This window comes from Pinus tabuliformis, chromosome J (assembly GCF_031772625.1).
Source record: "Pinus tabuliformis cultivar Carrire ecotype Pingquan chromosome J, CPIR1, whole genome shotgun sequence".
Taxonomy (NCBI): Eukaryota; Viridiplantae; Streptophyta; class Pinopsida; order Pinales; family Pinaceae; genus Pinus; species Pinus tabuliformis.
In genome coordinates, this window is record NC_142295.1 from 720,781,705 (window position 1) to 720,925,883 (window position 144,179).

The 144,179-nt window shown below is 39.0% G+C and overlaps 2 protein-coding genes across 2 annotated transcripts; both read left to right on the top strand.

Moving 5' to 3' along the window:
* Nucleotides 1-2,386: 2,386 nt before the first annotated feature.
* Nucleotides 2,387-4,714, top strand: LOC149228776 (polyadenylate-binding protein-interacting protein 10-like). Its single transcript, XM_089375728.1, has 3 exons — nucleotides 2,387-2,668; nucleotides 3,726-3,836; nucleotides 4,580-4,714. The coding sequence occupies exons 1-3, from the start codon at nucleotides 2,441-2,443 to the stop codon at nucleotides 4,697-4,699; spliced, it is 459 nt and encodes a 152-aa protein (XP_089231854.1). The 5' UTR covers nucleotides 2,387-2,440; the 3' UTR covers nucleotides 4,700-4,714.
* Nucleotides 4,715-20,137: 15,423 nt separating this feature from the next.
* LOC149228777 (zinc finger CCCH domain-containing protein ZFN-like) lies at nucleotides 20,138-112,217 on the top strand. The gene is made up of 7 exons (XM_089378362.1): nucleotides 20,138-20,775; nucleotides 21,252-21,427; nucleotides 21,846-21,899; nucleotides 22,726-22,842; nucleotides 23,033-23,344; nucleotides 111,020-111,370; nucleotides 111,596-112,217. The coding sequence occupies exons 1-7, from the start codon at nucleotides 20,625-20,627 to the stop codon at nucleotides 111,938-111,940; spliced, it is 1,506 nt and encodes a 501-aa protein (XP_089234488.1). The 5' UTR covers nucleotides 20,138-20,624; the 3' UTR covers nucleotides 111,941-112,217.
* The last annotated feature ends 31,962 nt before the right edge of the window (nucleotides 112,218-144,179 follow it).

A 144,179-nucleotide genomic window follows, 5' to 3' on the forward strand; every position in this document is an offset into this window, starting at 1 on the left:
AACTTGTTTTTTTTTTTTTTACATACTATGACATTACAATTATTCATAAATGTCACTAGTCCGAGTGGCAACATGTCTCCAAACATGAACCCACTCAAATGGAGAAATAAATTGTTCACAAAACCACTAAAAGTAAGTTCTTTTTTTTTTCCTACATACTATGACATTTTAATCTTTATATATATATATAGGGGTTGTCTACTGTTTGTTTTTTTGTCAGTAATTTTTTCTTCAAACATAATGTTTAAATCATTCTTTTGATGGTGGAAATAGATTAGCACCATCAAGAACCTATAGAGCACCCAAAATCTTGAAGTTTGACAGCGATAACCCAAATTTTCAAAAAATTCCCAAATTTATCATAATTTTATTGATATTGCTATTATTTTCCAAACTAATTTATAAACTCTTTAAATTAAACTTTTATTTATATATAAATATAAATTTTAGTTATAATTTTTTTAAATAAAATATTTATTTTTATATATTAGAAAATCAAATTTAATTTTAATCAATATCAGTTTCATCTTTATTATCTAACATATTAAAATAACAAATAATTATATTTCATTCAATCGATAAAATTCAAAAGTTTATTTAATTTAATTAATACAACATGAAAGTAATTTGACCCTATGCTATACATTTCCATCCGTGACGATACTTCGCTTCAAACACAAAGAAAAAGGACAACCAGATAGCTTTTATGATCCGAGAAAGTTACAACATTTTAAAGCAAGGAAGTTGATATATACGGATTTTCACATGCTAAACATGTACTTAAACATTTAGATAAATAATTCTCAAATAGAAATAAGTGAAAACTTAAATTCTTAACATATGAATCAGCATATAACAACAAATTATAATTTCTAGTAAATGATATTAGAAAATGTATATAAAAAATATTTTAATAAGCCCAAACTTACTAAACGCCAAGTTTTAAGATTTCGAAGGGGTTCCCACCTAATAAAAAGAAAACATGTATATTGTCACGAAACAATATATATAACCAAACCCAAAAAGGCATCTTATTAAACAAACAATTGCATAAATCTACATCTTAACTTCGTTGTAGAGGGAATACATAAATTTTGAAGCATTATCATACCACGTCTATTTTAATTTGATGCACAAATTTAGAATAATCAGTGATATTGTGGTTTTGTTTTTTGTTTTTTTTGTTTAATTATGTGATGGTTGTTGATTTTAAATTCAGTGGAGTTAAAAAATTTAACCATGTTAAGTAATATGATTAGTGTGGTGCAGGTAACGTGTAATTGTTTGATTAATTTAAACCATATTTATTTAATCAAAAATTAATTTAAATTATAAATAAATTAATATAAAAATATGTATATATTTTAATTTGTAAATAGAATAATTTTATATATATTATAAAGTAAAATTTTAATATATTTTTTTTGAGTTTAAAAGATTTTGTGGTCAAAATTTATCATCATTACACGATATGTTTGTCCACGTACACTTTTTTTAAGTTTTAGAGAAAAACTTAGAAAAATAGAAAAATGCATTATAATAAAAACAAAATTATAGCAACTTATTAGTCCCTGCCGGGGACTATAAGCGATCGATAGATCGCTGACTTTGGGTTGACCGACGCGATTTTTGCAAATATTTGTGATTTTTCCTAAGTCGAACTAAGGTTTACGGGGCGGAAGGGATTGGGGTCTTATTACGCGCTTCGCATGGATCGAGGCGAATGGCACGTGGCGCGCGTGAGGGGCACGTGGTTGCATGCGCTCTGGTGGTCTGATCGGCGGCCAGGTGTCCCTCCTCAAGATGCTGGAATGTTCGGCTTGGGTTTTACTGTCTTCGCGGCATTTGGATTGGTATTGTTACTTGCTTGTTTAGCTCTGCAGTCTGTGCGATTTTTCGTCTGCGGTGGAGTTCCTGCCTGCTCGAGTATTGTTACTTGCTTGTTTAGCTCTGCAGTCTGTGCGATTTTTCGTCTGTGGTGGAGTTCCTGCCTGCTCGGTGTGGCTTTGGTAAGTTCGGCTATTGTATGGCGTTCTGGTTAAATACTGAGGGTTTCTGTTACCTGCATGCAAGAGTCCATGGTTATTTGAGCATTATAAGTTAATGGCATTCTGGTTGAATACTGAGGGTTTGTCTTAGCTGCATGGGTTTTATGGAAATTTCGGTAAATGTCTGCTCCAGGTCCGGCTTGTATGTCTGCAGCCTGGGAAGCAGAAGAATCAATAATAAAACTCTGTTGAATTCAAACCCTCGGCAAAGAAAAAACCCACAAACGCCCTGCTGCCTGCCCTTCCCAATAAGGGACATTCCCCTCTGTGGATGGACCCAATCGCCCTTTATACAGGGGCTTCTGTGTATCTGACCCTTTAATTTTAGGACACGCCCGGCATATCTTCAAAGGTTGCAGACCAGAGAATTTCGTGGCATCTGAGACACCGCGATGGCTTTGGTGGAGAACAATGTGAGCGTCGAAGGGGCGAGTTACGGAAATCGAACCCCTGATCTCTCCCGGGCTGAAAAGAACGGCGGATTCAATGGCGACATGCGGGGGCTTGTAGATTTGCTCTCCAAACTGAATCCTTTAGCCGAGGAGTTCATTCCTCAGCCTCACAGGTCGCCTTCTTTTATTTTTAATGGCAATGGCAGCTTCGCTAATAACGGCAGGAGGGTAAGATTTGTATATCATTTTCCTCTTTGATCTGCATGGAATTTTGCATTTTTCTGGGGGATATCGCATTGCAATTTCTGAGTGATGTTTAATGTTAAAAAAAAACAAGTGCAAGGGTAGTTAATACTAGATACTGAAAAATTAAAAAAGGGTGTTTTAATTTCACATTCACAGCGCTTCTCATTGTATTTCCTGGGTGATTTTGATGGTATTTATATGCCTTACAAGTCAGGGGTAGCTGTAATTTTCTAGAAGTAAAATTTCCTGGGTGATTTTGATGGTATTTATATGCCTTACAAGTCAGGGGTAGCTGTAATTTTCTAGAAGTAAAATTTTCAGAAAAGAAATTCACATTCACAATAATTGTGAAACATTAATGGCTTATAAAGTGCTACATGTATCAAAAGCTTCAACTTTCTCCAAGTTGGCTATGGGGAGGTATAGTCCTCATTTTGGGACTAATATTACTTAAACATGCTTGCATGTTTCGTGTGTTCCCTTGTTGTCTATATGATGTCTGCTTGATCTGTAATTTTACTGAAAATCAAAATGGCATATCTTATAAATTTGCAAGCTTACATTGCAACATTGCTGAAAATCAAAATGACATATTCCTGGTTGAGGATTTGATTCACTACTCGCCAACATAACGAACTCCTGCATTTTCAAACTTGTAAAGATCAAAATGGCACAACCCTTGTTAAGGATTTCATATGTGGCTAATATGATTATCTCCTAAATTCACAAGCATTTTGTAAAAATCAAAGTATTTCATTCCAAGCTAATATGATTATCTCCTAAATTCTCAAGCTTTCAGTAAAATCAAAGTGGCATATCCTTACACTTGTTAAGGATTTCATTACAAATTAATACGATTATCTCCTAAATTTGCAAGCTGAGTAGAAATCAAAGTGGCGTATCCTTTCGAGGATTTCGTACTGTGGCATTATGATTATCCTCTATCTGTTACTTTATTTTTATTCTTCTCCTATCTGTCACTTCAGTTTGAATCTTCTGCTGCATTGTTGACGTTCTGTTTTACTTGGTGGTGCATCAGAAGAAAAACAGCTTCAATCAGGGTAAAAGGAGGCTCAACGGTAGGAACATCAGAGCTCAACAGGAGGACAGCGTTAGAAGAACAGTTTATGTTTGTGATATTGATCAGCAGGTAAGTGAATTCATGGCAGAAATTAGGGAAACAATAATTTTCAATAGCATTGCATCTGTTGTATCAAGACAACTTCCAGTAACAGCACCTTTATCGTATTGACGTTTTCTTAACCGGAATTTTAAAACTGGTATGAGTATTATGTCAGGATGAATTTGAGTAGCAGAATGCCGAGCACTAAATATCCTCTGGGATGTTTGGTGATCCATCTTTCTCCCATGCATGTGCTGGCCCGTCTAGGTGCCAAAGGGCATTGTTTAACTTGTTTTCTTGGTTATGCAAGGCCCATGTTTAACTTATCTTCTTGGATATGTATGCCACTCACTTGGAAGGCTATTTTTGTTTTTCAAGCCACGTATACACCTCAATGTCACCTCCCAAATCATACGCAGTGTCTTCATTTGAAAGTTATAAGAGAATTTGGGATTTCAATGGCACCATAGGCGCTTTGTTGTATTGAATTTAATTTATGGTGCAGTGGGGGATTAATTCCTGGTTTTGAGAGTTATCTGAACATGACAATGGATAGAAACACACTCAAAATTTAGTGTAGGACTATTGGTGCCAGTGGTTCCCTTTCATTGCCCTATAATTAGACTTGTCAATGTTTACTGAAAATAATACTGGTATATATATAGGCAACCGACATATGCGGGATTGCAAAATCATAGATAATTTCGAGTGAAGTTTTGTCAATTGTTATCAAGTCACACTAATGACTCTTCTGGATACTGCCAAATTAGGTGACAGAAGAGCGGCTTGCAGCACTGTTTATCAATTGCAGACAGGTAATTCTCCATTTATATGCTTTACATCACTATCCTTGTTTATTTAATCATTTTCTCCTTCAAGCACCAGACTGAAAATTTTCTAGGGAGTTAAAATTTAATGGGTTCTTTTTTCTTGATAGTTTTGTGCTCTTAAGGTGGTAGGGATTGTATCATATTCTGTAATATATTGTGTTGCAGAATTAGAATAATTTTGGTTGGCTTTTCACTTAAGAAAATTGGATGTCAATATTCTGTCTTGTTTGGAGGGCCTTGTTGGGGGTGTGTGGTTTCGATCTGCATTTGTGCTTATAATTTTGGCCCTGTATCAAACAAGAATAAGCTTCAGATGTATGAAGCACATTCATCAAGATGTGCTCAACATTGGTGAATTGACCAAAGATTCAAGTTCTGTAGTCCTTATGGCTTTTAATCTTGTTACAGGGATGCATACATCATAATGTGTTCTGTGGAAGAATCTTATATGTTCTGCATGTCGGAAGGTTAGATCATGGCTATAATGGACTCCCTAGTGTTTCATAATAAAAGTGTTTGCATTTCCAACCATGAGTGGGTTGTTGTGGTATAGTTAGAAATCAAATTCCAACCACATGTTGATGAAGGTAATGTCATAATTGATTTGTTCTCTCACATTTCCCCTATATGACTATAAGGAATCTTGAACCAAATATTCTTGTGCACTCTTTATTAACAATGAACCCAAGATTGAATTTTATGAATCTATACAATAATATTTGCAATAACAATATCCCCCTTTTTGGAAAAGCCTTCAATAGTGGGGGCATAGAAATTTCCTTCTTTATGTCAATGCTTTAATTATTTGAGATTTGTTACTTTGCGATGATCCATATCGATCGCAATGTAGAAAGAAACAATCATTGGAGCACCTCAATACTTTGGTCATCCACTTATACAAGTGAACTTTAGATTTCAACGATGATGTCCATATTACTAAGAATCTCGTTCTTGCTTGGTTAGAGGCCAAGAATTTGCATTATTTACTTCCATCACTACATGTAGAAGTCACTGGTGGAACTTTGAAGTAATCACTAACAGGTGAGTGTGATGGTTCATAAGCATGCAATGAGCTAGCTACAAGCTTGATTAACCACAGTTTGATTCCAAATTATGATTGTACAGACAGAAGTGAGGTGCATTCTACATTACTGAGACATGTAATGTGTGTAACATGCATACAACTAAAATGAAATTCCTGATGACATCCGAAATCTAGTTTAAAAAAAAAGGGCCAGTATAAAAAGTGAAAGAAAAGAACCAACATAGATCCTTCTTAACCCTAAATATTTTAAGTGCTGAGAGATTTGCATGGGGGTTTGTTTATATCGCTCTTTGTGCTTAATAGATCTAGGGTTAAGATGAATCTATGCTGGTTTAAAATAAAATGGTACAAATAACTGGAATAGATTAAGGCTAAGATGATGCAAAAGTAGGCTAAGAGACAATTCTCAAATGGATGCCCCACAGAGGGTGTTGGCTAAAAATTAAAATTGCTCCATGTCAGCAAGCCCATGGGTGCTCTTTTTAGATAGTTACATATTTGCAGGAGGGTGCCTAGGACAGGGAAGTAGCATGTATAATATCCATATTTTTATCACACAACATCTTTTATTTTTTGGCTTGAATCAGGGATACATTCCCCCCCAAACCCCCAGCCCACTTCCGAATCTATCTGTATATACTGGGATTGGGTCACGATGGATTATCACTTCTGGGGCGCATGTTACTCCAAGGATTCCTATGTAAAATACAAGTGCTCCATTTACTGGGAATTGAACCTGGGCCAGCAGTGGAAAACTCCCACTCGTCAACTTTGGACCACAGCTCAGCCAACACTTTAGATAATATATGTTGCATTGTTACTCAATTTCTGTTTTGTCATTTATTTTGATCTTTCGCATGTACATTTACAGTGTCTTTTGGCATTAATCACGAGGGTGCCCTCTTTCATAGTTACTGCATATATCATGCATATTTAGGCAGTAACATGCATTTATATGGCATTATTTTGCAATGAGCCCTGCATTGAAGTGGAGAGATATACGACCCCAAACTTGTGTTGTATATTACAGGAATGTAGAATTACATTCATGATGGTGGCATGCATTAAATAGCCTCTGGCCTCACATGGTTTCCAATCTACAAAGCACAAAGTACACAATGACTGATATACATTTCTGGTAGCTTCCACTCATTCCATTGGTATTCTTGCTCGGACTCAATGCTGAATTTCAAACCAGTAAGTTTATCTGAACCCATTTCATTTTTTATATCATTTGAAGTCCAAACCTTATTTCAGAAGTTTATGACTTTGTAGGTTCATGGTTTTGATCTCTCCTTGTGCATTGCCATGTTTAACTAGTTAGCGTGAATATGAAGTTTGATGACACATACAGTTTTTTAACCAGTAATAGGATTGCATGTGATAACGTACCTTTGAACAACTTGATCTTATTTTGAAATTTTGTTGTCTAATTAGCAGCACTGCTGCAATGACTTCTGAAATGAAGCACAGAACAGCTGCCAATATTAGAATATTACCAAGAGAACGCCTTGCTCAGTGTGCTTTCGAAATCAGTTGGTTCAGGTATATACAATACTGAGTTTCTAATAAATTGTTTTTGCAAATTAAAACAGATCTCGTCAAGATTGGAAAACTGGAACAAGCCATGTTAGAGATCTGTTTTACTCTTATATAGCTATAAGTATTGCAGAAGAAGCCTTAGTTCACATAACTCCTTAACATGCTTTCTCTCAAATATGTCCTCTCTTCAATTTACAATGTTATCATTTTATTCTAACTAACTGTTTGTTCTACAGATTACAAAATGCAGGAACATGCTGGCCTTCACGTCCAGAACAAATGCAAAAGTAATATGAATATGGTTCTGCATTTTCATGTTTAGCTAGTTAGCATGAATTTGAAGTTTGATGGCAGATACAGTTCTCTAACCAGTAATAGCATTACATATGATAAAATACCTTTCAGCAGCTTGATCTTATTTTGAAATTGTGTTGTCTAATTGGCAGGGGTGCTGCACTGACTTCTGATATGAGGCACACAACAGCTACCAATATTAGGGTATTACAAAGAGGAGAGCTTCCTCGGTGTGCTTTTGAAACTGATCACTTGGTTCAGGTATATACAATACTCACTTTCTAATAAATTGTTTTTGCAAATAAAAAAAGATCTTGTCAACATTGCAAAGCTGCAACAAGCCATGTTAGGCATGTGTTTTAGTCTTATACAACTTTAGTCAATCAAATACTCCTTTTAATCTTAAATAAAGTACGTTCGAATAGCTTGATCTTATTTTGAAATTTTGTTCTCTAATTAGCAGCACTGCTGCAGTGACTTCTGAAATGATGCATACAACAGCTGCCAATATTAGAATATTGCCAAGAGAACAGCTTCCTCGGTGTGCTTTCGAAACTGATCAGTTGGTTCAGGTATATACAATACTGAGTTTCTAATAAATTGTTTTTGCAAATTAAAAGAGATGTTGTCAAGATTGGAAACCTGGAACAAGCCATGTTAGAGATCTGTTTTACTCTTATACAGCTTTAGTCAATCAAATACTCTTTTTAATGTTAAACAAGCTTTTGACACATTGTACATGATATAAGGATTGCACAAGAAACCTTAGTTCACATAACTCCTTAACGTGTTTTCTCTCAAATATGTCCTCTCTTCAATTTACAATGCTATCATTTTATTCTAACTAACTATTTGTTCTACACATTACAAAATGCAGGAACATGCTGCCCTTCACATCCAGAACAAATGCAAAAGTAATATGAATATGGTTCTGCATTGTCATGTTTAGCTAGTTAGCGTGAATCTGAAGTTTGATCGCAGATACAGTTCTGTAACGAGTAATAGCATTGCATATGATAAAATACCTTTCAGCGGCTTGATCTTATTTTGAAATTGTGTTGTTCCCTGCTCACATAAGGCAAGTACAATCTGCAAGTATTTGATGCTTCTTTCTGTTTGCAAGTATTTCAGGTTTTTTTGCAAATACCATATCCAGACATCTTTGTTTTATTTATGGATCAAGATATTATTAGATGCAAAATTGATTTGAGATGTTTTAGGTTACACTTCCATGTTATTTCAGTCTTGCATAATTTGAGTACTGTTTTGACTCAACTAGTTTATTTGCATGAGCAACTGCAGTTGATGATATAAAGTGCAGCTCGTGAGAGAGCATCATGATGATGTCACGTGTTTTTATTCTTTCCCAAATATTTCTGTTAACTTACCTAAGTTGTCAAATTTTTCCATCACATGGAGCACCGCATCAAATTCTGTTGGATTCGGATATAGATACAAATGACTTTTTTGCAATTCTTTATCTTCTAAAACAGAATCGGTCAGAGTTCAACGTGAAAGTACGTTTATTTTGTGCTTCAGTTGGTTTTTCATATATGTCTCTAAAACTTTCCTATGTGTTAGTCTGGATTCTGTGTGCATTCTGTTTTAGTTTAATTGCATTCATTTGACTCGAGAATAAAAAAAGAAAGATCATGACACATAGTTATTTAGAAATAATAAATAAAATGATGCAAGCTTTTAAAATAAGCATGATAAAGAATGTCCAAGCAGTAAGTTTACCTCAACCCATTTCATTTTTTATATGATTTGAAGTGCACTTCACACACAGTGTCGTGTATGCAGAAGCTACCTTTGGAGTACTTCGGCAAGGGGACTTAAACCTTTTTATGAAACCCGTGCCTAAAATTTCTAGTCGGATGTTTGCATTTTGTTGCACCATTTTGCCCCTTTGTTCTATACTAAAACAATGCCAATCTCATAATTGCCTACATCCTCAGCATTGTGCAATATTTTCAGCCAATGTTTCTATTAGATCTCATTGAAAAGCAAGTGCTGCAAGCCTTGTTCCAGAAGTTTATGGCTTTGTAGCCTCACACTTTTGATCTCTCCTTCTGCATTCTCATGTTTAGCTAGTTAGTGTGAATCTGAAGTTTGATCGCAGATACAGTTCTGTAACCAGTAATAGGATTGCATATGATAAAGTACGTTTCAGCAACTTGATCTTATTTTGAAATTGTGTTGTCTAATTGGCAGGGGTGCTGCACTGACTTCTAATATGAGGCACACAACAGCTGCCAATATTAGAATATTACAAAGAGAACAGCTTCCTCGGTGTGCTTTCGAAACTGATCAGTTGGTTCAGGTATGTACAATACTCACTTTCTAATAAATTGTTTTTGCAAATCAAAAGAGATCTCGTCAACATTGCAAAGCTGCAACAAGCCATCTTAGGCATGTGTTTTAGTCTTATACAACTTTAGTCAACAAAGCAACCTTCCGTTCTAGGAGTAAACAAGTGCACCCATTTTGTATGCAGTTCTTGATCTCCCTCCGACATTTTCCAACATTTGCCAACAATTCGTCTACTGTCCCTCTGTTGCTACTTTTTGATTTTGATTTCTTAGAACAAAAGCAGATTCCTTGCTGCAATTAAATTTCTATTTAAGATAATTAAACCATAAATATGTCTGCAAACACCAACCCTTGTAGTACTAACTATATGCTTTGTTTCAAAATTCAGTCAAATCGCAATATAAATAGTATTGGCAATTTCTCTGAGTTTGAGGACCCAATTCTACGTCAACGGACTTCTGCCACATTTGAAAGGTACACAACATTTGCAAAATTTTGTCAATTGCTGCTATCATGGTGGTTTTGCTGATCACTATTTCTGTACTAATGTCCCTGGCATTGTATATCACCTTTGGCAGTGTGACAGTAGCTGGTGAGCTTATCACAAAAACTACAGTTGAAGTTGTAACATCTGAACGCACAGTTGCAGCCATTCTAGGAAAGTCTGGAAATGATCTTGTTAAAATTCAGCAGCTAAGCTGGTACAAAGAAGCATAAATTTCTGCAAATTCCATGGGATCCCCTTCAACTGAAATTTTTGAAACATGGAGACTTGGAATGAAGTGTTGTCATTGCTGACAAAATGACATTGTATTGACAGAATGACAAAATGTTACAGCACAAATCCTATGTTCTTAAATGATCATCTTGTATTTGAACATTCATCTAGTGGAATGTTGCATTAATTATTAGTTGATAAAAATTGGCATTGGCAGTTTTTATTTTGTCTCTATGGCTCTTGATTCATTATGCTAATGTTTAATAAATTAGGCTCTTTATGTGTTATATATTTGATTTTATGTAGAAAATCAATGTTATAATTCAATTTGAACAAGTTTCATAAATATAAATTACTATCTACTATATTTAGTTACTTGAAATCATTTATCTAATATTTGGGTTTGTTTGTTTCTAATATTTGATAGCCATGTTGGTCATGCTTTACCATCATTCACCATTTTCTATCTACTATATTTAGTTACTTGAACTCATTTATTTAATAGTTGGGTTTGTTTATTTTTAATATTTGTTAACTACATTGGGCACGCTTTACCATCATTCACCATTTTAATGATGATTGACCATTTTGACCATGGATTAGCGAGATGACCATGCATTAGCATCACAACCATGTTAATTGTGATTAAACACTTTTACTATTATTAATCATGATAGACATGCCAATTATAATTAAATTTAAATATCTCTGATCCAATATAAAAATATTATTATTATTTGTTTTTATTTAATTATAATATCACACTCTATCTTTGATGTTTAAATAAATAATGCATTTTATGATTTAAATTACCCATATAATATTAAATACTGGTTATCTATTCATATTTAATTATAAGTATTAAATTATTTATAGTTTTAACTAAGTATAAATTTCCTATAATATTTTTATTATTCAGTATTCATAATGGAAAGATTACACTTCCAATCACAAAGAAATAAAATTCCTTGAATAAAAAGATTCCCACATTGAAATGAACTTTTATGTATTTTTTAAAACAGTATTAATTGAACTTTTAAAACATGTAATATCATTTCTCCCAGTTGTATTAACCTGCAATAATTAGCTTATGCCAAGGTAAGCCTTTCTTGTCACCAGGTATAAAGTTTAATAACATAATAAGTTTTAAAAAATCAAGCTGTCAAAACATTATTTCTAACTAATAAATAGAGTAATTTGAAGTGGTATAGTCAATCTCCATTCTTTTATTATTTTCAATTATAGCATTTTTCGTCATTCTATATGTCATCATACCTGTTATGCTTATGTTATGCCAAATAAATGAATTATATTAAACTATACTCCCTAATTAAGATAATCACAAAATAGAAAAACAACTATGTTTAATGGCATCTGTTTATCTGTGACGTAAGTCCTTTCATCATACTTCGAAAAAATTTCAATAAAAAACTAACTTACTTAAATGGAACACAGATATTGCAGAAAGCAAGAGTATACAACACCAAAAGATAACGAATTTTTTCTTGCAGATCATGATCAATTTACATTTCAACTCGTAAAGTTTAAATGTTTTTTTTTTTTTTTTTAATCTGTTTATTTTAGTTTTTAATTTATAAAATAAACTTATCAAAATTACTTTGCTATTGTACTTAGATGCTATATTTACTAACCCAAAACTATAAAAAACACCAAAAGTCATGTCCTTTTGCATCACAACAAATTATTAATTAAATGCAACAAATTACTAATTAGAAATTAGATGCAGGGTTTATTTTCTTTGCTAATTAGTAATTGGACAAATTTAAAGTTCACACTAAAGTTATGATAAACAATTTTAAAATTACATCTAAAACTAATCTTACATTTATCACAATTCTTACTTAACAAACGCAAAGTTCATTATATTTCACTCTTTGCATAAAGTCAAAAAGTCCATACAACAATTCGCTATCCAATTCACTAAATCTTAATACAAGTAAGCATGCCTACAACACACTAGTAATGCTGATGATAATGCAAATTAAACACAAATTAAATCTCATAATAATAACTCACCAAATTGTTCTCTTAACCGGTAGGGACTAGCGCCACAATAGTGGCTCCTTGTTTTTAGAATAATATCTATTCTTATCACCATGTATTTGATTTAAATATGTCCAAGACTAATACTTCTCTTAAAGTACAAAAAAAATTATAAATTTTGTTCATTCATAAAATAATAATTATAAAATATTTAGCAATATTTTTATAAAATTATTTAAAATTTAAATAGTTATATAATTATTTAGAAATTTAATTAGTTTTAAGGTAACATAATTTTCCATTATAAATTTTATCTCAATAACCTAGGAAACAAAAAGAAAAGGAATTTGTGTTGACAAATTGGATGAGATTAATAGTATAGATAAGAGGTCCAATCTCATCCACATATTGAACTAAAATACATCTACGATTCCAATGGAAAGGAGACTCATAACACATGGAAGAGTTGTTATTTCATCTACATCATAAACTAAAACACATTAAATTGCAAAAGAAAATGATAAAAAAACTCCAAATTTTCATTATAAAAACAACTAAATCTATCCAAGTAAACTAAGTAGAACATGTAAGACATTCAAAATAATGATAACATTGTATTCAAAAGCTAACAATTTAAGAGAATTGAATTTATTAAAACAACAAAGATAAAATTTGAAGAGACTAAAAATAATAATAATACTAACTTAGATCCATGTAACTCTGGATCTATCATGCCCTAGAGGGATCAAATCCTTCGAGGTGCAAACCTTCTTTTTGGAGTGTGGAACTTTAGAAAAAGTTTACACCCAGAAAGATTTGATACCTCGTAATAAATGTGGAGTTAGATAGATCTAGTCACGCCCCTAATTCTTTTTTCGTTAATTGGCAAGGGTGCGGCACCGCCTAAGTAGCTAACATGTTCCATTGTTAAGTTACTTTGCGAACTACACCTAACATTCATCATCTTTCATTAACAATATTAATGTGTGGAATCCATTAACATTATAAACATTCAACAACAGAGAGGACACCATCATATGCAATAATAATATTTTATTATGAATTTGTAGAAATACAAATGACCGGGAGCAAATGCTCCACCGGCGTTTTTACCCGTGTCGGGCACCCACCTTGTGCACGCCTTGCACGGTGGTCGCTCCCCACACTTCACCGTTCAACCCACAAACTCTTGCCCGAGTCGGGCGGGCGTGCCCTTGTGCGGCCCTCCACCCGAACTCCTCACCCGAGCTCGTGTCACCGTCGAGCAGGCGCCTTCGTGCAACCCTCCACCCGAGTTCACCATCGGGCGGGCGCCTTCGTGCAGCCCTCCACCCGAGTTCACCGTCGAGCGGGCGCCTTCGTTCACCCTCCACCCGAGTCACCAACTAGCGGGCAGGCACCTTCGTGCAACCCTCCACCCGAGTCACCAACTAGCGGGCGGGCACCTTCGTGCAGCCCTCCACTTGCACTTCTAACCAACGGGCGGGCGCCTTTGTGCAGCCCTTCACCTGCACTACCCGTTCACCAAGATTTCGTGCCAACTCTCGTGTCTGCCCGCCCGACCAGCGGGCGCATCAACCTGCAGTTCTGCGACTACCCGCTGCGGCTACATCGCACTTCTCTTCGCACTTGTTGATGAGCGTTGGTCGAATGAATGATTTCCGCCAAGTCTCACCTGCCTATATGTATGGTGAGTGGCGGGGGTTGTGCCACCCAGCCGACCCTTCGTTCTATCACACATCCTACTTGCTTCCTTATGAAATGTAACCGAGAGGCGGGTCGGCTCGCCCAGCTCGCGGGACCGCCCCCTCATGTTAGCCCAACACATGTTTCCTTGCCTAGTCGGCCCACGGTACAATTCTACGACTCGCCCACGTATAAAAATGTGACCGCACCTTGCCAACATAACATGTCTTGCCCGTTTCAGTCACTCGCCTTCGGTGCTGTTCAACTCACCGAGTTGGTGGGCGCGCCCATGCAACCACAGAGCTACAGGGCGTTACATTCTCCCCCACCTGAAAGCATTGTCATCCCTGGCAATCCGACTCGCCTTCGTAACTTCCTATCATACTTCGCAATCTTCCGCTTCCATCTCCAAAGTGAGTCCTCTGTTTCCCAACTTTCCTCCTCCGGTGCATTCTTCCATCTGACAAGAAATTCCTGTCTCATGTGGCAACCAATCCCTGTAGATCGAACACTCAGAATCTTGTCCATCTCTAGATTCGGCTTGTCCACAATCATGGCTGGTCCCCTCGGTGGTTCAGCTCTCTCTGGATGATCAACATCAAGTCTGCATCTCTTCAACTGACTCATGTGAAAAACTGGATGCTTCATGTGCATATGGCGTGGAAGCTCCAACTCGTAAGCAACTTCCCCCACTCTCTTCTTCACTCGGAATGGTCCCTCATATTTCCTTGTCAGTTTACTCGCAGTCCCCTTAGGTGGCTGAAACTGCTCTCCGGTAATCCTGAGAAACACCATATCTCCCACACTGAAGTGTGCATCCCGTCTTCCCTTATCTGCCCATTTCTTCATTCTCCTTACAACTTTGTGCAAGCGCAACCGTTCCAGCTCTAAGGTCTCATCCCAAGCTTTCATGAACTTCTTCGCATGAGGACTTCTCAACAAACCTCCTGTCACTACGGTATGCGGTGTGACTGGCATCTATCCATTCACCAACTCAAATGGATTGTACCCCGTCACATAACTCTTTTGTATGTTGTAGCTAAACTGAGCCACATCCAAGAGTTCAGGCCAATTCTTCTGATCAGCCATCACATAATGTCTCAAGTAATCCTCCAACAATGCGTTGATTCTCTCGATCTATCCATCTGTCTGTGGATGGTAACCCGAACTCATCAACAGCTCTATCCTGACTAACTTGAACAATGTGGTCCAAAATCTGTCTGTAAATCACGGATCTCGATCTGACACGATGCTTAATGGCATCCCCCAATACTTCACTATGTTCTTGAAGAAAAACTCTGCAGTCCGCTCGACTCCACATGGTATCTTTGTTGGAACAAAAACAACATACTTGGAAAAACGATCAACCACGACCATTATCCCATTATACCCCTGCACCTGTGGCATCTAAGTGATGAAATCCATCGAGACACTCATCCATGGTCTCTCAGGAATCGGTAAAGGCTGCAACAGACCTCCTTGCCTTTGAGTATCCGATTTGTCCTGCTGATAAATGATGCACGTATGTACATATTCCTCTACATCCTCCCACATCTTCTCCCAAAATAATCCCCTCTCCAACAATGCCAAAGAACGACGCTGCCCTAGGTGGCTAGCCCACGGTGAGTCGTGGCACTCCTTCAAAAGGTGCCTCCTGAGCCCAGATGACTTTGGAACATAGAGTCGGTTTCCAAAGAACAAGAATCCATATTGTAGAAAGAACTTTCACGTTTTCCCCTCCTTTATCTGCTTCACTATATTCTGCGCCTGAGTATCGGTCTCAACACTTTCCTTGAGCTTATTCTGCATCTCTTTTGACATCTGAACTCGACTCCTACTCCTAGCTACCCGGTCTTCTTCTTCCATTGTTGCAAGTTGTCCCTTCCTACTAAGGGCATCTACTACCGCATTGTGTCTCCCCGGTCTATACTCAATAGTCATGTCGAATTCTGCCAAGAAGTCTTGCCAATGAGCTTGCTTTGTAGAAAGCTTCGGTTGTGATGCAAAATAACTTGCTGTAAAGTTGTTCGTCTTGACAACAAATGGCTTCCCAATTAGGTAATGCCTCCACACATGAAGACAGTGAATGATCGCAGTCATCTCCTTCTCATGGACTGGATACTTTCGTTCTCTATCCTGCAATTTCCGACTCTCATACGCCACTGGATGCCCATCCTGCATAAGAACCCCTCCTATGGCAAAATTTGAAGCATCTGTGTGTACCTCAAACGGTTGTTCGAAGTCCGGCAACTTCAGTATCGGTGCTGTAACCATACTCTTCTTCAAGTCATCAAATGCCACCTGACATTTATCCGTCCAACTCCATCTCTTGTCTTTCCTCAATAGGTCTATTAGTGATGATGTTACTTTGGAGTACCCCTCTACAAACTTCCGTTGGTAGTTGGTCATGCCCAAAAACACCCTCATATCATGGACATTCTTCGGTTCAACCCATTCCTCGATCGCCTTCACTCTACTCGGCTCCATCCATATTACTCTTGACCCACTATATGTCCAAGGAACAGAATCTCGATCTGAGCGAACACACACTTAGACTTCTTCAAGTACAACTGATTTGCCTTCAGCACCTAGAACACCATCGCCAAGTGCTTCTTATGATCCTCCATGTTGTCGTTGTACACCACTATACCTTCCAAGTACACGATTATGAACTAATCCAAATATGGACGTAGAACATCATTAATCAAAGTGCAAAATGTAGCAGGAGCATTGCACAACCCGAATGGCATAACAAGGAATTCAAAACTACCATACCTTGTTACTATCACGGTCTTCTTCTCGTCTCCTTCAGCTATCCACACCTGATAATACCCATGCCTCAAGTCCAGCTTGGAAAACACTTGGGCTTTCGCAAGCTTGTCAAAGTAATCAACAACCAATGGCAAAGGATACCTGTTCCTTATCGTCTGCTTGTTCAGTGCACGGTAATCACAGCACATCCGTAGCTCATTCGAATCCTTCTTCCGCTGGAACAATACTGGAGCTCCATAGGGGGACCTTGAAGGTCTGATGAAACCTGCATTAGTTAACTCCTTTAACTGTCGTTTCAATTCTTCCAACTCAGGTCTTGACAACCGATAAGGTGCTTTAGCCGGAGGTTGCTTCCCTAGCTCAAACTCTATGTTATGGTCCACTGCATGCCTTGGAGGAAGCTTCTTTGGTAGCTCATCAGGCATCAAATCTACATATTTGGCCAGTACCTCAGAAATCTCAGCTGGAACAGGCATCCCCACTCCATCACCTTTGACTCGCTTGAACATCACCTCATATGTCTCCATATCTGACTCCTTCATACCTTCTCCAAACTCAGTGCAGAAACATGCTGCACCTTGACTTCCTGCCTTTGCCTATGAGTGGGCAAAGTCCAAGTCTGTGACTGTCCAATCAGCAACACCTCATCACAGAAGGGGACAACAATTACCTTGTTGCCCTTCAAGAAATCTTGCCCCAATATCATATCAAAGTCGTTCATCTCCATCACAGTGAAGTCCAACTAACCTTTCCAGTCTTTTATCTGCACAGGCACCTCGTGTGCCAAACCCACCACCTTAGCTCTAGAGTTCACCGCCTTGACTTCCACATTCGATGGGAATATCATCGGTCCAACCTCTTTTGCCAACTGTGTCGTCATGAAGTTATGAGTGGCACCCGTGTCCACCAGAGCTTGAATGGTCTTGCCATGAACCATCAAGTCCACGAAACCCAGATTGTTAATCCACGATTTCTCCATAACTTTTCCCTGCACACATGTCTATTCTCTACAAGTAGCTCCGATACCATCTGTCACGCCCCCAATTCTTTTTCGTTAATTGGCAAGGGTGCGACACCACCTAAGTAGCGAACATGTTCCATTGTTAAGTTACTTTGCAAACTACGCCTAACATTCATCAGCTTTCATTAACAATATTAATGTGTGGAATCCGTTAACATTATAAACATTCAACAACAGAGAGGACACCATCATATGCAATAATAATATTTTATTATGAGTTTGTAGAAATACAAATGACCGGGAGCAAATTCTCCACCAGCGTTTTTACTTGTGTTGGGCACCCACCTCGTGCACGCCTTGCACGGTGATCGCTCCCCACACTTCACCGTTCAACCCACAAACTCTCGCCCAAGTCGGGCGGGCGCGCCCTCGTGCGGCCCTCCACCCGAACTCCTCACCCGAGCTCGCGTCACCGTCAGGCGGGCGCCTTCGTGCAGCCCTCCACCTGAGTTCACCGTCGGGCGAGCGCCTTCGTGCACCCTCCACTCGAGTCACTAACCGGCAGGCGGGTGCCTTCGTGTAGCCCTCCACCCGCACTTCCAACCAACGGGCGGGCGCCTTCGTGCAACCCTCCACCCGCACTTCCAACCGACGAGCGGGCGCCTTCGTGCAACCCTCCACCCGCACTTCCAACTGACGGGCGGGCGCCTTCGTGCAGCCCTCCACCTACACTACCCGTTCACCAAGACTTCGTGCCAACTCTCGTGTCTGCCCTCCCGACCAGCGGGTGCATTAACCTGCGGTTCTGCACCTACCCGCTGCAGCTACCTCGCACTTCTCTTCGCACTTGTTGATGAGCGTTGGTCGAATGAATGATTTCTGCTAAGTCTCACCCGCCTATATGTATGGTGAGTGGTGGGGGTCGTGCCACCCGGTCGACCCTCCGTTCTATCGCACAACCGACTTGCTTCCTTGTGAAATTTAACCGAGAGGCGGGTTGGCTCACCCAGCTCGCGGGACCGCCCCCTCATGTTAGCCCAACACATGTTTCCTCGCCTGGTCGGCCCACAGTACAAGTCTATGACTCGCCTGCGTATAAACATGTGACCGCACCTCGCCAACATAACATGTCTCGCCCGTTTCGGTCGCTCACCTTCGATGCTGTTCAACTCGCCGAGTTAGTGGGCGCGGCCGTGCAACTGCGAAACAAGGCATTACATTAGTTAAACATGACATTGACACATTTTTAGATTATAATTCCCAAATAACATTTTTTTTTCAAACCAACTTATATAAATATATAAAATAATATTAATATATATATGTTTTCAATTACATTCTAAATTTATTTTTAAAAATATAAATCTCTCTTCTTTTTATATTTTTTATAACTTATAAAATATTATTTCCATTTTCACTCCATTACCATATGTTATTTCCCCATTCTTACTAACAAATTTATAAAATATTATTTCCATTTTCACTCCATTACCATGTGTTATTTTCCATTCTCACTGACAAATTTATAAAATATTATTTCCATTTTCACTCATTTACCATACGTTATTTCCTAATTCTCACCGACAATAATCCCAAAGAGTTACAACATAGCATTTTGCCTTTAGACCATACTAACAAATCCCATGTTTTATATTTTTTTTGAAAATTCAAGGCTGCACGAACGAGAAAACATAGGCAAAAAATAACGGAACGGGAGGCGAGTTAGTGGGTAAAATTTGTACGACTCTTAATTTCTACGTTACTTTGTTTCCCTGTGGTTAAGGAAGTGAGAGAGAGGGACCCATGCTGTTATTTCCACGATTGCCATGCTTTTGCAGAATGCCTTGCGTGCGGAGCAAGCGAAAGCATATATATATATATATATTAAAAATAATAATAATCCATTTATTTTCTTTAGCGATTAAAATCCATGAAATGGATAAATGGAGGACGGAATGAATGTATGTATGTAGATATTTAATGCCCATAGTGGTAAGCTCCTCCTTGCTCGGATATTTGAAGTGCAGGTCATCACATCACGGGCTCCGCCGGCGCTGGCATTAAATGCCAACACCAGTCTGCCACCCAGGCATAGGTTCGCAAATAAAGGAAATTATATAATCTATATTAATTAATTTTATAATCATGTGAGTACGTAGTTATTACGAGGGGGAATTAAATGGCTGTGAAGACACACTGTCCTCTCCGTATCTATCCAGACTCCTGAAACAGCCGCTTTGGTCCCGATCCCGTCAAATGGACGGACGGAGAGTTTGACTTTCCTTTACCCCTCCACTGCCCTCTGTGCTTATCAAATTGTCCGTCGGATGGCGGATGCGAATTCCAGTTTATTGCGGGGAGAATTTGACCGGAGAGCAGTCGTCTAGCCTTGATGTTGTGAACAGGGGAGGTGGCGTTACGCTGCGAAGCCGGGGAATTGGATGCAGAGACGAGAATTTTGTGTGTAAAATCGTCGAATTTTATGCATTTTGACGGTGCATTAGTGGGATTTCATTCGGCGACGCACGATCGGACGGTGGATTCCTGGATTCTGGTTCTGAGACGGACAGTTTGAAGGGGTATTTTAATTGGAATTCGACTGCGCTATATAATCTGCATTGCTTCCTGCGGTCTGCCGGAGCTTTGGAACATGATTGATGGAATATATCGTGCCAGTGTACCACAGCAGAGGCTTGCTTTTGGTACTCGAGGCCGTCGGGTCACGGATGTTAGAGCCGATAATTGGTTGCCGTCTCTTGCCGGGCTTAATTCGGGCAAATCTGCCGCAGAAAGCATGAAAGGTAAGTTATCATAGCTGCTACTGAAGCAAATTTTAGGAACTTGTCCAATTTCGCGTTAGGCATTTGTCGCTACTTGAACTTCAAGTGGCAATTTCCGTTCTCTTACCTTATTTTACGGTGCCGTTAAGTCTGATCATCGCTTACGAAGTGCTGTATAGGATTTGAACACCGGTCAAAACAGGTAGGGTTTGTGTCATTCGGCGCGATTTGAGCGCTTGTCAACTAAAAGTCTCTAGTGATTTTACGGGAATCGAATTCATACAAGTCCTACCTATTCCACTTCATAGTCGAGCATGGGCATGCGAGTGTTCGAACTCGACCATTTCGTTTGCTGCTTCGATGTGAATTCCGTGAATGTAGAAATCATGCCATCTTACACTGCCTACTCGAATTACTGACATCCAGTTGAAATTTGTAGGGCCTGTGTGTTCCCTAGCTAGATGAAATGTCTTAAATCTATATATGTTCGGTTGCAGAGTCATTGTGGCGAATGGCATTGCAGCCCCAGGATTTGCGTAGCAGAATGAATGGGTATTCCGAGTCTTACCCACAGAGGCCTGGTCAGGCTGACTGTTCTCATTACATGCGCACTGGCTTTTGCGGGTATGGAATGAATTGCCGTTTCAATCATCCCACCAACATTAAGCAGCAGGTACGAACTCTTCATTATATTTCGTAATTTTGTCTCTCTGAAACTTCTCTGGATAGTGGATATTAAATATCTGTGCGTTTTCTGTTTGAAGATCTCGATGATTGGGCACTGCAGTTTATGTTTTTGACCAATCCTCAATAATGATGGCCTTATCCCGAAGTAACTGAAGAGGGCATGCGATTTCCCCCCTTTTAAAGGCAATTTTTAAATAGGCACGAGATTTCCGTTTTTAAAACCCAAATTTTAAATAGGAAAGTAAGGTTAAATTATTTATCCAAATTATCCATTAGCCATTTGAGCTTTGGGAATTGTTATTTCTGAGATTCTTGTTATCTTAGCCTCGTGCCATTAGTTTTGCCTTTCCAATATGTAAGATTCACCAAAACTAAGTTGGAAGCTGATTTGTGTACTTATCCAGGCTGCTCGAAACAGAGGTGAACTTCCTGAAAGAGTGGGACACAATGCATGCCAGGTATGAATAACGACCCTCACTAAAAGCATCCTTTGCAGTGTAACAACAAATATTATGTATATCCTTTGCAGTGTAACAACAAATATTATGTATAGTTTATTGAGCTTGGCTACGGTATTGTGGTTTTATTTTTGCATGCGTGATTGAATTGCATACTAGGAACTCTTGTTTATACAAGAAACTTGAAAATGACTCAACGTCGATGGTCGATTGATTTGTAAAGGGATTTCAAGTGGTCTCACCTTGATATGATTCTAGGTGTTTTTGAGGTTAACAAATCCTTTCTTTGGTTGGTTTACACTTTCGCATTTCTTGCATTGTATAAATTTTACTTTTTACTAAGGAAAACTTATTATGCCTATTGTGAGGTCAACAATTTCATTTTTTGGTTGGTTCACCCCTCTTAGCACTGGCGTTAAATAAATTCTTCCTTTTTAATAAGAGAAACTTCTCATGCTTATGTTCTTGTTTTTTTCACGTAAGGAAATTTTACAACATTAATAATGTTTATGGTTCCATTATTAACATTTAGTTATGTTTATGGCGTCTTGAAACTTGACCTAAAACTAGAAGTCTGGCCAGCCTGCAATAAGGGCAAGAGTTATTGTTTTCTTTCCTTAGATTCACATCTTGCAACGTTTATAGCTTTTGCAGAATCTCTGCAATTATGCAGCCGCTTCTATTCATATTTAATGTTTTTATGTATGATTGTCAGTTTATGGTTTTGGTTATTTGTTAAGTTCCTACATCTGACTGCACCTATACTTGATACTGCCTATGATTTTGACAGTTAGTTGTAGTGTGATTTGGTGGATGTGCTTTTCAGTTTTATATGAAGACTGGAACCTGTAAATTTGGTGCCACATGCAAATATCATCACCCACGTGACAGGTTGCGGGCTGGACAGGTTCAACTGAACATGCTAGGGCTTCCTATGCGCATGGTTGGTTGTTCATTACTCTTATTTGTTTTATGAGATGGAATTTATATTCTTAGATTACAATTTATAACCGAAAGGGTAACATATGTAGTGTCAGGGTTCAAGTTGAGGGAACTGCTATCTGTAGGTTGAATTGGGCGCAAGTATGAGAAATATAAAATCACATCTGAATGTCAGAAATTTTATTGTGTAGGGTGAAAAAGAATGCACATATTACATTCGCACTGGGTTTTGCAAATATGGAGCTACTTGTAAATATGATCATCCACAGCCTCCTGCCTTGGGAGCATTGGTTCCTGTGTCAGGCTCTTCACTGTATGCAACAGTTCGACCTCCTATTTCTCCAGCATCTGCAACTCAGTATTCCCCCGCTCTTCCAACATGGCCTTCACCAAGGACCCCATATAGGCAGAGTCCTCACATGCCAGGGGCATTGCCTTATATGCCTGTTATGTATTCACCACACCAAGGCATGCTCACAGCATCAGGTTGGGGCACATACCAAGTAAGTTTTGTTTTCCTGAATCATTTTCTAGTATTGGTTGTCCATGGCTGATTCTAGGGATATAGTATCATAAAGTTTGGTTTCAGGCAGCTCAATATGTTCACGCAATATTACGAAAGCATGACAACTAACAGGTAGCAAATCAAGAAGGTGCTGATAATAGAGATTATTTTTGTAACTTATTGGATGTGTTCAAATACGTATCGAGGATAAAAGGAAATTCCATTGTTGGAAAGGTTCAATTGATTTGTTTTTTGAGATGGTTTAGATGAATTCCAGAAGCACTAATCTTCACGCTCCAGCTTTATGCTGCAACTTAGTCTTGCAGTTGCAGTTTCCAATGTCCCTCATTTAAGATCTATAACTGAAAGGTGTTAGGATTTTCAATGCATATTTTCTAACAAAATGGTTTAGATGAAATTTCAGGAGCACTAATCTTTGTGCTCCAGCATGATGCTGCTACTTAGTTTTGCAGTTGCAGTTTCCCACTTCTCTAATTAGGACCTGTAGGTTGCTGGTTGAGATTTCAAAGGGTTTGGAGGTCCATGGTCTCTTGCTCAAAGGAGGTTGATGGTCATTGATCTCACCATCTTGAAAGGCTATGGTGATAGATGGGAAGTACCTAGGATACTCATTTGTGAGGGGAATAGTAGTAATTCAAGCAAGGCAAGTTGAAAATCAAGAAAATGGTGAGATAAAGCAATTGAAATCTCAAGACTCTAGATTACCTCCCTTGAAGTTGCAGTCATATATGGTATATCTAGGATCTTTCTCTAATATGTTGGTTTTGATGTTTTGGCTTTCAAAACATGCATTGGGATGGCTGGTCAATTCAAAATGGAATAACAAGGCCACCGGATTCTTCATTGCTACTTTCTCTAACATTCAAGGTTGAAAGAGTATATTTGAAGGACAACCCTATTTTTTCAACTTGTCATTTTTTCATGAGATATTGGTAGGAATGCTTTGACCCAACCAAGGAGGACTTATTCTCAGGCTCAATTTGGATTAAGTTCTATTCCTTTTGGATTAATGGAATAATAACACTTAGGGATTTATGTTAAAAACTTAAATCTTCATAGGTAACTAGATCTTTTTTATGAGAGATTTTTCGACGTAAATCACATCATATTTCATTTGTCGACGCGTTTCGAACCAACCAGTGTGGTTCATTGTCAGGACAAGTTGAAGAATCAGATCCAACTTTGCATGTTAAAGAGTCAGAGCAAAACCTCCAACGGCGATAAAACTTGATCAGGCAACGACTATATTGAGTAACGACTAAATTTGACTGGGAAACGGTAAGTTGGATTGGACCAAGGGCATAAAAATAAGTTAATTTAATTGATTATTAAATTGATAGTTAGTTATATTATTATTATTATTTTTTAATATAATCGAGTGCTGTATTATATTTCAGAAAAAAGTTAAGGAGGCTGAACTCCTGTGTTACAAAACTTTATGCCAGGAAAGCAAAGAGAGGAAATGCTACGGGATGGACAAAATTCCTCTTTGTTCCTGCCTTTTCTGACTTTTGAAAAAACTAGACAAGAGTAGATTCTAATAAACTGGAACAACAGAAAGCAATATTTACAAGGCATGCTCAGTCTATGTTGATATGGCTGATTTGTCGAGCTGTAGATTCTTCAGGTTTGTTATCAATGTCAGCTTGCTTGATACTTGACGAGCTGGTATGGACTGCATTTCTATTTTCCATCATAAACTTCAGAATTTCAATGGATTCCTATGCGTGACTGCACCTGTTGGAGAGCTCATTGAACTGCTCTTGGAGCGAAGAAATTCTGTGGAGGAACAAGTTGAGGTCAGCTTCATACTTTTCACTGGTGAGCCGGTTGTGATTGTCTATCTTGGCATCCAGAATCTTTTGGTGGGCACGAATTTGCTCCAACTCGGCCTGAAGGTCGGCACAGTGGAGACAATCTTCACTTCTTGCCATTGTTGAAGACAGAAGATGATGTTTGGAGAGCTGAGTATACCGAGAAGCTGAAAAATGCAGAAGATGCTTAACTTGGAAGCACGCAACGGTAACAGAAGGAACCACGAAGCAGGGAAGGGTAAACAGAGACGAGGGGGGCAACTCAAAACCGAATTTAGAGCATGAAGGAAGAATGGGCAAAAGTAGGGAGGAAGACTTAGATCGTGGAAGCGGGGCGACAGAATGAGAATAAATCAGGATGCGGGAATGAATGGAAGAAGGGGCGTATAAGAAGGGGTGGGAATGCAGAGGGCCAGGCAGGGGAATGGAGGGAGAATCAGAGAAGAAGCGGGGAAATCACGGGGGAGGGAAGATCGAGACAGGAAGGGATGGGCGACAAGATGGAAGACGGCTGAACGAATCATTGCAAGCGAATTAATGGGATATTCAAGGTGATGCCGGATCTCAAGGCAGATTTTGGCAGAGATGAGGATATGATAAATCTTTGACAAGGCGCAGATGTCAGAGTTCTCAGAGTTACTACAGATCGGATTGAGATAATAAAAAAAGATTTTAGTCATGGTAAATAATGCCGAGTTTCCACTGTGTTGCAAAGAAGATTACACAGGTCTGGCACAAGCTCTGTTGGCATGGAAGTCGGTCTCTTTGTTGAGAGTGCGGAGGACGTGGAGAAATCGCAACTCTGTCATTAATTGGCCAATAGTTGGGAGATTTTCTGTTATGAGCCATAAGCTGGAGGATGAGTATTTTATACAGAAGCATCTGAAACTACTCTAGCGTTGAGGACAACACTTTTTGAAGGAGAGGGGCATGCTAGGTCCCTATAATACTAGTATAGCCCCCATATTGTTATTGTTGTGTACCATAGAAGCCCACTATTGTTATTGCTGTGTTCTTACATTATTATTATTATGTAGGCCCTGATTATATTGTGACCCTTTAGACTCCTATATGTACCAAGGAGGACTTGTCATTTGTATCATCCAAGAATTGTTCATTTATCTTATGTAAAAGAAGGTTTCCCTCTCAAAAAGGCTTATTTTCAAGTTGTTGATCTATCTTTTATTCTATTTTGTGATCTAGTTACATAACAAGGATGGTAACAATTTAAATGTCACCCAAATCCATTGGGGTTTACTCCTAGTTCTTGATATGATTAATCCCCTCTTTTAATAATTTTTGAACATATCACTTTCGCCACATTGCATAATAGGGAACAAGATTGCTAACATCCTCGCAAATGTATGTCTCGAGCGAAGATCAAAGCATGGTTAACTTTGCCACAATTTAGTTGAAATTTCTACCCCTCCACTCTAATTGAACATTGGAAGAGCTATTTTGTGCAGAGGGATATGATCCTAGAAACCTTGTACTAATCTAAGAAATGTGGACAACAACATTAAGCTGGTGGAACAGGTGGTGTGTGGATTAGGTGGGGCAATAATGAATAAATGAGATATGACTCTAGAAGTCAAAAGTTCTAAGGAATATTCTATGGTTTCACATTCAAAGTAATGACGAATAATAAGGATCACATCACATTGAAGAAAATCTCTGTGGAAGCAAAGAATCTTCTTTGATACTTGATCAAGGTTATACCTTTCAAAAGTTTCTTGTAGGCCCATACCAATTATGTGGACATTAGTGCAATTGAGGAGAGAAATGTTATCCAATGTTTCATATCAAGATTGAATGATCATTTTGTCTCTCTCCCTTTTGATATAACCATATTGTATTGTACATGGGTAATCTTCCCACTTGTACTAGTTTTAGGCTTCTTTACCATCAAGATGTTTCTATCCTTATTTGGGGCATTCTCCCTCACTGTCATCTAGACATTATTGTTATTGGCTTCAACTTCTACTCTTTTGCTTTATTCTTAGTTTGATTTGCAATTTATTTGTTGTCTGGGATCTTTGAATCGCTTATACCCCTTTCCTCTCCCTATATGGCCCTCCCATGTCATTCTAATGGCTACTACCATTTGAACTTGAGTTATAATCCTCATCCAGAAGAAAAAAAGCTTGATCAATTTTTGAGCTTTTAATGGAAATGAGAAGTAGAGCAAGAATTCTCTATTGCGAAATGAGAAGTATAGCAAGAATTCTCTATTGCGAATGAGACCCCTTTGTTGGAGGTTGTATGAGAAGAGGGAGGAGGCCATGATTTGGATTTGAGCAGAGAAAGAGATGAACACAACTTGTAATGATAATAGAGCATTACAACCGATTTACTCATGTTTACATTATTACATATCATGTGTGCGATGATAATTCTATTTTTGGTTTTATTTACCCCTTCATGAATGGTAATTTGAATTTTTTTTCTCAACTTCTTTTGCGGATGTGTGTGTGTGTATGCAAGCTAAGTTGCATAGGTACAATTATGGCTAGTAATAATAAATATTGGTACAATATCTGTCATAGATATTCCAAAAGTTTAAACATATTTATGTTAGATACTGATATCTAACACATATATGTTAGAATGTTTAGAGTATTCGAGATAGGTATGGGTAGCAATATTGGTTCATGGTCCCTAGAGATCGGTGACCACTACATCCACGAAATATTTGTAATAGGTAGATCCACTTGAGGGGACCACTTCCTCTTGACTCAATTGTAGAGCCTAACCTCGAAAGTGTTGAGAGAATTGAACTCGTGACCTCTTAATAGCAAAGGTGTTGAGAAACCAAGTGATGGATAGTTAAATCTTGATTTCTCTCCCTTGATAAATACTTGTGAATGTTAGCTTGTCTTCTTTTAATTTATACTCTTTTTCATCAAGTAATTATATACAACTTCAAAGCATAAAGATCACAAAGAGATAAAGAACACCAGAAATTAGGCTCCAAGCCAGGGGAAACCCAAACAATCCTTCCCTTATGAAATCAGATCAAAATAAGATATTCAAGATTCAAGACCAAGACCAAGACCATCCCAAAACTCTGAGTCAACCCTCCTCTAACCATTTCAAAAAGTCAACAAAAGTTAACGCTAGTCAAACTTTTGAATTTTGGGAAAATCACATAAATTATTTAGCCTTGCAGTGGAGGTCAAATTTCATCCCTATAGTACCTTTGAAATTCCATAGAAATCTTGCACGTGTGAGAAGAAGCTAGGCAAAAAATGTGAATCTTCTCTCTCCTTAGACTTTGTACTCTTTCCTTTGACTTCCACTGAATTTTCTTCTATCTTTGGCACAAAAATCGATGTGATGATGTTGAGTGATGAGTTGCTCTGCAAGTGGTCGAGTTGACTTGTAGTTATAGCTGTCTAGGAGGGTCGAATGGTTGCCCTTAAGGCCGACTTGGTCTTTGGGTTGACATTTTGACTAAAAAATAAGAAATTTTTTCTCTTCTTTTACAAAATTTCAAATGGGACTTGACTCAAATACATTTATTTTGACTCTTCACAATTGTTTTGGACTCAATTGACTCTGTAAGCATAAAATAATAATGATGAATATAATCAATGACAAAAATTACATTTTATTACATTATGAAGACCAACAGTAGTTATATTTTTCAACACTCCCTCTTAACTAGGGAGGTATTCATAATGACACAATAGGATACTCAAGTTGAAATATTCATATAAGAAAGGATCCAGATTGGTAAGCATCAATGATGATTTACATCATCATAGCCAACATTGTAAAAAATACCAAGGCCTTGACTAACAAGCTCTACCTCTCTAATATATCAGAGCAAATTTCTGGGAGGCAAAAATTTGGACACCACTGTCTCTCAGGTCATACCCCACCTGGGTGTTCCCAAGGTATGACCTCACTAGACCCTTTCCTAATTCAAGGAAAAATACATCATTTGGACCATTATTTACCAAGTCCATGTATCCAACTTAGAATGTTAATCCTAATCAATCACAATACATGACTCAAGAATGTACACCCCTGATGCTTACCCAATCCACCATTCTCCAAGCGAGTGTCTTTACTAGGCTTACGATTGTTAGTCCTGGCCATGGTACATGACATATGGAGAATACGATGTCCACCCTCACTCCCTATCAACTAAGGAGGAGATATCCACAAGCCCAAGCTTGTCTCGCAAATACCCAAGCTTCCTATTAGGAATAAATTTTGTCAATATATCTGCTATTTGTTTGTAGGTGGAGATGTACTATAGCTTCACGACCCCATCTTGCACCAAGCTTTGAATGTAATGATATTTGGTATTAATGTGCTTCATCCTTGCATGGAAAACCATGTCCTCTGTCAACCTTATGCAGCTGTGGTTGTCACAACATATGATGGTAGAGTCCAAAGGCCCTTCAAATAAATCTGCAAGTAACTTACGGAGCCAAATTGCTTCTCGATGAACTTCACTGGATGCTATGTATTTAGCTTCAATAATACTTAATGCAGCCGAGTCTTGTTTCCTGTTCATCCATGAAACCATAGTGGATCCCAAACAAAAACAACCACCTGTAGTATTTTTCCCATCTTCATCTTGCTTGCCCAATTTGGATCTATGTAACATAATAACCGAATCTCATTACGTGCAACATATTTTAAGCAATGATATATGGTCCCACGGACATATCTTAAGATGTGTTTCGCTGTTATCCAATGGTCATGCCTAGGCTCCATCTGAAACTGGCTAAGATTGTTCACTGCAAAACATATATATGGCCGGGTGTTCACGAGGTATAGCAAAGAGCTAATCAACTGTCGGTAGTATATTGTTGGATCAACAAAACTTGAACCTGAATTCAGTTTGTTCAAATTGGTGATCATAGGTGTTGTCATAGGTTTACTAACCATCATTCCAAATTCTTGCAAGATCTTGATCACATATTTACTCACTAGGTTTCTAGCAAACTTAGAGTCCTAGAAAATAGTGCATTAGTCCAAGATCTTTCATATCAAATTCAATTGCTAGTTCCTTCTTGCATTGATGAATACGATGCTCCACACTTGATATCATTAAGTCATCCACATAAAGTAATATGATCATAGGTTCATTCTTTACCACCTTGATGTAGAGATTTGGATCTACAGTACACTTGACGAAACCAAGCCTTAATAGATAAGCGTCCATTCTGGCATACCATGCTTTAGAGGCTTGTTTTAAGCCATATATAACCTTCTTTAACTTGCAAACATGAGTTTCTTTTCCATGCAATTCAAATCCTAGAGGTTGCTCAATGTAGACTTCTTCGTCAATTGTGCCATTCAGAAAAGCTCTCTTTACGTCCATTTGATGTATGTTCCACCCCATAGTGGCTGCAATAGAGATGAGAGATCTAATTTTAGTGTACCTGGCTGTTGGAGCAAAAGTTTCTTTGTAATCAATTCCTTCTTGTTGAGAGAATCCTCTAGCCACAAATATTGCCTTGTATTTATTGATACTCCCATCAACTGTATGCTTGATTTTGTATGCCCATTTGGAAGTTACAACTGATTTGTGCTTTGGTTTAGGAACAATTTCCCAAACATCATTCTTCATTATTGATTGGTATTCTTCTAGAAATGCATTCTTCCATACTTCATGTTCAACTGCCTTTTTGTATGATGTAGGTTCTGCTTCAATGAGTTTTGTCATGTATGCCACATATCTTGAATATCTCTTGGGTTTCTTGCTTTCTCTGAATGTTCTTTTTGTTGCTGCATGTCCTTCAGCTTCATGTAGAGTCGATCTTAACCAAGTTGGTCTTTTTTGAGTTACTGGAATGATGATAGGTTGTATAGGTTCACTTGGTACTTTTGGTTCTTCATGATGCTTGGTGGTAGGTTATGGAGGATTGTCTTGCTCTGGATTCCCTTCATTGGGAAAGATAAATCCTTCTTCTTCATCAAAATTAATAGGGATGTCCTTGGACTTCTTGTATGCAATACTTACATTGAAAGTAACATCTCTGCTTACTTCAATACTATGATCTTCCTTGATGTAGATTCTATATGCTTTGGATGAGGTACTATAACCAACAAAGATTCCTTTCAAACCTGTAGGGTCCAATTTCTTCCTTTTGTCCTTGGGAAAATGAATGTATACAAGACATCCAATAATTCCAAGGTGATCAACATTTGACTTGTTTTCTTGTTAATGCTTGTTCTGGGGTCATGTTGTCAAGAATTCGGTGAGGACTTCTATTTTGAATGTAAACTGTTGTCATGGAGGCTTCTCCCCATAAGAATTTGGGAAGGTCTTGGTCATGTAGCATGGTTCATACACATTCTTTAATAGATCGATTCTTCCTTTTGGCTACACCATTCCGTTGAGGATTGTAATGAACTATTAGCTCCCTCTTAATTCCAGCTTCTTTGCAAAAGGAAACACGTTCTTTGGATGTATATTTCCCTCCATTATCTGATCTCAGTGTCTTGATCTTTTTTTTTTTTTTCCTGTCATATTCTCCACTTTGCCTGGAATTCTTTGAACTTTTCGAATACTTCATCTTTAGACTTCCAAGAAATATATTCAAGTCTTTTTGGAGTGATCATCAATAAATGTTCCATTGTATTGATGATAACCAATTGATTTCTTTGACATGGGTTCACAAACATTAGAGTGGATTAGGTCCAAGATTTCCTTGGATCTTGTGTCACTTCTAGGGAAAGATTTATTCACATTTTTACCGAGGGCACACCCTTTACAAACTCCTTCATGCTCTTCCTTTAATTTAGGTATACCAATAACCATCTAATTTAGGGATGGCAATATTTTGTAATGGAGATGACCACACCTTCTATGCCACAACTCACAAGGATTGACGTCCAAATTTACTAAAGCTTGAGGAGGAGGAGTTAGAAACCTATACAACCTCCCCCCCGTGAATCCCAATTGTCCTTGCATTTTCTCTACTAGATACCTTTGCCCATACAATTACTTTGCCATCAACAAAAGCTATATTGTCTCTTTTATCTTCTAAACAAGAAATAGAAAGCAAAGTCTTTTTCAAACCTGGAACCTAGAGGATGTTGTTGCGATTAATGTTCCCTGTGGACTCAAGTGCTATGGATTTAGATCCAATCCCATTGACCCGGGTAGCTATTCTTGTCTCCAAGTTTGACTTTGTGAGAAGATCTTCCTTTAGATAGGGTTTTGAGATGTTCACATTCACTTGTCATATGGGTTGAGGCTCCGATATCGATTACCCATGTGCTTTCATCTTCAAATGAACCTGTAAATGCTGAATATAGACTTCCATCCTGGAAGTCCTGAGATAGATTAGAGATGAATCTTGTGATGTATCCTTTGATGGATTCGAAAAGACTCCTAAGAGACTTGAAGCCTTCCTTCATGTATCTTGCCATTGAAAAGAAAGAGAGATGATTGAGCCGAAAGGCTCATTCTACACCCCAGTATGATGTGTAAGGGTGTTTTTCCATCATCAAAGTTGAAATTTTGCTCATGTCGGCCAAAATAAAAATTTAAAAAAAATCTAAAAATAAAAAATTAAATAACTATATAAAACATTTAAATAATGTCAGCTCATAAAAAAATTTGCACTTGAAGAAATTGGATCCCTCTCGGCTCATGTTAGATTTGTATTTAATATGGCTCTATGCTGGTAACTGCTACAAAGATGTCTTCAAACACGAGTGCTAATAAACTATGATCTTCAAGCTTCCTTCCTTCACTTTAGCTCTGATAACATGTTGAGAAACCAAGTGGTGGATAGTTAAAGATTGATTTCCCTTACTTGGTAATTACTTGTGAATGTTAGCTTGTCTTCTTTTAATTTATGTTCATCAAGTAATTATACCAAACTTCAAAGCGTAAAGATCACAAAGAGACATAGAACACCAAAAATTAGGTTCCAAGCCAAGGCAAAACCTCAAAAGTTGGAAAGCCCAAACAATCCTTCTCATAAAGATCAAAATGAGATATCCAAGACTCAAGACCAAAACCAAGATTGTCCCAAAGCTCCAAGTCTCCTTCAACCAAGTCAAAAAGTCAACAAAAGGTGACGTCGGTCAAACCTTTGAATTTTAGTCAAATTACAAAAAGTTTTTGGCCTTGTAGTACCTCTGAAATTTCACATAAATCTTGCACGTGTGAGTAGAAACTAGGCAGAAAATGCGAATTATCTCTCTCCTTAGACTTCGTCCTCTTTCCTTTGACTTTATATTGATTTTTTTCTATCTTTGGCACATAAATTGATGTGATGATGTTGAGTGACGAGTTGCTCTCCAAGTGGTCGAGCTAACTTGTATTTATAGCTGTCCAAGTGGGTCGAATTGCTGTCCTTAAGGCCGACTTGCCTAAGAAGGGCTGACTTGCCCAAGGAGGGCAGACTCGCCCAAGGAGGGCAGACTCGCCCAAGGAGGGCCGACATGGTCGTGGGTTGACATCTTGACTCCTTTGACTTAAAAAACAAAGTCTTTTTCTTTTCTTTTACAAAAGTTCAAATGGGACTTTACTCAAATACATTTATTTTGACTCTTTTTAAATTCTTTTTGACTCAACTGACTCTATAAGCATAAAATAATAATGATGAATATAATCAATGATAAAAATTACATTTTATTACATTATGAAGACCGACACCAATTATATTTTTCAACAAAAGGTGCTTCAACAATGGGGACTTGATCAATTGATTTAACCCTCGAGGCTACACACACACACACACACACACACTTACCTTGTGTCTTATAGCTGGTTAGATCTCCATATTTTTCCTATTGCATCCATGGTAAGTTTGTAGTGAAAAGACACTTGTATATTTGGCAAGGTTTTATTGCATTTAGTTATTGAGGGGAGGGTAAGGGTTATGTGGCAATTTTCATGGTTGTTATGTTATCATTGTGTTTGATTTTGCATAGGTTAGATCTCTCAATATTATGGATTTTTTTGGTTTGCATCAATACCTAATTTATATGGGATGATGTAGTTTGAAAAGTTATACAAAGTAAGGTTCCCTTAGTTTGCTTTTCTTATTGTGATGCTTTGCTATTCTTTCTCCATTGGATACTTAAACAAAAGGATAACTATTTGTTTAGATCATTAATTAATATGAGGGCATTGTGATTTGGGCATGTTGGTTCAATATTGAGGTTGACAGTGTTGAGTTGTGCACTATTTTGTGTCTAGTGTGTTGCACCTTCATAGCACGAGTTTTGAAGGTATAAGGTTGGATGGAAGTGCTATGTGTTTTTAGTGAAATAGATACTTTACTTGGCATGGAAGTTTGCACTTTTCAATGCACCTAGTTAGTAAATGTTCCTTTCTTAAAAGCTCTTTTGTAAAAAAAATAATGTAAAAGTTTCAACAAGGATGCCCAATTGTAGGGTTCCCCTCTTTAGCAATCAACCCTATAATCTTTCTATCCGTGGATTAGTTGTTTTACATCTAGTTGTATATGGTGGTGACCATTCACAATCTTCAACATTGTGTCCTTTCTATATTCCTAGCATGCATTTATGATTTGTAACACTGTCCTTCCTATTATTTTGCATGCATATTGAGTTCAGAGATCCTATGTATTTGATGACTAGAAGGATATAAATTAAACAGAGGTTACATTGATGGAAAAAAGGACTAATATCACACCTAATGTGGTGGTGACCATTCACAATCTTCAACATTGCGTCCTTTATATATTCCTAACATACATTTATGATTTGTAACACTGTTCTTTCTATTATTTTGCGTGCATATTGAGTTCATAGATTGTATGTATTTGATGACTAGAAGCATATAAATTAAACATAGGTTACATTGATGGAAAAAAGGACTAATATCACATCTAATGTAACATGTTAATATTAGATCTTTGTTGCAATCATGGTTAGCCTTTACTGTTATATGTATAAAGTACACTTGTATGTTTGGCAAAGTTTTGATTGTGTTTAGTTGGTTGGGGATTAGGAGGGGGTACGAGGCAATTTTTCTTATCATTATCTTATCATAGTGTTTGCATTTGCAAAGGTTAATTTCTCAAGTATAACGAATTGTTTTTGTTTACGTTCATATCTGTTAATGAGTTAACATGTTCTTTGCTTAGGTTAGTTACTTCATTAATCCATTAGCAATCACATTAACCATTATCATATGATACTAAATGATGAAGGAACATCAAATATAAATGCGGAAGACTAAGCCAAGACAAGAGGATACCAAATTTGGCGGATGCCAGGGAAAAACCCCAAGATGGGGAAAGCCCTTTGATCAATTCTTCTTATTATTATATCAAATGTTCGACAGAGAGAGAGAGAGAGAGAGAGAGTACAAAAGTCAATATTGACTTACCAAATCAGAGTCAAAACAACGTTGTCAAATTTGTAGTCAACACCAGTCAAATTCTTCCCTAACTAGAAAGTCAAGTCAATGATGGTCAACGTAGCAACAAACAATCCTCTATGGAGCTCGGTCAAAGGCAACCAAATTCGGCCTTCTAAAGTGGTCAAAGTTAGCCCAAAACAATCACGAAAACAATTATCAAACTTGGTCAAACTTTGCGGTCAGGTTTGTGGTCATTGTCAACAAAATGTCTCTGTCCCTGAGCTAGTAGATGCGGCTTGCCAAAAACAAAATTTTGGTACAAAAGCCACAGTTAAAGGAGGTCAAACCACCCTCTATCAACGCTGGTCAATCCTGCAACAGTCTTTGAAATTTCGGCCCTGTAATTCGTCTTGAAATTCGTCCTTTTGTTGTCACATGCGTGAGGAAAAGAGATGCCCAATAAGCTGTATAAACCAATCAGATGAGGAGAGAGAAGGATGTGTGAGTGAGTGAGGTGCCAAATGAGGTTGGAGGTCTCCCTTATTTATACAAATCGACGAGGGTGAAGTGACATGTCTCTTGGGCTTCATGAGCTACGTGAAGATGTGGCCAACCTTGACAATTTGCACATGTGTGGGCATAAATTCAAAAACACATTTCTGCTTATTCAAATTTGATGATTTTTAGGTCAATTTTGGTCCTCTCGAAAAGAGGAATTCAATGCAATCATCATCTCCATCAAATGAGCTGTCCAAAGTGAATTTTGGCCCTAGTTTCCAATTTTAACACTCCCTCTCAACTGGGGAGAATTCCACCTGCCAATCCATTCATCATCGTGCCATCCTATCATCCTGAACCATCTCTGCATATCATCTCAACTCTGCTGAACACTGATGTAATAATGAAGAAGAATCAATCGAGAGTGAGTCACAAGACCTTGCCACTCTCCACTGATCAAAGTCCGTCCAGGGGTAGAACCCCAATCAAACTTGATCCCAGATCAAGTTGTTGAAGACCATGCATCCTAGACATAGGGAGTACGACAGTACATGATGCGTCCATCTGTAGTGCTATGGTCCCTATTCACTTTTCCCAACTCATTAGCCAGATGAGAGTTACTTACCATGAGTCCCAAATTACATGGGTAGGATCTATGCTGGGGCAACAACAGGGAAAGAATAAATCATATCCTGCTCACAACCACACGTAGGGAAAGATAAACCACATCCTACAGTCACATGTCACAACCATTGTAGGGAAAGGATAAACCACATCCTATGTGCATGCAAACCATTGAGATTATGGAAAGGATGAACCACGTCCTACATGCATGCCAACCAACAATCGTAGGAAGGATCCTACACTTGGGGAAAGGAAGAACCACGTCCCACCGACATGTCAACTATCGAAAGGATGAACCACGTCCCATCGACATGTCCACATGTGACAACCGATAGATGCCTATATGCATCTCTCATTGGGGTATTCGCAAGAGGTGGTGAACCACACATCCTGCTCATATGCCATGGGAGAAGGTGAACCATTCATCCTATGCATATATTATCAGTTATAGGGGAAGGCAAACCACTCACCCTATCATCATGGAGTATCACAAGGGAAGGTGAACCACTCACCTTATGGTCGCATATAGCTCCAAGAAGTACCCCAGGGCCCCAGAAGCTCCCAAAGCTCAATGTTCAACCAGGACCTTCCTAGTAGCATCTATCCACGAATCCCAACCTCTCTTTGAAGAAAGATAATCTTGACCTTAACAAGAGGCTATGTAAGGATGACAATAATATGCTCATCCAACCAACAATGATGGAGCTTGGTAGTAAGGATGACAATAATCTGCTCATCCAACCAACAATGATGGAGCTCGGTAGCTCTCTAATGTACCATATCAAGATAAAGTAGTACCCAATACTTAGAGCTGTAGTGGAACATGGATTCTCTGAAAAATGAATTGCACTCAAGAATATCACATTATACAATGGTGGTTACCAGCACGTGTTCAAATGGCTCACTGAAGAGCTTTCTCAATCAATTGGGTTCATAATAAGCCATACTTGTTGCTATATACATTCAGAATTTCAGCCTCAATAGTGCTTCTAGAGTAATTGAATCAAGAGATATAGCACTAGATGTGCTCTTTCCATCCATCACACTGCCAACTGAGCCAACATTAGAATATTCATGGAATCTTAGATTCCAGTAGTGTACCTCAGATTATAGATAATAGAATCACAGAGATATCTCAATAAGATGCTATCCAATATATGAGGCTCATCCATAGATCGACTCAGAGTCTTCATAGCGAGGCATATGACTGATAGGGTGTTTATCAAGAACACCAGGGATCCCACAAGATATACATATGCAAACCAACAACTTCTCCATCTCATCAGACCTTTAAGTGCAAGGAATAGTGCATCAAGGCTAGGTCTTCTATCTTGACTTTAAAAGTCAACTCCCTCTTACATTGATAAACGAGAGGGTCATCAATCAAACATCATCAATAGCTGCATCTTTACAATCCAATCAACATGGCTTGTCCATAACTCCCTTTGAATATAGGGAAAGTGACCTTGCCAAAACATAATCATCGAGCCACTTATAACATGTCCCTTTTCCTTAGGTCCATATGCCAAAGTCATCAATCATAATCATGCAACCTCTCAAGTAACAAGGATATATAAAGGCATCATCAGAGTCATCATAATCATAATCAACTGCCATGACTTGGCTTCATCAATCGACACCGGTCATCTAGCTTTCAATCATGAGCTTCTTATGCAAGGGATGAGACTTTACGCGAGGCAACTGCAACAACAAACTTCTAGGAAGCTTGTTTCAGATCAGAGAGTAAACTCTGAAGAATCATCATGGTCCTTCTTCAACCAGAGTGAAGAAATCCTCCTATGAGATTGTCCCAAAATAGCTGCATTGTCCTTCATTGCTAGATGACTGCAACCAACGCATTCCAATCCTTGAAGAGGAGGGGTCCTTCGCATCCAGGCATCCATATTCATAAGACCATCCTTCATAAGATCTTGGCACAATGCATCAAAGTGCTTGATAACCCAATCAACATGCCAAAATCAGGGTCAATGTAGAAATTTCTCATTTCCCACCCCGGTTTTCAGTTTCTCCTTATTTCTCCCATATAGTTAAATGCCCTTTCCCATAACCATACATTCAACAAGCTGGAAAAAAATAAATATTGCTGAAAACACAAATTCTGGAAATTTTACAGAATGCTGGAAATTGCAGAAATAAAAAAATCAGCAGTAATAAACAGCCATTAAAACACATTTAAACACTGAGATTTTTGGTCAACTTGACCCTGGAAAAACCCCCTACAACTCTTGGGGAAAACCAGTTTGAGAGCTCTTCTTTATTTCTGGAAAATGCCTTTTTACAGTGAGAGAAATGTTCAGCAAAAAACAGCAAACAGACTTTTACAACTTATCTCAGCCTTGCTGAAACACCACTGCTGATACTCCGCAGCTGTTGATGTTACACCGCGGCTGTTGCTGTTACACCGCTGCTGTTGCTGTTACACCGCGGCTGTTGCTGTTACACCGCCGCTGTTGCTGTTACACCGCTCTCAGCTGCTGAAACTCCACTCTGCTGAAACTCCGCTTTGCTGAAACTCTGCTTTCAGCTGCTCAGAAATATCCCTTGCTCTCTTGCTCTCCTTCTCTCAATCTGCTCATGAAAGAATTAATGATCTTTTCCTCCTTTTCCTCCCTTAACCCAACCCTAAGTGACTTTTGGGTGATCCCTAAATCCAATGGCTGAAATAGATTTAGATCAATGGCTGAGATTAAATGCTCATTTAAATCTCACTTTCTATTTTTTATTTCACCCCACTTTAATAAAGACCCACTTAGTCATTTATTTCCAAAGTCACTTTTCCTTTCTAATTTTTCATTGACTTTATAAAAGTCACTTTAAAATTAGACTTAGTAACTTTATCACTTAAAGTCACTTTTAAATTAGATTTAACTTTATAAAAATTATAAAGTTACTTTAGGAGAAAAATTAAATTCTTTTGGACACTTTTCCCTAGGCCAAAGATCAAAGCCTAAGGGAACCACCTGTCCTCCGGTACCAAATTTCAACACTCCCTCTTACCGAGGAAGGTGTTCCTCACCACACCCATCTTGTCTCTGAAATAGACATGCTTGCCCCGTGGTAAGGCTTTGGTAAGAATATCTGCAACCTGCTCATCAATGGAAATATACTCAAGCTTCACAGCTCCCTTCTGAAGATAGTCTCTGATGAAATGATATCTGATTCCGATATGCTTTGACCTGTCATGAAATACTGGATTCTCCGTGAGTTTAATGCAACTCTGATTATCACAGTAAATCACTGAAGGTCTCAACAACTGACCAAATAAGCCAAACAACATCTTGCGAAGCCAGATGGCCTCACAACTAGCTAGACTGGCTGCCATATACTCTGCTTCCGCTGAACTCAGTGCTACTGACTGCTGCTTCCGGCTGAACCATGACACTACTGCTGAACCCAACCCAAAACAACACCCTGAAGTGCTCTTCTTATCAGAAGCACAACCTGCCCAATCAGAATCAGTGTATCCTTCCAATCTCACTCCATCTCCCTGCCTGTAGTCCAGACCATAATCCATTGTCCCCTGCAAGTACCGCAGAATGTGTTTTGCAGCCACCCAGTGAACCTTCCTAGGCTCACACATAAACTGACTCATCGTGTTGACTGCAAAACAGATATTTGGTCTAGTGTTGACCAAATACATCAAGGAACCAATCAGCTGCCTGTACAATGTGGGATCCACCAACTCGGAATCCGAAGCATGAAGCTTCTTCCAGTTGGTGATCATCGGTGTCGACATGGGTCTACAATCCTCCATGTGGAATCTGCTAAGGATGTCCACAATATACTTCCCCTGCCCCAGGAAGAAATGCCCCTCCTCCTGCCACACCTCCAAACCCAAAAGGTAATGCATCAAGCCGATGTCCTTCATCTCAAACTCCGCCGCAAGATCTCTCTTGCAGTGCTTTATGAGTCTCTCTGCACCTGTAATGACCAAGTCATCCACATACAGCACCAGAATGAGAGGCTCCTCACCAATCACAATAAAGTAAAGGTTCGGATCTGCCTCACTCTTTGTGAAACCCATCCCCTGCAAATATGTATCTATCCTGGAGTACCAAGCTCTGGGAGCTTGCTTCAGGCCATAAAGGGCCTTCTTCAGTCTGCACACATGGGACTCCTTCCCATGCACCTCAAAGCCCTGTGGCTGCTCAATGTACACCTCCTCCTGTATGAAGCCATTGAGAAATGCGGTCTTCACATCCATCTGGTGGATCTTCCAACCCATCTCTGCTGCTATCGATATAATGGAGCGTATCGAAGTATATCGAGCCACGGGAGCGAAGGTCTCCTCATAATCAACTCCCTCTACCTGGGAGAACCCTCTAGCCACAAACCTTGCTTTGAATTTCTCAATGCTGCCATCTGCAGCATGCTTTACCTTGTAAAGCCATCTGGAAGTAACCACGGATTTGCCCTCAGGCCTCGGCACCACCTCCCAAACATCATTCTTCATGATAGAAGAATACTCCTCCTGCATGGCCTCTCTCCAGACCTGCTGGCTAGCTGCCTCCTCATAGCTAGAAGGCTCAGAGTCAAGGATGCTGGTAACCATCGCCATATAACTACAAAAACTCTCAGGTGGTCTACTCTCTCTGACCTGCCTCTTCAGCTCAACAACAGATGTGGCATCTCTCAAGGTGTCCTGAAGCCACTTGGGCTTCCTCTTCCCTGAGCATGCTTCTCCCATAGGAGAATGAAACTCCTCCTCCTCATCACCATCAGTAGCCTGAACTCCTGACTGTCTGTCTGCTGTCCTCCTGCCTGCACCTGAACCTGTAGAAGTTGAGGTACCGTGTGAACTGTCCATCAATGGACTCCCTAGTGAACTGCTCTGTGAACTGCTCTGCATGCTGCTCGGAGCACCACCCCTCTGGCTCGGCGAGCCACTGCTCACTGATGGACCTGACATCCTCATAGATGTACCTTCGGATCCTCTTGATCCCTGCCCACTGGATCCCTGCGACTGACTCAACTGCTGCTGAGGGTCTGGCTGATCCAGATACTCTAACTCCCGTGACCTCCTAAAGGCCCTGTCCTCCTCGAACTTCACATCCCGTCTGACAACAACTCTCCTCTGTGCAGGAATGTAAATCCGAAAGGCCTTTGAGGTCTCACTGTAGCCCACAAAGATACCCTTCTCTGCGGTGGGCTCTAGTTTGGTCCTCTTCTCCTTGGGTATATAGGAGTATGTAATGCATCCAAAGATATGAAGATGACTAATATCAAGCTTCTTCCCAGAGAAAGCCTCCTCCGGAGTCATGTGCCCCAAGGCACGATGCAGACTCCTGTTCTGCAAGTAAACAACTGTGTTGTAGGCCTCTGCCCACAAGAACAATGGCAACCCCTGATCATGTAACATGGCTTTGGCAGCCCCTATGATGGATCTGTTCTTCCTCTCCGCAACCCTGTTCTGCTGGGGGTTGTAAGGAACAGTGAACTCCCTCCTAATGCCTGCCTTCGCACAATAGTCAACAAACTCTCCAAGGGTGTACTCTCCTCCATTGTTCGATCTCAGGGACTTGATCTTCCGACCTGTCTGTGTCTCCACAAGAGCTCTAAACTCCTGAAACCGCTTGAAGACCTCACTCTTGGTCTTCAAGAAATAAATCCAGGTCCTCCTGGAGTGATCATCAATGAATAAAACATAGTACTCATATCCACTGAAAGAAACATGAGACATCCGACCGCTCACATCGGAATGAATCAAATCAAGTATCCCAGTCGCTCTGCTGTCACTGCTGGGAAAAGGGGATTTGGCAAACTTGCCCATCGCACAACCTCTGCAAGTATCAAAGTGATCAGTACTGAAACCTGGCACACCTGTAGTGATCTCCCGCAATGTCCTCAAGGCTCCATGATACATATGTCCCATCCTGCGGTGCCAAATCTCACATAGCTCAGAACTGCTAGCTCTGCTGTCGGTACTACTGCTCAATGCCAAAAGGGGCTGGAATGCAAACTTGTACACCTTTGCAAGGCGTACACCTATCACTCTAGCTGAATCGGCTGGAGTGCCCCTGGGATACATCAACACTTGTCCTCCCCTGAACAGTACCTCATATCCTCTGTCCTCCAAAGCTGAGATGGATATGAGGTTCTTCCTCATCCCTGGCACATAAAGAACCTCTGACACCTTCAAGGGAGGTTTGGACTCCCTCTGAAATGTCACTGTCCCCACCCCGACTGCTCTAACAACTCTGTCATCACCGAGTACTACCTCAATATCAGTGCCACTCTTTGAAAGCTCTGAGAAGTACTCACGGACTCCTGTCATATGACGTGAAGCCCCACTGTCCACATACCAGATACCTGAAGATGCTCCGCTAATAGAGGGAAAAGCATGCTCCCTCTGAACCTGTGTGGCAGGTGATCCTGCACTAGAGGACTCACATGTAGTGAACGCAAACTCCCGGTCAAAACGACCTGCAAAGTCCTCAATCTCTGCTGAAGCTGCCACGTCCTGGTTCTTCCCCTTCTTCTTCTTCTTCTCCGGACACACAACTGCATAGTGTCCCATCTTCTGACAATTCTAACACTTCACCTTGGAATAGTCCTTCTGTGTGTTCCCCTGGGCCCTGTTTACCTTTACCTTTGCCTTTGCCCCCACCACCGCTTGTGGAAGCCTGCTTCTTCCCTTTGCCTTTCTTGCCTCCTGCCACCAGTGCTACGTCCTCATCCTGCTCAACTGGCTTGGCTGCCCCAAGCTGTCCTTTCTTGATCTCTGTCTGAATGCAATCATCCCAAAACCTCTCCCATGTGGGAAGGGTCTCACGTGCACAAACCCCATCAGCAAAGTTCAACAATGAACGGGGGAGGCCATTCACTGCAATCCGCACCAACTCAGTGGATGGAATGGCCTCTCCAATTGCTGCGAACTCATCTCTCACATTAGTAATCTTTGTGAGATATCCAGCTGCACTATCATTACCCATCTTAATGTTCTTCAGCTTCTCCTTCAGGACCATCTTCCGGTTCTCATTGGTACTCTGGTAGAGATTGGACAATGCTGTCCACATCTCATGGGCATTGCTCTTTCCTCTCACATAAGGAATGCAATGGTCTTTGATTCCGTCTAGAATCAGCCTCTTACCCTTGTTGTTCTTCCTATTATAAGCTGTCAACTGAGTTGCATCAGTAGGCACAACAACAGGGTGCTGTGCTGTATGCACCATGATATCCCAGACTTCTGCTTCCTCAAAGATACTCTGCATTCTCTTCTTCCAAACGCTGTAATTTATATGCCCATCCAGCCTATCCTCTACCCTCAATCCCAATGACATCTTGCTGTCCTAAAACTGAAAAATAGCACTGCTGTAGTAAAGATAAAACTGCTGTTTATGAAAAAATCAGCTTGCTGGAATTTTCTGAGTGAAAAATCAGCAACTGTAATTTTTCCTTTTGCTGTCTCAAACTGCCCTTCAGCACTCAAGCTCTGATACCATGTAGAAATTTCTCATTTCCCACCCCGGTTTTCAGTTTCTCCTTATTTCTCCCATATAGTTGCCCTTTCCCATAACCATACATTCAACAAGCTGGAAAAAAATAAATATCGCTGAAAACTCAAATTCTGGAAATTTTACAGAATGCTGGAAATTGCAGAAATAAAAAAATCAACAGTAATAAACAGCCATTAAAAAACATTTAAACACTGAGATTTTTGGTCAACTTGACCCTGGAAAAACCCCCTACAACTCTTGGGGAAAACCAGTTTGAGAGCTCTTCTTTATTTCTGGAAAATGTTTTTTTACAGTGAGAGAAATGTTCAGCAAAAAATCAGCAAACAGACTTTTACAACTTATCTCAGCCTTGCTGAAACACCACTGCTGATACTCCGCAGCTGTTGCTGTTACACCGCGGCTGTTGCTGTTACACCGCGACTGTTGTTGTTACACCGCTGCTGTTGCTGTTACACCGCGGCTGTTGCTGTTACACCGCGGCTGTTGCTGTTACACCGCTTTCAGCTGCTGAAACTCCGCTCTCAGTTGCTGAAACTCCACTCTGCTGAAACTCCGCTTTGCTGAAACTCCGCTTTCAGCTGCTCAGAAATCTCCCTTGCTCTCTTGCTCTCCTTCTCTCAATCTGCTCATGAAAGAATTAATGATCTTTTCCGCCTTTTCCTCCCTTAACCCAACCTTAAGTGACTTTTGGGTGATCCCTAAATCCAATGGCTGAAATAGATTTAGATCAATGGCTGAGATTAAATGCTCATTTAAATCTCACTTTCTATTTTTTAATTCACCCCACTTTAATAAAGACCCACTTAGTCATTTATTTCCAAAGTCACTTTTCCTTTCTAATTTTTCATTGACTTTATAAAAGTCACTTTAAAATTAGACTTAGTAACTTTATCACTTAAAGTCACTTTTAAATTAGATTTAACTTTATAAAAATTATAAAGTTACTTTAGGAGAAAAATTAAATTCTTTTGGACACTTTTCCCTAGGCCAAAGATCAAAGCCTAAGGGAACCACCTGTCCTCCGGTACCAAATTTCAACACTCATAGTTGCCTCTGCTCATCGTGCTTGCCAAGACATAGGATATGCCATGCACATCCTTCTTCCAATGCTCTCTTCATGAGGCACCTGCAATAGCCATAGACAAGCACGACCAAGCATAATATGTGATCATAAAAACATGAGATACGATCTAGGGTTTGCATACACTAATGGAGGATGGAATTCAAAACAACATCCTCATCACTCATACCCTAGAATCCAAAAACCCTAAAAAATAAACAAAAGAAAGGGTTTCTTATGAGGGAACATAATAGGGTTAGGGTTTCATATGTGAGCTAGGGTTTCCCATGAACCATCTAGGGTTCTTATTCAAATCAATACCTCCATTAAAAGATACTTAAAACAAATAAAAATAAATGTATTGCATGTACCTTGAGAGATACCATACCTTTGATTTTACGTTCATATAGGCTGCTACATTGGTCTGCTCCAAAGTGCCTTGCACTTCTATCTGCCGGACTTTCAAGGGTACTATCATCCTTATCTAAAGGTGCCAAGATAAAGGAGCTACATACTTTTCCTTTGTTTCAGCTGCTAGACAAAAATAGGATCACATGGAGGGTTGACACTAAACTTTCTCAACAAAATCACATCACCTGCGAGATAATGAGCAACTTAGTCAACAACATGTCATTACGGAGGGCTTTTACTATTCTTCAAAAATCATTTTCAAATTGATGGCTAAAGGGACCATCCCTTCTCATCACTGCATCCTCTATTTTAAGTGGCTTTAGGACACCTTTTATGAAGGCTTCAAAGACATGAATATGTATATATATTCCTTATTGATTTGCAAGTCGACTTCAATGGAACTGGCTTATAACACTCATATATATATATATATATATGCACTTGTGACAATGATAAGGATGCAACCTCTTCTTCAATACATAGAATATGGTTCCTTGATTTTACTGATATGGATGACATAAGAGGCCCATTGATTGTCTTTTCAAGGCTACAATTAATACCTTGCAAATATATGCATACAAGATCTCAACTTCCTTAAATTATATAGGGCCTTAGAACTGTCCTTTATAATGTTGTGCCACTAATTCCAGGACAAGTCGTCCTCAAGATCACTGATAGGATACCACCCTTCTAGCTAGATGAAGCCACCTTTTAGGGCCTCATAGTCCAGTGACCACAATGTATCAAAGTCCACACAATTGCCAAATTTTCCCATTAGATTAGGGCATTTATCTTTCTTCAGAACAATGGGAATAACAAACTGATAACTAGGATGCGCTATCAAGAGCAACAAAAGCAAAATACCCTTCAATTCTACTTGTGCAAAGAAGTCCTCCAGAATTGCTATAGGTAGAGGGCAAAATTACCTTGTTTATATTTAGAATCAAGCCTTCAAAGTTATGTACAAAGATGTCATGAATTGACCCACATTAAATTCCTCAACTTAGATGGGGAACTTAATGACTCGGTCTGAAGGCTATTGTGGCTTAATTACAAATGCCTTTCACTTCAAAGAATAACACAGTGAAACCCTCTCCAATCACGTCACAAAACTTAACATTGTAAGTTTAGTCCATGGTTCTTTATATGCCTTGAATTACCACAGGCATCCTAAAGGGGCAAATTCTTGCCAAAAGGAGCCGCACTAGTCTCAAGCGTTTGCAACCTTGATGCACGCCATAAACCATAGAATAATGTGAATACTCTGCCTAGATTACTGCCCTACCACTAGGCTGAGAATCCTCCATTGGTGGCCAATCAAAGGTTAAGATCCCACAACCAACACAACTCTAAGCCCAACAAAAAATGACAAAATTGTGCCAGAGATGACCTTGGCTGAGGCCGAGTAGCCTCAGATAGTATGTTCCTTCAGCGAGTGACCTAAACAAAAAACAAGAGAAAAATGCCAATCTTCCATGGTAGATTTGTTGCTCCACAGGGACGCAATACTGTTGAAGGAGGACTTTAGCATGTTTAGATTTGATTAATGGCCTTCATGAGCTATTTAGCCCAACTCTTGCATATACCCAGACTTGCATTATTTTTTCAAGACCTCTCATATTTTCTAGGGCTTGCAACAAGATACTTCAAATGCATTAGTAGTCCACTGCTTTATCCTGACGTCAGGGAAACTTGACAACATCTCTTGTGATTGGATTCCTCCTCTTGCTTGGGCTTGACCTCACTCGGCTTTGATACCATGTTAATTTTTGAGTTAACCTGTTCTTTGCTTAGGTCAGTTACTTCATTAATCCATTAGCCGATTATTAATTCCATTAATCCATTAGCAATCACATTAACCATTATCATATGGCAGTGGTTGATGAAAGAACATCAAACATAAATGTAGAAGACAAGAGGCCAGATTTGCAGATGCCAGGGAAAAAGCCCAAGATGGGGAAAACCTTTTGATCAATTCTTCTTATTATTATATCAAATGTTCAGCAGAGAGAGAGGGAGAGTACAAAAGTCAATATTGACTTGCCAAATCAGAGTCAAAACAACCTTGTCAAATTTGCAGTCAACAATAGTGAACTTTTTCCCTAACGAGAAAGTCAATGATTGTCAATGCAACAACAAATAGTCCTTTATGGAGCTCGGTAAAAGGAAGTCAAACTCGACCTTTTGAAGTGGTTAAAGTTAGCTCAAAATAGTCATGAAAACTACAGTCAAACTTGGTCAAACTCTGCGGTCAACCTTGCAATTGCCCTGCGATCAAAGTCAACAAAATGCCTCGGTTCCTGAGTCAATAGATGTGGCCTGCGAAAGACGAAATTCTGGTACAAAAATCGTAGTTAAAGGATGTCAAACCACCCCTGGTCAACAATGGTCAAACCTACAACAATCTTTGAAATTTCGGCCCTATAATTCGTCCTTCAGCTGCCACACGTGTGAGGAAAAGAGATGCCCAATAAACTGTACGAACCAATCAGATGAGGAGAGAGAAGGATGTGTGAGTGAGTGAGGTGCCAAACGAGGTTGGAGATCTCTCTTATTTATACAAATCGATGAGGGTGAAATGACGTTTCTCTTGGGCTTCATGAGCCTACATGAAGATGTGGCCGACCTTGACAATTTGCACGTGTGGGCATAAATTCAAAAACACATTTATGCTTATCCAAATTTGATGATTTTAAGGTCAATTTTGGTCTTCTCGAAAAGAGGAATTCAATGCAATCCTTATCTCCATCAAATGAGCTATCCAAAGTGGAATTTGGCCCTAGTTGCCAATTTGAACAATATCTAATGTTATGTACAAGTTATAGTAGTGTTGAGAGCTCAATAAAGTATGGGATTGCTACTTTATTGCTTTGCCATTGAGTACTTAAACAAAATAATAATAATTGTGTAGCCCATTAATTCATATGAAGGCATTGCCAATGGATTGTTGGTTCACTAGTGACATTGGTAGCTTTTTGAGGTGTAAATTGGGATTATGTTCTCACTATAGATTGGACTTTGCCACAATGGCATGGCATTTGTTGCAAAGGGTAGAGGCTAGTTGCATCTCGTATGGATTTTTGGTGGAATAGATCCCCTTTAAACCTATCTCTTATGCTAGATGAAGTTTGCTCTTTGTAGTGTAGCTTTGTTGAAATTGGGTAGCATTGGGAGGTGCTCTCACATGCACTTGGTGCTAGCTTGTTAGAGAGAAACACTCATAAATTGTGATTTTATGAGTGTATGGGCTTTGCACCAAAGTGAGTGGGCTTTGTACCTGTTATCGCTCAAACTAGCAGGGGACCTAAAAGTGACTCCTAAAGGGATAACTGCTAGGTCAAAGGCAACGATGGAGACTTAGCCCACTATAACCTCAGCTAAGATTCTCTACTCTTTATAGACTTTCACTGATGGGAGGAGACTCGATATATAGGAAGTCACTTGGGAAGGATGAATCAACAAATGGATGTGAAGTGACCTTAATGACCCTTTTCCTAGAAGGAGGTTAAGAATGGAGCTTGCTTTCTCTTCAAGCAAGGTACAAAGCTTTCAAGGAGAAGGAGGTGAAGATTTAAGGGCTATGTTTAAGGAATATGCCTTGTAAAGGAGTTCCTTATCCCTAAAATCATATTGAAGTTGACTTCCCAAGTGGTTCTTGAAGAATTAACTTTTCAAGGTATGGGACTACACGAGATCGAGTGGACTCAGCCTAGTTTTAGGGGAGGGAGTTTAGCAGCCAATAATAATTTTAACCAGGACAAGGAAGGGGAAATGATCAAAACAAGAGTTTTCACTTAGAGGTGTCAAATTGATACTATGAGGTACTAGCCTAGGGAACACTAGGCAAAGTTTTATATCAGAGCTAGGGCTTTGGATATCTCACAATCCCATCGTCGAAATTTCTTCAAATTTGGAGGAGACCTTGAGGGCACGCCCGTCGCCAACGCAGTAGAGGCTAGGAGAGCAAACTTTTTCTGTGGCTACTTTTGTCGGGAATGTGATGCCCTAGGTGGCCCAACGTGGCTAGACCTAGAAAAGAGGGGAAAAAGGTAAAGAACAAGTTTTAAGGTGATCACCTTATGGTGGACCAGTGCCTAATTCCTCTTGGGGATATGAAGTTAGGAAGAATTATGAAGAAGGGTCTCGTTTCTAGCCCAACGAGGCTCTAAGAGCAACTTCGTCCAATGTTAGGGCAGAAAAATAAAGTGACCTTAAAGAGTTTATACTTTTCTTGCAGATGAAGATGGCTTATCAAGATAACTTCGATCTCTTGGACAATTCGTTGAACAAACATGGTCCATACATAGAGATATGCTATATAGATACATAATTCCACAATAAAGTAGTAAATGCATGCAACAATTAGCCTTAAAATAACAAAAATCCCAAGATCAATGTATTGAAAAAGTAAAAGAAAATAGCATCAAATTTATACTTACATGTAAGAGAATATATCCAACCATCAATACATTTGCCAATAAAGAAGCTCCAAGATAAGAAAATCCAATACAAACATCAAAGTTCATCCATGCTCCAATTTGTCCCGCAAGAAAGAAATACGAAATTCTTAAGAGAGAGAATGATTGAATCCAAAGTGATGATACAAATGAATTCATGTCTTTCCTATTTACACATGTTAGGAGTTCGAATTACCTAATTTGAGCCTACATTAGACCATCAACTAAATTAATGTGCAAATAACAATCTATTGGTGACAAGCCCACCAAACTTCCTCATAAATAAAATAATAAGCCTCCCAAGAGGTCGAATAATTAATAATGCATGTCGTTGGGCTTTCTAAAAGGCCCGATGAAGTCCATAAGTGTAAAAATGATGAGTTGGACTTCCAAAAGTAATGGACAAGGGGTTGGTCTCTTGTTCTCCACATAATAAACCTGTGGTGCTCCCAATGGCCGTGAGGGCACACAAGTGATGCCATGGGTCTCCAAGTAAATCGAAGATGACTATAGACCATCTGTAAGGGCTCAGATGATGGTGTAAGTGATGCCACATTAGCATGCAAGTCCTGGGTCATCTGCCAAGTGCATGGTACAACTGTGGGGGAGGCTGGGCAAAGGTGAACCAGGTGCATCTTCCTCATCCAATAGGTGAATCTCAAGCAATCGCTAAACATCTCTGGGGATCCATGTAGTGTTGTCTATTGCTGTGGAGGCCCATGGCTCTCAATACACACCCAACATGTGCCAATGTAGCCCTCTATAGGGTTAGGATCCCGTATAGGGAGACCAAACCCAAGATGGAGACCACCTGCAATCGTGCATAAGATCCAATCCGTCCCCTAGCCTTCCAGTACAACAAGTCATCAAGGAAATAGAGTAAAAGAGCTTACAAACCATGGACCACAAGTGGGGACTTCATAATGGCATGCCCTTCCATAATGGGCTTTGGCAGGTGCTAATGTCTCCAAGCTCCAAATGGGGTTAACCAAGTATCCCATTAGGCGGTTTCTACTTCTAAAGGGGATAATATGTCCAAGGTACATCCTTCAAAAGGTGGTGGCATGTGATAAAGAGACGAATGGAGTTGGGAATGAAAAGGGGCAGCCTTGGGCCACATTCTTGGTACAAGGGTAGCTAGAAAAAGGGAAGCCCCACTTGGGTATATAATGTATAGGAGGGAGAAATCGTGGTACATGAGGTTCCCCGACCTTGATTTTCCCACCCTTCTTTATATTCCTTTTGCCTTGTGATTTTTCTTTAATTAACTGCTCGAGGCTCAAGGGTTAAGAGCATGTGGTGTGAGATATAGCAGTGGATACCCCCTTTTAAGGTAGGGTAGTTCATTGCCCACCAGGGGTTGGGACAATCATGGGTTCCTATATGATGAAGGAGGCTCATAGAGCCTGTAGGAACCAGGGTGATGGCCATGATGATGGGGTAGAGCTCATGTATTGGGTTTTGCCCATGTGCAAAATGTGTTTGTCCTGACCATCTTTTGCATTTTGTGGTACATTTCTTGTTGAGTGTGGCCAATTATGCTTTTACTTTTCTTTTTAGCTGCATCAACCTCCAGGGCATCATTCCAGGCCCGACCCAAGGTGTGGGCAAGGGGAAGGTTAGAGCTAACACTATGTGGACCCAGTGCTGGAATGCGGACCTAGGTGGGAGAAATGATGAATGGGGTCATAATGAGTGGCAAGGGGGGAATATATGTGGATGAGGGAGCGGGACCACGCAACCAAAATCACGGTTTCCCGTGAAGTACCATCCCTAAAGCCAAAAGGGTCGGTGAAAGAGATCCAACGGGACTAGAATCCAAGGTTAACATCCATAAAGGGTCTATGGGACAAGAACACAGACCTAGCCCATTCCTTCCGCCGAATCCCCCCATTAATCTATGCCTAGAAGTGTCCATGATAAGCGAACTACAATACTCCATTACCAAATGACAAGGCATACCTTTAGGTTCGGGAGGCCCACCTTCAAACATATGATCATGGCATATGGGTAAGGGACCACATTACTGGCTCAGGTGGCAGAGAAATGGCACAATGAGCTAGTTGGTGGCTGTAAGGTGTTGATGGCTAGCAACAGAGGACCATCTTGGAGAAAAAAAATTCTCTTAGGGATATCACCCACAAAATGGTGTGTAACAGTACCCAAGGGAGACCTTTTCATATTCTAATTTAATGTTGAGTTTGATGTTGACGGAAAAGGGTGCTTCCAAAGGGACCAACGGTCTAGTATACATTAGAGGCCAATGGAGAGGCTTGAGGAGTAACTCATATGGACAAGATGTACTGGATTTCTTCTTGATTGAGCTTTGAAATTTCTAAAGGAAACCACAAGCCTGTGATTAGGGTAGCAAAGGGTTTTGGAGGGTAACTTTTCTATGGTGAATAAGGGTTGCATTTTGTTTTTGTGTTTGTTGCTTGCAGGTGAGAGGATGAAAGGGAAGGTTGGGCCCTAAGGGTCGGTAGGTTAAAAAAAGGAGGCCGAGTTCAATTTGTGGAGGTCACAACTAAGAGAATCTAGGTGCAGGCAATAAGAGAAGGTTGAGGGAGAAACAGTGCAGGCCAAGAGCTTTTTGAGGCATCTACGACCAAAAGGAGGTAGCAATGGGCTTAAGGAAGCTGACCAAGGGTTGTTGAAGAAAAATAAGGGAATCCATGTGAGGATTGAGGCCTAAGGAGCAGGCCATAGGTCTGTCCAAGGTTAGTTTGGTCTTGTTGATGGAGGCCGCAACCTATTTTGTGTTGTTGCGTGGAAGTTGTTGGTACAGGGAGGTTTGTGAGCATTGTTGAAGGCCTTTGTGAAGGATGGGGATTGTAAATAACTTTGCCAAGTGGGAAACAAGTTTGGACAACCGTTGGAAAACATCTACAAGGATTGCCAGGTGGGTAGCTAGACTCGTGAAGACTTGTTGTAGGTGTCTTTGTGGTCAAAGGACTGTCGCAATGCTGATATTTGGGCAAAGAGGGCTTAGAGGACAAAGCCTCGACCATAGGTGTTTTGTAACAAGTTTTGACATTGTACTTAGGCATCTTCCATGGATTGTAAAGGGCCACTATCCCTAGTATGGAATCCCTAAGAATTTCTGTTAAAGGACTAATAAGAAATTAGTTTTGGCCAATAAATATTGTGTAGTTTCATGATCTAATTGTTGGTATATTCCTTTGTGCAAAAGTTGTTTTTAAAGCTAGGCATTTCAATGTGTTTATGTTTTCTGTTTTGTGAAACTGCCAAAACAGACTCAGGGTGCATGGAATTCTAACATGGTTTCAAAGCTACTTTAAAGAGTAGTTGGGTCAAATTGTGCACAGCTGGCAGCGCTAATAGGGAGCTGAGTTTTCTTGTTGTTGAAGGAGGGACCACTGATTTCTTGGTAAGAATCCAACACAGAAAATGGTTTCTCGCTTGAGGTTTGAGGACCGTTTGGAAGGGATGTCCAACTATAGTTTGTGAAAGGAAAGAATCAAGCTATTGTTGTTGGTGAATGACCTATAGGATTATGCCAACACCCAGTTAAAGGCACTAACTAATGGGGCAGATTTAGCTTTGTATAACAAAGTAGATGCAAAGGTGGAGTCAAGGATCATTTGATACCTCATCTTAGTAGAAAAGACATTGGATGTGATATGTGGGAAGCTCTGAAAGCGTTGTTTTAGAACAAGAACGAAAACTGGAAGATGGTATTGAGAGAGAAGCTAAGGGAAATCAAAATGACAGGGTTAGAGAACGTGACTTCATATCTTAATAGGATTCAACAAGTTCATGATGAGCTTGCAGTTGTATGGGAAACAATGGAAGAATTAGAGTTGGCAAGGACTGCATTGAAGGGCTTCTTAGTGTTGATAGGTGGTTGCCATTGATGTCAACCCAAGCAATGCTAGGAGATGCCCTGCTTTTGTTGACCAATAAGAGATGGAAACTCATTGTTTCTCGCATCCATACCACTCTAGATGGATTCTCCTCGTCGAGATGTTTCTGGTGGTATGTGGAATGCCACATAGTTCTTCATGGTTTAAGAGATATTTGTGTTTGAAGTTGGAGACCCCAGTTAGTGGGCTAAAACCCCAAGGGGTGGTGACATGGCACACATTGGTTCTTGGTCATTAAAGATCAAACATAAGGGTTTCTTGTCATGTTTAATCGATAGATCATGTTAAAGAAGGACATCATTAGTGTTTGTTCTCATATGAAGTATTCTTCACACCCTTAAAGCCATGTACACTCACTAAAAGCCAACAATTTCCTTGATTAGGGCTTAAGTTAGTCACTTAATGATGTTTATTAGAAAAATCCTCCTCCAATGTTCCCCTTGAAGCCCCTCCTAAGAAGTTCCGTCCATCTAAGCATACCTCTTAAATTTCTCGAGCTCCTGAGGCAAGCGCAACGAAGAAATAACAAAGAACCTAGGGTTTCAATTTGTGTTGCAGTTTGGGTTTTTTCGTTCGTTTTTATTTTTATTTATTTCTTTCTCCATCTTTGGTTCAAGGATTCATTTGTGTGTCTTTGTAGGGCATCTAGGTTAGGGGTTTTGGATTAGGCTCCAAGGTTTTCCTATAAGACTTTGGCCCTCATCTAGGGGGCACTAAAATTTGGACCAACGAAGATCAGAAATCTAAGTTTTGGTTTGATTGTGTTTATCTTTTGGCTATTGGATTTGGTGGGCATTAGGATGTAGGTTTCCATTGTTATCGAAGGTATAGGCCTCCTTTTGAAGACCTCGAATTTCATCAGTAGTGCACCTATTCTTTGGTACTGGACCTCGACCTAATTAGTAATGCTAGTTTTTTGTAGCATCTGATGTGTTCTAGTGATGAAATTTTGTGGAGAGGCTAGAAAACATGAGGTCTCCAAAGCCCAAAAATCTTTCATGGAAATTCCACCTAGAAATGACTTAATTAGATTATTAGTCGGTTTTTAAATATTTCCTTATTCTAAACTTAAGGAATATGACTAATTAATCAAAATTAATTAAGTTATGGTATGAATGTTTTAGAAACTCACTTGGATCGACTTCAAGTTAATCCTTGCCATCGATTAAGATCTAATTTTGGCCGTTGAAGTCGCAATAGAGGATTATAAGAAGAAGTTGATGGGACTTGGAGAAATCACTTGTATAGTTCGATTTCATAAGCAGATCGATTTTCTGAGTCGCAACATTCAGTTGCCGGAGAGAGAATAAGAGAAATCGAAGCAGTGAGAGAGGGGCAGTGACAATGAAGCTGGAGGATGGATTCTAGTTCCAGTGAGTGTATTTGCAGAGACGTTGACGTAGAGTAGCGCAATAACCTCTAGAGACAAAGTTGATTTCGCTGGGGAGAAATAGAATTTCAGTGCCAGAAGCTGGGCAAAGGTTCCAGAGGCTAGGAGAGAAGTTTTCTCAGACAACAGTTGATCAGATGGCTTGAGGAGAAGCTGTTTCGAGCTGAGTGCAGGAGCAACTGCGCTAGGGTGACATAATGACTGCGCAGAGCCAATTTGGATGACTCAATTTGAGTTGGAGGTCAGTGCTCGAATTTTCCTGTGGAGTGAGGAAATTCCTCACTAGATTTTTCTTGCCAATGTTTCTTTGTAGGATTGCCAGTTTCAGCGTCCAGTTGTACTCAAATTATTTCACTGCTACATAATAATAAAACCCTCGGTTGCTACATTGATTTTCCTAAGTTGGGTTTTTCCGGGGTCATTGGTCCAAAAATCACTGTCATTTTATGTGTGCGCTAGTATTTCTTCCAATGTTTATTTCTTTCGCAATTTATTTGTTTAGGTTGCAGTGTGGTTGATTCAATATTTGGTGTAGCAAACAATAAATAAAGTGTTCAAATTAATTTAACAATTAGGAGAATGATTTCTAGTTGCTACAATAGGATTCAGGTTTCCGAATTTTCACATTTAACTTATCACGAAACCTTTGCGTAGATTTTAGGACCTCTACATTTATCAACTACACTTTCGATCAATTCAGAACTTTGGATATCTATTTTAGAACTTACTTTTTTGGACCTGTGCAGAAGTCTCAGAATGGTTTTGTATTGCAATCTTTTTGTGTTTCTTTTGAGTCTATTTTGGTTTTGCTTGGGCATTCTCCTAGCTATAGGTATAGGCCTTAGTTGAAGACCTAGGGCTAATTACTAAGGCTTTTGTTGTTTGGAATTGGCATTAGGTTGATATTTCATCTCAAAACTGCGACCTTCAATTACTCTACAAGATTTGACCTTCTAGGGCTTCAACCTAAAGCATTTTAAACTATTGTTGGTTGGAATGCTTAGCAAACTATGATTCATATTTTCAATAAGAAGCACATCCTTTGCTATAGCATCCTTGCTTCCAATCTTGACAGTACATGTTCCTATAACATTTGCAGATCCGTCATTTCCAAAAGACATTGTTCCATCTTTTCCTTCTTTCACAGATATAAATGTATTCCGGTCCCCTGTCATCTGTCTTGAGCAACCACTATCAACGTACCAAACATTCTTGTTGCGCATCTTTCAATTTTCTTCTTCCAAACTTGATCATTTTGATTATATTGTGATTCCCTTGGGGGAGCAGTTAATCTGCAGTCTTTAGCCAAATGTCCAAAGTTGTTGCATTTATGAGTCTATGACATTCTACTTCATTGCTTAAGTAATCAAACTAATTGTAATTTTGCCTGTAATTCTCCTACGAATTTTTGGGATTACCATACCTAAAGGACCTTCCAAAGTTGCTTCTATTCCAAACATAAGCTTGGAGAAATGTTGTTGATTTCGAAACCAACTAGCGCTGTATGTAAACATTGCAAGCATGGAAAATAGACAAGAGTTGAATTCAAGACGAAAGGGCATTCCACATCAAAACTTTTGGAATTGATACAACACTGTGTGGGCTGATGTAGACAAAAGGACTGGATGGTGAGTTGTGTTTCATGTTAATGATTGGTGATTATACCAAGATGATAGTAGTTAGCTTTTTGAAGAAAAAGTTTGAAGCTTTTAAGTGTTTCAAAATCTTCAAGGAAATGGTTGAAAATGAAACTGATTTGAAGATCAAATGTTTGCGATCGGATAATGGTGGAGAATTCACATCTAAATCATTTCAACATTTCTGTGAAGAGCATGGAATATAAAGGCAATTCTCAACAACTAGGACACCCCAACAAAGTGAAGTCGATGAAAGGAAGAATAGAACTATAGAAGAAATGGCTAGAATAATGCTCAGTGATTCAAAATTGGATAACAAATTTTGGGTTCAGGGAGTTTATACAACTGTGTATTTTGAACAAAGGATTACTTAGGAGCAATTCTGATAAGACCCCATATGAACTATGGAGAGGAAGACCAACAAATGTCAAACATTTTCAAGTATTTGGAAGCAAGTGTTACATCAAAAGGGAAGATCAAAAAACAAGAAAATTTGAATCTCGAGTAGATGAAGGTGTCTTTGTTGGCTACTCACGCAGTAGGAAAGCATATAGATGTCACAATCAGAGACAAAATTGGATAATTGAAAGTGTCAATGTAACATTTGATGAAAATCGTGGATCAAAGTATGAACAAGAAAACTCACCTCCAAACAAACTTGAGACACAAGAGATTGAATTAGAAAAGGTGAAAGAGGAAGCCCTGCAACAAGTTCAATCAAATGAGCAAACAACTACCAACTAGGGAAAGACAAAAAGTGAACAACAGGCACCTTCAAAGACTCTTAAACAATGGTATAAAAAGAACCATCCTTTAGATTAGATTATTTGGGACATCAATGAAGGCATAGGTACTAGAAGAAACCGATTTCATACACCACAACAAGCCCATCTTGCTCTTTTGGTGACATTTGAACCAAACAACTTTGAAGAGGCTAGTCATGACGAACATTGGATAGTAGCAATGAACGAGGAATTAGATCAGATTGAGAAGAATGATACTTGGGAATTGGCTTCGTGAACTAAGGATAAAAATCATTGGTACAAAATGGGTGTTTAGAAACAAGTTGTATGAATATGGATAGTTTACCAGGAACAAGGCGAGATTTGTCTGTAAAGGGTATACACAGGTTGAAGGAATTGATTTCGAAGAGACTTTTGCACCTGTCACTATAATGGAAGCCATCCGAATGTTCTTGGTTTATGCTTTTTCAAGGGAGATCAAAGTATATGAGATGGATGTAAAATCAACATTTTTGAATGGAGAGTTATAAGAAGAGGTACACATAGAACAACTTGAGGGATTCTTGCTAATTGACAAGAAGGATTATGTTTGCAGGCCGAAGAAGGCGTTATATGGTCACAAATAGGCTCCTAGGGCTTGGTATGCCCGTCTTGACAAGTACTTGCAGGCACAAGGATTCAAGAGAGGAACTGCTCATAGCAACCTTTATGTAAGCGTTAGCTTGACGATTATTGAAGTATATGTGGATGATATAATCTTTGGGAGCGATGATGATAGGTTAAACAAGAAGTTTGTAGCAGATATGCAAAGTGAGTTTGTGATATCGTTACTTTGTGAATTGACATTCTTATTGGGACTTTAGATATCTCAGGAAGACAAGAGAATATTCATTTGTCAAGCCAAATATATCAAGGAAATGTTGAAGAGATTTCAGAGGGAAGATTGCAAGCCAATCTACACCCTGATGGTGACAAGTTGCAAGTTGAGCATAAGATGACTCATCCAAATATGTGGATCAAAGGATGTATAGATCTATGATTGGCATACTTCTGTATGTAACAACTTCCATGCTAGATGTAATGCAGGCAGTTGGACAACTAGCATGATTCCAAGCAACACTAAAGGAAATGTAGTTGCTGTAAAGAGAATATTTTGATATCTCAAGGGAACAACAAAATATGGCTTATGGTATCATAAAGGGAACGAGTTAACTATCACAACTTATACAGAAGCAGATTGGGCAGGAAGTTTTGATGATCGTAAAAGCACTAGTGTAGCAACTTTCTATCTCGGTGGTTGTCTGGTTTTGTGGTTGAGCAAGAAGCAATCATTAGTTCCTTATCCACAATAAAAGCATAATATATCACAACAACAACGTGTTGTACGTAGGTCTTTTGGATGAAACAAACATTGCAGGATCTTCAAGTGAAGTTTGATGAGCCCATTCCAATGTTTTATGATAACACCAACACTATAAGTATCTCCAAGAATCCTGTCATGCACTCAAAAACAAAACACATTTCGATCAAGTACCATTTTGTTAGAGAACAAGTTGCAAAGAAGAACATAGAAGTTGAATATATTGGGACAAAAGGACAAATTGTTGATATCTTTACCAAACCTTTACCACGTGAGACATTTGAGTATCTTCGCCGAAAACTTGGTATTTTCCCAAGTTCCCATTAGACTGTTCTTTTATCTTGTCAAGTAGACAGGGAAAGTTGAGGCAGGTTACAAGTCCATAGGAAGTAGATAGGTTGATTCTTGTCAGGTGGAATCGCCCTTTGCCATTGGATGTTAAAGGGGGAGAGAAAGCATTACTAAGGTTAGAATTAGCATGATGTTAGGGGGAGTTGTGATCACAGGGGGAGTACATGTGTTGCCATCAATGCCAAATGGGGAGATTGTTGATAGGTGGTTGTCATTGATGTCAACCCAAGAAAAACTAGGAGATGCCTTGCTTTCGTTGGCCAATATGACATGAAAACTCATTGTTTCTCGCTTCCATACCACTCTAGATGGATTCTCCTCGTCGAGATGTTTCCGGTGGTATGTGGCATGCCGCGCAGTTCTTCAAGGTTTGAAAGATATTTGCATTTGAAGTTGGAGACCCTAGTTAGTGGGCTAAAACCCTAAGGGGTGGTGACATGGCACACATTTATTGGGTCTTAGTCATTAAACATCAAACATAAGGGTTCCTCACCATATTTCATGGAGCAATTATCTTAAAGAAGGGTATCATTAGTATCTTGCACCCATAAGATATATTCCTCAAATATTTAAAGGTTAATCCCTTCACCAAAAGGCAAGTGGCCTTTGCTTAGTATTTAAGGTAGTCCATCTAAAAGGGTTTATTGAAAGAATCTTCCTCCAACTTTTATTTTTGAGCCCCTTTCTTGTCCGAAAATCCCTGCAACGTTCATATTATGGAGCCCTCATAGGTCTATAAAAAGGAGTCCTTACCTCACCTCTTCCTTGTGAAATTAAAGAATGATCTTGTGACAAAAAGCAGCTCTAAAATTTCCAGCCACCCTTTGGCAGCTAACACAAATCATTAGGAGGGATAGGGTTTGGTTTTATGAATTCTCTTTAGTGTTTGGTGGTTCGTTCTTTTGGCAGGTTGCTTTACAAAAGGAGAGCGAAGTTATTTTGAGCAACTTTCACAACTCCAAAGATGAAGAGCAAAGGTTCTGTTGAATAGAAGAAGTATAATAGGTCTTGAGACCTCTACCTATAGTGATCTAAAACTTCGGACTTGTGGTGGAGGAAATCATTTGAACAGAGTAGTCATTGAAGGGCTACACGTTGTCAAGTTTACGTTACAGTCTTCAATAGTAAGTCTGTTTAATGACGTTTTAGGGATTTAAAATCCACTCAAATTTGCTTCAAATTACCCGCGGTTAGTGTCTACTAACCTCGGACTTGGATAGTTGTAATAAACAGGGTTTTGCATTGTAAATTTTGTGGTGTTTTCTTGTGTATTTTGGGAATTGTTGGGCTTTGGTATAGGTCTTTTTCTTGCAATCATTAAACCCTCATATAGGACATAAATATTCCAGGATAGCGAAAAGAGTTTTGTTACATTTTTCTTTTGGTTGGGATCTGCCTTTGTATCTTCTTGTTGCATGGGTTATTTGTCTCGTTTCGTTTGGGACCTAGGATTCACTTGGGTGATTCTTAGTTGCAGGGATAAGCTTCTATTGTTTTCAGTCTTTTGGGGCTCAAAAAAGATCTGCAATTACATTGACATCTTTTTTCTCTCGTTCAGTATTTGGTCTGATACAAGAATTATTCAGTATGATCTTAAACACACATATCTTGTCTGCATTGTGAGGTTGACCTTATATGCATAATCTACTTCATATCTTACAACACCTTTTTATGAACAAAATTGAAGTGGCCTTGGGAAGTGAATCAAGAAGTGAATTTTGCAGACACATATTGACTATCACAATTGATGGTAAACTGAAAAAGAAGGGCGTTCCTCAAGTCACATCATTACACAACAAACAAGAGTGAAAAGACTTTGATGATCTACAACAAAGGTATGACTAGTTCAAGCATCTTTCATTGCAACAGTGAAACATTGCTGATAGGACTTTAGGCATCAAATTGTCTAATCATCAAAGGCAATGTGGAAAGAACAATTTTCTTATTGAAGGCAGAGCAAAGTGCTACAACAGTGACGCTATAAGGGAAATGCAGGAATGCACATTGTCATCATCTACAACAGCAGGATCTCATCTTCAATTTAGAGACATTTCACAATATACATTTGTAAAATTCAAGTCTTGTGAATATTTGTAAGGGATTGTACTATTTGTACAAGAATTGTAGAGGTCATTTTATTTTGGGTACAAGCATTTGGCTTGTAGTTGGGACAAGGGATTTTGGTCCTAGGGTTTGTTGGGACAAGGGTTTAGGTCATAGAGTTGTTGATCAGTGAAAGAAAAGTCATTGTACATCATTTCAAAGTGGATCATTGTCCCTAGTACGGGACTCCACAATTTGTATTTAAATTTTTGTCTTTTTAGGGTGGAAGGGTGGTGCTAGGGAGGTGGTTGAAGTCACCTTTAGGTTGTAGCTTGAAATTACTTTAGGGTGGTAGGGTGGTGCTAGGGCAAGTTGGTGCTTGCTAGGGTGTTGGTGCATCTATTTCGCTAACTGTTGATAGCACCTAGGGCATTGGGGTGTCCTTCTAGTGGGTGCTGGAGAAGAATGTTTTTCTAGACTTCTAGGGAGTTGTAGCTTTCTTTTCAGTTGGAGCATCTGTCTAGTTGCAGTTGGTACACAGGGTGTTGGAGCATTCATTAGGTTGGAGCTTGAGATCTAGGGCGTTGGACTGTCCTCCCAGTGGTAGTTGGTAAACAGGGTGTTGGAGCCTGTAAATCAGGGGGTTGGAGCCTCCTTCAGTGGGAGCTGAAAACTTGATGTAATTATTCTTTTTGAAGAAGAAGACAAATATTAAGAAGTGTTCAATGGTTTTTGACTTGGAGGGGGTTTTCGACCTAAATAATTATGTGTCCACTGTCTTGGTTATTATGCATTATTGAATGGTGTTGTTTACTGCCTTTTGCTATTTAATTAAACAATGTTGAAGATTAACTAATGCTCTGAAAAGATTAATAAATTTACTATTTGCTAAGAAATACTGATTCACTCCCTTCTCAATGTTTCCAACACTCGAGAGCAGTGGAAGAAATTCATTGAACCAGTAGTATCATGGGAGAAACTTCTAGAGTGGAAGAAGTTACAAGATGATTTCACTTAGGAAGAACTTTAGGATGAGAATCTTGAACAAAAGAGTCCAGATGAGGAGAACATTGCCCTCTTTAGTACGTTGAAAAAGGGAAAAGGGAAGTTCAACAATGATTAACATGAAGAAGCACTTGAACAAGGTGAAATGATTTGCATGGTCATTATGTGAGCCAATGTCCGCATAAGAAAGGAGCAAAAGAGAAGAAACTTGAGACGGCTGCTACAACTGTAGAGTCCAAAGATTGTCTTAGTTTGACATCCCTTTTTACCTAAGTAATGCAATAGACACAAGGTTTTGTTAAAGGTAAGCAATAACATGTCTTCTTTTTCATGTTTGTCTGTATACCCTATTGTTTTGTTAAAGAATGCATTTGGCTACGAAATCGGTTTATTTTTGTAGGAAATCCAGATTTTGCAACTGCCTCCATTGTTTTCAAGGTTCAGAAGCTTCAGCGCAGCGACGAAAGATACAAATGGATAAGGAATGGTACCCTAGTGGGTTCCTTCTTATTCCCTTGAACCAGTTCATCAAGATGATTGCAGGATATCACGGTCAAACCCCAAAGTCAACTACAGGATTGTCGCAGTGACAGAATCCGAGTTTCATCGAAACCTTATCGATTTGATTTCGGAATAGCAAATCGAATGTTTAGCGATATAGTTTAATTGAAATAAAGATATTTAGGCTTAAAATGCTCATGTTTTTACGCCAAAGACTTATTATAAAAACTATGGCCACACTATGTTTTGGTGCGCGCCGGATGATGTAATTTTTGAAACAGTTTGTTAAGTTTCGTTTTGCAAGTAATAGAATTGGTTTTATGTGTGTATGCACTGCATTGATTGGAGATTATGGACTGATTCGTGGAGGGCCCCTACGACTAGTAATAGGTCTTTAACCAATTGCAATTAGATTTCTTTCATTACTTGAATACTCTATTTTTGTGTGAAGAAATGCAGTATGATGAGTTCGCCAATGAATTGTTATATGCATGAGCACTTCCATTTGCTTTATACCTAGTTTAATCTGCTATTTGAATTGCTTTTTATCTGGTACAATATGGTTATTTCATTTGCTTTTTATCTAGTGTAGTCCAATTGTGTTTACTTCATAGCATAGTCGCTGTTCAGAATGTATTGTTTGGATGAAATTGAGTGAGTAAAAGCGTGAGAGTCTTCTCCTTAGCAATTGAAATCAGACATTATTCCTTTACAGTTTGATAGAATAGGTTTCTCTTGCACTTGGTAAATTAGAGCTGCAACCTAAAAATGCAAGACAAAAATCCAAAACAACCTAACACAAGTAAAATCTAGAATCACTCTCATATCATCCATAAACTGATTCAATAGAGAACAACTCCTAAGAAATTTGCTGATAACTTTAGGGATTGAGACATTAATATAATTAACGACACCATCTCCATACTAATCTTAAGTTTTTAGACCCTAACAAAAACATAACGACATAAGAAATAACTTCTAGCGCATATAGTGCACCTGTACTTCATCAATATACCGACCTTGGTTGATAATTTATGATTGACAATTTAAAGACATTAAATTGGTCAAACATTTTGGCACCGTTGCCGGGAAGGTAAAAAAAACATGATATGCGTAAGGATAGAGACTCTAGAGGTAGATTGTAGGTCGAGGAAGAAGTTTAATTCCCACAAATCCACTCACTTCACCACGATTTCGAGAATCCACACCACCTACTCAAACCCGAATTCTATTTAGAGGTCGACAAAGGCTTCCTGAAATCTCAAGATCAGAAATCCAATCTAGAACTTCACCCACTTCATCTACTGAAGCTGTAATTGAAGAAAATCCTACATCCCCAACTACAGGAGTAATTTTTCTATCCTCCACTGATGAACAAATTTTGGGAGAAAAATTAGAAGTTCCTAGTGAAGAAGAGCAACAAGAAACTTATTTTGAACAACCTCTGATAGAGGAACCAAAGAGATTAGAAGAACACTATATTAGTTCAGAAGAATCTATCATTGCTGAAGAAGGGGAAGGAGAAGTGTACAATGTCCATGGCGAGGAAAATAAGATTGGAGGAAGGGGTAGAGGTAGAGGTGGAGATAGGAACAAAGGAGGGGGTAGAGGCAGAGGAAACCAAGATCCTTCTGGATTTCCTATTCTTGATGAAGTTACAACCCTCACAATAAAAAATATATCACTCACAATTCTTCCTAATTTCCACGGAAAAAGAAACGAAGACCCGAAGACATTTCTCTTCGAATTTGAAGTATTATGTAGATCATATGACTATCTGCATGATGCTCAAAAATTAAAATTGTTCCCTGCTACATTAAAAGACTTGGCATTAAAATGGTTCAAGAGTCTAGGGGTGTATTCTATAACGACATGGGGACAAATGAAAGAGGCTTTCTTAGGCAAATATAGAGATTATTGTAAGCGCAGTAATCTTAAAGATGAAGTCTTCAAAATGACACAAAAAGAAGATGAAAATCTTGAAGATTTAGTAGGAAGGTTTGTTTACAATGTTAAAAGAGGAAAAATGGATAATTTGGATGAGGAAACCTTAAAAGCCCTCTTACTCAGAGCTATTAAAGATGAGTGGATTGATCTCCTTAACCTAACTGGGAAGGGAGATATTTCCCAACTACCATTTGCAGATATTTGTGATTTATGTGTACATATCTCAAGGGGTAAAGCACGAGTTGGAAGGATTCCTAGAGACGCTCTCTTGTCAAGAATTAATAAATTTCCAGTTGGGACAGTTAGCAGGGCAGAATTAGGAAATTTGCTTGATACCTTCAAAACAGATATTTTAGGGACCCTAAGTGAGCAGATCGACACCCTAAAAATATAAAACAAGCAAAATTCTGAAAATGTTGCATTATCCATCTTCTGTCCTAAATGTCGAAAGAAACATGCTCTAAGAGAGTGTCCCTTAGATTCAAAAACCATAGAAACCCGTGTCATATGTGCAGATAATCATGATACGAAGGAATGTCCATCCTTACCAGGTCTCAAGGCTGTATTTAATGATGAAGGAATATTAGAACCAGTAGACCCTCTCTACTTTATAGCCAAAAGACCATGGCAAAATCCCCAACCAAATCAATCACAAGGATTCAGACCACAACAATTTGCTCAGTCTTCACAAAATAATTGGAATCCAGCCTGGTAGCCTTGGGCTCAGCCACAGTCATAGCCTTGGAATCAAGGATGGCAAAATCCTTATGGAGCCTATGCTCAATATTAACAATACTCACCATCCTACCTTCCATCACAATTTCTACCACCATCTAATCAAATTCCCCAAGCTAACCAATTCCACAAATTCCTGTTCAGAATCAAAACCCACAACGCTCCATACCATTTCCACAAAAACCAAATCAATTACCTGCTCAACCACTTCCGAATCCTAATAATAAAATACCACAACAACGTGTGTACAACATGGACGGGCAAAATCCTCAAACTTATGTAATAACTCCACTAGACCTAAATAATGTTCAATTAAGGTCTGGAAGAGTGTTACCAAGAAAACCCCTTGTCATTCAAGAAACAGGATCCGATTTTCAAAAACACAAAAACCAATCAGAAGAAGGGGAGGCCTCTTCCCCTCAGAAGGAGAATAAACAAACATAAGATGTTCCAATAAACAATCCCATCATAGAACCCTCTGTATCAATTAGACCACCGTTTCCTGAACGGTTGAAAATTGATGGAGTAGAAAAACAAATTATCTTGCCTGATTACAATATGATGGATTAATTGAGAAATGTTTGTATTAAGATTCCTTTATTACAAGCCATAAAAGAAATACCAATTTTTGCGAAAACAATTAAGAAACTAAGTACACAAAGATCAAGGAGAAAAAGAAAAGACATAAAAAGAATTCAATTAGTTGGAAAAATTGCAGACATTATGATGGGGAAGACACAATTCAAAAATACTTAGATCCTGGAAGCGCCATTGTAAAAGTTCACTTCAATGAAATTGAAATACCAAACACACTAATTGATCTAGGAGCAACCATAAACATAATGAATAAACAAGTTATGGACACAATTGGCTTCCTAACCTTCAATACACACCAACCTTATTGCAATTAGCAGATAGGTCTGTGATTAAACTTGATGGTATGTTGGAATATGTTTGTGTATCCTTGGACTCTTGGTAATATAGGACATCCATTAATTCTAGGAAGACCTTGGTTAGCTACAGCTGATGCTTTCATCGGTTGTAGATCAGGTGACATGTTTATCTCAGATGGAAATTCTACAAAGAAATTTACATTATATCCTCCTGCAAGAACAACAATAGATACAAAAACTGAAGAATGGATAGAAGATGAAGATATACAACCTATTTTTACTACTGAACAAGTAAGAGAGGAAGACCAAATTCTAAATCTACTGGAAAATAATGAATCTTCCTCACATTATGATCGTAGTCACAATGGGTATCTCTCATCTAAACAGGTATCATTGCTCTCCATGGAAAAATTTGGGAATTCCTCGATAGAAATTTTTCCAGGAAAAACCTTCAATGTTAATAAAAACCTGGAAGAAGTGCAAAATAATCAATTGATAGAAATTTTACAGAAACATTCTTTTGCTTTTGCATGGGAATACACTAACATGAGAGGGATTGATCCTAAAACTTGCATACATCATATCTACATTGAACAGAATGCAAGATCAGTTAGACAACCTCAATGAAGAATGAACCCAAATTTAAAAGAAATTGTTAAGGAAGGGTTGCAAAAATTGTTAAATATAAATTCCATCTATTTGATATCAGGCAGTCAGTGGGTTTCACCCCTAGTAATCTTCCCTAAGAAAAATGGAAAATGGAGAGTATGCATCGATTACAGGGAACTAAATAAGGCAACATTAAAAGGCCACTTTTCACTACATTTTATAGATCAGGTCTTAGACACATTAGCAGGGAAAAATATTTTTCCTTTTTGGACGGGTTCAGTGGATATAACCAGATTCAGGGAGCCCCTGAAGATCAAGATAAAACCACATTCACTTGTCCATGGGGAACTTATGCTTATTGAGTACTTTCCTTTGGATTATGTAATGCTTCAACAACATTTCAAAGAGCAGTCCTTGGAATTTTCTTTGATCTTATTCATGGTTGTGTGGAAGTGTACATGGATGATTTCACAGTTTATGGAGATTCTTTCAATGAAGCACTGGAGAATTTGAAAAAAGTATTGATAAGATGTAAAGAAACAAATATCTCGTTAAGCCATGAAAAATGTTTCATGATGTTTGTTAAAATTGGCAACCAGGGCAAAACTTCATGTGGGTCATCTTATTCATGGCTAATAATATTTTTATTAGATTCCTCTCGTCGAGAGGTGTAGGATTGATATAAAGATCATCCAATTCCGATAAGTATTCATGGAGATATGAATTTATTTTGATTATGGAATTATTATCAAGCCGACCTACAACTCATGTAGGCTCAGAAGCCCAACAGTCGCATCTATTCACCCACCAACGTTGTGTATAAATATAAGAGGACTTTTCCTCATTTGGACTCACTCATCTCATCACATCTCTCTCTCTCTCTACTGCGTAGATATGAGTCTCTTCTCTACTGCGTTGAAATGGGTCTCTCTCTCTCTCACACATGTGAAGCCGGAAGCTGTTGAATTTGAAGTTGCAATTGCAGAAGTAAAGATTGACTTGCGTGGCCTAGAAGATCTCCTCTTTGGAGCTGCGCTATAGGTTCATCTGAACCTCCTTTGAAAGCCGCAACTTTTGGTGGTGGAATGAAGTCAATCCGACTGTCGGTTTGTGAGATATGGTCTGCCCTAGTTTGATAATGAAGCCGCTAATGCTGATGCTACTGATCTAGGGTTTGCTACTGCTGATATGAATCAAATTTATTGTACTATTTCTCTCTGCGGAATTATTGAAGATAAAAGAAGATTTGATCAAAGGGTTTCCCCACACATTGTGGGGTTTGTCCCTGGCTAGTTGCCACATCTTGTGTCTCTTGTCTTGGCTTGTTTTCTGTCGATTGTTTAATGTTCTATTTGCACTTTACTTTATGTACATGTGATTGCTAATCGGTGGAATATAATAAGAAAAAGAAGTAAACTGTTATAAGCATAGAACATACCATAACTTAACATGGTATCGGAGCTGAGGTGAAGACAAAGCCCGAGCAAGAGCAAGAGCAATCATTGAAGAGAAGATTGGCAAGGCTATCCTAAAAGAACTATGGGGTCCTCAACACTCTTTCCTGTCGAAGACAAGCTCCGTGAGAAAGCTGACTATCACGGATGGAAGATGTCTATCGATCTAACCCTTGAAGATCAAGGAGTGTTGGACCATGTAAGAGGCAATATTGTTGAGCCTTCATCAAATGCATCTGCTGCTGCCTGGAACAAATGGAAAAATGGAGAAGTCAAAACAAAGAAGATCATCCGGGACTCTATCGACAAGCGCTTGGTGGCCTACATCTCTGATCTAGACACCTCCAAGGAAATCTACGACAGACTGGTGAGTTTATTTAAAGTTAATGATGCAAATCAAGTTTTGTTTCTTAGAAATAAGTTGAGGGAAATCAAGAAGGGTAAAGATGAAAGTATGCAAGCATACTTCTTAAGAATCACCGAGATCAAGAACGATCTCCTATCTATTGGGGAAACCATTACTGACAGAGAAATGGCACTCACAACTCTCGGAGGATTACCATTTGAATGGTATGTGTTCAGGACTACTCTTCTGAACAATAATGTAATTCCTAGTTTTGAGGAATTAATGGCTAGATGCATTCAAGAACAAACAAGGGTAGAAGAGTAGGAAATGCCCTTGCCTAAAGGTCCTCCTGCTGCTTTTTCTTCTCATGCTAAGAAAATAAATAATTCTGGGTCTAAATCGAAAAGAAAGGCTGGATTTAAGGGTGGAAGAAAAGGACGATGTTTCATTTGCAATAAAGCAGGTCACTATGCAAGGGAATGCCCTGATAGAAAGGACTCTCAGCGTGACGATGATCAAAATCCCTCTCATGGTAATCGAAGGAATGGAAAATTCAACAACAAAGGAAAAAGGAATGCAGGAAATCAAGGAAGAGGGCAACCATTCAAGAAGGCTAGAAATTCCAGGTATGAATCTAACACTGTTGATGATAAGCAGGCTGAATATTATCTACCAGCTGCTCTATCTACCTCCCCTCCTTCGGACTCAATGGGAATTTGGCTCATTGATAGTGGTGCCTCAAGACACTTCACTGGTTACAAAGAAGTACTCTATAATCTGGTAGAGAAAGAAACTAACCTGGAAATTGTCCTTGGAGATGACATGAAATACCCAGTGAAAGGTGTAGGCAATGTTTCTCTTAAACTGAATCAAGGTAATGCGATTCACTTACAAGATGTATTATATGTACCTGATCTCAAAAAGAACCTGGTATCCATCTCGGCAATGGAAGACAAAGGCTATAAGGTAACCTTCAGCGATGGTAAGGTACGCATATGGAAAAATAATGTTAAAGATGCTTTCACTCTTGGGTTTCGAGTTGATTCTTTATATCAAGTTGGTGGAAGTCCGCTAGGAGTCATGTCTTGTGACACAACGCTTCAGTCCGAACTTTGGCATCGGAGGTTTGCCCACCTTCATTACAAAGCTCCACCCGATGTAAGACAGATGGTAACAGGGATGCCTGAATTCCCTCTCAGCGTGACGATGATCAAAATCCCTCTCATGGTAATCGAAGGAATGGAAAATTCAACAACAAAGGAAAAAGGAATGCAGGAAATCAAGGAAGAGGGCAACCATTCAAGAAGGCTAGAAATTCCAGGTATGAATCTAACACTGTTGATGATAAGCAGGCTGAATATTATCTACCAGCTGCTCTATCTACCTCCCCTCCTTCGGACTCAATGGGAATTTGGCTCATTGATAGTGGTGCCTCAAGACACTTCACTGGTTACAAAGAAGTACTCTATAATCTGGTAGAGAAAGAAACTAACCTGGAAATTGTCCTTGGAGATGACATGAAATACCCAGTGAAAGGTGTAGGCAATGTTTCTCTTAAACTGAATCAAGGTAATGCGATTCACTTACAAGATGTATTATATGTACCTGATCTCAAAAAGAACCTGGTATCCATCTCGGCAATGGAAGACAAAGGCTATAAGGTAACCTTCAGCGATGGTAAGGTACGCATATGGAAAAATAATGTTAAAGATGCTTTCACTCTTGGGTTTCGAGTTGATTCTTTATATCAAGTCGGTGGAAGTCCGCTAGGAGTCATGTCTTGTGACACAACGCTTCAGTCCGAACTTTGGCATCGGAGGTTTGCCCACCTTCATTACAAAGCTCCACCCGATGTAAGACAGATGGTAACAGGGATGCCTGAATTCCAAGTAGAGCAAGAAGGTGTATGTCCGGGATGTGTCGAAGGAAAGCTCAAAAGGGGACCATTCCCTTCAAGTCAAAGCAAGACCTCCGATATATTACAACTAGTTCACTCAGACATATCAGGTATGATGCCTGTGAACTCCTTGGGAGGATACTCATATTATCTCACTTTTACAGATGACCATTCTCGAAAGACCTGGATATACTTCTTGAAAAAGAAGGATGAAGTGTTCCCTTGGTTCCGACACTTCAAAGCCCTAATCGAGAATCAAACCGAAAAGAAGATCAAGATCTTAAGAACTGACAATGGGACTAAATATGAATCTAATGAGTTCCATGATTTTTGTAAAGAGGCTGGCATCAAGAGGGAGACTACTACACCATATACTCCTGAACAAAATGGTGTGGCAGAAAGGAAGAACCGCACAATTATGGAAGCTGTCCGGGCCATGCTACATGATCAAAGTCTTCCTAAGTTTCTATGGGCTGAAGCTGCAAACACTGCCGTATATGTACAAAATCGATGCCCTCATCAAGCTTTGGGTTCCAAGACTCCTGAAGAAAAATTCACCGGTAAGAAACCTGATGTTTCTCATTTTAAAAGCCCTGTATACTTTCATGTGCCGAAAGAGAAAAGAAATAAATTGGGAGCATCTGGAAAGAAGGGAATTTTCGTAGGCTATGGTGAAAATACTAAAGGCTATAGAATCTATGTAGCCGGTCAAAGGGAAGTCATAATTAGTCATGATGTCACCTTTGACGAAGATATGGCTCTGAGCAAGGTGATCAATCTTCTGACTTTGAGGAGCTCTCAAGAAGCCGACTCCAGGGAACAGAAAGAAAAGGATGATGAATCAATGCCTGATGTAGAAGAACCCATGGATCCGATTGATCCTCCTCCATATGAGCCTTCCTCTTCTAGGAAGAAGCCTTCATGGCTTAAGGGGTTACTTGATGATGTTGAAGGACATGCTGCACCCCGAGGACCCTTTCGTGAAAGTAAGAAACCTAATAGGTATCAAGGATACCTGACCATCATGAGCACGATCATACAAAATGAGCCTTCGTCATTCTCAGATGCCGTCAAGCATCAAGTATGGAAGGATGATATTACCGAAGAATATGAGTCTATCATAAAGAATGATGTTTGGGAAGTAGTTCCCAGACCCCAGGACAAGACTGTTGTTACTTCCAAATGGCTTTACAAGATAAAGCATGCAACAGATGGAAGCATAGAAAAGTATAAGGCTCGTTTTGTTGCTCGAGGTTTCTCCCAAAAGGAAGGTATAGACTATGATGAGATATTTGCACATGTTGCCAGATATACGACCATCTGCTCGATCATAGCCCTTGCTGCTTCACAAGGATGGAACCTACATCAGATGGATGTCAAGACTGCGTTCTTGCATGGCTCGATCAAAGAAGAGGTCTATGTGGAGCAACCCGAAGGATTTGAGATTTATGATCGAAAATCTCATGTATGCAGGTTGAAGAAAGCTCTCTATGGGCTGAAGCAAGCACCCCGAGCATGGTATGAGAGGATCGATAGCTACTTGATGAAGCTGGGATTCACTAGGAGTGAAGCCGATCCTAACCTTTACTTTAAGGTTGAAGATGACAAGCCTCTCATACTGGTGTTGTATGTGGATGACCTCTTTCTAACAGGTGCAGATCCTCTCATTCACAAATGTAAGAGGGAGCTGGCCTCTGAATTTGAAATGAAAGACCTAGGACTGATGCACTACTTCCTAGGACTTGAAGTGTGGCAAAAGCCAGGAGAAATTTTCCTATCTCAAGGAAAATATGTGGTGAAGATATTGGAAAGATTCGGAATGGTGGACTGCAAGCCTGTAACTACTCCGATGGAGCTTGACTTCAAGAAGTTAAGCGGTAGTGATGCTGGACCTGTTTTACGAAATGCTACCGAGTATCGGCAACTCGTCAGAGCATTAATGTTCTTAGTGAACCCCCGTCCAGATATATGCTTTGCAGTCAACACGTTGAGCCAGCATATGGTTGAACCCCACCACATACACTGGATTGGTGCCAAGAATCTGCTGAGATATCTTCGTGGCACTATCACTTATGGGTTAAGATACATTGCCAGAGATGTGAGACTATTTGGATACACAGATGCTGACTGGGCAGGCAATGTGGAGGACCGTAAGAGCACTTCTGGGTGTTGTTTCTCCTTGGGATCTGCTTCGATATTCTGGATGAGCAGGAAACAAAAGTCGGTGGCTTTGAGCATCGCCGAAGCAGAGTATATTGCTGCTAGCATGGCTTCTTGTGAGGCAGTTTGGTTGCGAAAGCTCTTCAGTGAGTTGTTTGGATTCACATTGGATACCACTGTGATCCTTTGTGACAACCAAAGTGGGATTCGTTTGTCAGAGAATCCCGTATTCCATGATCGCTCCAAGCATATTGATATCAGATACCATTATATTCGAGATATGGTGCAACGGGGAGCTATAAGGCTCCATCATATCGGTACAGATGAACAGGTCGCCGACATTCTGACAAAACCCCTTGGGAAAGTAAAATTTCTGATTTTCCGTGAACAACTTGGAGTTGTTCAAAGACACCCTCCAATGAGGGTCATGTATGATGCATTGAGCTCTGAGAGCTCCAGGGGGGTGCGGGGTGCTTCTTGGAGCAGCATATGACCATAGGATTATTCACTATCCCCTGATGGTATACATGTACACCCCGTGGCGACATTGTAGCAGGATTTATGTGTTCTCCTGTGAGGCCTGGATTGATGTGTTCTCCTGTGAGGACAGGATTGATTAGTTCTCCTGTCGAGGCATCCTACCCATGCAGTCTGGGACTCATGGGAAGTACCTCTCATCTGATCGAGCAGGGAAATGAAGTTAGGGACCATAGTAGTACCGATGGACGCATCGTTGTAACTATTGTACTCCCTACGCTAGGATGACCTCCATTGATCTGGGATCAATGATACTGGTCTGGGACCAGTGGTAGGAGTTGTACCATACTATGACGCTGACTTCGGGTCGGTTGAGACTGGTCTGGGATCAGTGGTACATACTCTGAGACTGACTTTGAGTCAGTGGAGGATGATATTGGTCTGGGACCGTTGGAGTTGTACTCACTATGACGCTGACTTTGGGTTGGTTGAGACTGGTCTGGGACCAGTGGTACATACTCTGAGACTGACTTTGAGTCAGTATGATACATCCTCGATCATTTCTTCTTCTTCATAATTTGGACAAAAGCAGAGTAGAACAGAACAATGCAAGAGCAGAGCAGAACAGAACAAAACAATACAGATCAGTGCAGGGCAGAACAAGACAAAGCAGAACAGGCAAAATAGAGCAGAGCAAGGCAAGGGTCAGGCTGTACAAGGCAGTGCATTTGATGGATGAATAGTAATGACCGATAGACAGATTGCAGATGAAGTTCTCCATGGTTGAGAGGGAGTGTTAAAATTGGCAACCAGGGCAAAACTTCATGTGGGTCATCTTATTCATGGCTAATAATATTTTTATTAGATTTCTCTCGTCGAGAGGTGTAGGATTGATATAAAGATCATCTAATTTCGATAAGTATTCATGGAGATATGAATTTATTTTGATTATGGAATTATTATCAAGCTGACCTACAACTCATGTAGGCTCAGAAGCCCTACAGTCGCATCTATTCACCCACCAACGTTGTGTATAAATATAAGAGGACTTTTCCTCATTTGGACTCACTCATCTCATCACATCTCTCTCTCTCTACTGCGCAGATATGAGTCTTTTCTCTACTGCGCTGAAATGGGTCTCTCTCTCTCACACATGTGAAGCCGGAAGCTGTTGAATTTGAAGCTGCAACTGCAGAAGTTGCATGGCCTAGAAGATCTCCTCTTTGGAACTGCGCTGTAGGTTCATCTGAACCTCCTTTGAAAGCCGCAACTTTTGGTGGTGGAATGAAGTCAATCCGACTGTCGGTTTGTGAGATATGGTCTGCCCTAGTTTGATAATGAAGCCGCTAATGCTGATGCTACTGATCTAGGGTTTGCTATTGCTGATATGAATCAGATTTATTGTACTATTTCTCTCTGCTGAATTATTGAAGATAAAAGAAGATTTGATCAAAGGGTTTCCCCACACATTGTGGGGTTTGTCCCTGGCTAGCCGCCACATCTTGTGTCTCTTGTCTTGGCTTGTTTTCTGTCGATCGTTTAATGTTCTATCTGCACTTTACTTTATGTACATGCGATTGCTAATCGGTGGAATATAATAAGAAAAAGAAGTAAACTGTTATAAGCATAGAACATACCATAACTTAACAATGTTTAACGAAGGAATTGTTTTAGGTCATCATATTTCAGTAGATGGAATCAAGGTAGACTTATCTAAAGTTGAAGTTATTTCTAAGTTATGAATGCCAAGTTGTCAAAAAGATGTTATAAGTTTTCTTGGTTTTACAGGATATTATAGAAGATTCATAGAAAACTTCACAAAAATTGCATCCCCACTTTTTAAATTGCTTACCAAGGACTGTGAATTGAATTGGGATTTTGAATGTCAAGTTGCCTTTGAAACTTTGAAAAAGAGAATTTTTGAAGCACCTATCTTAAAAGGACCTAACTGGAAATTGCCTTTCCATATCTCAACGGATGCTTCAGATTCAGCCTTAGGAGCTGTGTTGGGACAGAAAGATCTTACTCCTTATGCAATCTATTATACTAGTAAAAATTTAACTCCTGTAGAGTTAAATTATATTGTAACTGAAAAGGAGTTTTTAGTTGTAGTTCATGCCATTAACAAATTCAGACATTACATAACTGGCTATGAAACTTTTGTTCACACAGACCATTTTGCCATTAGATACCTAATGAATAAACCAGTGACTAATGGAAGAATAACTAGATGGCTCTTACTGTTACAAGAATTCAACATAATTATTCTAGATAGGCCAGGAAAGCAAAATACAATTGCCGACTTTTTATCTAGAATACAAAATGAAAATAATGATCAACCTGTAGAGGATAAATTTCTTGATGAATATCTTTTTGTAGTATCTACTAAATCACCTTGGTATGCAGATATTGCTAATTATTTAGCTACAGAAAAGATGCCATTTCATTTATCTCATAGAGAAAAGAGAAGAATAGTCCACAATAACACATATTATCCATGGATAAATGAGGAGTTATACAAGACAGGACCAGATCTCATCATCAGAAGATGTGTTCGAGAGGACAAAATACCAGAAATACTTGAAGCTTGCCACGATGAGCCATGTGGGGGACATTTTTTTGACAGAAGGACTATTTACAAAATCTTGCTTTTAGGATATTATTGGCCTTCCATTTTCAGGGACACCAAAGAATATATTAAAAGATGAGACAATTGTCAAAGAATGGGCAAACCCACTCTTTCAAATGAAATGTCACTTCAACCACAGGTACTCATCGAACCATTGAAGCTTGCCACGATGAGCCATGTGGGGGACATTTTTTTGACAGAAGGACTATTTACAAAATCTTGCTTTTAGGATATTATTGGCCTTCCATTTTCAGGGACACCAAAGAATATATTAAAAGATGAGACAAATGTCAAAGAATGGGCAAACCCACTCTTTCAAATGAAATGTCACTTCAACCACAGGTACTCATCGAACCATTTGAGAAGTGGGCACTATATTTTGTTGGACCAATCAGCTCACCTTCAAAGCAAAAGAAGTATATTCTGGTATGTAGTGATTATGTCACTAAATGGGTAGAAGCTAAAGCACTTCCTTTTGCTATTGAAAACGCTGTAGTTTCATTTCTTTGTGGGGATATTTTTTCCATTTTGGTGTTCCAAGAGAAATTGTAACAGATCAAGGAACACAGTTCATGTCCAGATTAGTGTAGAAGCTTGTGGATCAATACAAAATCAAACATCGGAAGTCCACTCCATACCATCCACAAGCCAATGGACAAGTTGAGTCCACAAATAAGGTGATTGAAGCAATCCTTACCATGACTGTACATCTACATAGAAAGGATTGGGGGAAAAGCTTCCAAAAGCTTTATGCGCCTACAGAACTACATGTAGAAATACTGCAGGACATACACCTTATGAACTTGTTTATGGGAAGCAAGTCTTACTTCCGATAGAGTTCCAGATCCAAACCTATAACACAACAGTCCAGTTAGATCTTGACTTATCAGAAGCACAGAAGTAATGGATGAGACAACTAAATGAACTCGATGAAATCAGAGAAGAAGCCCTCCAGAGAACTAGCCTAGTTCAACAACAAAGATCTAGATGGCATGATAAGTACATTAAGGAAATGAAATTTAATCCAGGAGATTGGGCATTACTCTTTGATTCAAAGCTCAAAAATTTTCAAGGGAAATTCCAAACCCATTGGCTTGGACCTTATGAAGTTGAAAGTGTTTTTGAGAATGGTGCAGTTAGAATCAGGACTATTGATAAAGTGAAAATTCCTCTATTAGTAAATGTACATCGGCTCAGATTGTACCAGAAGCGATTGACAAAAGATGAATTTGTTAAAATGTTCCAAGATAATTCAGAATTGAAAATGGTTAAGAAGAATTCTTCTTCTTTTCCACCTTATTATATGTATATATATACATATAATAATAATAATAAAAAAGAAAAAAAAAGGTATAAACATGAAAACAACATGCTGTTGGTAGGTTGATACAGAAAATTTAGAGTGAAAACCAATTTTTGTTGGCACTTCAAATTTTCCTTTCAAAAAGAAAATAACAAAGTTCCTTTATTAAAGTTTTTTTTCTTAGCTGCAGAATCAACGACTTTCCGCAGCGTGAACAAGTTTTTGTAGCTACGACAAGTTTCTGCAGCGTAATAATTTTTTTAAGCCTACAAGGACACTTGGTGATTTGATTTGAAATACAACTGACAGAGCAAAGTACCTGTAGGAGATCTTAGAACAACAAACAAGGTTAGCAAAGTGGATCACAAGTATGTGCTACTTTAATTTAGCAATAGGGATTGGTATATTGCATATATGACTAAGAAGACATAGTATTGCCGAAAATTAAAACGAAATCATTACAACTTAAGGGTGATGGTCGCCTAACAAAACATCATAATCCACCGCTTAAAGGTCATGTCACATACTCATTCCGAATCCATCGAAATAATCACTGAATCATCATTTTAAATGCACCCCAACGGTTCGATTCATTCCTATAACCTTTATTTATAATCCACTTGTTCTAACACTCCTCTGAACTTTCATAGCCACTCCATCCTTCCGCCACTTAGTAAAAACCTTACCAACATGATTCTCTTGTCAAGGTAACCAGTCTTTGAGGCAAAGCATCCTCCATAATGGGGATCATTGTTCGAACCGAGCCAACAGGGAAGAAATTTTTGGAGGGATACCTTCAGATTAAGGAGCTGCTGCAAAAGAAACAATGGTTGCAGTTCATTGAAAAATTTAACGGTTTTCACAGGGAAGTGACAAAGACATTTTCACGCTCATTTGATGGAACTAAAGCCGAAATAGGGGACATTAAGATCACCATAATGGAGTCCATGATCGTGGAAGCTACTGAATTACCAAGGAGCGGGGAAAAATGGTTCAAGAATAGTAGGGGAATTAATTGAGAAGATTGGAAGGTCTTCTTGAAAAATCCAAATATGGATGCCCACTGTCTTCAAGAAAGGTATTCCCAACACAACCCTTAAGAGTAAATGGAGAAATTTATTGCTTATACTTCAAAATTTTGTCACTTGTGAGGGTGGGTTTGGGTATATGTATTTTTACCATGTTAGTATTATGATGCATTTTCTTGAAGATCACTAGATGAATCTTCCTTCTTTTCTCTTAAATAGTCTCAAGAAAATGTTCACAAACGTTCAAAAGAGAATTCAGTTTATAGAAAATACTACGTATCATCATGGCTTGATAAAGATATTGGTTGAGTTCCATATTCAGAGTATGGGGGATAACTAGGAAAGTTTCCCGATGAGGAACCATTTTGAAGAAATATCCCCAGAACAAGGCAGCAGCAGTAGGACCCTCAGAGGAAGGAAGAGAACAATAGAAGTAGTAAAAGAGCAGGAACCCCAAACTCACCTGGAATTATCAGAAGAAGAGTTGCCCATAGTGGATATATTGCAGAGAATGAAAAAGGGAAATCTTAGAAGGAAGAAAGTTAGCAAAAGAGCAAAGGAAATACCACAAACCAAGACCATTCCTCAAGAAGAAAAATCAGAGACTAAAAGAAGGAAAGTACAGGGATTAGAAACCTTAGGATTAAGGAGGAGTCCAAGGTTGAGCACAGTGCAACAGACAATCTCGAAAGCTACATAATACATTGATCTCGAGGAAAACGAGTCCACTGAGAATGAGCCAATTGAAAACCTTGAAAGTTCTCCAATAGGGTCACCAAAATCATCACTGAGAGCGTCACCACCACCTTGCAGCTCACCTCTAAGCAGCCTAGTGCATGGTCCGGGTGTTGACCCTGTTCAACAGGAGATTTATGACTATATAGAGTCATTGGAAAGAAAAGAGACAACAACTAAAGAAACAATTCAAAGTCTTGGAGAAGGGAGCAATCAATTAAATGAACCACAAGAACACTCAGCGTCAAACATTTTAAAGCAAGAGATTTTTGAGTTAGAAATATTGAACAAGTATCTCAAGAATGAGAATCAGAATCAAACATTGAAGGCACAAAGTGAGATCCAGATTGCAAAAAGTGATAATCTCATCCTTCATTTGATTTTGTGATATAAAACGAATAAAAAGTTGAAGAAGGAAAACATGACAATGCAAAGAGAGATTATCAACTTAAAATACAAAATTCTCATGAGAAAACCTAGGATGCAAGTAGCTGCAAGAAAGAAGAAGAAAGTGAAACTTGGAGGTAATGATCAGAAGGCACAAGTGATTGACAATGATGAAGTGTATGAGGACATACAAAACCTCCAGCTTGGGGGAATGCAGAGTCCAAAGATTATCTTACCTTGACATCCCTTTCTGCCTATATTTCTCTTTTTTCCTATACTTATCACCTAAGTAATGAAATAGACACAAGGTTTTGTTAAAGGTAAGCAATAACATGCCTTCTTCTTCATGTTTGTCTATATACCTTACTGTTTTGTTAAAGAATGCATTTGACTACCGAATTGGTCTGTTTATGCAGCCAATCTAGATTTTTGCAGCTGCCTCCATTGTTTGCAAGGTTCAAAAGCCCTAGCTCAACGACGAAGGATACAGATGGATAAGGAATGGTCCCCTAGTGGATTCCTTCCTATTCCCTCGAAACAGTTCATCAAGATGATCGCATGATATCACGGTCAAAATACAAGATTGTCGCTGGAACAAAATCCAAGTTTCATTGAAACCTTATCGATTTGCTTTCAGAATAACAAATCGAATGTTTAAGATATTTAGGTTTAAAATGCTCACGCTGTTATGCCAAAGACTTACTATAAAAACTATGGCCGCACTGTGTTTCGGTGCGCACCGGGTGATCTAATTTTTGAAACAGTTTGTTAAGTTTCGTTTTGCAAGTAATAGAACTGGTTTTATGTGTGTATTCATTGCGTTGATTGGGGATTCCTTCCTATTCCCTCGAACTAGTTCATTAAGATGATCGCAGGATATCACGGTCAAACCCCAAAGTCAACTACAAGATTGTCGCTGGAATAGAATCTGGGTTTCTCGAAACCTTATCAATTTGCTTTCAGAATAGCAAATCGAATGTTTAGCGATATAGTTTAATTGAAATAAATATATTTAGGCTTAAAATGCTCATGCTGTTATGCCAAAGACTTATTATAAAAACTATGGTCGCACTGTGTTTGGGTGCGCTCCGGATGATGTGATTTTTGAAACAGTTTGTTAAGTTTCATTTTGCAAGTAATAGAACTGGTTTTATGTGTGTATGCGTTGCGTTGATTGGAGATTATGGAGTGATTCGTGGAGGGCCCGTACGACCAGTAACATGTCTTTAACCAATTGCAATTAGATTTCTTTCATTACTTGAATACTCTTTTTTTGTGTGAAGAAATGCAGTATGATGAGTTAGCCAGTGAATCATTATATGCATGAGCACTTCCCTTTGCTTTATACCGAGTTTAATCTGCTATTTGAATTGCTTTTTATCTAGTACAGTATGGTTATTTCATTTGCTTTTTATCTAGTGTAGTCCAACTGTGGTTACTTCATAGCGTAGTTGCTGTTCAGAATGTCTTGTTTGGATGAAATTGAATAAATAAAAGTGTGAGAGTCTTCTCCTTAGCAATTGAATTTAGACAATATTCCCTTACAACTTGATAGAATAGGTTTCTCTTGCACTTGGTAAATTAGAGTTGCAACATAAAAATTCATGACAAAAATCAAAACTGCTTAACACAAGTAAAATCTAGAATCACTCCCATATCATCCATAAACTGATTCAATAGAGAATAACTCCTAAGAAATTCGCTGATAACTTTAGGGATTGAGACATTAATATATTTAATGAAACCATCTCCATACTAATCTCAAGTTTAGACCCTAACAAAAACATAATGACATAAGAAATAACTTCTAGCACATATAGTGCACCTGTACTTCATCAATATACCTACCTTGGTTGATAATTTATGATTGACAATTTAAAGACATTAAATTGGCCAAACAACAACTACATTGATGAGGGAATTGTCTCTTATCTCTCATTTCTTCGATAACACCATTTGCGAGGGTGCCTAGTTTCTAGACATTAGGGCCTCGAAGCATATGATAAGAACACCAGAAGTGTTTGAGATCTTGGCTGAGTGGGACTTTGACCTACATGTGAAGATCGGTGATAAGAGTCAGCGTGCAGTCAAAGGAACTGGGGCTAAACAATTCATGATGGATTAAGGTGGATTGCTACTAATTTAGGATATAATTTGGGTATCGGAGCCTAGACGCAACATGATTTTTGTCGAACGATTGAGGCAAAGGGGTTTGATGTCCTATTCTGGGATGGAAAAGTGATGCTTATGTTGGAAATAGTGAGAGAGGCGGTGAATAAGTATTTCACTTAATTTTAATTTCTTTCAAAGCATTAAATATCAGTACCCCGAATCAAATAAGATAATCAATAACACATCACATCACATGAAAGGTACACAATAATTTTTAGGTGGAAACTGTTCTGGGAGAAAAAATGCCAAACGCTTTTAATATATATCTTGAAAATTACATCAGCAGGAAGCTCCAACTTCCAAGATTCTCCAACAACGACTAGGAGGAGGCTCCAACCCCCTAATTTTATCAGCTCCTACTGAAAGGATGCACCAACACCCTGATTTACCAACATCAACTGGAAGGAGGCTCCAACCCCCCTAGTTTTATCAGTGCTAACTGAAAGGATGCTCCAACACCCTGGATTTATCACAACTCCAACTGAAATAATGCTCCAATGCCTTACAAGATTCAACTTGCCCTAGCACCATCTTGCGACCATGAAGACTTCTCAGACGCCAACTTGAAGGGGACTTCAATCTCCACCTTGCACCACCTTCCCACCCTTAAGATTGAAAGATATCCTTAGGTTCCAACCTGAAGGAGTCTTCAGTCTCCTCTGTGCACCACCCAACAACCCTGAAAATAAAAGATAGAAAAATGTTGGCTCCCATACCAGGGACAATGACCCACTTACAATGATATTCAAATAAACCGTTATTGTTGTCTTTTTCGATATATGCCTGGATATGCGATGGTGTAATGTCAATAGAAATTGTCAAGCTGCCAAAGCACCGCTTTTAAAATCTTGTTTCGATATTCAAGATACGATTCAAGTACAAACTGAACATAAACTTGAGCTCATAACTCAGATGTTTGTTTGCTGTCAAGGATGCACTTTCTTTGCCATAGATGCTTTAGATGAAAGCTTCTTTGAATTGAAACCTAACTAGACTTCGAAGCTCCCTTCTTAACTCAGTTCCTTGCTAGTTTTACTTTTGATTTTAGCCACCGAACATTGCTCTTTGAACAATATCAAATTTGGTCTTTGTACCATGAATTTGTGAGTAGAGGTAAGGTCTTCAATTTTCCCTTTATCAACATTTTAGATCAGCCCTAGAGGAGACCTAACTAGTCTTTAACTGTGGTCTCAATCAAACCCTAATCAGTGCAAAAGAGAGCTAGAAGATGTCTTAGAATTGGGATTTAATCATGCCCTTAAACAACCTGATACACCTTAGAAAAAGGGTCTAAGATAGGCCTTGAATATGCCCTTACACAACCTCTGATCAGAGCTATGAAATAGTGAATGTAAGCTTCATGTCTTGCCTCAAATAAACTATTTGGATCAACCTCAGAAAGAGGTGCCTGATAAATTACCTCAAGAAAGCGTCAGATAAACCACCATAACTCAGACTGAAGTAATCCTTAGATTAGACCTTTAAATCTGCTTCAGAAAGTTCTCAGAATAGGCCCTAAACTCCTCCATCGAACAATCATAAAGGGATGCCAAGGTCTGCTTCAAGACAAACCTAAAGGGACCCGAAGTAAGCCTCAACTACCATAAAAGAGGAGGCTCGAAATGCCTTAGAACATAGCCATAGAAGGCCAAAAAATTGCCACAAAGAGGCCTTAGGGATAGGCCGAAATTGCCTCAGGAAAAAAAGGTGAAAATATGCTGGTCTGTAAAAAGGGGGACAAAATCTCTGCTATATTCCTGGAACTTCACATAGAAAAATACAACATTTAAGCCTAGAAGAAACTTCAAGGAACTCAACCTTCTACTCAAGATATTTGTCACTGCGCTGGCCCAGATAGTTTAGAATGAATTTGCTAATAATGAGCGTGAAAGTGATGCACTTTGGAGGTAGCCAAGCCCTCAATTTATACTAAATGAGGGGTCTTCAAGAGGGGGGCAGATAGCATGCTCAAATGGTTATGGAGTCTACCTTAAACAAATCAAATTTGAATTTTCAAAATCATATCTTGTTGAGCCAACTTGAACTCCAATTTGTCACAACTAAAAATCCTTGGCAAGATCCTCCTTTGCAAGCTAATTTGAGCTAGGATATTCCTAATTTGGAGGGTTGATGAGAGCCACACAATTTAATCAAATTTTCTTGAATATAAAGCCAACAATTAACCAATCATCAAGCTGCCTTAACATCTCATTTTGGGGCACCTTGACCACTCAATGGGGCTCCAACTTTGACTAGACTTATCTCCTCAATTGTGAGGAGTTATGTGGTGTGGCACCCATTGTTGGAATGACATGACGAGAATCAAATGAAGATGGTCTTGAGAGCAAAGGCATTGGTTTTCCCAATCATTTTCCTCCTCAAAAGCGAGGCTTATTCTGGTTGTTACTTAGGTTGACATCAATGACAACCAAATTCAAACAACTTAAGCCTAGTGGATCTAACTCTAGCCTACTGGTGGTTCTTGGATTTAAGGAGTGGTTTGTACAGGCTAAAGGCAAGCTTGTTGACCAAGGAAAGAAGGAGGTTTCATGAGAGGGAATTAAGTTCCAGAGGGAGTTAGCAACCCCAGAAGGGTGCATCATTAGAGAGAAGAAAGGAGACTTCCATAATTAACAAGGAGTCATGGAATGACTTAAAGGCTTTTCAAGAAAAGAAGCAAGAGGCTTCTAGTAGCAAGGAAGCTTCCAAGAAGGGTTTTGTTCTTACAACAAGTTTTGTTTCTGTAACAAAAGATGAAGCTTATGATGAATGTTGGAGTGTAGTCGTGGAAGGACTGTGTTCTAGTGTGGGAAACAGAGACACTTCCAAGTAATGGAAGTACCTCCCTTGCTAAGAGTATTGAAATTGGGTAGCATTGGGAGGTTCTCTCGCATGCCCTTGGTGGTAGGCTTGCGAGAGAAAAATGCTCATAAAGTGTAATTTCTATGAGTGTATGGGCTTTGCACACAAGTGACTGGGCTTTGTACCCAAGGAGAGGATTTAATATTCTAATTTAATGTTGAGTTTGAGGTTGGAGGTTTCTTGAAGGAAAAGGGGGGCTTCCAAAGGGACCAACGGTCTAGTATATAGTAGAGGCCAATGGAGAGGCTTGAGGAGCAAGTCGTATGGACAAGATGTGATGCATATCTTCTTCATCGAGCTTTGAAATTTATTAAGGAAACTACAAACCTGCGACTAGGGCAAGAAAGTGTTTTGGAGGGCATCTTTCCTATGGTGAAAAAGGGCTTCGTTTTTGTTTTTGTGTTTATTGCTTGCACATGATACATTGAAAGGGAAGGTCGTGCCTTATGGGAGGGCCGATAAGCTAAGAAAAGGGGGCTGAGTTAAATTTGCGGAGGCCGCAACCAGGGGAGGCTAGCTGTAGGCAAGAAAAGATCACAAGCTCAAGGAGAAGGCCAATGGAGAAAATGTGTAGGTCATGGGCCTATTGAGGCATCTACAACGAAAAGGAGGTGGTTGTGGGCATAAGGACGCTGGCCAAAATGTTGCTAAAGCAAAAGAAAATTAGCCGCATGAGGGCTTAGGGCTAAGGAGTAGGCCGTCGGCTTGTTCAAGGCTAGTTTGGGCTTGTTGAAGGAGGTTGTAGCTTATTTAGTGTTGTTGTGTGGAAGTAGCTGGTACAAGGAGGTTCATGAGGACTATTGAGGCCCTATGTGAAGGCTGAAGGATTGTGAATAAGTCTGCTAGGTGGGTATAAAGTTTGGACAAATATTGGAAAATGTTTACAAGGGCTGCCATGTGGGCAGCTACACTTGTGAAGACTTGTTGTAGGTGTTTTTGTGGTCAAGGGACTACCACCGTGTTGATATTTGGGCAAGGAGGGGATTAAAGGACAAAGCCTCAGCTTGAGATGTTTTGTCAAAAATTCTAACACTGTATTTGGGCATTTTCTTGGGATTGTAAAGGGCCATTACCCTAACATAGTAGCCCTAAGGATTCTTGTTAAAAATTAATAAGAAATCAGTTTTGGGCAATAAATATTGTGTATTGTGCATAATCTAACTGTTGGTATATTCCGTTGTGCAAAAGTTGTTTTTAAAGTTAGGCATTTCAACATGTTTATGTTTTCTATTTTGTGAAACTACCATTTCAACATGTTTATGTTTTCTATTTTGTGAAACTGCCAAAACATAGACTAGACCTAGGGTGCATGGAATTCTAACATGGTTTCAGAGCTACTTTGAGGAGTAGTTGTCGAATTTTGCATAGGTGGCAACTCTAGGAGGGAGCTGAGTTGTCTTGCTGTTGAAGGAGGGACAACTGGTCTCTTTGATATCTGGGTAAAAGTCCAATAGAGAAAATGGTTTCTAGCTTGAGGTTTGAGGACTAGTTGGAAGGGATATTCAACTACAGTTCATGGAAGGAAAGAATCAAGCTATTGTTGTTGGTGAATGATCTGTGGGATTATGCCAACACCTAGATCAAGGCACCAACTGATGCGACAAATTTGGCTTTGTATAACAAAGCAGATGCAAAGGCCAAGTTGATCATCCTTGATGGAGTCAAGGATCATTTGATACCTCATCTTACTAGAAAAGACACTGCATGGGACATGTGGGAAGCTTTGAAAGCATTGTTTCAAAACAAGAACGAAAATTGGAAGATGGTATTGAGAGAGAAGCTTAGGGAAATCAAGATGACATGTCCAGAGAACGTGACTTCATATCTTACCATGATTCAACAAGTTCATGATGAGATTACAACTATAGGGGTCAGTGAGGACTACATTGAATGGATTCTTAGAGCAGTGGAAGATATTCATCAAAGGAGTAGTAGCATGGGATAAACTTCTAGATTGGAATAGGTTATGGGATGATTTCATCTAGGAGGAACTTCAGGACGAGGATCCTCAGCGAAAGAGTTTGATGAGGAGAATGTTGCCCTCGCTAGTAAGCCGAAAAAGGGAAAAGGGAAGTTCAACAATGGCAACATGAAGAAGGACTTGTGCAAAGTGAAATGCTTTGCATGCGATGAGTTTGGCCATTATGCGAGCCAATGTTTGCATAGGAAAAAAGGAGAGAGAGAGAAGAAGCTTGAGATGGTTGCTCTAGTTATAATTGACAAGGATGATTTCGCTAAGAGATTCGATGAGGAATTTTGTCTTATCTCTCATTTCTCTGGGAATGCTTAGTTTATAGACAGCGGGGCCTCAAAGCATATGACAGGAACATGGGAAGTGTTTGTGACCCTGATCGAGTGGGACTCTAATCTACATGTGAAGATTGGTGATAAGAGTCAACATGCAGTTAGAGGTATTAGGACTACCTTTTAGGATGGAGTCAGGTGGATTGCTGTGAGTCCAGGATGTACTTTGGGTCCCAAAGCTCAGATGCAACATGTTTTTTGTCTCACTAATTGAGGCAAAGTTTGATGTTCTATTCGAGGATGGAAAAGTGATGCTTGAGGCCAATGGATCTAACTCTAGCCACGAGCGGTTCTTGGAGTCAGAGAGTATGGTTTGTAAAGGATAAAAGTCAAGCCTGTTGACCAAGGAAAGAAGAAGGTTTCAGAGACTGAAAGGGAGTTAAGTTCTAGAGGGAGTTAGCAACCCCATAATGGTGCATCATGAAAGATAAGAAAGGAGACTTCCATAACTTGAGTCGTGGAATGGCTTAAAGGCTTATTAGGAAAAGAAGAAACAAGATGCTTCTAGTAGCAAGGAAATTTCCAAGAAGGGTTTTGTTCTTACAACAGGTTTTGCTTCTGTGATGAAAGATGAAGCTCTTGATGAATGTTGGAGAGTAGTTGCAGAAGATAATTGTGTTCTAGTGTGGGAAACAGAGAGATTTCCAAGGAATGGAAGTACCTCCCTTAGTAAGAGGGAGTGTTGAAATTGGGTGGCATTGGGAGGTATTCTCACAGAGCCTTGGTGCTAGGCTTGTGAGAGAGAAACACTCAAAGTGTTATTTTATGAGTGTATGGGCTGTGCACCCAAGTGAGTGGGCTTTGTATCCAAGGAGAGCATTTAGTATTCTAATTTAATGTTGAGTTTGATGTTGGAGGTTTCTCGAAGGAAAAGGGGGCTTCCAAAGGGACCAATGTTTTAGTATATATTAGAGGCTAATGGAGCGGCTTGAGGAGCAAGTCATATGGACAAAGATGTAATGGACTTCTTCTTTATTGAGCGTTGAAATTTATCAAGGAAACCGCAGACCTATGGCTAGGGTAGCAAAGGGTTTTGGAGGGCATCTTTTCTATGGTGAAAAAGGGTTACATTTTGTTTTTGTGTTTACTATTTCCATGTGAGAGACTGAAAGGAAAGGCTACCCTAAAGAAGGGCCAATTTCAATTTGTGGAAACTAGGAGAGGTTGGCCACAAGCAGGAAGAGAAGGTTGTCGCCTCAAGGAGAAGGCCAAGGGAGAAATAGTGTAAGACGAGGGCATGTTGAGGCATCTACAACCAAAAGGAGTTGGTGGTGAGCTTAAGGAAGCTGACCAATGGTTGCTGAAGCATAATAAGGGCAGCGATGTGAGGGTTGAGGCCTTCCTAAGGAGTAGGCCACATGCTTTTTCCAAGGCTAGTTTGTGCTTGTTGAAGGAGGCCACATCCTATTTAGTGTTGCTGTGTGGAAGTCACTGTTACAGGGAGGTTTGTGAGGAGTGTTGAGGGCCTGTGTGAAGGCCGAGGGATTATGAATAAGTTTGCCAAGTGGGCAATAAGTTTGGACATCTATTGGAAAATGTTTACAAGGGTTGCTAGTTGAGTAGCTAGATTTGTGAAGACTCTCTATAGCTGTCTTTGTGGCCGAAGGACTGCCACAGTGTTGATATTTGGGTAGAGAGGTCTTAGAGGACAAAGCCTCAACCCTAGGTGCTTTGTCAAAGTTTTGACATTGTATTTGGGCATTTTCCAGGGATTGTAAAGGGCCATTATCCATGGTATGGAAGCCCTAAGGATTGTTGTTAAAGGACTGATAAGAAATCAGTTTTGGGCAATAAATATTGTGTACTGTGCATGATATAATTGCTAGTATATTGCAGCGCGCAAAAGTTGTTTTTAAAGTTAGGCATTTCAGTGTGTTTATTTTTTCTGTTTTGTGAAACTATCAAAACATAGACCAGACTTGGGGTGCATGGAATTTTAAGATGGTTTCAGAACAGTTGGGTCGAATTGTGCAAGTGGCAGCGCTAGAGGGAATTGAGTTGTCTTGCTGTTGAAAGAGGGACAATTGGTCTCTTTGATTTTTGGGTAAGAATACAACAGAGAAAATGGTTTTTGGCTTGAGGTTTGACAACTAGTTGGAAGGTAGGAATCAAGCTAGTGTTGTTGGTGATTGATCTGTGTGATTATGCCAACAACCAGATGAAGGCATTGACTGATGCAACAAATTTGGCTTTGTATAACAAAGCAGATGCAAAGGCTAAGTTGGACATCCTTGATGGAGTCAATGATCATTTGATACCTCATACCGTTGGAAAAGACACTGCATGTGACAAGTGGGAAACTTTAAAACTGTTGTTTTAGAACAAGAATGAAAACCAGAAGATGGTATTAAGAGAGAAGCTTAGGGAAATCAAGATGACAAGTTCAGAGAATGTGACTTCATATGTTACTAGGATTCAACAAGTTTGTGATGAGCTTGCAGCGGTAGGGAAACAATGGAAGAATCAGAGTTGGTGAGGACTGCATTGAAGGGCTTTTCAGAGTAGTGGAAGCCATTCATCAAAAGAGTAGTATCACGAGAGAAACTTCCAGATTGGAACGGGTTATGGGATTTCATCTAGGAGGAATTTTGGGATGAGGTTCTTCAATAAAAAAGTCTTGATGAGGAGAACATTGCTCTCACTAGTAAGCTGAAAGAGGGAAAAGTGAAGTTCAACATTGGCAACATGAAGGACTTGAGCAAGGTGAAATGCTTTGCATGTGATGAGTTTGGTAATTATGCGAGCCAATGTCCTCACAAGAAGAAACGAGGGAAAGAGAAGCTTGAGATGGATGCTCCACCTACAATTGACAAGGAGTTTTCTCTTATCTCTCATTTCTTCGGGATCACCATTTGTGAGGGTGCTTGGTTTCTAGATAGTGGGGACTCAAAGCATATGATAGGAACACGATAAGTGTTTGAGAGCTTGACCAAGTGGGACTCTGATCTGCATGTGGAGATTGGTGATAAGAGATAGCATGTAGTTAATGGAACTAGGACTGTAACATTATGGATGGAGATAGGTGGATTATTTAGAGTCCAGGATGTACTTTGGGTACCAAAGCTCAGATGTAGCTTGCTTTTAGTCTTAGAAATTGAGGCAGAGGGGTTTGATGTTTTATTTTGGGATGGAAAAGGGATGTGTAAGCCCAATGGATCTAACTCTAGCGCGGGTGTGGTTCTTGGAGTCAAAGAGAATGGTTTGTAAAGGCGAACGGACAAGCCTTTGACCAAGGAAAGAAGAAGGTTTTAAAGATTGAGAGGTGTTGGAAAATGTAACTAGGTTCGGTCTTCATAATGTCTTATGTAATCTTGATTTTATGTATTTGATGTAAAGAGAAAAAGAAAATTTGTTATTGTTATTTTGTAACATGGGTTTCATGCTCAAAGTCTTTTTATTTATAGGTCAAACACCCATTGAGTGCTTCTAGGGCTTTGTGATAGAGTCTAGGAGTCAAAGAGTCATTGTCATATGTAAAAGACCCTATTGGGCATCTTTTGTCATGTAAGAAGAATTTATGTAAGTCAAAATTGTGTCATAAAGCCCCTCCAAGACAAAGTCGACCTTTCAGAGACAAGTCGACCTTCTAGGGCTTTGTGATAGAGTCTAGGAGTCAAAGAGTCATTGTCATATGTAAAAGACCCTATTGGGCATCTTTTGTCATGTAAGAAGAATTTATGTAAGTCAAAATTGTGTCATAAAGCCCCTCCAAGACAAAGTCGACCTTTCAGAGACAAGTCGACCTTCAAGCAGTGAAGTTGACCTCATTAGGGTTGTTCGAGCCTCATAGAAGCCTATATATAAGATGGAATTCTACCCCATTTGAAGACACCAACAACTTCAAAAAAGATAAGAAGAAGACCTAAAAGACCAATGAAGAAGAGAAAGAAAGGAAGCAAGAGCAAAGCATTTTAAGCACTGTTTTAGGGCTACATCATCTCACACGTGCGAGGAATCTAGGGCATCATCCTGCTACAACAAAACAAAAAATTACAGTCATCAGAAGAGCTGAAATCAAGGGCCAAAAGAATCTAGTTTGCAGGTCGAAATTCTAAGGAAAAGGAAGCAGCTTGAGCGAAGGAAGAAGGGACATAATCTACCATATTCCATCCACACATGTGAGCTAGGGTTTCAACAGGAAGGCCACAAATTACAGTCATAAGTTGCAGGTCCGAAATTAAAGTCGAAGAAGAAGCTGCATCAGTTTTGAAGCAAGTTTGACTTGGGTTGACTTTGTGGAAGATAAGGCTCATCAAAGAAGTTGACTTGGTCTTGGAGGGATCTTTGTCATGGGTATTAGGTCTTGCAATTCATATTTTAAGATTCTATAAGAAGAGAAGAAGTTTTGTGGGTTATACTCTCAAGAGGAGAGGTTTTAGCCTTGGCTATCAACCTATATTTTGTGTCCTCTTGTCTCATTGATCTTCATAGTTTGGTAGCTGTTTGATGAAAACAACACTATAATAATCAAGTAAAGAAGCAGCTAATTGCAAAGTACACCAAGTAAAAGAACACCACAAGTAGTTATCAAAGTAAGAGAAATCACCGTAATGTAGCTGCCCTTGATTTTTGAACACGGTATTAGAGATAAGGTGACAAGAAGAAGAGGCAACTTGAAGATCATTCGATTGAAGAAGGATACATAAGAGCCAAACATAATAAGAGCATCAAGGAAATCAAGTCATCAAAGAGAGCTAAAGAGCATCAAGGAAGACTATTCTACATATCATCTTGAAGAAAGGAACTCTTGGAAGAAGAAAGAAGACCTCAAGGACCCCACCTCCACTCAAAAGACCCTACACACTTGAAGTATTCCTGGAAGCATTCACATTCTACACGACATTATCAAGGAAGCAAAAAGAGCTCTCCATCATCAAGGGAATCAAGGCAATCTCCTTCTCTTGGAAGAAAAGATCACATCTCAAACATCCTTGAAGATCATCAAGCAATCATCATCAAGGAGGCATCTTCAATTGTCAAAGGAGTAGTGGAAGTCAACATCATCAAGAAGGCATCTGGTGAAAGACAACAACATCATCAAAGAAGTGTCTTCACTTGACAAGTAAGTGCTCTATATTTTTTGTCTCAATCTACAATGACTTCTTTTTGCAAGGAGAACAACAAACTTGTTGGGACATCGAATTACCTTGCATGGAAGAAGAGAATAGATTTGATACTCTTAGAAAATGAAGTTAGTGAATATGTGACATGCTCAATCACAAAACCTTCTCAAGAGCAATCTCAAGCACTATCAAAGTATATGAAAGGAGAAGAGCAAGCTCAAAGAATCCTTATTGAGTCTGTAATATCTCTTCCAATAAAAGTCTACTAAGTGCCTTTCTCAATTTTTGTAAATCGTGGATGGTGAAAATTTTGGATACAAACCTAGGAAAAGCGGGTGGACATTAAGTAATTTAATGTTGTGTGGTAGTGGAGGCCCCAAACATTAGATAAAGGGAAGATTAATCATATAGAGGGATGTGGGGACCACTGCATGATGAAATACACACACCCTTGATGGAGAAATTCGAATGGCTAAGGAGGGAGCTCGAATTGAAGGAAGAGAGCAACAATTTTAAATAAAGAGGAAGGCAACATCATTCAACACTTTTTGATCATTTGACATTTTACACTTTGTTGCTCACACTGTTCAGTTGAGTCACAGGTGCTGTTTAGCACCAGAGGTTTCCGAGGGAAAATCTCACCCTCTTCTTCGGTGGACCATGAGTGTCACCCTAGGGAAGCAAATTCTACTCATTTTTGGAGTTGAAAGGAAGACCACGCAGGCATGAATTCTTAGTCAGTTGGGACGCAGTTCAGGGAGCCACGCAGTGATTGGAGGAGAGAAGTGCCGGAGTTAGGGGTTGTATTGTTGTTGGGGCACTCTTTGATCATTTTCCTAGCATAGGAGGGTGATTTACATGGATAAAAAGCATCACCCAACAACCATTCGAATTCCTGTAGGAGGGCTTGTGTCATGCTGTCCATGAACTGTGCAGTGCTTGTTGAGGCAACTTGTGGGGTGGCTTGCGAAGGGGTTTGAGGAGCTTGGGCTATTTGGAGTTTGGATTGGAGGGGATTGTGGGGGATTTTCCAGCATTTTGGTGGAGCAACAAAGACAAAATCTACTACAGGTTGGAGCGTCAAAAACTAGATCAAACCCTTTTTGGGTTTTTCTTGGTTTTTGACAAGGATCTTAGAAATAAATTGGCAGAATTTAAGGGGTCAAGTAGGGGTCCCAACTTAGCCAACAACTGGAGGAGATATGGGAAATTGGGCCGAAATTCCAAGGTCAACATTTGGCCAATTCCTTCGTGGTTTTTTTTGGGTTATTGGTGGAGAGCCCGAGTTTAATTTCCCAAAATTTTCTGAGCAAGTCCCTAACAACGATTTTTTGCAGTCTGCAATGCAAATTTTAGAGGGATAGCGATGAGCTTGGTTGGGGAAAACCACAATTGTGTCCGAGCACTTGATTTTATCACTTGGGCATTGTTAGCTTGACTTGAGCAAGCCCAGGTGCATGCATTCTGATCTTATCTTGTACCTAACATTTATCTTCATAAATGGCTCAGCTTAGCGCAAATTTTGGCATTTTCCGGGTGTTTAATGTGGTGTAATTTTATGTGCGTGTTTTTGCTATGATTGCTTTGTTTATCATTGTAAATTTCCATTAGGAATACTACAGAGTCGATCAAGGATTCTCTCATTCCCTATATAGCAAAGTTGAAGACAAGGAAATAGATCAATGAAAAATTGGTGGAATTGTTCTCTGTAAGTACTGCAAGAGAAATTATATCATTAAGAATCGAACTACACAAAATGAAGGTATCAAAGGAAGAAGCGGTAGCCTCATACCTTTTGAGGGTATCTCAAATAACAGATGAACTACAAGAGTTAGGAGAAGTAATGTCTGAATGAGAAATGACCATGATTGTGCTCAATGCGCTATTTGATGAATGGGGCAATTTTGTATCAACTTATCAAGTATTTATGGAAAGAAATAAACTACTCCATTCAATGATCTATGGTCATTATGTAAAATCGGAGAAACCAGATTGAAGGCAAAGGATGATGTTTGGATCAAGTGAACAAATTCAAGCATATGTAACTATGGCAAGGAAGAAAGGTAAGTCTTGAAAAAGATTTCAAAAGAAAATTGATGTGTCTAAGATTCAATGCTATGGGTGTAATGAATATGGGCATTTCAAAAGGAATTGTCCTAAACTCAAGAAGGACAACAAGAAGAGAAAGGAAAGAAAAGAAGCCCACTTCACTGAAGAAGTAGAAATTGAAAAGAAGTGAAAGAAGGAAGAAGTGATAGAGCTCCACTGTTAGGTCTCTCATGCATTTAATATATTTTGAAGTACATAGAAGTTAGCAAGTAAAAGTAGGAAGCATCACAGTCATGATAAGATGCATTATAACAGAGATTGAGATGACATCATCATAGAGGCATTTAAGGATAGCCAAAGTAGAAGCTTATATGGTTGGAGAAAGTCATCTATTAAAATAGGAAGATAATAGTTTGTCACACCTCATCATTAGGAAAGAAGCATTTGCATAATGAGGATCATTAAGATCCTCATCTAGCAAAATAGGAAGATAACAATTTGTCACACCTCATCATTAGGAAATAAGCATTTGTAGAATGAGGATCATTAAGATACATTGGAATCTTTGTTAAAAGGTTCACCTATACCTAGAAGAAGCATGTGTCTCACAGATAGTCTACATTCCACCTTGTGTGGGATCCACAATTTAGAAGGATGATGACAAAAATGTTTAACATGTCAAGTTGGTTGAAGCATTTTTCATTTTCAAGCAAGGAAAGGAAGCTGCTAAAGGAAGTCTAGATGACCAAAAGAAGGAAGAGGTATGTATATATTTGGTAATAGATAGACAAAGTCATGTCATCACATAGTTGCAGATGAATTGGTTGGAATGCTCTGTCCAATGAGCATGATGAAAGAAAAGGAAACTCTTCCTTATGAAAAGATACATGAAGATATGAATACAATGTGTCTTGAACTCTTCTACATGATGACATGATATGACCTCTTAAAGAAAATGAGGTGGTTGGCAACCATGGTTCCTATTGTAAAGGAACTATGTATAAAAGACCCCGAGGAAGCAATATGTGAAGAAGAAGATGAAAGAAGAGTTTGTGAAAGATGTATCTATAGTCACTTAAGATGAGCAATCAACATCTGATAATATTTGGAAGGATTAGCTATGACATCTCCATGAAGAAGATATGAAGACCTTGATATGTATACTAGAAAAGGAGAACCTTGGTAATGTATGTCTTGGAGATGGATTCATACAATATGCGAAAAGGATGTTGATGTTGCAAGAAGCAGATGTCATGACAAAGGGCCATCATAAAGAGGTAGTGTTGATTTGATGTTCATTTTTTATTTTTGAAAGATTGGTTGGGTTGTAACAGGGCTACCGAAAGAGTGTTGTAGAAGTTCATCTACAACTAAGATTGGATGGAAGATCTTGAAAGAAAACATGACTTGGAAAAGGTAGTAGTATGAAGGTTGATAAGATGATGACTGGAAGATCACTTTCCAATGAAGAGAAGGATGACATGACTATTGGTTCAACACTATGTTTCGTTGAAGGAAAGTGATGGAGAAGATGGTTGATGCCCTACGAAGAAGTTCTGGAAGAAGATGGCTCCATAATGAAGAAGTTGATCCATGACATGATGATGCAAAAAGGAGGAGCTCTACAAGCAATTGATAGTGTACCATGATCTCCACCAAAGAGCAGATAGCTACATAGTTTTAAAAATCCGCTGGTTCAGATCGGGAATCAGTCAAACTGGTGGTTAGATAGCCCTAGCATCAAACTGGGCTAAAAAATCCGATCCGTTGACCGGTTAGGTGCTAAACTGGTTGGTTTGGCACATAACCGACCGATTTCGACACTAACTGGCCAGGTCGACGCACGCGGACTTGGGCGAATTTGTGGGACCTGTTGATGGTTTCTAAAGGTGGGTTTTCCCAAACCATGGGCAAATTTACCCCCAAATTTGCTCACTTACAATTATAAAAGCAAGCCCAAGCTCTCATTTGTCTCATTGAAGTGTTTGAGAGAGTTTGAGAGCTTGGGCAATGTTGCAACAACCTTGAGTTTTGGAGCAACAACAATAAGTTTGGAGGTTCTTTGTGATCTTGGAGGAGCTTTCAAGTGTAGCTGGCATCTTTGGGAGGAGACTTCATCAACTAGTTTTCATTTCCAACCTTCCAGGTATGATTTTTCGCTCAAAATTTTCTAGATTTATTGGTCTCTGCTTTTAATTTTTTCCCCTCTTTCAAGTTTCAACTTTCAAGTTAAAATGTATTAAGGAAGAACTAGAAGGATAGTAGTTGATCATAGGTTTTGCATTTTCCTATTTTATTTGCAGATCTCTTTCATTCAAAATTTAAATTTCACCATACATTATGGCCCCAAAAGCCAAAGATGCTGCATGTGTTCACTGTGATGTTGTTGCTGGCAAAGTGTTGTGCAACTATTGCAAGCACCCAATGGGAGGAGGGGGTATTTATAGGTTGAAACAACACTTGGCTGGTATAAAAGGCCAAGTAACCCCTTGTGATTCTCCAAATGAAGTCATAAGGCATATTAGGAAAGATTACCTTGAAAAGTTTGAGAAGTATTAGGAGGCAAAGGCTATTCAGATGAAATTGCAAGGAAGAAGAAACTCGAGGAAGCTATGGCTAGGGGAGAGAGAGAGAAGCAAGTGGGTATGATTATTTTGACTTTGCAGACTCCTCGATTCCTTAAGACCCCTTCCATTATGTTCCTCCCTCCCCTGGGTCTCAACCTAAAGGCCAAGCCAAAGGTAAAAAAAGGATGAACATTAAGAGCTTTTTCACACCTTCATCCACCTCAGGGTCTTCTAGTGCCATTGCCTCCCAACCAAGTCTAAGTCAACCCACCTTGGATGCTCAATGGAAAAAGCAACGCAAAGATGTTGCTTTTGAATACATTGCTAGATGGTGGTATGATGTAGATATCCCCTTTAATGTTACTCTCTCACCTTACTACCAAGCTATATGGGATGCTTCTTTTGTTGCAAGAAAGGGCTTTAGAGGCCCTATTATGCATGACTTGAGGGGAAGAATTTTACAAAACGAGATTGCATCCATTGGAGAATATTTGAATAAATATAAAGAGTCATGGGCCAAAACAAGTTGTTCCGTCATGTCAGATGGATGGACTGATGGAAAAAATTGCACTATCATAAATTTGCTTGTCTCTTGCCCTCAAGGAACAATGTTTTTGAGATCGGTTGATGCATCTGATAAGGTGAAAGATGCCAATCTATTACTTGAGCTTTTGGATGACATGTTACATTAGTGGGGGTACATACTGTTGTGTAGCTCATTATTAATAATGCCTCAAACTATGTTCTTGTTGGAAAGATGTTAGAGGCCAAATACACGACCATATTTTGGACCCCATGTGCTGCACATTGCATAGACCTCATGCTGAAGGACATAGGAAAAGTGGAGTGGGTGAAGAACATTGTAGAGCATGCTAAGAGTATCACAAAATACATCTACAACTACTCATGGGTGTTGAGCCTAATGAGGAAAAACACTGGGGTCAAGGTGCTTGTTCGACCCGCCATCACAAGATTTGCAACTCACTTCCTCACATTGCAATCTCTCACATCCCAACAACAAAACTTGTAGAAAATGTTTTGCAGTGATGAATGAAATTCATCTCTGTGGGCTCGTAGAGTAGATGGAAAAGACACCAAAAAGAAAGTTTTTGACAACACTTTTTGGAAAAAGCAGCAGAGGTTGTGAAAATTGGTAAGCCCCTTGTTAAGGTGTTGCGACCAGTAGATGGGGAAAAATTAGCCATGGGCCACATCTGTGAGGCTATGTATCAAGCAAAGGAGCAGATACGGGCAACCTACAAAGGTACAATAGGTAAATATGGGCCTATTTGGGAGATCATTGATAACAGATGGAACAATCAACTCCATCGTCCTATGCATGCAACTGGGTATTTCTTGAACCCAAAGTATCATTATAAAGCTAAAGCTAGGAGAAAATCATACTGGGAAGGTCAAAAATGGGTTGTATGAGTGCTTTGACGCCATGATGCCTGATGAGTTGCAGCAATTGGAATACATCAACAACTCATTGCTTTCTCTAGGGCCATAGGCACATTTGGCAAAAATATGGGAAAGATTGCAAGAGAAGTGGATCAACCCGTTAAGCAATTCCAATTTATTTGTTTTTTTGTGAAGTTCAATTGTTTAATATTGAAGCTGTAATTTGTATTTTGTAAAAAAGTTCAAACTTACCATCCAAATTGTTGAAAAATGAACTAACTCTAGTCTTTGTCTTTGTAGGACATTGGTGGGAGTCGTTTGGAAAGCCAATGCCCCCAACTGCAAAAGTTTGCAGTTAGAGTTCTCAGCCAAACTTGTAGTGCTTCTGGGTGTGAGCGCAATTGATCCGTTTTCGAACGGATTCAGACGAAGAAGAGAAATCGTTTGGAACAAAAATGATTGAATGATCTTGTTTTCGTGCAATACAACCTTCAACTGAGGCGTAACTAGTTGTTGAACAAAATACCTGATACAAATCCCATTGTGTTGGATGATATTGATCCATCTTTAGAATGGGTGGAGGAGTCGCATGCAGCTGAGTTTGATCCTGATTTTGATACTGATGCCATGGAGTTGGGGGGTGCTGATCCCAATGCAGATTTGGTAGTTGAACCGGTAGTTGGAGGAAGCGAACCACTAGGACCAAGCATGGCACATGGTATTGGTGAGGGGAGCACTAACAGTGGTCGCGCAACTCGACCAACTCGCGCTTCTAGTTCTGTGAGGCCTAGTATTGTTATTGACGCTAGAGAGGAGTGTGAGGTGCCCTCAGACTCTGACCCAAAGGATGTTTATATAGCTCTTGCTGATGATCGCATCTCTAGTAGCGGTGATGAGTTTGATGGATGATCATGTTGATCAATGATTTGTACTTTGAGTTTGAGTTTGTACTTTGTACTTGTGGTAGGCTAGTGGCCTAGTAGCTTTACTTTTAGCATTGTTTTTGGACTCTAGAGGCCATTTAGAGCCTCATTGGTTATATATTTTGTGGATGATATCATTGATATGTATTGCACTCGGTACCATTTTGATATATGCACCCTTAGATGATATATAGATGAGAAGAATTTCCATATTTTATCTCTAATGGTTTGGAATCTTAAAAATAAGTGTTTTCATTAAAAATTAAATATTTTATGTATTTTTTTTCAATTCTTGGTTTATTGAATCCGATTTGATCCGGTTCCGGTTTGAATCATGGTTAGATAGGGGACTGGTTCGATGCCGTTTTTTGGTTCTTAAAACTATGGATAGTTGTTGTTGTAAGCAAGTCCCTAGTTAAGAGGGAGCTTGGGTATATTCCTCTTAATGGAATGAGTAGATCCTTCCTTGTTGAGAGGGAGAGATAGACACATCATTCTTGTCTTCATGTCATGAAGAAAGAATGGAGTATTGGATAAGCATTTGAATTCTGATACTCTTTGACGATGAGGTAGGGCAGTCAATAGGCAAGAGTAGTCGAAGAGGAAATTCAACGAGGATGTGTAAAGCCAAGATGGGAATGGTCTTAGAAGGACATACCTTGTGAACATCCGGATGGGGTATGTTCCTTGAGAGACAATGATGAAGGTGTCTATAAATCATCTGTCTCCCCAACGTTGTGCTCCGATCTAGTGGAGAGATAGAGTTGTTATTCAAGGCCTTGCTATGTGACAATGCTGATTGATATAATGAGATGCACTGATATAAGTTAAATAGATAGCTTATGAGATGGCTTACCAATATGACTCTTCTTATGACAATTCTTCAGTATTAGAATGCCCATGTACCTCGTATGTATAATGAATACCTCCCTAGTTAAGAGGGAGTGTTGGAAAATGTAACTAGGTTCAGTCTTCATAATGTCTTATGTAATCTTGATTTTATCTATTTGATGTAAAGAGAAAAATAAAATTTATTATTGTTATTATGTAGCACGGGTTTCATGCTCAAGGTCATTTTATGAATAGGTCAAGCACCCATTGAGTGCTTCTAAGGTTTTGTCATAAAGTCTAGGAGTCAAAGAGTCATTGTCATATGTAAAAGACCCTCTTGGGCATCTTCTATCATGTAAGAAGAATTTATGTAAGTTAAAATTGTGTCATAAAGTCCCTTCAAGACAAAGTCAGCGTTCAGGAGACAAGTTAGCCTTCAAGCAGTGAAGTCAGCCTTATTAGGGTTGTTCGAGCCCCATAGAAGCCTATATATACGATGGAATTCGGCCTCATTTGTAGACACACAACCAAGTTTGAAAAAGACAAGAAGAAGACCTAAAAGACTAGCGAAAAAGAAGAGAAACAAAGGAAGGAAGAGCGAAGCATTTTAAGAACTATTTTAGAGCTACATCATCTCACATGTGCGAGGAATCTAGGGCACCATCCTGCTGCAGCAAAATAGAAAAGTACATTCATTAAAAGAGTTGAAATCAAGTGCCAAAAGGATCTAGTTTGCAAGTCGAAATTCTAAGGAAAGGGAAGCACCTTGAGCGAAGGAAGGAGACCTAATCTACCATTTTCCATCGAAACGTGCTCTTGCAAGGAGGTCGAAAATTGGAGTCATAAGTTGCAAGTCCAAAATTAAGGTCGAAGAAGAAGTTGCATCAATTTTGAAGCAAGTTTGACTTGGGTTGACTTTGTGGAAGAAAAGGCTCCTCAAAAAAGTTGACTTGGTCTTGGAGGGATCTTTATCAAGGGTCTTAGGTCTTGGAATTCATAATTTGAAGATTCTATAAGAAGAAAATAATTCTTGTGGGTTTTCCTCTCATGAGGAGAGGTTTTGGCCCTAGCTAGCAGCGTATATTTTGTGTCCTCTTGTCTCATTGATCTTCACAGTTTGGTAGTTGTTTGATGAAAAGAACATTATAATAATTAAGTAAAGAAGAAGCTAACTACAAAATACATCAAATTAAGTAAAAGAACATCACAAGCAGTTATCAAAGTAAGTGAAATCACCTTAATCTCGTTGCCCTTCATTTCTCAACAATAGGGAGGCAAGTTCGAAAGGGAGTTCGCCGATTCAGAGGGAGTCAACAACCCTAGAAGGGTGCATCCTTAAAGAGGAGAAAGGAGACTTCTATAACTGACAAGGAGCCATGGAATGCCTTAAAGGCTTATCAGGAAAAGAAGATGCAGGAAGCTTCTAGTAGCAAGGAAACTTCCAAGAATGGTTCTATTCTAACAATAGTTTTTTCTTTTGTTAGCATTAAGAAAGTTTCTCTTGGTTGTGAGAGAGAAATTCCTAAGGTAACCTTTTCAAACCAAGCTTGTAGATTGAAGGCTAGTCCCTTCAATCTAGAGAGGGCTCTCTTTGACATCCTAATCACTAAGGTAGCAATTGGTTGTGTCTTCAAACAATGGCTAGATCTTCAGTAGGGTTGGGATGAAACAAATAATCTATTGGGCAATGGAGTCAACCAATTAGGTTTCAGATGTAGATACCAAGATCTTGACTGTATGAATCAAGAGGGACAAAGGCAGGGTAGATGGCAGATTGTAGACATGTCAAACAATTTATGAATGGTAGTAGAAAAAGAAAACAATCCACTATAGCAGGGCATGAAACATGAATCTTGCAAGCTTTAGGAGAAATAACGAGTTGCTTGAACCCTATGAGCCAGAGCATTAATTAATGAATTCAATAATCTCATTCAAACATTAGAAGATAGAAGCTAAATGATATAATATAGAAATAAAACTTTCACAATAGAAAATTTGACTGAGCATACCATCATAGGATTCTCTGTATCATGAACACAATCTCCTAGTCCTCTTGGTACTTAAAAAATTATAAAATTGATCACACATAATCTCCTAGTCCTCTTAATTTATTTGTAGGATGAGTATGGGGTTTCTGTAGTAAACCCTAGGCCCTATTTCTATTTCTTCATCCCCTGTTTCTGTGCTCTATTTCCCTTTTTCACGTTTTGTTGTTTTCTGTTTTGCCTTTTCTTCTAGCATTTGCTTCTGTTGTCTTCTTGTTCTCCTCTAATAGACCCTAACCTCTGGTTCTTTTACGGGGTTTTCAATATGCTCTTCAACAAGGATATGAATAGGCTCTCCCTCTATTTCTTGATTTAGGGTTTTGGCAAAATTTTTAGTTTGACCTCTCCTTTGCCTTCTAGGTGCAGGGTTTCTCATATTTCTTTGTCTCAGTTGTTCCACCTGCGTATTCAACTCATGAGTATATAATATCTTTATCAGGCCATGAGGTAACAACTCAGGTATGGTTCTAGCTTTGGTAGACATTTTCAACAGACTTTGATGAAGAAAATAAGGCAAATTCATTTTACTGAAACCTTCTAAATGACACAAAAACCTCATGTGATACAAATAAGCTTTAGAGTACCTGCCTTCATAAGTGAAGAAGAGCTGCACAATCCTGAGAGCATTAGACCATTCAAGGTTCAGTGTGTGCTGGGGGACTCCTACGTTCTAGTCTTGGTCTTGACAGTCCTCCTTCAAGAAGAAATTTAGGTCCATGTTTTGTAGTCTCTGCTTTTTAAACCATCTTTTGCCCTCAATAGGCAAATCCGTGGCCTCTGCAATGGATTCCTCAGTGACTGGAAACTCGGATTCCTCAGTGACTGGAAACTCTAGGGTTCTTATTTGGGCTGTGTTGCCATCAAAAGAATATATAAAGTCATGACACCAACTCAGGTTATGTCCATTGAAGTGATGGAAGATTGATTCCCAGCCTGCATTTTGGAACAATGACAACATTTTTGGATAAACCTCAAAATACATCCCCATATGGCTCAAAATGTTTCAAATGGCTTGATCTACCCATCTTACAAATGTTGTAATGTTGCAAATCTTTCCACAACTTTGAATCCCCTGGCCGGATGTTGTAAACCCTTCCACAACCTTCTTGCGCACTGCAAATGATTTTCTAGGTTTGTTGGAAATTACTGTTTAGGGCAAACTAGGCGTTTTTAGGGTTTGATTTTAGACTTATTTATTGGGCTTCAAAATGCTGCTAAATGTCACATCAAGGATAAAAAGGGATAAAAATTTGTGAAAAACCACTTAGGCATTGAAATGATAGGGCTAGGAACTTGAAAACCTAAGTTTAAATTTTTTCTGTGAGCGCTATGAAAATATTTTGTAGCGCCAACTGTAGGCTTGCGATAGGCTTATTTCGTTGCAAAAAACTTAGGGAAAGCTTAGGGTTAGGTGAAATTACTTGTTTTGACATGTCCCTAGGCTTATATAGCAATTTACACAAAAAATTTTATAGGCACTTACACCCCTTGCATAATTGACTGAAAATCATAACCTGTGAAACTTTAGGAAGGTTCAAACTTGGTGCTAACATTTTCTGTGACGAAAGATGAAGCTTATGATAAATGTTGGAGAGCAGTCGTGGAAGAGGATTGTGTTCCAACGTGCGAACAGAGAGACTTCCAAGGAATGTAAGTACCTCCCTCGCTAAGAGGGAGTATTGAAATTGGGTAGCATCGAAAGATACTCTCGCATGCCCTTGCTGCTAGGATTATGAGAGAGTAACACTCATAAAGTGTGATTTTATGAGTGTATTGGCTTTGCACCCAAGTTAGTGGGATTTGTATATATTAGAGGCCAATGGAGAGGCTTGAGAATCAACGCATATGGACATGATCTAATGAATTGCTTCTTGATTGAGCTCTGAAATTTACCAAGGAAACCATAGACCTGTGACTAGGGTAGCAATGGGTTTTGGAGGGCATCTTTTCTATGGTGAAAAAGGGATACGTTTTGTTTTTTGGTTTGCTGCTTGTAGGTGAGAGGTTGAAAGGGAAGGTCGTGCCCTAAGGAAGGGCCAACAAGTTAAGAAAACGAGGCGGAGTTCAATTTTTGGAGGTCGTACCTAGGAGACGTTGGCCAGAACATCAAGGAGAAGGCTGAGGGAGAAACAGTGTAAGTTGAGGGCCTATTGAAGAATTGAAAACCATAAAGAGGTGGTCATGGGCTTAAGGAAGCTGACCAAGGTTTGTTGAAGCAAAAGAAGGGAAGCCATGTGAGGGATGAGGCTGAAGGAGTTGGTCGCGGGCTTGTCCAAGGCTAGTTTGGGCTTGTTGAAGGAGACCACAACCTATTTAGTGTTGCTTGTGGAAGTTGCTTGTACAAGGAGGTTCGTGAGGTCTGTTGAGGGCTTGTGTGAAGTTTGAGGGATTGTGAATAAGTCTGCTAGGTGGGCAACAAGTTTGGTCAACTGTTGGAAAATGTCCACAATGGCTGCTAGTTGGGCAACAAGACTTGTGAAGACTTGTTGTAGGTGTTTCTGTGGTCATAGGATTGCCACAATGCTAATAGTTGGGTAGAGAGGGCTTAGAGGACAAAGCCTAAACAATAGGTGTTCTGGCCAAATGTTAGACATTGTATTTGGGCATTTTCCAAGAATTTTAAATGGCCATTATCCATGGTGCAAGAGCCCTAAGGATTCTTGTTAAAGGGCTAATAAGAAATCAATTTTGGGCAATAAATATTGTTACTGTGCATGATCTAATTGTTGGTATATTCCGTTGTGCAAATGTTGTTTTTAAAGTTAAGCATTTCAGTGTGATTATTTTTTATGTTTTGTGAAATTGCTAAAACATATACCAGACCTAGGGTGCATGGAATTCGAGAAAGCTTCTGATTCTGTTCCCTTTTGAAAAGCACTTAACAAAAATAAAATGAATGTGAAGGTGTTAATGAAGACACCCTTTTGTAGGGTTTGTTTCTTTAGAAATGGACCTTGTAATTTTTATGATCAAGCTCATTGTATTAGGTTGTTCATGGCACATGGTTTTTCAAGGTTTTCAACTTTGACCTTTCTATTATGAAACATGAATTTTGAATCTAAGATATCTACCTATTCGATGGCCATAAGAATAATATATGAACTATAACAATGGTGTTGGAAGAAGATCCCACTAGTAGTAAGTACTGCATTGAAAAAATGGGCCATACATATGGTGCCTATATGTGATTGTGTGTGTCTCTAAATATAAAGTTTGAGTGGAATGAAAACTATTTACTAAAGTTTAGCATTACCTAACTCTCCTAGTCATAATTCAAGCTTTGAAATGCTGATTAATTGCTACTTTGAAGTATTCCTTGTTATCAAGGGGTTGGAGTATTTTAACCTAAATGAAATGTGCTTACGAGGTAATGGAGAGAGGTAATGTTGTCTATTGGATCTATTTGAATTTCTAGCCAAAACATACTCCACTGCTCTCTCTATTACTGATGAAGGTTTACATCAAACAAAGTACTTTTAATTGTTGACATTTCTTGGTAGCATTACGTACAAATTCAACATGTAATAGATCAAGGGGTTATCTCTTTGATTATATGTTGTCAAAGAGGAGTTATATCTTCTTTTGATAGACCTAGAATGTTACTCATCTTTACTAGTTGCATGGGTGTTCAATTTGTCTTTGAGACTGATTTATGGCTTAAGATACTACACAAGGAAGGTGTTGTTTTCTGTGTTAAAATATTTTGGGCATGGATTTATTTGGATTAATATTACAGTTTCGGAGATCTGCTTGTGCAAATCAAAATGCAAAAATATCCCTTGAGCATAGATCTGTTGAAACACAATTGTTGTATCTATCAACTTGAACACATTTTATATATTTGTAGTTGATCTAGTGAAGTGGTTCTATATGTTAAACACAAAAAATCTATTTGAGTAGATCTATCTATTGTAGTAGGATATTGAGTAGATCTACCATCAATTGAGTTGTTTCCCTCCAATGTAGGGCTTCAAGACTAGTCGAGCTTTTTACTTCTCGCAATAATTCCTTTCTATTTCTCTTTTGCTTTCTGGGCCTTTTTTTCTTTCCCCTCAAGTTTTTCTCAAGATGGACAATGCTTACAATAAGCTAGGAGTGGAGGTTACATCCCAAGCTTTGCCACTAGGTTTAAAAAGTATCTGTGACTATTTGGGTTCAAAGATTAACACAATCATAAACACATAGTGCATGGCAGAAGAAAAGGATAATAAGTTTCAAAAGGATGCAATGAATTCAATATCTATTATCCAAACTTGCATGGAAATTGTAGAAGCAAAACTTAAATTAAAATTGTTAGAAGGAAAATTAAACCATCAAATGGAGAAATAACAAGAAATTGAAAATAGAGTGTGAAAGCTAGACCCAAACTTGGAAGAAGCCAAAAACTAATCTTCTTATTCTAGTTGTACCATCCTCACAAAAGCCACTACTAACTTCAAACTCAAAGAGCTTAAGGAGATGATTTATTCCTCACCATTCTTGAAGCCAAACATTGACATCCGACCTCTTTGGGAGGAAATGAACAACTTTCTTGAACTCAAGCATGAGCAAAACAAATAATCTCTAGACCTTATCATAATTTGAGCTAGATGGGCAACTAATGAAGACGTTCTAACCCAATCTTCATATGTTTAAAAAAAATTAGAAATTCTAAACCCAGTGATTTTGAAAGCATAGAGCACTCGTATAAACAACAAAAGAAAGATGTTGCTATTCCAAAAAAAGGTGGAATTGACCAAATATAAATTAAATATTCTAAGAAGAGTTTCGAACTAAAAGGGATTATTTATATTCATAAACAAAGACCTTATTCCATAAGAGCAAGTTGAATTCAAAGAAGTAACTCCAACACTCAAAGATGTGAGAAAAGCATGCAAAATAGTCATTAAAGAGGAATAGAAAAGCTATAATAAGGTATAACTTCCAAAGTAACGAATAGGGATGAAGAAAACCTAGGATCTTGACATGGAATTGTTGAGGATTCCCTTAGAGGTAATGATTTGAAATGAACCATAGATAATGGAAATTGTTTTGTAGATTGAAAGTGCTTTCAATTAGGGTCGAATACTAGTATATTAAGCTCATGAAATTGTAGACAACTTGTAGAGTATTAGCAAAGAGGGGAGAGGTAGAAGGGAAGATGCTAGAAGGGAAGTTGCTTGTTGTGAGTTGTGAGTGAGGATACTAGGAGATCAAATGAGTGCATGTAGAAGGTATTAGTTCATTCCTCAAGCATCATTGGATCAACCTCTCAACCAATGATATACATGCTTCAACTTAGTAGGTGAAATAATAGATTTGTGCTTATATAGTTCCTTTGTGGATAAGGGCTTGTAGTTGACTCGTGATTAACTGAATGTGTTGCAGAACTTAGTTGTCCAAGAAAGTTAGATGCATAAAGGACGTTTGGCTTCTTAGCCATGTAGGAAAAACTACTTGTTGATAGGAGGCCCCTTAACTATAGGGAACACCACAATATCCATGTTGGCACCCCTTGTGTGTGGTTAGTTATAGCTTCTTGAACTTATATAATTGATTCTTTGGTTGTTTATCTTGTTGGGAAGGAAGGAGATAAATAGACCTAAGGATGTATAGGGAGTGGTTCAACATTTTTTGGGTGGGGAGGGGGAGGGGAGAGGGCAGTTGGTTAGCTAGTTGAGGGTTGTTGGTTATGTTTGAAAGAGTGGATTGATACTTTAGTGTCACAAAAGAAGGTAGTGGAACTGGTTGACTTGAGCACACATGAATCCATAGAGAAGGGTTGCAAAGAGGGAGAGGTTTGAGGAGGATCACCCCTATAGTCATTGAGATTTAGTAGATGAGTAGAAGTGATAGTCGAGCCCTTTGTAATCTATGATTTGCCCGAGAAATAAAAATAGTTGAGCAATTCATTTTGGGTTGGAGTTTTCACAAGACAAGTTTCTGTAGGATAACTTTGGCACCGACAATTGATAGAGTAGTCTCAATGTAAAGTAAGGAAAAAGAGATGATTGGACTCTTTCACATCAAGATTTAGTTGAAGCAAAGAAAGGATGATTGTATATTTGACTTGCGATCTCAATTGAATCTTATTTCCACTCAATTAGTTGAGAAGTTTGGGTTAGAGGTGCAGGGCCATCCGGAGCCGTATCCACTGGGATGGTTGAAGCCAAGGCATGGAGTTGAGGGTTATTAAGCAATGAAGTTCATTTTGCAAGGGATGTAATCTTAATAAATGCCATAGTCATAGATGTGATTTCATTGGATGTGTACAAAGTCATAATGTAAGATATGTTTTGTTTAGAATGGGGGCAAACCAATACCACTTGGTTAAAGATGGAAAAGCATTTGCTCTAGATGCACATAAAACAAATTGAAACTCTCATCGATAAGTGCACACAAGAGAGAAGCTTAATTGGTGAAAACAGGTTTTTGTTGTTGTTCTTGAGAGAGAGTCAATAGAGAGTAGGAAAGATGGACGTTGAAGTATTTTTGGAATGTTGTTATGAAAAACAGGGAGAACAAGTGGAACAATTTATTACTTGCATATAAGGAAGTGTTTCAAGAGCACAAGTGATTGCTGCCTGAAAGCTAAATTGAACACAAGAGTTACTTTTTGTTGGAATCTCCATTGTTTAGTGTTGGATTGTATCGACAATCGATATTTTGAGTATGACGAAATGTAGTAAGTTACAATGATGCTTGGAGTCATAGAACCCAATGTTTCAACTTATGGGTCTCAAAACATCATCATGCCGACGAAGGATGGAATTTAGGTAATGTGTAATTTGTAATGAATATTAATTATTGAACAAGATAACCAGACGGAATCCTTATCGACTGCCTTGAATCTATGACTTGTTGGATCAACAAGAACAAACCGAGGTCTTCACTATGTTGGACCTGAAATCTTGTTATTAGCAAGTGGAAAGAAGAGAAGAGGATACTTGGAAGACAGCATTTAAAACAAGACAATGCTTGTTTGAATGGTTAGTTATGCCTTTTAGATTATACAGTGCATTTACAAATTTTATGCATTTGACGAATGATGTGTTGTGTCCATTTATATTTTTTAAAATAATTTATGTGGATGACATTTTAATATTCAACTATACTTGGGAAGATCATACCTCACATCTAAAATAAGTATTTTAACACATTTAAGAAACATCATTTATTGGCTAATCCAAGAGAGTTTGGTAAATTGTGCTTGGTTTACCTAGGACATATGATTGATGGATGAAAATTGAAGATAGATCCAACAAATATTGAAGCCACTGACAAATTGTTGACTTCTACCAGCATAATAGAGTTAAGCAGTTTCATGGGAGCAACATAACACTTGCAAAATATTATTGCATCATTTTCTCCAGTATTTGCATCACTTCACGTTGGAACAACGAGATGAAAGAGTTTTCATTGGGGCAAACACGAATAGATGTATTTTGATGATTCGAACAGAAGAATAAGTGAAGCACTAATTTTGACTATGTCAAATTTGTGGCATTAATTTGACATAGGGATTGATGCAAGTGGGTATGCCATAGGTTATGTGCATTATCACTCAGAGTTGTTTCTAATAGTGGTGCTGACTTACCCTCCATAGTACATATGACCAATAATCCTATATGCTCTTGTATAGGCAGTGAAGAAATGAGAGTATTCTTCTTCAGTAAGGAGACAATGTTTCACACAGATCACTAGCCAATCCAGTTTTTTTGGATTAAACAATTCCTGTATATTATGAGATTGACAGAATATTTTTGCAATTGTATTTAAAAAAATTTAATAATGTTTGATTGACATGAACTGGTGATGTTACAATAAGCCTTGTGACAAAATACTTGTGCATTCACTAGGCATGATGAAGGGATCTGTGTGCCCTTTGACCTTTCATTAACTTGATGATTTATATTTATTATTATTCTTGTTAAATTTATTATATTTTTTTTATTACTATGTTTGCTACATTGCTAACTCCTTAAGAATGCTTTGTTTGCAAAGCATAGTAAAAAGGATTCTTTGTTGCAGAGAAATCCTTCTTGGCCACATCATTTTAATCTTTGCCTGGTTCTGTCTGGTTTTAGGGGTTTGATTTCGTTCCCAATTTGATCACTAGTGAGCTTCCTTTCTAGTGTATGTATAATATTTTGAGGTCTTTTGACCTGGTTATTTAATTTGAAGCTGGACGTTTCTTGGTAACATACTTTGCTTGCTTTTATTGTTGTATGTTCCTTTGTGTTTCTTTCCCTATTTTCATTATTTGTAATTCACTTAAAATATTGAAACCCCCACACACATGCAGTGATAGGATGTGCTTGTGTGCACCCACAATATATACTGAAGTGATGGGATTTTTAAAAGGTCTTTTTGTAGTGTGAGTTAATGCCAATTTCATACTAGTTGAATATAACGATAATAAATTCTTTTCATCAATCTTACGAAGTGGCCATCGTTCTTAATCAGTAATAATATACATTATAGTATATCCTTGGATTACATCCTGGTTACTGACTTTGGTAGAAGTTCCAGAATAAGTAGGTTGTTTCAATGAGAGCACCAAATCGCATACACTATTTATTCTTTTATGTGCACTTTGGTCTACCTAGTAGAGTAATCTGTATCTGATGACTATAAACATGCAAAATGATTTAAGTAATTACACTCACGGTTCCTAAGTCACTAGGACTGGAACATATGAAAGAGTATATTCATTGTCATGAGTCAGACGTTGATCAGATTCTCCTAGCTCGCTAGGAAGCATGTGGCCTGCATGACCAAATTTCTAGTTAGAATAAATAGATTAAAATTGATTTGTAATTTTGTCCTCTTGAATGTCCTTTGTTTAGTTTTCTGATGTCAGTGCATTACCCTTTTGCAGCAACCCATGCTTCCTTGAGGATCCTTTCTTGTATAAATTGTTCATAATTATTCAAGTACTCAAGGGAGTTATCTAGGTTGAAAGCTACAAACAGTTCTTAGAACTGTTATGTCTGCAAGAGGAATGGAATGCATGTGATATTTCTGTATGTTTGGTTTGCAACATAGCCTAGTTTGAAGTTTGACTAGGTGGGTATATTACTCTTCTGTGATGATAGTTTTAGTTGGTAGTAATATTTATAATAATATCAAATGGTTGGCATTTTCTAGTAGTGATTTAACTTTCTACTGTCTACAAAATGGAGAGGATTAACTGTAAATTCTTTCTTTAAAGCAATTATCTGACAAGCTGTGTATTTTGTTTGATGATTATGTTTGTGTTGTAATGTATTGTCTGATGTTTAACAGAGTACTGCAAGTCCCTTGACATCTCCTGAAAGTCAACAACAGCTTCGGCATATGAACATCATCTATAATTCAACACAGCCAAATGGCTTATCTGTGGGTGGAGTGCAAGGTTCAATTACTCCATTTGCGCAGGGATCTTCTCCAACAGTGGGACATCAACCAGGGATCTTTCAGCCTAATCGTACTCAGACAGAGACATACCCTGAAAGGCCTGGCCAACCAGAATGTCAGTATTACATAAAAACAGGGGACTGTAAATTTGGTTTTGCTTGTAGATATCACCACCCTCAGGAAAGAGTTTCACAGTCATCTACCTGTGTGCTTAGTCCAATTGGACTTCCCCTGCGACCTGTAAGTTTTTAATATTTTGACAAGTCTTTATTTACTCTTTGATTTTGTATATGTATTGAATGTCTTTTGAGCTTATGGCTATCTGTAGACTCTTCATTTATTTGATCTCAAAGAACTCAAGTTTGGAAAGGAATGAAATATTTTGAGAAGTGTCATGTAATTCCTTGAGAATTTTGTTTCAATTCATGTTGCTTATTGTGCGCTTTTGTTTGTTCTGATATTAAGACGCAACCAACATGCACCTATTACAACCACTATGGTATATGTAAGTTTGGACCGACATGCAAGTTTAATCATCCAATGACAGGTCTTTCTTATAGTCCATCAGCTTCTTCCCTTTCAGAGATACCAGTGGCTCCATATCCTAGAGGTAGTTCCCCAACAACCACACATGTTCAGTCCATTTCAGAACCCACACAGGAAATTACAAAGAGTAGAGATCAACCCTCAAGAGAGCCTACTAGCTCCAAACAGGATTCAGATACTGTTTCAGGAAATACAAAGGAAAATGCTTCTACATATTCTGATGCTGCTATTTCATCAAGGTCTGCACAAATTGCATTGTGCTAAATGCAGCTGGTCCATGGCATAGTTTGTGAAAATTATAATTTCTATTTCGAGATACAACATAGTTTGCAAGGCTGAATTCCTTAAAGTATCCAAAATATGTAAAGATGTTGAAATTTCATCCATTTCATTCTTTTGCTCCTATCCAGGGTGAACAGGTGTAGTCAAATAAGGCTGAAACTTTAGCCATGACACCTTTTTTTAAAGTCTAGAATTCTTGTTAATGTAAATTGTTGTTACTGGATAATCCTGATTCAAATGAAAGTTGTCTTTTATGATATGAAGGGCTCTGATTTACCATGCACATCATGCTACACCATCTCACTCTCTCCCTCACACACATGCACACACACACGTGCATGTGCATTTAAGCACTATTTGTTGTTTAAACCTAATTAAATCATCATTTTCAGTGTGATGAGACTGGTGATTGATACATTCTGGTGAAGTTTTAGAACATACATCATCTGGATGATTTGGATTTAGTGCATTTTTCCATGTCATTTGCTTCAGCTTAACAATGTTTCAGAAATTTTTGTATTTTTATGGATAAAAAATGGACTGATTTGGATTTAGTGCATTTTGCCATGTCATTTGCTTCAGCTTAACAATGTTTCAGAATTTTTGTATTTTTATGGATAAAAAATGGACTGATTTGGATTTAGTGCATTTTGCCATGTCATTTGCTTCAGCTTAACAATGTTTCAGAATTTTTTGTATTTTTATGGATAAAAATGGACTTTATGTTTGAATTTGTCTGTTTATTACTCATGAATGACATAATATATGTAGTATGCTTCAATAGATGCCTTCACGCCGTAGATGTTGGTCCATGCATTGTTCTTAGTGGTCATTGTAGCTTAATTTTAATGTGGATGTCTTCATATTAGGACCCCATAAGTTTGTATCAGAACGGAGTTGCCTGGACTCTTTGAGAATGATGACATGCAATTTTCAGTCACCAGGTGGTGCATCTTGTTTCTGTGCTACTGTTTGGTATTGGCTTGTCACAAAATGATCTGATGGGAAGAATAGAGGAAAGCGATATGGTTTACATATTTTTGTGAGATCGTGCAGTGATATTCACTAGAAGAGAGCGAGTTCCACAAAATCCAAACTGAAGGTCTAATGCGAATACTTTCTCATGAAAATATGGAAGACAGTTGGGTTTAGACAATGAGAAGGAACTGTAGACTGATTGAAGAATGCTTTGCACCCTGTTTGGGAGTTGTCACCTATTTAGAATTTAGGAACACTGTTTTCTAGTCTCTAGAGGAACCATTCACACGCAGTCTGCATGTTTTCTGGCAGTGGAAACTATAATTGTCACCATTATTGTTATTACTAGGTAGATATAAAGCCTCTAAGAAGATATTATAATGTAGGTTTTGTCTCTGGATGTACACAGTTTTGCCAAATTGCTTTTGTAATGATTTCTTTATATATAGAGTTTCTTGAATACTTTGTTTCCTTCCAACCAATTTTTTAGAACTCCGACTCCGACTCTGTATCGACTCGACCGATTTGATTTCAAAGACTCTGTTGTTGTAAAAAATACATTATATATATATATTTTATAAAAAAACAGAATTCTAAAGATTGTCATTCATGTTTCCAAACGCACAGCTTTAGAATATAGATAGAAGACAACATATGATCGAAGTAGGCCCATGAATATATCCATTATATCAAAATGGCACCCAGTGCACTGTCCAATACATACATGATGATTATTTAGAGATCAAAGCAAAAACACAACCAAGGAGGCTAGAAATGGGCTCTACAACAAAAGTAAACTGTGAAACATCACTAGTCATCACTGACCGGTACCACTGGCTACTGCTAGAGGAGCCAACATCATCTGGCTCAACCTCCTCATCAGAGTCAGATAGGGAAGTCCATGGCTCCTCCTCATCATCATCTCCAACTGCAATTGTAGAAGTGGTAACACTAGCACGCTGTGCAGCAACGACACGCTGAGATAGATGAGATATGCGCTTCTGTCATGGTTGAGAAGAGGAAGCGCTTGCAACTGGAGGACTTGGGGCTGGCCTTGAGGTTGGTACAAGTGGATTTGCATTTGACTAAACATTATGTTCGAGTGATGCCACCGTTTGTAAATCCAAATCAAGTTCCTCATCAAAATCAAACTCTGCTGGATGACTCTGCACTACCCAATTTGATGTTTGATCAATATCTTCCAACACAATGGGATCTGAATTAGGGCTTTTGTTCAACTATTGGTTGCGTCTGAGCCAAAGGTTGTATTGGACATAGATTAGATCATTTCACCATTTTTGATCCAAACGATTTCTCTTCTTCGTGTGAATCCTCTCAAAGACTGACCAATTGCGTTCACACCCAGTGGCACTGCAAGTTTGACTCAAAATACGAATTGCAAATTTATGCAATTTAGGACAATGGCTACCAAAAGCCTCCCACCATTGTGCTGCAAAAAACATAGTAGCGTAATGAGTTAGCTCAACAAAATTACAAGTTATATCCAACTTTAAAATTATAAATGATTTAACAAAATAAGTACTAAGAATTTGAAAATTAAAATCTTTGTTTACTTGGCTCATTTGCTTCCCTTGCAATCTTTGCTAGGTTCTTCCCAAAGGTACCCTTGGGTTTGCTGAATGTTGTGACCTGTCCGTGTATCTCCAGTGGATCACACTCCAATGGGATCATGCGATCAATGCATTCAATTAATCCATCTCTAATCTCCCCACTCAAAGCTCCTGCCGCCAGAGCTTTATAATGATACTGTGGGTTCAAAAAATACCCAGCTGCATGTATAGGGCGATGGAGTTGATTGTTCCATCTTTGATCAATTATTGCCCAAATGGGCTCATATTTAGCTACTTTATCCTTGTGTGCCCTCTTTATTTGCTCATTTGCTTGATCCATAGCCTCGTAAATGAAGCCCATAGCCAATCTCTCCCCATCCACCAACCGCAACACCTTAACCAATGGCTCAACAACCTTCAAAATCTTTGTTGCTATTCTCCAAAATATTTCTTCATTAACTTTCCTTTTCAATTCTTTGCCTACCTGTTTTAGAGACCATTTTCTTTGATTCCATTCATCATTGGAAAAGATTTTTTGCAAGTTTCTATGTTGTGAAAGCATAGATTGCAATGTCAAAAAATGAGTAGCAAATATAGTGATGACAGGCCTAATAATATCCATGCCCCCTGTGTGTCTCCTCATAAAGCTCAAAATCCATGAATGATTGTAGATAAATTTTGTTATGCTTTTGGCATGATCTACAATGTTTTTGACCCCATCTAATTTGCCAATATCCTCAAGCATGAGGTCTATGCAATGTGCAACACATGGGGTCCAAAATATGGTTGTGTTTTTTTTCTCTAACAATTTACCAACAAGAATATAGTTAGAGGCATTATCTGTGACGACTTGAACAACATTAGCCACCCCCACCTCCTCAACAACCTTGTCCAATAGCGGAAACAACAATTGTCCATCTTTTGCTCGATCAGATGCATCAATCGATTTTAGAAACATGATTCCATGTGGGCAGAAGATAAGAAAGTTTATGATGGTACGGTTCCTTTGATCAGTCCATCTATCTGACATGATGGTACATTTTGTTCTTGTCCATGAGTCTTTGAAATCTTTCAAATACTCATTAATGGAGGAAATTTCGTTCTGCAAATGATACCTCCTTATCTCATGTATAGTAGGCCTTTGAAGCCTTTTCCAATAGCAAATATGGAATCAAACATAGGCTCATAATATGGTGAACGAGAAGCGTTAAGGGGATATCAGCGTCATACCACCAAATACATATGTAATCACAAGCAGTGTCCTTCAATTCTTTCTTGCAATGGTCATTTAAAGTGGGTTGTAAAGTTTTACTAGCTTCAGGACCATGTGCATCTGATGGAGAGGAGGGTGTGACGGTGAAATAACTTTTGATATTCATATCACCCTTCTTTTTCAGTTTACCTTTACCCTTTTATTGAATAGACTCCAAAGAGGGAGAAACATATCGGAAGGGGTTGGATGCATCAGTGCAAGAGATAGAAGAAGAACCCTCAAAATCAAAATGGGGGTTGGTAGCCATAATTTTTTGTATATTCCTCTTCCTCTCAATTTCAGTCTCTATTTTTTTTGCCTAGCCTTTTCTTCTTTAAACTTCTCAAAACTATTTAAGAACTCTTTCCTAAACTCCCCAATTTCTGGTGATTTACATGGAGTAATTTGGCTTCTAATCCATACCAAGTGTTGTTCCAGTGTACTAATGCCCCCACGACCATCCTTAATTTTTATGTGGAAAAATTTGCAATGCATTTGACTATCAATGATTTCAACATATGCTTAAACAACATTTTTCACTCTAGATCCCATTTTTTGACTTGGAAATGAAAGGAAAAAATCTGAAAATGAAAAAACATAACATTGCTTCAATGTTCATTTTTCACAAAAAACTCTCTTTAATTTCCAGATTTGCACAAAAAAAAAGCAAAAATATATATTTAGAAGTAAAAAAAAAAATACCTCTAGGCACAAACTGCCTCCTCAAAGTTGCTCCAACAAACCAACTCCTCAATGCTGCTCCAATGGATGCCCAAGAAGCTCCCCACTCTTGCTACAATGCTTGCCCAAAACTCTTAACTGCTGCTGCAAAAACAAACTCCACAACTCTTCACAAACTCGTCACAAATTTTCACTCAAATGCAATGAGATCGCTGTGAGGAAATGAAAGGGGTTGGGTAGGTTTTATAGGGTTTAGGAGAGGGAAATGGACCCTAAAGAACCCAAAGGCACATTAGAATGGGCTTTGGGGTCCCCAAAAACTCAAGCTAAAAAAAAGGGGACGCATTACTGCTGCTCCCATTGCGCCGGCCAATCGGTATCCGAATCGGCCGACTCGGTAACCACTGGCTAGCCGAATCGAGTTGCCAACGTTTCGACCCGGTCACCCTTCAACTCACATTGACTCGGCCAGCTTTGATACCGACTCGGCCAGCTCGGTAACAATCCGACCGACCGAACCGAGTTGCCAACTGTTTCGACCTGTTCACCCTTCAACTCGCACTGACTCGGTTAGGTTTTAAAACAGTGCTTCCAACAACTTTCATAACCTGGAGCGTGCCAAATATAAAAGGGAAATACAGTGCTGAACAAGTCATATTTGAATATTTTTCGATAAGAAAAAAGAGGCCTAGGAAGATATTTGCAGTCCTAGTGTATTATTTGGAATACAGGGAGATATAAAGCCTCATAGAATATTGTAACGTCTTGGGATATATTCAGGCAACTTCACCATCTTTACACGAATTTTAAGAAAACTTGTATATTTGAAGTTTCAGCTATTTTATAAGAATTTGGTTGGCACAGAGATTTACTATGTGTCTCTAAATATGTTCAGTCAATTGCAGTATGCCAATAAAGCCTCAAATTTCATTGGTATCTAGTTTTCATTAAAAATTTTAGCTAGGGTTTGCAAATGGCTCGTCATTTTCAAGGGTTGTTTACAAACACTAAATACCAATATGAACCCATTATGATCAAGGACCTTGCAAATCTCCTCATTCCAACATGTTAATGCATGATATTTCTATCTGAAATATAATCTTCAAGCAATAAAACATGTTTTGCCAGGGGAGTGTTATAAATGGGATCTCCATAAAACCGTGGATAGATATGATCCATTCTAGAGGAAGTTAATCTGGATACCCAGGAAAGTCTGAAAAATCTAAAGATGTAATATTTATGCACAGAACTTGATATGCACTCTGAAAATACAAGATGATACTTCACACGAAGACTGTGGAGTCACCAAGGTGAATCTTTAATGCCTTCACAATGTAGCGGGCTTCACCCTACAAGCAATAAGATCTTCAAAAATGTGCAAACAAGGACTTCATTTTTTCAATAGTCACCAATATCAAAATATGTTCTTCAAAGAAACACGTCCATCAAAGAATGTTGCTCTTTTACAAATGTTTTTGGAAAATGGACTTTGTGACTAGCAATGGTGCAAAAATGGTCGTATATGAAAATCCTCATTCCTTTTGAGATAAAGTTCAAAAAGCTCATGGCTTTGTTTTTAAATAAAAGGGAGGCCACTGTCACTTCACCAACCTTCTTCTACATTTCAGGTCAATGATCTTCCATCTTGAGGGGAGGTTCCCTAGGTTGGGATTTTGCTAGATCTTGTGCAAGAAGGTCCAAAGTGAATCGAAGAGATGGTTCTAGCAAAATAGTTTTTATGGATTAAAAAATTAAAATGGATGGAAATTAAAATTAAAGACTATTTTCTATTCGTTGGGCTATGGGATCAAATGGGAGGCTATCCTTGTTATGGAAAGATGAAAATATCGCTAAGACATTCAACCTATATTCACTCTTTCCTCGCTGTCTCAAATTGAAGAAATATGGTTAAATTTATTAGATAACGTCCAATTCTTATTGAGATTATGGTCTCTTGGGATGAAATATAGGAGCATTCAACCAAATTTTGAAAAGCCAGACAACATAAACAACATTCTAGAGACAACATAATCGAAATGGTGAGCCCCTACCAAATTGTCACTCTGTAAACATATGCGAAGCTACTTCAACAACAAAAGAAAAAGCAATAGAAATATAGAAAGATTCTTAACCCCACAAGACAATTTCATTGATCCTCCAAAAACATCGAATAGATCTTCATTAGGCTCCCATGAATTCTTTTCATAAATCCAAACTATAAAAATGATATACATCAAGGTACTTGAACAAGAAGAGAAAGTTATAGAGATCTGAAATGATTCCTCACCCACAAGATAATTTCATTATTCTTTGCAAGGATTCAATAAATCTTCATTTAGGCTCCAAGAAATTTCTCCTTGAATCCAACATAGAAATGAATGAGAAAGCTACTCTTTTTATAGGCTTAGTTTCGTTAAATATAATTAGTTTACAATAATAAATATTGTAACCAACTCGCTAGAAAAATCAAACTATCATAAAATAGTTAGTAGATTATGCCAGGTGTTTTCCCAAAGTGGACATCCTCATTTAAGGCATCAATCAAGTAACAAGCTATCCAATCTGTAACAAAATCCTCTCCTATTCTGTAACAAATTCAAGATAGAAGGGTTCGTTCCACTAACAATCATCAAAATGTGCGTAAGAAAACCTTCCAAAAGAGGAATAACTTCTCATAGTACGCCTTCTTCTCATAGGATATACAAGTTACAGATAACCCCTTACAACACGTGGACCTTCAAACATGGACGTCCCATAGTACTGTGTGGATAAAAGAAATTTTTAGGTGTTCCTCGTCTTTGGCTAACCAAATCGGTGAATTGTCGATCACATGTGGAGCCATGCCTGTTGGGATATCACCGTTTCTATCAATGAGCACAAGGAGTGGAGTGCTCTCTTTAGGGCAAACTTGTTTGACCATGTCTTATGCAAACAGTTAGCGATCCCCTCAATCAAGCAATAATTTATTCCTCAAACTGTTGATCTAATAAAGACACGTTCTTATAAGTTTTATCCTCGTTTTTCATAACTATATGGATGAGGGCAGCCTACTAACTGCTATTCAAGTGTTGATTTAGCAGTGGGTTGGAATCTGCCTAGGCATGTCCAAAAAATATCAATGGAAGATCATGCATCTAGAAGGGGCCAATCTTCAATCCTCTACAAAATAAATGTGGAAGGCTAAAAGTAAACATTGAATGTGTTGCTTGTAAGATCTCTTGTGATCTCCATTACCATATTCATCATAATATCTCATGTAGTCGTTGTTGGGTGGTGGTTCTTTTGCTTGGATACTCAAACGTGTGTATACACAAGTGATAATAACTATAAGAATCATATCAGCTAAAGAAAATTAGAGTCATTATCCTCATCTTTCCTCCTTGCTGGTCGTTTCTCTGACCCATACTAACAACCCACTTTGATCTCAAATTATATATTCAAGAGAGGGTCAACCTTACTACAGTAATGGACCTAAGAAGGACTACCTTGAAACATGTGCAACCAATCGACTATCCCTCCTCAATATCGTTGGTATAGAACAACAAACTTTACCAAGAGAAGGGAGCGCTCCTCCATACAACAACCATCTATACATCTCTTGCGTTTGAAGACCCAACAATGCTATTTGTACTTGTTTAATACTTTGAACCACCCTTGAAAACACTATTGATCATTGTATGGATCTTGTTGATCATGGCCAAGGTGATGTGATACAAATTCTACTGCAAAAAAAATACCCTCAACCAGATTTAGCAAAAGATGGACCAAAAATGCTACAAGTGCATCATAGATCTAATTCATGATTGCTAGATTAATGCACTAACGCTGCTATAGGTGATCAAGGTGACAAAACTTGCGTGTTTATCCTCCACATACGTGCACCAAAAATGAGTTGCTTCCCTCTTGAACTATCATTTATACTAAAAATAGTTTAGGATTGACCTCTAAAAAATTATGAATATATGAGCCGACCCGACTTCATTTTTTTGGTTTATAATGTTGGCTGCTAAAGCTCTGAAATGTCACTTGGTTCTCCCTTGATTCTACCCACTGGTTATAACCCCTTAAATCTATTAAGTGTGTTGTAAATTGTGAATTCTATTTCGAGAAGCATAACATAAGCCTGCTTTGATAGAGGTCTAGGAAATAACTACTTTTACCAAACAATGTCAAGACACTAGAGGCCCCATTAGAACTATTTACTCTTATTGCTGGATTCTTTGTAGGTGGTTAAGTTGGCAAAAGATCTCAAGTATCACATCTTGTTGTATGCTTTCTTCCAGATATTTGGATATCCCTCTAAATGGCCCCATTCGTGAACCTCTCTCAAAAGATGCAAATTCAGGGTCTTATGTAAAAAACAGAGCTTCTAAAATTTGTAATAAATAAAAATCCATTAATATTGAGGACCTAAAAGATCTGTAGACTAGACATGTACAACCAGAAATATGCCTCTACTTCTACCAGATCAAATAATGGAGAAAGTTGTCAACAATGTAATGGACCCACACCTTTGTACTGGTGAAGCTAATCCAATGATTTAAGTTTGATAATACGTGAAACACAATGAGCCCCAACACCTATGTGAATAACATATTGGAAATGATTTATTGACTATTGTCACATGTTTGTCTTTTGCTAGTTTAGAAGACATAATAAAATGTAAAGCATCACACTCGTTAGTAGATGTGTAATGACATTTTTAAAGGGTAGATCAACGTACAACACTCATTTATATTCATCAACTATGTAAATCACTGATATTAGAAGAAATAATGAAAAACATGCTATATAAAGTTATCTACAGGATTCCAAATCATAAGCTCAGGTTCTAGCTGCTATTGGATTGCTCAAATAAATTCACTTGCTTTACTTCTTGTTTTCTAGATTTTTTTTCAAGAGTGATAGGGCCAATAGAAAGTGCAATAACCTAGTTTTCCGCCTACTGTGGAAAACCTTTGAAATCTTCCTGACAAACAGAACGTGAAAATGAAATCTTTGAAATCTTAGTTACTTTGGACGAACATAACTTGAAAATGAAACCACATACAGTGTTGGACCTCACAAGTACTTTAGTGCACATAAAGCACCACCCTAAAATTTCTAAACTCTCGATCACAAAAACATAATTGTGACATGCTGGAGTTGACATAAAAAATGACTCAAAGTGCACATACATTTTGAGGGATAGCACCAAGCAAGCCTGGAATTTCACTGGTATCTATTCGTGTCATTTAAAATTTTACCGAGGGTTCAACAACGATACTTGTCCTTCATGTACCAATTCCAAGCATGTTTATAAAAATAAAATGTTATCATGCAGGGAATCCTGTTTTACTATTTATTTACTCAACATTTCGAACCTACCACACCAGGTTCTTCCTCTGGAGAACTCATTCGCTCGTCTGGAAATCATGGGAAGTAAAAGATAACATGTAGAGGATGTATCCCTTTTTGAATGTGAACGAGAAAAAGGTTGGTCCTTGAAGAGTAGTTGATAAATACCATAACTATTATTACCGACGACCTGTAACATTATTGTTGATGATTCTTCCAAGCATCTTTCAATTTCATACCTGGTCCAATTATTGGAGCATTGGTACTGAGCCCCAATGCTTTTCAGGAGGCTTGTATTTGTCAGTGCGATCCGTGAGTGCAGATCCATTGGTTTGATTACACGTTGTATCTGCGCAATGTTCCCAAATCTATTGGTTAGGTTTGCCCTATGTTCGATGAGCTTTGTTTAGATTTTTTAACTTGTTTTTCCCGCGTGCATTTTGCCATATAAATGTAGAGTAAAATAACCACCTTTTGGGAGTCGGGGGTTTGGTTTTTTGCATTTCCCTAAAAAATGCAAAAAACGTAGGACTGAGCCCTTTACATGGCCTTTTCTGGGATTTCTGAGGATATTATTAGTTGTGCACTTTATGTAAGGAAAAGGTAATCTTGAGCCTCATTACACCATATTTTGTATGGGGTGGTTTTATGTAAGTGGGGTAATCTTGGGGCTCACTATACCACATGGGGTGTTTGAGGATCATTTTTATGGGAATTTGTAAGATGATACTAGTCTTTTCAAGTCTTAGTTGTAGATCAAGGCCATTGTCATAGCGTATATGTTATTATTGGTGTCACTTTTATGGTTATCTTACCTTTGACCAAGTATGGAGAAGGTGGCATTCATGGATGGCTTGACATGATCGATGTGTTATTCTCTTTTACAACACATTAGGGGATTTAATGGATTGTTGTTCATGTTTGTGATATCGATGGAGGTTGCTTCAGTGAAATGTTATATGTTTTTAATCTTGTGTACGAGTTTTTCTATGGTTGATCATTGGTGAGGAGACCATTCTATTGGTACCATTTAGTTATGATGTTCTAGTACTTATTTTCGATTGATCGCTGCATAGTGGTTCAAGTTTGATTTCTAGTTGTTTCTTTTCAGCATGCAAGGCATTTCGCTAACGATTTTACTACTGCCTTGAGCTGCACTGGAGGACCTCCTTCATTTAGGGGGACTCTTTTAGCTTTTACTTATATCTTGACTGCCTAGGCACTCTTTTGATTCGCTGGACCTACCTGCCAAGCCCACAGTAAGGGATTTGATTATTGGCTGTAAGCCAGAATGAAAGAGATGCTTTTGAAAACAGAAATACATGGGGAGTGGTACTCGGGAGAGTCGCTCGACTATTAAGGGTTTTTTCTTCAAGCGACGGAACCCCCTCTTGATCTCCCTGCCGGTGCATTATCCTTCCCTTGCCCCACGAGCTAGGCAACTCTCACTCTAGCAACACGAGCTAGGCCTCACTCTAGCAACAATATCCACTCTCTCGCGTATGGCGCATGGGGGACATCTCCTCATATCCGAAATGTTATTCACATTTCATTACCATCCATTCATTTTGTTTATAACCACATTTTACATTTTACTTAGACTTACTTAACATGATATTCATATTCCATCATATTCCCATTCCTATAGGGGGTGTGAGCTTAGGTTGTATCGATTATAAAACCGCCTAGAGGTCCAATCAAGCTATACAATCCAGCTGGAACATTTAAACTAATCCTTTCATCACAACAAATAAATGGAAAACACAACTCGTAGCCCTCTAGACAAAGGAGATCTCCAGAATATACATAATGCATTTGCGACGCCCCTTCGTTTTCTATGTAATGATTGTCTATTTTAGACACAATTTGTTTTTATATTGGATGGCTAGGAAGCCATGATAGATTTGTGAAAGGATGTGAACACTGAAACTATTTTTAGATAAAATTTGTTTTTATATTGGATGGCTAGGAAGCCATGATAGATTTGTGAAAGGATGTGAACACTGAAACTATTTTTAGATAAAATTTGTTTTTATATTGGATGGCTAGGAAGCCATGATAGATTTGTGAAAGGATGTGAACACTGAAACTAGTGTGACGTAATTAATCAATTTATGTTAATAAATAATAATGTTCTAAATTACTCAGGGAAGAAACACCCGTGTTAGAAGATTCTTGTAGCTAATATAATCCTAGGAAAATGAAAAAAGATAAATTATTACTATTACTGTAGCAACGGTGAATAATTTATTGTATCATAAACTACAAAGTTTATAACGTATCCATTACAATGAACCTTTAAAGAAATTACCCCGATATAAAGCTAGAAAAAAATTCTGAACTAAGCTATAGGGGAGAAAATTGTCATAGCTTCGATGCATACATGAAACGAATGGAAACAGATTTTAAGTAATGACAACATAATAAAAACTTATATAATACAAAAATCGTTAACGATTGTATAATATTAGAATACAGAAATGAAATATCATACTAGAAAGAGGGTGAAACATCGTGCTAGCAATTATTTGATACATAATCCTATACAAACTATTATTTCTAGTTATACTTCTTATATAAAAAAAGAATTTAAATAAAACCAGATGGTGACAGTCATCTTAATCCAAAGAGTACTCATTTGTATATTAAAATACAAATTCCACGATACAAAAGATCGGAAAACATGCTATGTATTATTATACACGTATGGTCAAAATCTATTTATGATCTACAAAGTATAATAGACCAGTAACATCGTCGCCCAAAGCATCTTTACAAAATTAAAGAATACCCACAAAATTAAACACGCTCTGTTAATTGAGCTATGCAATTAAAAAAGCAGAGGAGGAACATTGTATAACTTCAATTTGCTCACTAAGGCACTAGAAAAACCTGTGTCTATACATCATGTTATACAGTTGAACCCATATTGGGAATCTGAAAGTTATGAGTGAATGATATAAGAAAAAATGGTGATCATGTACAAATCAAGTTCCTCCATTTTGGTTTACATTACTATTTGGAACCTATAATAGAATCACTGCGTAGGCACCATTAAAATTTACGAGAGACTGCGATATGGCATTCCAACTTGGATGATGCAAAAACAAAAAGGGATCAGATTACTTCAACGCTGAAGGGGAACAAAAAGAAATATACTTTGCTTACATGGTGGTTGTTGTAACTCCAAAACTCACATAGTTGTAGAGGGTGACGAGGACGCAGATAAGGATTTTTGAATGGGTACTAGAGAAAACTATCTACTTAAAAAAAAGTGATATGATAGTGGGAATTATAAGAAAAAAACTGTTTCTTGAGATGCTTACACCAGGGTTTGCTCCATAGAGCTTTTGATATATAAAACAAAGATGTTAGTGTAAACTAGTCTAGATCCATCTTAACTCCTGATCTATCAAGCGTCCAGAGGGATCAAATCTCTTTAGGTGCAAACTTCTTTTTTGAGTGAAAAACTTGAGGAAAGGTTTGCACCTTGATAGATTTGATCCCTCTCGGCGCTTGATACATCCAGAGATAAGATGGATCTAAGCTTTCAATCGTGTGTGGCCAAAGAAAATCTAACGAACAAATGATTGATTTTATCAATAATATGTAAAATCATCTAATATGAAATATAATCATTTTAAATATGCTAATTATGTCTCAGATTAATCTAATCATTTTAATTTTAAATTTTCTTAGTTATCTCAGCAATCTCGTCATTTAAATTTAAATTTTTTTTAGTTACCTCAGTTTGTTGAGATGATAAATATTGTGAATAACTTTAATGATGAAAAATGATGAAATACAAATTTTGAATGTACAATGACAATGTAATAGTGTTGAATGATAGAAAATGTGAATAATAAAAATATAGTAAATTACAAATAGTCTTTTATTGTGGTTAATCTCAAACTATTTTCTTCTACTATTCTTATTGTCACCCTTGTTACTTTTGTAGTCTTTTAATATCGCTAATATGAAAATGACAGGTTAAATTGTAAACCATTTAAATCTTTAGCTCGAGATATTGTAATAAACATCATACCTTGTCTCTCTTTCTCTCCAATATTAATAGGTTGCATTACTCTAAGACAAAAATCAATGTACATTGTTGATAATTTTTTTATTCTTGCACTGATATCAACGCACAATATTAATCCAATCACTTTAAAATTAATGTACCATCATATATCCAATTACATCAAATCAAAAATCAACATCTACATTGAAATCAATGCATCTAGTGTAAGAAATCAAATAGGATTAGAAATCACCATCTACATTGAAATCAATGCATTTAGTGCAAGCAATAAAATAGGATTAGAAATCATCTACATTGAGATCAATGCATCTAGTGCAAGAAATCAAATATTATTAGAAATCAACATCAAAATTGAAATCAATGCATCTAGTGCAAGCAATCAAATAGGATTAGAAATCACCATCTACACTGAAATCAATGCATTTAGTGAAAGCAATAAAATAGGATTAGAAACCATCTACATTGAAATCAATGCATCTAGTGCAAGCAATCAAATATCATTAGAAATCAACATCTGCATTAAAATCAATGCATCTAGTGCAAGCAATGAAATAGGATTAGAAATCATCATCTAAACTAAAATCAATGCATCTAGTGCAATAAACAGTCTTCCCTCTCTCCCCCATCCGTCTATATATATAGCTCCCTCTATATCTCCATATATGTCTCTCTATCTCAACCCCCAAAACACACATGCTCTCTCACTCCATATATATCAATCTTTCTGTCCCTCCCTCTCTCTCTTCTTCCCTCTCTTCACTTTCCATCTACATCTTTATCTCCTTTTTTCTCTCTCTATATCACCCCCAAAACATACACTCTCTTTCTCCAATCTATCTATCTATCCCTACCTCCTCCTCTCCCTCCCTCTTCCCCTTCTCTCCCTCTCCCCCGCTTCTAACTCTCTTCCTTCTTGTTATCCTATCTCCCTCTCCATCTTTCTTATCACTCCCTATCTCTCTCTATTTCTTTATTCTTACCTCCCTCTCCCCCCCTCCAACTCCATCTCTATTTCCCTCCCTCTCTCTCCCTCTTTTCACCCTCCAACTATGTTACTATATCCTTCCCTCTCTCGTCTCTCCTTCTCTCCCCCATTCTCTCCGTCTCTCTTTCTTTGTCTCTTTATCTCACCCCCAAACATACACACTCTCTCTCCATCTCTCCCTTGTCACTTCCTTTCTCTCTCCACTTCTCACTTATGTATTTCTTCTTCCCTCTCTCTTTCCTCCTGTCTCTCAAGTCCGCTCTTGCGTACTTCCTCTCTCTCCCTTTCTCTCCTACCTCCCTCTCTTTTCCATCCAATCCTCTCTCTTCCCCCATCACTCTCCTCCTCTCTCTCAATTATTTTCTCTCATTCTTCCTCTCTCTCTCTCTCTCTCTCCAACTACGTTACTATATCCCTCCCTCTCTCCTTCTCTCCCCCCTTCTCTCTATCTCTCTTTTTTTATCTCTTTATCTCACCCCTATACAAACTCTCTTTCTCTCCATCTCTACCTTGCCACTCCCTCTCTCTCCACTTCTCACACTATGTCTTTCTTCTTCCCTCCCTCTCTCCTCCTCTCTCATCCTTCCTCTCTCTCCCTTTATCTCCTACCTTCCTCTCTCTTCCCCCATCTCTCTCTCTCTCCCCTCCCTCCAATCCTCTCACTATCTCCCTCCCTCTCTCCCCCTCCATCTTTGTGTCTCCCTCTCACTCATCTCCCTCTCTCTCTCTTCATTCCTCCTCTTCCCTATCCTTAAGTTTCTCTCCATCTCTCCCTTGTCACTCCCCCTATCTCTCCAACTCTATCAATGTATGACTTTGTTCTTCCCTTCCATATATATCTAGAGTTAATATATATCATGATATATTAATATATATTATAATGTAACAAATTTAATATTGTATTAATCCAAAGTTCAAATTTAATAATAATATTTTTTTTTTCTCAGTAAAAACTAATTCTATGAAGAGGAAGTATGGTACAATAAGAAGTTACAACCAAGAGAGGCAAGAACACAGGCTGCCGGAAAGGATATGCTATCCACCTCGGCCCCTAAACAAAGAAGAGAAGAGAGCTGAATTGAGCAAGGAAGAAACAAGAAGAACAGAAGAGCAAGAACAAAACAGAGGATTATACCCAACATGTGTAGAATCAACTATTCGGCATTTTTTCCCTTTCTTTTTCCCAACTTTGACCCAATCAGGGGGAGACTGTTGAACCGACATGATTTGTAAACTGAGCTGTGCTGTCGGGGAAGGCTCCTTGTCTGAATCCGAGGTGGAGGATTCATGATTTCTTTTCTGAGAGAATGATGGGACAGATAAATCCTTAGGATTAGTCGAAGGCGGATCCTGAGCTAGCTTTGCTTCCATTCCTTCCACTTCCTCTTCCTCTTCATCCGAGCTGAAATCAAAGTCATCCATGGGGGGAGGATCATGAGGCTTCCAGCTTTTGGATTTCTGCTTAGGCTTCACTTTCTTCTTTTGGGCCGCCATCATGGGACAAGAACTCTGAAGGTGCCTTGTGAGATGGTAGTTTTGGTAGCGAAAGGCTGTGTTCTCGTAATCCAAGTTCTGAGTCCAATGGAAGTCTCCAATTTTGAGATTGATCTGGTCAGGGAGACCTTTGCTTACATCTATTTCTGCACATATTCTGGCAAAGGTGTATAGGCCCTTTTCCCCTCTAGGGACGTCTGTGTCTAGAAAGCGTTCTAGAGAATTGCTGATCCCTTGGAATACAACAAAATGCCATAGGTGTGCCGGGAGATTTGGAAGTCTGACCCAGATAGGGAGCTTGGTGATGATTGTTGTAGCAGGATCGAAATCTGGGAACTAGGGGGTGAGGAATAAACCTGCTGAGCCCCAGAACCATGGGCCTGCAGTTAAAGCTTTTTGGTAATCCTCATCAAGAGCAAACATTACGATGAAGAAGCCCTTTGAGCATAACAACACCTGGCAATTGTTGGTCCAGTTAGAGTGAAGCCATTGGTAGAGGTCTGCTGTGCATGGCCATAGCCCATTGAACCTATAAATGATGGCGTGATCTGCAAACTTTTGAGTTTGCTCATCCAGCGTTGGGTGCATGATTTCGATGGAGGGGGTTTCCTCCAATTTGTCCACCAGAAAGGGCTTGGGAGCCTGAGCTGGTGGAGCTGTTTTCTTAGGCATCTGAGCATGGACAACGTCTTTGTAAGAAAACGACTTAGCTGAGGATGACTGTCCTGTAGCTCCCCCTCTCAGACGAAGGGTAAAAATAATGGATGCATTTCTTTTAATACTGTAAAAAGACAGGGGGAGATGATCCTCGAGTTGTTTACCTTCGTGGAGAAGTCGTTGAGCTGCAAAGGGTATACCCAGCTTGAGATTCAGAGCATGCTTGAGGTCCAGCACAAGATCTGACGAGCTCACCCACTATAGCATAGTTTTGCCAGAGATGACCTTGATCTGGATCTGGAATGCAGCCTGATCCATTTTCTGCTTTCCTCTGCAGATCTGGGATGAGAGGAATCTGGTGCATGCACGGCTTGCTGAGAGCCCAATCTGTGTCGTTTCTTTTTTCCCTTCGCCGCACCATCTTCTGCAGGGCCTAGCAGAGCGCAGACAGTGGTTGAACATTGCAACTCACGAAGGTTTCTCAAAGCCTCTCCAGAAAATCCATTCTGCGTGTGGCTTGAGATCAAGCTCCTCCATGAGACCAAATCTCTGTATGGCCTTTCGTCAAACACTTGCCGCACATCCTCCCTGCTTTGGCATTTTGCATATTTTTTGAGACTAAGGTTTCCTGGAAATTTTTTTGTCTCCAATCCGCACATCCTAGCATACCGCAGGGACGTGGATTGTTCCAAAGGAAAACATACATGTTCTATTACCCGTCTCCCCGCCCATAAACGGTTTGGGAGAGAGCATAGGGTATCCACAGACTTTAAAAGCGATATCTCAAGCAGTGGAAGCTGTTGTTCCTCCTTTAACCAGAAGGCGTATCCATTTGTGCCGTCAAAAATGGTCCTATGGGGTTTTTGGGAAACACCTTCACTCGTTAAGCAGACCTGAAATAAATTGTGGATACCAAAATCTGCTCTCCCGTTGGAAATGACTTCTGTTGCATCTAAGCTGAGCGGATCTAGAGTGGTGAACAGAGCCACATCGTAACCGGAGCCAAGGAATCCAAGCACAATAGAGATGAGACTTGCCCGGGCTACGCCGTCCAGGGAAACTTTGGAACGCAGGGAGAACCTAGCCGAGCACACCATTTTTTCGTTCTTAATAATAATATTATTATAATATATAAATATGAAAATTATATTTAATAATAATAATAATATTAATATTAGGGTTAATAATGTTTTTTTTGTATGGTATTAATAATAATTTGGCCCATAGGCCTCACCTAAATAAAACATATTTTTTGAGCATTAATAAGGATAAAGAGGTTTATGGAGTAAATATAAAAAATGTTTTATTTATATTTGTATTTATTTATCATATCTCTTTTATTTACCATGGTATAAGGTCCGTAGACTTGGTATATAATTAGATGTTGATTTCTAATCCTATTTGATATATTTTTATTTATTTATCATACCTCTTTTTACCTCTTTTATATTTATTTATTTATCATACCTTTCTTATAAATATGGTATCTGGCCCATAGAATTAATAATTATTTGTTCCATGGTATTTGGCTAATGGGCTTCACTTAAATAAAATTTATTTTTTGAATTTTTTGTAAATATAAAGAGGTTTATGGAATAAATATAAAAGGAGGCTTTATTTATTTACTATATATATTTTTGAGTGTTCGTAAACCTCTTTATATTTTAAATTTATATAGTGTTTATACATACTAATCATTAGATTGATTTTTAAATAGGACTGACATTTCATTTAAAATGTTAAATGTTAAACATTACGTTTACTTTCACATTTACATGTTTATGATTTTGTGTAAGATCTACCCCGATACAAGGTTGTTTACGTTTACGTTTTTGGTGTGAGATCTACCCCATACTGGGTTGTAGAGCGCCTCTCGACACAATAAACTCTCGCCAAGGTAGCATAATTATATACGCCCTAAACTGGAAAATTTACTAATGGACCAAAATGGCCCAAATTATGCATAGTAATGTTGAGCCTTAAAATTTCAAAAGAAAACTTGAATCATTAGACTATTTTTAGGGGAAAATTTAATAGTGCATGCTTGCAAACAAACTCACTAATGACATAACGGGGTTTAACCATACTAAGATCCATTAAGGTGAAAACTGAACCATAACAAAAAATACGACCCGTTTTAAAACTCTTAGATTCCTGGCGTAAGCAAATACTCTCTTATTCATTATGTGGCTGATTTTAATTAATAAAATTTTGGCATCAAAAGTGAGGAAAGAGATTAGGGTCTTTACCCGAAAGGAAGTTGCAGGGGATGCACAACACACTTTCCAAAACCACTTGAAAAACCCCGAACCTTCCATGCCGAAATTGAAGTCCTTATGAAAGAAAAGACGAAATCATAATGAGCATTAGGGACATGATCTGCAAATTTTCAAAAGAAAAGAAGACAAAACTGTAAAAAAATGCAACCATAGAATATATTAGGGAAAATACCACAGAGTTCGAAGAATACTTGCATTGTGATGAAATAATAAAAATAAAATAAAATGGGGAATCATTTTCTACCATGAACCCTGCACGAATTATTCAACGACGTCAAAACCTTGCAAGCAAGAAACATAAATAACATGTCAAGTATTTGTTGGAAATAACACTAGGGGGGGTGAATCAGTATTAGCAAATCAATAACTTTTTCATTTCCATAATCAGATTCATATACACTACTTAAGTTAAGGGAACTCGCATGTACACGCAACTGTGATTAATGCAACTAGCATATATCCAATAAACTTATGATTCAGTTAATTCATCATATGTTGATCTTTAATTAGTGCATCAGAACCTCATTAACCATATAAACAGTAACCAGGTGCAGTAAAAATAGAACAGATCATCACACATAAGAAACACATATAAACACCATGATATAAGGTGGAAACCCAATGTGGGACAAAAACCATCTGTTGCCGTCTTCCTTTTTTTTTTTTCCACTGGAAAAATCAGTATTTTTCATTAAGTTTAGAAAATTACATAAAGTAGATGCCCTTGGCATTGTTGTGATGTTCATACAAAATCCACCTCGCAGGGTGCTATATCAGAGCATATTACAAAAAAAGATAGATACATATATGTGTCTGGCTGTTTTAGCCTGTTCGAGATCGCATAGGATCCATTTGCATACAAAATAATAACCATAGTTATGTACAGTTTTCCATCATGACAAAAAATACTTCATTACTGTCGTCTATCGGGACTGTTGTCCCGCTGTTCTCTCTGGTCTATGTATGGCCTATGATAAAACCTGTGTTCTTCAGTCCCTTGCTGCTCCACAATTAGCCATTCGCCTCTGGGTAGTATCGAGGCCTCTTTGGATAATTTGTCAGCCTCGCTGTTATGTTCTCTGTAAATGTGTAAACAAGAGAAATGATTAAATGCTGCTTTGAGAGTGAGAGCATCATATAATATATTGCTGAGAGTGTGTGTATGACATATAGAGGCATTATTGATCCAGTTAACAACCATCATTGAGTCCCCAAATATGTTAAGATTTGTATACTGATGTGTTAATGCGAAATGCAATAGATTTCGAATGGCAGAGAGCTCAGCAAAATTATTAGATCCTCTGCCGAATCCCATTTTTACAAGGTATCTGTGGTGTTCATTTATATGCAGTACAAATCCACCTCCACAACCCGTTTGATTTGCTGCCCCATCGAAAAAGGCCCACGGAGTCGATTTATCAATAGTGGGCTGTGCCTGTATCGTCCTGGATCGAGTGGGGGGAGGGTCAGGTAATTCTTGGTACGCGGCGATGATGGTAGCTTCAGTCCGGGGCCAATTTACAGCCTGATCCTCGAATATGACTCGATTCCGCGCTAGCCAAGTGTACCAGGTTGCCACGAGGGGAAGGTTTAGGAGTTTGGAGCCCGGGTGGCTGTGGGTCCAGGCAGTCCATGCACCCGTGAGATCATCCCCATTCCAGTTCCCCGCTATGCCCAGTTGTGTGCAGATGTTGTTCCATAGAGTGTGTACAGCCGGACAATGGAGGAAAATGTGATCCGAGGTCTCAGATGTCGCCTTGCAGAATGTACACCAGGAAGGACCATAGATGGATCTTCGGGTAAGTTGATCGCCCGTGGGGACGATGCCTTTGAGGGCACACCAGAAAAATAATCTAGAGTGAGGTGGAGCATTAAGCTTCCAAATAGCATGCCACCACGATGGCATTGGATCAGGTATTCTGTGAGTGATGAGTGCTCTGTATCCAAACTTTGGTGCGTATATACCATGATCCGCCTTACACCAAATAAGTTCGTCAGGTCCTTGTTTGATGCGGATATGGGATTCGGTTAATGCAAGAATATATTCACTCCATTCCTGATGCCACTGCGGGGGGAGATCGAGTTGCTGAGCCGATTTCCAAGCTTGGGAGAATATGTCTGTGCGCAGTTGATCGGCGATATGGGCAAAATTCCGAATGTCTCGATTATGAAGGTGTGTAATGAGGTCGCGGTTGAGGATGTGTCTGCCCCCACTATTAATCCACGGATCCAGGCCAATCCTGCCCAGCGTACCATCATTTATTCTCCATACTAGGTTATCTCGGATGAGGGGAAGGGAATGTATCAGGGCCTTCCAGATTGATGAGCATCCCTTCGATGTCCAAGATGGTAATCTAGCCCAATCCATAATATTCTGGGGCTAGATGTATTTGTGATAGGATACATGTGCCCATAGGTTTTGACTGGTTAATAGAGTCCATCCCATCTTAGCAGCAAGAGCCATAGCGAAATCAGGAAGGTCTTTGAGACCCCATCCACCCCATTTTTTGGGCAAAGAGATTTTCTTCCAGCTAATCCAAGCAAATATTCTTTTGTCCTGATTCCCATTCCAGAGGTATCGGTTGCACAGCTGCTGCAGTCGTCCTAGGATATTCCTCGGTATCCACGCAAGTGCCATCCAGAATACCGGGGTAGCCTCTAAGACGGATTTAATGAGCACCAATCTGCCAGCCCTAGAGAGGAATCTGAAGCTCCAGCCTGAGAGTCTTTTTTCCAATTTGGCAACCAACCAGACCCAATCAGCTATTCTTTGACAAGTAGGCTTCAGTCTGAAACCCAAATATTTGAGACCTCTATCCAGAGGGAGAACATTGTAGGGGAATAGCTGAAGGGCTAGCTGGGATTCCTGTACCGAAGTGCGAGTGCAAGTGATGGTTGATTTCAACTGATTTGGTAGCATACCTGTAGCAGCAGAGAAAAGTTGAAGGATCTTTGAGAAAGTCCGAGAGTCTCGAACACTGCCATCAAGAAGGATGAGAACATCGTCCACGAAGAGCAGATGAGTGAGAGAGCATAGATCGGATATGCGGAGGCCCCAGACATCTCCAGCTCTCTTTGCAGAGTCCATGAGACGGCTAAGTCCTTCCATGACCAATAGGAAGAGCAGGGGAGATAGGGGGCAACCCTGTCTCAGCCCTCTTTCGGAATGAAAAAAGGGGGAGGCCGAGCCATTAATGAGGATGCTGAAAGTAGGGGAGGATATACAGGCCATGATCCAAGAGATGTAGGCATGAGGAAAACCCAGGTGGATTAGGATCATTTTGATATAGAGCCAGCTGACCCGGTCGAAGGCTTTAGAGAGGTCAATTTTGAGGAGGATGGCTTTAAGGTGCCTGGACCAAATGGAGTGTATAGCTTCTTGGGCCAGACCTATGGCCTCATGAATCTGCCTAGATTCAAGGAAAGCGAATTGTTGCGGGGCTATGGATCTGGAGAGGATAGGTCTAAGACGATTTGCAATAGTCTTAGAGATGATTTTGTAGAGGCAATTGCACAAGGAGATAGGCCTGTAATCATCGAAGGATTCAGGGGAGTCAGATTTAGGGATGAGAGCAATGAAGGTAGAATTGATGGCATGATAGATGGATCCTGTAGTTCTGCTCTCCTCGACCACGCCCAGCAGATCCTGTCCCAGGACATCATAGAAGGCTAAATAAAATTCAATGGTCCATCCATCCGGGCCAGGGCTCTTATCTTTTTTGAACCATTTCAGTACTCCTTCCAGCTCCTCTGCCGAGACCGGATCATTTAGAGCCTCCACGTCATCTTCCTCCACAAATCTCGGGAAGTGATTTGCCACATTAATGATATCAGGCAGATTTACTTCACGGGGACACTTGTATAGTTCCCTGAAGTGAGTGGTGCCCAGATGAGCGAGCTTGTTAAAAGTATCTGCGATTTCACCATCAGGGGTAGGGAGCTTCCAGATAGTATTTGTTACTTTCCTGCTCTTGGCAAAGCTATGGAAGAACTTCGTGTTTTCATCCCCAGCTTGAATCCATAATGCCCTACTCCTCAGTCTTATGGATTCCTCTCTCTCTTTGAGGATCTTTGCTTTTTGATTCTCCAGTTCAATCAGCCTGCATTTATCTGTTGCTGATATGAACCCCAACCCCCTTTCGTCGGTGAGAGAGCATAATTCAGCTTCAATATGGGTAAGCTGAGCAATGTCTCGGGCCTGTTTCTCCTTTGCCCAAACAATAGATATATGTTTAATTTCAGAGAGATTCCTACAGAATCCTTTAGCAAGTGATTCTGTGCCGTTGATAGGGTGTGAGGACCAGTAGTCAGATATCATCTTGACATATGATGGATCCTTCAGCCAGGTATGATTAAATTTGAAGGGTGCCTTGGGCTTCTTGAAAGGACCCTGAATCTCCAGGTATATTGGGGTATGATCCGACAAACCCCCCGAGCCAACCCATTGTTTGTAGTGTTGCAGTCGCTGAAGGAGTGTCTCCTTCATAAGGAATCTGTCAAGTCTGCGGGCTAGTGCAGCATCCCCTACCCGTCTGTTCCTCCATGTGGGAAGAATTCTCTGCATGGGTATATCCATAAAATTTGTTTGCTCAAGCAGGTTGGTCATGAAGTCTGTAATGGGGTCAATTTGAGCTGCCGAACCCCATGACTCCCTGAATCCCAGAGAGAAATTAAGGTCTCCTCCGATAACAACCCGGTCTTCACTCATTATGGTGAGATGTAGAAGATGCTGCCAGAACGATTCTCTCTGGGTGCAGGGGGCATAAACATTGACAATGCGAAGGTTCATACCAAGTTCAGCAGAGTATATGTCAAGCCCCAGAAAACCCGATCCTCCCCAAGTCGAGTCCACCTTAATAGAGCGAGGGTTAATACCAATGGCCAGACCTCCAGATCGGCCTACGACATCAATGGCAGAGAAGATCCAGCCAGGGGTCAAGGCTTGCATGGCTCGAGTAATCTGATCTGCGGAACAGAGGGTCTCTTGGAGCATGATGATATCGATAGGATCAGATTCAATGAGCCGCTTCATGGCTAGTTTCTTGGAGGAACTAGCCAATCCTCTGCAGTTGAAGGATAGGCACTTCATGGGGGAACACCTCTCGGGGTGTGTCCTGCTCTAAGGACCCCGTCAATGGTAGATTGCCGGCCTGATACAACCTCTGCCCCGGCTTGTTTAATAGCCTTTGAGAGATGGGATTTTCTTCCTCTGGTATTCATGGATCCACCCTCTGGTACCGCAATGCCCAGACCCGAATGTCTGATGGGAGGCTCTTTGGCTAGAGACCTGGACCGAAGGAAATATGAATGAGGTGGGGAGGGTTCCGAGGGTGATAGGGAGGGGCTAGCCAAGGGGGAGGAGGTGGAAATGATGGGATCAGTGGTGCAAATCAGGGGGGGATGATAATGCACAGTGAACCATGGAGGTCTGTGAGGTGGATCCACATTCATTCATAACATCAAAAGAAGAATGCAAGGGGGGGGAAAGAGTACCCGAGACCATACCAGCTTCTGCTGCCGAGCGAGCCCTGGTCCTTGGCGGTGAGGGTTGCCGAAGTCCCGGATCGACCGCAGGAGAGGTTGTCGCTGGGGGCGGTCCCGAAGAGGTAGGTCGAGAGGTAATAGGAGATGTCGTTCTGGTTGGAGCCGGGGTAACCCTCGGAGATTCTTCTGCTTTCTTGTTGAGTGGACAGTCCTTCGCAAGGTGTCCCACTTTGTGACATCGTCTGCAACGGAAGGGGACTCCTTCATAGTCAAGTATCTGCACTCTGATACACCTTCCCCACTGTAGAGTGATCTGTTCCTCGAGTCCATCACGGGTGTCTAGATGGACCAATATCCGCGCTAGGGTTCGGTTCCCAGATTCAACATATGTGCGGTCGTAATCCAGGTAAGTCCCCAGGGCATTTCCGATCCTAATGAAGACTTCTTCAGCCCAAAACGGCAGTGGGAGGCCTGGCAGGCGCACCCAAATTGGTCCGGCTCCGATCTGTTCGCGATCTGGGTCAAAGAGGGGACTCCATCTTTTGAGGAGGACCGGGGCCATTTCAATATGCCAGTATCTGCCCAAAACCAGATTTGTGTGACTTTCCTTGGAGAAATGAAGGGAAAACCATCCTCTGGGGAGAACATGGACCACAGGAAGGTCGAATAGAACACCGCCCCAGATCTCCTTTACCCATTGAGTGAGCCGTTTCACCGAGTATGCCCTTCCCCTGACATGCCCTACCAGTACAGTGTTGGCAATGTCCATGAGGTCGCCGAGAGGCTTCGATTCGTCGAACTTTATGGTAATGTCTTTTGCCGTAGCCTTTATGCACTTGATCTTCTTTTTGCAGGTGCGAGGAGCCGACGGATGGTCGACCAGGGGATTGGTAATACCATCCAGAGATGGGGGTTTTGCGGGCTTAATTTTGACAGCAGGGGTTTCGAAGCAGCCGGAGGGTCGGACTCCCGAAGAAGAGGGATTTGTTGCAGGGGGAACCGGCGGAGGGGGGGAGGGCACCGAAAGGAGGGGGTGGGAGAGCGGATCAAAAGAGGGCGAAGGGGGCGTATGTGTAGCCAGAAAATGCAGAGAGCCCGGCGAGAGCGGGGGGACCTCAAATTGCGGTGAATCGATAGGGTTTGTTCCAGCAATAGTCTGAGGAGTGCGGTGAACGGCCAGCGAGACAGAGGGCGGGTACTGCGGTAGATCCGGAGCATTCGTTGATGAGGAAGGTGCAAACTGTGAGCGAGTTGCAAAGCTAGGGTTCCCGAAAATAGCCTTGTCCGGCGAAGGATCCTCCGTGTAGTCCACCGCCTCTAGCTCCATATTGTCAGCCATAACTGTCTCCTGAACGGCGACCGAAAGCGACGGGTGGAGAATCCAATGGAGGTGCAGTAGCTGAATTGTCCCTGTGCAGTGACCGCGACGGTGATGCTGTGCCAAAACAGTAAAAAAACCCTAGCCGCGTCAATTCTGCATTCGACACGAAGTAACCCTTCAGCCTAGTCCCTTACGCGTGCGCGCCATCAGAGCTCCTCAGTTGCCGTCTTCCTTTAATATAAGAAAAACCTGTTTACAATCTTATACTGGCGCAAACTCATACCAATACGCAGGCACCCACATGCAAAAGGCTACAACCTTCTCTCGTTCTCCAGCTACTATTGGAAGGGAGCTACAACCCCTAGATCTTGTACTAGTTGATATGTTTACTAGTATGTAGGTGCCGGCCTACTAAAGGCTCCAACATTCACTCGTTTTCCAGCTGCTACTGGAAGGGAGCTCAATCCCCTAGCTCTTATACTGGCCGATATGTTTACCAGTTCATAGGCGCCGACCTACGAAAGGCTACGACCTCTCTTCCTCTGGGGACCACATTTCATAAATTTTCAACTAGATACTCCTGAAGCACAACACCATAATCTAAAGCCCACATTTCATCCAATTTTCATACTGGACCCATCAACAACATTGAAGCTCAAAATCAATCACCACTGCAATACAACTATTGCATCAACCAATCATCAATCTCTGAATCACCCAATACTGAATCACTAAAACCCTGTCAACAAAACATAGTCACCAGAACACAGAGCAGACCACAGAACTCTGCAACAACAACAAGATCCAACTGCAACTTCAAATTTCATACTTCATACTGTATACGCTACTCTGATGAGATGAACCAGCGTGTATACGTGCTTTTATCAAAGTGAACCCACGTACAGATATGAAAATATTTACTCATAACTTTGCAGCTATTCCAGATATCAGCCATACCCAGATCATAACATTTATACAATAAAACATGCGTCAATAATTCAGATCTAGTTTATCCATGCTTGAACCACATAATGATAATATATTCCAAGCCTTATGATCCCGATCCATCATCCATCATCAACCGCATAAGTGCATCCTTGGTTCAGATCAAGCAAAGCATCACAAATCCATAACCAACATACTAGATCTCACACTTCATTAGATATTCATCACTTGCACACTTGCCCTTTGGCCTAATGATCTTCTTCTCCTTATATAGGTTTAGGCCTTTCTCAATACCATGGTTCAAAACCACGTAGGACCGATACCTTGGACCTAATACCTGGGGTCAATACCTCGGAACAAATACCATGGATCAATACCAAAATACCTTGGACAAAATACCACGGACCAAAACTTAGTTTTCCAACATGTACGCGCCTTTCCTTATGTGAAAGTGCTTGTGTACGTTGTACACGCCTTTGTATATAGTGAACCTGCGTGTATATGCGACTTGGTCAATGGTGAACCTGCGTATATCTTTTCATATACGCGACTTTGTATACAGTGAACCTGTGTGTATACACGGCTTGGTCAATGGCGAACCTGCGTATACCTTTCTTTCTTCATTCTTGGTGTTTACCTGCTATACTATGATCTTTCATTTGAGAGAGTTTCCATCAAGGACAACACTTGCGTCATACCTGTATCATAATGCCAACAGTATTAGGTAGCAAACATATAAAAATACGTTCTAGAAATAGTCATTATTTACCTTAAGAGGGAACATTGAGGCATAAGATTCACCAATTTAAGTTGAGAAAAATTAAAGGGAAAAAAAATGATTACCTGATCCAGTAGCGTGAGGTATCTTGTAAGATCTAGGTGTTGGCACAACATCTCATCGGTGGTTTGTGAGGTGGGTGTTATTTACAATACCCAACGAGTGGAAAAGAAACCTCTTCCTTGCAACGATGCTCCACAACGCGACAAGTCTGAGCCCTGTAGAATGAACTAGAAAACCAAAGTTAGGGTTATTTGGAAACCCCAAATCAATAGCAGTCATTGGATACGTCCGATTATCGATCACAGTTGGATGGAACTAGGTGTTCTAAGGCATGTGAAGATCATGTGACTGCTAGAGGGCCACTAAGCATACACACAGTACAAGCATAGGGATTATAACATAATGACCCATATATACATCCCAACTGAGTGCTAAAATGTTGAGGGATTACATAATGAACGATATATGTATATTAAACCTAATGTATTGTCATATATGTTGGACTAATTCAACGACCACATAGGTATCATAAAGATTAACATTTCTTGGAAATACAAGTAGTAACACGATGTATCAGATTAAATGATAGAGTAGAAAAATATTAGGTGTAAAGGAATCACATAAGAAAAAAAATATAAGTAATTCACCATTTTCTCCAATTGGGATACCCTAAAGGGTAATTATATATATGTAAATTTCAAAAAATAAAATAAAAATTGAGTGGAAATCGAGGACATGACATATGGTATCAAAGCTCCAGGTTTCAAAAAATGGCCTATAGAGAACCACCATACTTAAAATTATTTGAATAATATTGGGCATAAGTTAAATGTGTAAACTAATAATGAGGTGGTGTTGATTTTAAGGTACTCAAGTGAAGCAAATTTACAAGATAGAATGAAAGATGATTCAAATTTACCTGCGGTAGAAGGAGAAGGAATTTATGTTGAATTAGGAGGAAATAACCCACCTGCAACTCAATTTATGTAGATCATAAGAGATATACAACAAGAGATATCCCACCTTAGAACCAACAATGAGTGTTTGATGAAGGCTAATGAAAAATAAGAAAGGATGATAAGAGATTTAACTGAAAAATATAGTCACAGACCAACACGAACAAGAGAAGATGGAGTAAAATACAACCGTTGAAAAGAAAAAATGTGGAGATAGAAATAGAAAAATCTGAAAGTGGAGATGAATCAGAAAAAAATTATCCAAAGACACAGAGAAGAAAGAAGAAAGTGGAGTTGCAAGGGGAATTCAAGAAAATGAAACCCCCTACTTTTGATGGCGAAAATGAGGAGGATGCAGAAGCATGGCTTCTCAATAAGACAAAGTACTTCCAAGTTTGTGAGTATGAGAGTAATCTAAAGGACATATTGACCATTTATCAGCTACAGGGAAAGCTTCTCTCTGGTGGGAGGAGGTAAAAATTGTGCACACATTGGAAGAAAAGACAGTTTCCTGTGAGCAGTTCTAGAAACAATTCAAGTCTAGATATCTAAATGAACGATATATGATGATCAAGTAAAGGAATTTCATGAGTTAAGACTGGGATAATTAACTATGGATGATTTTGTGGCTAATTTCACAAATTTGTTGCGGTATGTCCCTTACATTAAGGAAGAGAAAGCCAAGGTGCGAATATTTTTAAACTTCCTACCAATCTCTTATAAAGAAATGATCGAGTTTGACAATACTAAAACAATGGATGAAGCAGTGAGGAAAACAAGAATATGTTATCAAAAAATCAAAAGCAAAGTAGAAGGCTCAAACTCTAGGCAAGTTAAGGATAGAATCAAATCTACAGTGGGGAAACAGAGGAAAAAACTTACATATCTTAAAAATTTTGGAAGGGATCACCAGGGAAAGAAATTTAGCCGAGGGAATCTCAATCAACTTGCTCAATCTCAAAACAGGTCCAAAACCATGAATCTAAATAATAAAAAGATAGGCGGGGTCAAGGAAAGAGAACCACTGAAATGTTGGGGTTGTGGAGAACATCACTTATTGAAGGACTGCCTGCATAAAACCAGGTCTATGCAGAATATACAAGCAATACATGAGGCTACAACAATAAATGGTATTGCAAGGAATATCCCAAAGATAAGTGCAACACTGGAGGATAGACAAGTGGAGCATCAATCCACTATGATCGAGATTGAAGGTACTATTTTGAACCATTCTGTCTCTATCTTAATTGACCCAAGACTAGTTTTAGTTATATTAGTCCTTAAGTTATGGAAAAATGTAAATTGAAAATTGAAAAATTTAAGAATGCATGGTTGGTACAACTAGTAACTGACACAAAGAGGAAGGTAACTAGCCAAACAAAATAGTGTCCTATAGATTTAAATGGTTTTTCCACAGAGGTAAACTTAAATATACTCCCATTAGGGTCCTATGATGTGTTATTAGGCATGGATTGGTGAGAAAAACATTGAGCTGTAATAAACTACTTAGAGAAAATGACGAATTGTGTAAATCAAGAAGGAAAATCACAGTTAAGAAAAGGCATACTAGGACCAATTTCAGTTAGAAAAATTTGAGTGTTACAACTGAAAAGGGGTGCTAGGAAAGGTTGTTAATTTTTAACTATTTAAATTGAATAAAATAGAGGAGTTACCAATTATTAAAGAATTTAAAGATGTTTTCTTCAAGAGATTCCAGGAGTACCTCATTGTAGAGACAAATTTCTCCATTGGTCTAGTGCTAGGAGCTACCCCAGTGTTTAAAGTTCCCTACCTAATGAATATTCCTGAATTGAAAATGTAGTTGTAGGTATTACTCGGTAAAGGATATATAAGACCCATCGTTTCACTCTAGGAGGCTCCAATGCTATTTGTAAAAAAGAAGGATGGCACATTTACACTGTGCATACTCTACCAACAATTAAACAAATTGACCATTAAAACTAAATGCCCGTTGCCCCGTATTAATGACCTGTTTGACCAAGTAATAGGGGAAAATATATTCTCAAAAATTGATTTGAGAAGGAGGTATTATCACTACAACAAAACCTTGTGATTAGCATCCCTTTTTGCTTCCTTTTTTGCGTCTAGAGATCATTTTTGGTGCTATTTGTGTCCATTTATCAAATATGGTGCAAAAATTGATGCAAAGTTTTCACCGAGTTTTGCACCAAGTCTTACATCAAGTTTAGCACCAGGTATTGTAATGGGTTTTGCACCAGATTTTACACCAAGTTTTACGCCACGTTTTATGCCAAGTTTTGTGCCATCCTTTTCACCATGTTTTGCATCAAGTTTGGCACCTAATTTTGTTTCACCATCTTTTTCATCCTCTATTGCATCCACTTTTTGCGCCTACACTTGCATCAAATTTTGCATCATCTCTTGCATCTTCTTTTGCATCATTTTTTAAATCATTTTTTGCATCCATTTTTGCATATTTTTTGCATCCCCTTTGTTCCAAGTTTTGCGTTGAGGTTTATGTCTAGTTTTTGCATCTAATTTTGCATCTACTTTTGTTGCATTAAATTTTACTTCTTGTTTTGCATCCATATTTACATCCTCTTTTTCATTTGTTATTGTGTCCACTATTGCATCCCTTTTTCTTATGCCATAATTTTCACCTAGTTTGACACCTCCCTTTGCACCCTTTTTGGTTTCTAAATTTGCATCCACGATTGCATCCTCATATACATCTAGGTTTTCATCGACTTTTACATCTATTTTTAATCCCTTTTTATATCCACTTTTGTGTCAAGATTTGCATCAGTTTTGTGTCTTGTATTGCATCTACTTTTGCATAGAATTTTATTGCATCATATTTTACATCCATTGTTGCACCCATGTTTACGCCCACTTTTACATCCCTTTTTGCATCCTATTTTTCTTCTTCATTTGCTTCCTTTTTTGTATCTATCATTACATCCACTTTTGTTGTGACACAATTTGTGCCATGTTTTGTACTTACTATTGTACCCACTTTTTCTTCCAATTTTGCCTCCATCTTTGCATCCTCTTTTGCATAAAACATTGCATCTATTTTTGCATCCACTTTTGTGTCGGGTTTTGCATCTCATTTTGTATCTTCTTTTGCATGTACTTCCATTGCATCCAATTTTGTTTCTCATGTTGCACCCGTGTTTGCATCCACTTTTACATCCCTTATAGCATCTTGTCTTGCATCTAAGTTTGCATCTTTTTTTTTGTCTATTATTACATCCACTTTCTCATCCACTTTTTTTGTGCTATGATTTGTGCCATATCTTATGCCTATCGTTGCAACCCACATTTTCTTCCACTATTGCATCCACATTTGTATCCTCTTTTGTGTCCAAGTTTGCATCAAATATTGTTTATGTTTTTTGCATCCCATTTCGAATCTACTTTTACATCCACTTTTGATTCGTCCAATTTTACAGCTAATTTTGTGTTTACTATTG

Coding starts and splice junctions, on each gene's coding strand:
- LOC149228777 (XM_089378362.1), top strand. CDS start 20,625: ATGATTGATGGAATATATCGTGCCAGTGTACCACAGCAGAGGCTTGCT. Junction 20,776..21,251: donor TGCCGCAGAAAGCATGAAAG/GTAAGTTATCAT, acceptor GTTCGGTTGCAG/AGTCATTGTGGCGAATGGCA. Junction 23,345..111,019: donor CAGGTTGGGGCACATACCAA/GTAAGTTTTGTT, acceptor GATGTTTAACAG/AGTACTGCAAGTCCCTTGAC.
- LOC149228776 (XM_089375728.1), top strand. CDS start 2,441: ATGGCTTTGGTGGAGAACAATGTGAGCGTCGAAGGGGCGAGTTACGGA. Junction 2,669..3,725: donor TCGCTAATAACGGCAGGAGG/GTAAGATTTGTA, acceptor GTGGTGCATCAG/AAGAAAAACAGCTTCAATCA. Junction 3,837..4,579: donor TTTGTGATATTGATCAGCAG/GTAAGTGAATTC, acceptor CTGCCAAATTAG/GTGACAGAAGAGCGGCTTGC.